Source organism: Rhipicephalus microplus, chromosome 10 (genome assembly GCF_043290135.1).
Source record: "Rhipicephalus microplus isolate Deutch F79 chromosome 10, USDA_Rmic, whole genome shotgun sequence".
Taxonomy (NCBI): Eukaryota; Metazoa; Arthropoda; class Arachnida; order Ixodida; family Ixodidae; genus Rhipicephalus; species Rhipicephalus microplus.
Genome location: NC_134709.1, coordinates 24,684,065 through 24,828,243, shown reverse-complemented (window position 1 = coordinate 24,828,243; position 144,179 = coordinate 24,684,065). Strand labels below are relative to the sequence as shown.

At 46.7% G+C, this 144,179-nt stretch overlaps 4 protein-coding genes across 6 annotated transcripts in view; 1 reads left to right on the top strand and 3 right to left on the bottom strand.

Annotated features, from left to right (window-relative positions):
* Positions 1–23,525, top strand: part of LOC119181416 (uncharacterized) — a 103,913-nt gene extending 80,388 nt beyond the window's left edge. For both annotated transcript variants that reach the window (XM_075875265.1, XM_037432647.2), the window contains 2 exons: positions 16,513–16,862; positions 20,022–23,525. In XM_075875265.1, coding sequence (XP_075731380.1) covers positions 16,566–16,862; positions 20,022–20,291 — 567 coding nt within the window. In that variant the 5' untranslated portion in view covers positions 16,513–16,565 and the 3' untranslated portion in view covers positions 20,292–23,525. The remainder of the gene's footprint in view (positions 1–16,512; positions 16,863–20,021) is intronic.
* Positions 23,526–24,517: 992 nt separating this feature from the next.
* On the bottom strand, positions 24,518–33,078 carry LOC142774189 (uncharacterized). Its single transcript, XM_075874580.1, has 4 exons — positions 32,752–33,078; positions 31,071–31,242; positions 26,074–26,302; positions 24,518–24,711 (listed from the first exon to the last, which is right to left on the bottom strand). The coding sequence occupies exons 1-4, from the start codon at positions 32,916–32,918 to the stop codon at positions 24,542–24,544; spliced, it is 738 nt and encodes a 245-aa protein (XP_075730695.1). The 5' UTR covers positions 32,919–33,078; the 3' UTR covers positions 24,518–24,541.
* An 836-nt stretch (positions 33,079–33,914) lies between these two features.
* Positions 33,915–37,814, bottom strand: LOC142774894 (uncharacterized). The gene is made up of 4 exons (XM_075876039.1): positions 37,700–37,814; positions 36,723–36,918; positions 34,170–34,367; positions 33,915–33,920 (listed from the first exon to the last, which is right to left on the bottom strand). Exons 1-4 carry the CDS (start codon positions 37,750–37,752, stop codon positions 33,915–33,917), a joined length of 453 nt encoding a protein of 150 aa, XP_075732154.1. The 5' UTR covers positions 37,753–37,814.
* Positions 37,815–42,863: 5,049 nt separating this feature from the next.
* LOC142774647 (uncharacterized) lies at positions 42,864–143,540 on the bottom strand. Of its 2 annotated transcripts, XM_075875263.1 has the most exons (7): positions 143,397–143,525; positions 97,934–98,074; positions 80,475–80,548; positions 69,031–69,106; positions 66,144–66,535; positions 61,053–61,353; positions 42,864–48,220 (listed from the first exon to the last, which is right to left on the bottom strand). In XM_075875263.1, the coding sequence occupies exons 2-7, from the start codon at positions 98,038–98,040 to the stop codon at positions 46,873–46,875; spliced, it is 2,298 nt and encodes a 765-aa protein (XP_075731378.1). In that variant the 5' UTR covers positions 98,041–98,074; positions 143,397–143,525; the 3' UTR covers positions 42,864–46,872. The 2 variants fall into 2 exon arrangements, with proteins under 2 accessions (XP_075731378.1, XP_075731379.1); XM_075875264.1 differs by lacking the exon at positions 97,934–98,074 and having other exon boundaries at positions 143,397–143,540.
* Positions 143,541–144,179: the final 639 nt, after the last annotated feature.

Genomic DNA, 144,179 nt, shown 5'->3' with positions numbered 1-144,179 from the left:
AAAGCAGCACTTATACGTGTATGGGGCGATAACAAAACCTAAGAAACGAGTGTGACAATACGTATCCTCACAGCCCAATCATTTCGCTGGTTTTCTTTGTATGATTTGATTGATATGTGGGGTTTAACGTCCCAAAACCACCATATGATTATGAGAGACGCCGTAGTGGAAGACTCCGGAAATTTCGACCACCTGGGGCTCTTTAACGTGCACCCGAATCTGAGCACACGGGCCTACAACAATTCCGCCTCCATCGGAAATGCAACCGCCGCGGCCGGGATTCGATCCCACAACCTGCGGTTCAGCAGCCGAGTACCTTAGCCACTAGACCACCGCGGCGGGGCGGTTTTCTTTGTATGTGAAAAGTCTACAGCTCGTATTAAGTGAAGACGTCACTCAAACGTCACAGGCTACCGTCGCAATCAAGTCTTGAGTGGCTCGACGATGCTCCGGTCTGTTCATCATCCTGGCGGTGTTAGGCCATCATTGGTACATTGTAGAATCGCTGATGGTCAATACTAATCTAGAGTTCCTCACGTCGACATTGGTACATTACAGTGGTCAATATTATTCTACAGTCCCCCATATAATGCGCACCGCCAGTGCGGTGTCCCTAATTACTGTGTGGTTGTTTTATCGTACGGCACGTTTAACCACACACTAATTTTTGTTTCGAGATCGGATTAGGTTGGATACCGTGTGTCAGTTTCAGTCATGTATCGGAGAGCCCAGAACAAAGTTGTTCAGTAAGAAATGTTCAGCAATGGCACATGATAACGAAAGAGTGAAGAGATTAGGCTAAATGTAAACTGCGCGAAATCACCAAACTTCACTGCGAAAAGTGTTGATGAATTACTGCCACGCGTACATTGTAAAGAGTCCTTGCCGCACTAGAAGTCTGCTGGGAAGCTGAGTGATGGTGATCATGCCTTACGCAGATGACAAGTTAGTTGGGTGGAATGTAGCATGGATTATGGAGGGATATACGCAGAAGCAGTGGTAAGTTATTGTATCCATATGCTCGCCTTACAGCATCTGCCTCAGATTGGCGTTTGTATTGTTTAGACCTTCTGACCACGACAATTTTTCGTTGTAGTTTTTTTTTTCTACTGCGAGGCCACTTAGCGATCTCGTATCTCTTCTGCTGAAACCTTTAGTTGTCGGTGAGTTGGCGGTGCCGCGCTCTTGTACCAGTACATAAGTAATGTCGTTACCGTGGATTGGAGGTAACCTGGTTGATTATGATGTTGATGCATGGATGAAATAACATAAGTAATGTACGAAAGGTCCTTACCCTGTATTGGCGGTAACCTGGCTGAGTATGATGTTGATGCATGGATGAAATAACATATGTGGTAAAGGTCGTTACCCTGCATTGGCGGTAACCTGGCTGATTATGATGTTGATGCATGGGTGAAATAACATAAGTAATGTGGGAAAGGTCCTTATTTATTTATTTATTTATTTATTTATTTATTTATTTATTTATTTATTTATTTATTTATTTATTCATATATTAGAATACCCTCAGGGCCCGTAGGGCATTACAGAGGGGGTGGGTACAACATTTTATAACACACAAAGGAATAAAGACAAGAAAAAAAGACAAAGAAAAGAAACAAGTGTCAGATGCGCAAATCACGAAGGCAACATAAATCAACTAAAAATGTATAAGTAAGAATTCAAGCACATACAAGACAAAGATAGATAATGGAAACTGCGTATAGTTACAAACATAGCTGAGAAATTGCAGTCTTGAATAACAATGGATCTGTTATTGTTACAACGGAACAGGGAAGGTGGTTTCAATCGGCGGCTGTTTTCGGTAAGAAGGCTGTTGAAAAGAATTTGGTGCGGCAAAACGGAATGGCAACCTTATGCTGCAGTGATCAATGCGCGATGAGTGGTATGACGGTTGTGAAATGAGGTCTCGCTTCATTGATGGATTGTGAAAAAATATCTTATGAAAAAAATGCAGTCGCACCAGTTTCCTCCGGACAGTTAAATTGGGCAGGTCAAGGTTAGATTTCATTTCTGATACGCTAGCTGTACGGGAATAATTAGAACAAATGAACCGAGCTGAGCGGTTCTGAACAGATTCTAACGCGTTGATTAAATCTTGCTGCACGGGATCCCATATAGCGGACGCGTACTCAAGCTTTGGGCGAATTAGTGATCGGTATAGTAGAATTTTTGAGGGACAGCGGAGCGTGAGAAAAGTTGCGGCGTAAGTATCCTAGCGTTCGGTTAGCTTTATTACATATATAGGTAACATGCGTGTGCCAAGATAGATTGTTGGTAATGTAAACGCCGAGGTACTTATATGAAGAGACATGCTGGAGGGGAACTGCGTTAATTCTGTAGGTACAGGGGGGAGAAATAGATCGTCGGGTTATTGACATGCATTTAGATTTGTTAGAGTTGAGAGTCATAAGCCATTTATTGCACCAGGTTGAGACAGTGTCAAGGGCTGACTGTAGAAATTGGTTATCTGATTCATTGTTTATTTCGCGGTAAATTACACAATCGTCTGCAAATAGCCTTATAGTGGAGTTAATGCTGTCGGGGAGATCATTATTATATATAAGGAAAAGTAAAGGGCCTAATACGGAACCTTGGGGTACGCCGGATGTTACTTTAGAAAGAGGTGAGTTATGGTCATTAGTTGTTACAAACTGAGTGCGATTAGTGAGAAAGCATTCAATCCATTTAAGAATGTTCGGGTCATTGTTTAAGGCACTAATTTTCAGGAGGAGTAATTGGTGAGGTACTTTATCGAAAGCTTTTTGAAAGTCAAGAAAAATGCATTGCACAAGTGGGCCGCGATCTAAAGCCGATGCTATATGCCATTAGTAAAATAAAGAAGTTGGGTTTCACATGAGTAACTTTTTCGGAATCCGTGCTGGTAGAGAGTAAAAAAAGAGTTTGATTCTAGGAATGAGACAAGGTTGGAGTAAATTATATGTTCTAACATTTTACAAGGAACACTGGTTAGGGAAATTGGTCTGTAATTGAGAGGAGACTGTGTGTTACCAAACTTGTGCAGAGGGGCCACCTTCCCCACTTTCCAGTCAAGCGGCAAAGTGGAGGTCTGAATAGATTGCGAAAAGATTAGGGACAAGTAAATTGATGAATACAATGCAGTGTTTTTTAGAAACTTTGAGTTGATTTCATCTACGCCACAAGAAGACGATAACTTAAGCTTGTGAATTAAATTTTGCACTCCAACGGCATCAACGGTAACAGGATACATGGGTAAAAAATCACGACCCTGGATTGGCGGTAACCTGGCTGATTATGATGTTGATGCATGGGTGAAATAACATAGGTAATGTGGAAAAGTTCGTTACCCTGCATTGGTGGTAACCTGCTGATTAGGATGTTGATGCATGGGTGAAAATAACATAAGTAATGTGGGAAAGGTCATTACCCTGTATTGGCGGTAACCTGGCTGAGTATGATGTTGATGCATGGATGAAATAACATATGTGGTAAAGGTCGTTACCCTGCATTGGCGGTAACCTGGCTGATTATGATGTTGATGCATGGGTGAAATAACATAAGTAATGTGGTAAAGGTCGTTACCCTGCATTGGTGGTAACCTGGCTGATTATGATGTTGATGCATGGGTGAAAATAACATAAGTAATGTGGGAAAGGTCATTACCCTGGATTGGCGTTAACCTGGCTGATTATGATGTTGATGCATGGGTGAAATAACATAGGTAATGTGGGAAAGGTCGTTACCCTGGATTGGCGGTAACCTGGTTGAGTATGATGTTGATGCATGGGCGAAGTTTTTTTTTTTTCGTTTCACGTCACACAATCGCTCGAAGTCGATGTATAAATTCACCACTCTTCTCGCCTCAAACGAGAGCCTTGAAAATTTTGACGACTCGGCGTTCGCACCAAACCGGTATAACCACTCCCTGCTTCCAAAATACCTCAAGCGGAATCTGATCTCCGCACCCCGCGCAGTGTCCCGTCATATACTACGCTCTTCGGGGATTACCGCAAGCACATCTCGTATGTACACGCCACTTCCAAAGCAATCTAGTGAGTCATCCGTTTAGGGGCCGCCACGATGTCACGCCTTGGGCGTCGGACGCGCCGAATTAAAGCGGACCCACGTAACGTGGCTTAAGGTTAGGAAAAAATAAAAAAAGGACACGTCCACGATCTACTCTCACACCCATACTCGCGTTGGACGGAGTCTAAGAAAACAAAGGACGCAAATAAAGACACGCAAAGCACGAAACATAAAGCGTTCGCGTTGCGAAGATCGATTCTCAGTCGTTAAAGCTTTGGGAACGCATAGCCGCGGGGGCATCCGCGCGTCTTCGCATAGCGTATACGCACTACAGGGCCTTCATTGGCGGCAGAGTTGCCGCACCGCTGCCTTCCCTAGCACTATTCTCTCTCTCTCTTTCTTTCTTTCTTTCTTTCTTTCTTTCTTTCTTTCTTTCTTTCTTTCTTTCTTTCTTTCTTTCTTTCTTTCTTTCTTCGTCTAGTGTTCGGCTCCTTAAAGGAGCGACGCTCCTCCGCGTGCTTAATGGCGCGGCTCCCGCGTCTTACGATGCGGCGACGCGGAACGTCGCGCAGCGCCTCCGGGTGGTATGTACCGCACTATCGCGCCAGTATGAACGCCGGCACTTTGAACGCCGGAACGCCGGCACTTATGAACGCCGGCAGTATGAACGCCGGCACTTTCTAAAACGTGCGCATCTTGTCCAGAGTCGCACAAAAACGAGCAGTTCAATAATAATATGGAGTGTGTTTTACGTCCCAAAAACCGCGATATAATAACAGACAACGCCGTAGTGAAGGGCTGCCGAAATTTCGACCATCTGGCATTCTTCAGCGCGCAAAGATGACATAGCACAGTACTAGAGCCTGTAGCACTTCTCCTCCATCGCAATGCGACCGCAGTCGGCATCGAATCCACGACCTTCGAGTCAGCAGCCGAGTGCGATAACCTCGACACCATCGCGGCGCACGATCAAGCAGATCAGTGGATATATGACCAAAGTCAATTACGTGCCATGCGGCTTTAGTCAGTTGACCAGAGACATGCACGAAGCAGGGCTCTGTGACATCAGTCAGTGGCGTCATCAAATGCTTTAGTGACCACCATAAACAATGAGCATAGTCAAGAACGAAGGTCTTTACCTGCGATCGTAGACACCTATTGGCGGGACCAACGACCTTAGACAGTGCCTGCGGTCGGTGGACATTGGTAGCAAACACGCCTTTACCGAGACTACACTGTATGACACTACGAATTGTCTTAATGACTGTGGCCAGTATGCTATAGTCAGGAAGCAGTTCTTTGGGGTGATCGTAGTCAACGGTATGCATTATTACCAAGGTAAGTGGCTGCGATTGGAAAGCTGCTTTAGATTGAAATCAGCTTCGTTGCAAATACGCCTGACCTACGGTACCCAAAAATTCATCGTACTGACCAAGCACATGACGAGAAGCGCTGGACGAAGGCCTACCAGAACGCGTCAACGGTTTCTTATGCGCCTTATTCCTCATAATTTTTACACCTCTTTCGCCTTTCCGAATGGAGGGTAGCCGACCAGAGGTAACCACGGGTTCCCTGTTTATCTTTGGTATAAGCGATTTCTCTTTCTAACGCATATCATCTCTGATTGACCTTTAACTAACAGTGGATAGTTAAAGTTCTCTTTCGCGGACAATAGATGTGAGGTATACGTCTAGTCTCACACACTTTTTTTAAGCATCACGCACAGCTAGCACAACATCATTCAAGAGGCACTGGATGTTCGTTTCCAACGGTTAGCTTACATCGCATCGGGGGATGAGTCAGCCATGGCCACATCGTTCGCACGATGCAGCTACGTGCATTAATAGCGGTGGCCTCGATAGCGAATGATTTCATAAAGACACGCCGGCTGTGCCTCTAGAAGGTCATAACCGGTATGCCTCACTGAATGACACGCATAATATTGGATTATTACGGTATATGGCGGAGGATTAACGGGGAAAGGACTTCACCGGAGCTGCGTGTGGTCGCGCTGTTCAGCGGCGTTGCGCACGACCAGCGAAGTCTGGTAGACCAAGGCCATCAGTCTGGTAGACCAATGCCATCAGTCAGCCAAAGACCGCTGCTGTCCTGGACTGAAGCTCCAGTTGGCCATGCTGGAACCGTATACCCCTAGGCTAACTGAAATAAAGAGGAGTTGAATTTCTTCAAATAATCAAGCAAGCATGCTACCAATCAAGCTGCAGAGCACCATACATTCAATCTCAAAAGTCTAACGACCACGATACCCAAGGAAAAGCTGAATATTTACGCTGCTTCGGCAGGCAGCCTTTAAGTTATGTTTCCATCCTGTTGTAAAACGCGCAAACGACATGTACTGGGCAGTTAGATCGAATACTGCACAATTTGCCGAAAATTTATAAGTTTCTCAGACTTAGATGCCTGTAAACTTTTGAGGCCGACTGTACATGCGTCTACAATAGGAGCACAACTGTCTGCCATTCGAATTTCGCTTGTCAAACACGGGAAAATCAGTGGCAAACCATGCTATTGTTACGGCACACGAACAATGCTCCTGACCATTTCTGGATTGTAATGATGATGTCACCGTCGTCACAACTGTCACGTCAAGTAACCTGATTGTCGCAATTATCCCGTCATGTGCAACATTGTGGCGTCACTTCTGACGTCTTTTCAAAGTTCAAAGCACTGTAAAAAACGGAAGCACGAAACAAAGAAAAATCACAGGACAAGGCGCTGCAGCTGGTCTTGGGCTGGCACTTCCACCTTTTGCACTGCTTTCAACTATAAATCTAAACCAACCCTTAGAGTCTTACACCCTCTTGACGTCAACTAGTTGTTCCAAAAACGAGGGATATGAGTTCCGATCCATTTGATGCAACGCCTGGTCACCCAGTTGGGCGTCCAACTTGGCGACCAACAATGACATTGTTTCCACGTGGCTTCTAAAAAAACTGGAAACCATAATGGCAACGCCTGTAAAAAAAATGCCATGGAAGACAAAGTCCCCCGTGATGATGGTGAAGGGGGTGGGGGTGGAAGAAGCGACGCTTAGGTTAGAATAAATAGGTTAGGCAAGAAAGTCACACCTTTCGTGTGATCTTTAAATACTCAGGGTTACGGCTACCCATGCTTTTTCTGTTTATTTACAATAATAACGACCAATGACCCATGATGTTGAATTGAATAGCTCTTTACTTCCCCCTTTACCACGGAAAGCTGGGTCCTAATGGCAGGCCTTTGTGAAGGTATGTCATTGCTTCATTTGCATGTTTGTATTCATTGCGGAGCTCGTTTTATATGTCCTCCGCAAACAGGCTAAAACAGCCTCCCCCTGCCCCCACCACCCCACCCTTCATTGAAAAAGTGCCGCCATATCCACGAAGTGAATGATGATGAGTGGGCGAAGCTCCAGAGGTAAACCTGGTAAACCACTAATTCTCTGTACATTTTGCCTACACGATTTTATTACATCGCTCCCCCTAGCGTACGTCGCCGCACTAAATCGAACAATTGCCTTCAACCAATGACACGCGCCATATGTGACATCATTCCTATTTTATAACATCTCGCATCTTTCATCAACTACATGTACCGCCATCTAGTTTATAACATCTTGCATGTTTTCATCATCAGCTACAAGTACCGCCATCTAGTGAACACTACAAGAACTAAACGAGAGGTAGCTACATACAGGAGACGGTACCGTCATCTAGTGAACACTGCAAGAACTAAACGAGAGGTGTCTACATACAGGGGACGCACAGCCCACGCCTTAAGGAGCTTCGCCCCTAAAACCTGCGCACGCATCTTAAGCGAGGGATAAGTCGGTACGTGCCAATACAATCGCGTCTCGGCGACGCCGATCGTTCTCCACAACCTGCCTTTACTCGAAAGGGAGGAGGTAGGGGGGGGGGGGGAGTTCTCGCCATCAGGTCGCGCTGAGCGGGCTTGCGAACTAGTTGCGTCACGGCGAGGAGCCAGCCGCAGCGGCGTCTTCAAAAGGCGCGAAAAAATAGCCCGCCTGCCTGCCTGCCTGCTCTTCCCAGGGTTGTCCCACAATGCTGCATGCGCGCCGCCTGCCGTCGTCGTCTCGAGGTCGCACCGTCGCCGCAATCGTCGCTTCGTTCGACGTCTCTCTCTCTCCGGTGCTGTCCACGGCGATGTACGGGGTCACCGTCCATGCCCCCGGCCAGCCGACGGTGACGCCATTATCACCCCTGTCTGCTCGATGTTTCTGTCTATGTGCTTGTCCATCGTTCTCTCTCTTGAGGAACGTTGCGCGGCGTAGACGAAGCTGTCGAACAGCCGCTGACGGCTCTATACACCGGCCATTTCGAAGCGGAAGTTATTGGGCATCCGCGCCACCGTACGACGACTACGCGTCTGTCTGTTCGGGTCGGACGTGCGTCGAATCGTCGTTTTATACTCTTTACGGTCGATCTTTGCGGATCCTAATGTGCCTGCCGAAGAAGCATCCGTCGGCTCCGCGCACTGTAGAACGCTCCGACGAGGAAGAAAGAGTTGACCGAAAGGTCGGCCTGACCTGTCTCGCTCTTAAGACTGCACATACGCGCGAAGGACATAAAGAAAAAAAAACGACGTACATGATAGAATGGCAAAGCACCTTGGCTAGCTGACCAGATGTTTCCTGTACAGAGACCGTGTCCTTCTGAACTGACTCATCAACCTGAGAGGACATGGACAAAAGTCAAGTATATGTCTGTTTTAGGTGAAGTAGAGCTACATGCGACAAAAATATAGTACGAAGTAGGAGAATTATTCTCCGGGCACGTAGTTCTCAAGGGAGAGTGTCACGCGGGGCAGTTCGCCATTTTCATTTTACTGGGCTGTCCACCCTCTGCCGTTATGGCAGGGTTTTGGTATGGGTCAGTACAACTGGTATAGCTAGAACGACAGCCTCCGAGATCAAAAGCTGTTTTGCGACTTTGTCGCTAGGATAAGAATGCATGCGCTGTGGACCTCTTGCAGAAGCTGGGTTGGAGGCATGGATGTACAGCCAGCTTCAAAAGCAATCAATTTTTCCTATTCGCCGAAATTAGTGTATGTTAAAAAGTCAGTTTCTATTTAAAAACATTGAATCGTGCGGCTAACGAAGATCTCGAAGGACAAATATGAAACAATACGCATTTAAGGACGCCGTATGCGGCCTTAAAACGGTCGCTCAATTGCATTAGTTCCCGTTTTCCGCTGCCGGAACTATCTGTTTTGAGAACTCGATCAATCCAATTGTCTGTCTCATTTCATTATTTCATTTGCACATTTGATGAAACATAAATTCTAGTTGAGTGGGATAAGCCACCAAAATGAAGCTTCGTGATTGTTAACAACGGAAAACACAATAACTGAATATGTGCGAGGTAATATGATTGCGTAGTTTATTGTGAGGTCAATAACCACAGTGTCGGTCATTGCAATTCTATAGCCATGTCATAATTGGTATTACAGTAGTAGTTGCGCACGTTATGGCTCAACACGTCAACTACACATGCCACCTCCAGCACTCTTGTTTTTTTTCTTTTCCCTCTTTCTCTTTACCAGGCTGGGCCACAGTATCTGCAGCCACCCGCTTCAAATGAAACACTCATCATCATCATCATCATCATCATCATCATCATCATCATCATCATTATCATCATCATCATCGTCGTCGTCGTCATCGTCATCATCATTATCATATCTACGTCACTCGTATTATGCGAAATATATTCACCGCTGACCGTTGCTTGGGCCACACGCGTAAACTTTCGAACTGCGCATGCAAGTGCTTGGAAAGCGCCTTGAGGTACCCCTGCCAGGAAAACAGCGCTTCATCGGGCTTTTGTCGGCTGTCGCAATCTTGGCGTCTCCATACAGCCGTCACCTCGTGTGGGGAGCATCGGGCCTTTCACAAAACGACATGCTCGAAGCGGGCTATACTGCGACTGCGCATTGTTAATCGAAAGCAAACGCCGGTTGCGCCAAACGAAACCAGCAGCATTTGCGCGGACAAACTTCGTCCCACTGTGAGCCCCCGGTTGCACAAGACAAGACGCGTGCCGCCGAAGACAGGCCTTATCTTCTAAACCGTGCACTTAGTTCATCTCTCGTTCGTGTATACACAAAACTGAGAAAACATCTGACTTTATAACGACACACAGTCGGTTATGGTTGATTGCAAAAGGCACCGTGCGTGGTCACTGTTGACTTGACTCTCAGACTGACCTCCTAAAATACTGCTGACTATTACTGCACGACGTAACTTCAGTCTCATTGCTTGCTTTTCACTTTGTGTTATTTTTTTCTTTCTTTGCTGCTGCGCTTTCAAAAAAAAATAATAAATCCTTGAGGCCTTATCAGCGTGATCGACAACACAAACCTGCTTTTCTCGTTCCTGCGGAACTTATGCCGTAAACGTTGAAGGTTAGCTTATTCGCTCTAAGAAAAAAAAAGTATGTGTTAATGCTTTTGTTGAGTACAAACTCGCCAAGTAGCTTACTCTCTTTGAAAAAGGCGAATTAACTCCATCTGACGAGTGTGTGATGAGTACATGTGTAGCGTTTAAGAGGGTATATGCATCTCAAACCTGAACTACCAAAAGAAAACACTCAAAGGATTTTTTTCTAATCCCAAGTGTTTGCTGACAACCTGCAACTGACGAATCTGACGCTTCATGAAGCCATCCCCACACAGTGTCCGATTCTTGCTTTACAATGCGATGTCCTTCTTATGTCGTTTTGATGTCTGAGTCTGTTTGCTTGCGGTTTTCTCGAAGTTGCTCTCCCCGTCAGGGGCGTGGCCAGAAAATGTTTTCGGGGTGAGGGAGGGGGGCAACCTCCTTGATTTGGAAAGGGACGCCTCCTTTAAATGGCCATTTTTCGCTTTCTATGTCGCGGCAAAAAAAAAATTGCCCGCAGCTTCCCTCGGGGGAACACTGAGGAGGATGCGGAGCATATAATTGGTTAACGGGGTGTTAAAGTGCGACTTACTTGGGTCGATGGCTAAATTGGTTAACGTGGTTGTGAAATGGGGTGTTAAATTGCGACTTACTTGGGTCGCTGGCTAAATTGGTTAACGTGGTTGTAGGAGGGGTGCTAAATGAGTGAACACGTACGACACGTATGCGAAAGGGCGGTGTTTATTTATTGCGACGAACTTTGAGCCGTTCCGCCAAAACTTTGGCCGGCGCTGGTCGAAGGGACGTCGATCATTGCGACCTCGGACGTCGACGCGCCGTACAAACCAACCGACGAGCGGAAACTGAGCGAGCGAGCACCGACCTTGAGTATATATACAGCGCGACGGCGCATGCACTGTCAGCTGTCGAATGTTCGAGAAGGGGGAGAAGCGCAACGGCGCATGCGCGCGCGTCAGCTGCCGATGTTCTCGAAGCGCGACGGCGCATGCGCGCGCGTCAGCTGCCGATGTTCTCGAAGCGTGACGGCGCATGCGCGCTACATTATACAGCTAGCGAATGTTCGTGAAGAGGAGAAGCGCACGCGGTGTGTAGAGGAGGAAGGGTGCACAGATGGTGGAGGAGTGAAGCGCGCGCGGTGTGTAGAGGAGGAAGGGATGCACAGATGGTGGAAGAAGGAGGAGGAAGCTTGCGGACGGCGCCGCACTACAAGCCTTGAGTATTAGATGCTCCGCATCTAAAAAAAAAATTGGGGGGGGGGGGTTACGGAGTGCCACCTCCTGTCTACGCGCCCTTGTCAACCGTTCGATACGCTAACGTGTCGTCCACCGCGTCCATCATGCATGCTGGTCACCTCCTTGCAAGTCTGCCGCAGTGTTATGGTCACAATGCTCGGCTGCTCACCTGAAAGTCGCGTGTTTCGATTCATGCAGCCGCATTCTGACAAAATACGCAATGCTATAGTGGCCCGTTTACTGCGTGATTTTCGTGGACGTTGAAGAGCACCAGACGCTGCAGTAAATTGCTGGAGCTGTCCACAGCAGCAATCCTCCTAATCACACGGCAGTATTAACACGTAAAACCTATAGGTATTATTATGATGTGCCTGCTAGTTCGCCTTAGCACTTTGCTTTGGGTGGGTTAACGTTTCGAAGCGTTCTCGCGGTTTAAAGAGAGTGACGTTACGGAACTTTCGTTGAACGCTCGTCGAAGAAGCGGGCCAGCCAGCACTCGATCCAAGCCAAGTCACGAAATGCACGCACCAAGGCGCGGCGGCGCTCCTTCCTCTGGCATCCACACTGCGCGAGACACGAAGAGTGGGCAAGCCGGCGCTTCAGAAGCAGGCCTATAGCCGCCTGCATATAAGCAAAGCAGGCGGGTGGCGCGGCAGCACACGAACGTATCCGCCTGTTGTTTCTCTCGCTAGAAGCGGGCTTCGAAAACAATGGAGCATACTGGCCGCCTTCGCTGGCATCACCCCCCCCCCCCCCCTTCCTGTCCGGCACTTATCCAGTGAGCCGGCCGCTTTGTTCGTGCGGTCCCCGCGTCTCGCGCAATGAGCAGTTCGGTTTCGTTTTCTTGTTCTTCGCCTTTGCCCGCAGCCGCCATATGTCCTGCTTCTGGTCCTCTCGGGGACACTGGCAGTTCGCTATAGCCGGCTCGACATTTCTGAACGAGGCATATGTGCGCGGCTATAGCTTGGATTGTAAAATCTGTATGCGCGCTGTACTGAGCAGCAGACATGGCAGCTATATTCTTTTACAACTGAACAATGTATACCTGTTCCTTTAAAGATAATGTCTTCCGGGGTCTTTTCGAGTGACTACCTCCAGCTAAGAAAGATGGGCATTTCTGACCGAATTAACCAACCTATTTGCTCGCATGTCCACCAGCACTGGTTGAGCTATGTGGCTAATGTTGGCTTATGCTGGTCGATGTAGGATAGGCTAGTGTTTTGCTAACAGTGGCTAATGGTTGATAATGCTAATTAACGATAAATAAATGGTCGATAATGTTTGGGTCTTATTGCAGAAAACTTCCCGTACGATTCTATGATACTTTTGTATGCCTTTCGCTGCCATTACCCTTCTTCCATTGGTCAAAAGACGTGGCCTCGAGATTTCCAGCGAATGCCAGCTAATGGAGGCGAAACGCATCAAAGTGTTTAAGAATCGTTATGGATTTCGCTGCGTGATACTACTCTTGGATTGCGTTGGCAAACGATAGCCGGTGCGGGCTATCTGCTGGTGTAAAACCGACAATGTCTTCAGTGTCGAGGCAGTGATCGAGCTTTCTGCCTATGTTTCTTTGTTTCATTTGAATACGCAGAGGCGGCTTCTGTGTCGTCGGCCGCGTGTTCGAATCGCCGCGGAGCGGCGTGAGTGTCGTCCGTGCTGTCTCCATCTGACGTCTGCTCTCATTCGAAGCGGATCACTAGCTTCTTATGTCCGTCAGGCTTTACAGCTGCACGTAGAGCCCCCTTTCTCGTCCGCTCACGAGTGAAGCGTGCCATCTCCTGACGGCATAATAAGAAGGGAATCGTAAACACCGCCAGCCCCCGGAAGCAGACGAAGAACACAGACGAAGGCCTTGTCTTCAGTCGCTTCCGGTTCACGACTTCAGCGCGCGCGGAAGCTATACTTAGGGAGTGGTCCGCCCACGCGCTTTGAAATGCGCGGACGCGGTATATAACACAGTCCACAGAAGGCGTTTTTGTTTGTTTGTTTTTCGTATCGTCTGCTGCTTCTCAAATTCTTGGCGCGACTGCATGCGTGCCGCGATTCGCCTGAGAAACGCCGGTGTATATAACGCAGACGCGTAGACCTCCTCACAAATTGGCGCCCTTATACGGTGCGCGCTACACGAAGCGTGACCTCTAACGCTCCGTGTTTTTTGTATTCTCTCGAGATTCCACGCTTGCCACCTGAGTTGCGTCTGCCTCCATCTTCGCGTTTCGTCTGCTCCGCCTTTGGCCGTCTGTTTCTCCGCCTGTTTATCGGCCTTCCCGCGTGGGGGCTCGAACAAAAAAGTTCGCGCTGAAACGTATCGCCTTTTGTCTTCGGGTAGCGGGAGCGCCATTTTTTTTTCTCTCTTTCCCTTTTGCCGCGCTTAGCTCTTCATCCTCCTCTGTAATCACAATTAAGTTCTCGCTGGGCACCGCATTAGAACGTGCGTGAGCTTGCCGCAGTCTTCGTTGAGCAATCTGTTCACTCCGTGGCACCGGTCATGGTCCGCAGAGCGAATCGCGTAATGCTTGTGTAACGCGCGTGTGTTTATCGAAAGTACACATGCGTTTGTTCCCGTTTCCTTTCATCACTTCTCTCTCCCACCTAACTCCTCTTTCTCTTCTCCTCGGGATTGCAGCCTTTATTCTTACCGTCGTCTCGCGGAATATAAAGCGGTTTCCCCGAATTTCTTGCTCCTCTAGGACTGTTTCAGGTGTCTGTGGACCTTTTCGGCTGCTGGCGTATAATATAGATAGCGCAACACGTGAGAGAAAACAGCCTGACACGCAAGCGCCACATCGGAACGATTGCAGCGCGCACGAAACTGCACAGCAACACGCCCGAACAGAGATTCTTGACCAACACATGCACTGCCGGTCTCGGAGGTCACGTTCGTGTCGGGCCAATACTTCAAGGGGAAGAAAGCGGATCCTGCCGGTGGCTTCGCAAGGAGTTTTAACTTGCCAAGGCCGACTTCGTGACGTACACACATTCAGTGCTTTTCTATCTCTCTTCTTTTCTTGTCGCCCAGCATCGTTTTTTTTTTTTCGGCAATACCTCGGGATATACAGTACTAACTATATATTCCACCAGGCTGTTCTGTCTTGTGGTAACGCTCTACTTTACTTCACTTCTTTGTCCATGGCTTCTTCTTCATTTATCTTCAGTGAACTGTCCGTCTTGCCCCATCTTTTGCACGCTGCAATAACTAAGCCTTTCGACGCTGAAAAAAAATGTGACGTCAGAGGGCGCATTTACCGCGGCCAACAAGCAGAAGGCTTCGACATCCTTCCTGATGAAATAGCCCGACAAACTAAGTAGTCCCGTAGACAAAACGGCCGAAGAAAGATCCCGGCACACGAAATAGCAAAACTAGTAGTGTAGTAGACGAAGTAGCTTGACGTATACGAAATGGTCTGGCAACACTGCGTGTTCCCATTTACAGTTCTTTTCACTGAGCACGTCATGGGAGGTGGAGCGAGCGCGTAACAATACCCGTGACAATGAACGGTGGGTAGATCTATGTAGATATATATAGCCTATACAAAATCATTGTTTCGGGACTACACGCCAAAGCGTGAGAAGCGAGGGCTGTGTTGTGCTTCACCCTATGGAGGTGTGGCGGTATCTCGAAGCCTAACCTGACTACTGAAAAGATTTTAACCCGCCAGGACGTTGCCCTCGGGGATGACTAAGAGCCGGAGACGCAGAATAAAAAAAAACAAAAACGAAAATCGCGCGTTTACACGTGAGAGAAGATATAACAGCTTTGGTGTCTTGTTCGACTTTGACATATACCCGTGCCACACGGGCACAGAAAATGACATTCGGTGGCGAAGGCCTTCAGTTCCCGAATGACATTTTTTTCGGCGGCGCTGCTACACGTCCAAAGCGAATGACATTTGACTTGATGATGTCGATCGCAGCACCTTCCAAGTGAGCATTGGGTGAATAGCAATAAAAAATAAACAAGCGTTTACAAGGTTCATACACATCAGATAATCATTAAATGTAGAAATAAGCATATTACGCTGCCCTGAGTTTTAGTTTTTTGCTTTGTTTTACGACGTTGCAGCCGACAGTAGCAACCTAAGCCAACAATAGTCAGATCCACAGCGTAAATAGAAAATGGCGCCTGTCGCATCGTGCCTGTCGCATCTTTCAGAAGATGTTCGCGGAGTTCATTTTTTCACGGCAGCACTCGTGTGTTTCCGTGCAAAGCATCGTGCTCAAGAGCGAATAATTCTGGAGCAGAGACGAGTTATTATGCGCCAGCTTCAGGACAATAAACTTCAATTAATTTCAAACCATTTCAACCTGATCTTCGTATAACGTTCAAAGCACTTTTTTAATAGTTTAGTGCAGATAAAAGACGGGAATTTTTATTTTTAGCTGAATATGACTTCTTTTATTTACGTTAAGTTAAATCGCACTTTGCGAGTTCTGTCGTCGAGAGTAGGCATTTCTCAGTCAACTGAGTTCTGGCGAAGTTCATTTGGTGGCGAATGGCATTCGAACGAATGTCATTTCGTTCGCCCGTGTGGCACCGCGCGAATGGCAATAAATCTGAAGGCATTCGGGGGTAAATGCCATTTTCTCTGCCCGTGTGGCACGGGTAATAGTGTCGTACTTTCCTGTGCACCTATACGATATAAAGTGACGTTATCATAGCGGTAGTTGGAGCATCGGGCCTTAGTGCTACAGTGTCATCGAGCTGAAAATTTCCTGCCGTAACGTTTCATTTACAGCAATGTTAGTATGTACAGACTGAATCAGGGGATGATCCGCGCTGAGGGTCATACTTCTAACGCAATAACTCTGTCTTTTTTTCTTCTGTCGCAGGCGACCTCCTGTTGGTAGTGAGGACGAATCTGATGAGTCGGTGACAAACCGCGATGGATCGTCGAATCCCCCACGTTCGAGACGTGTTCAGCGACATGCGCGCCTACGACCACTCCCCGCGGTCCAGGCGGAAGGAGTCGGACAGTCCGCTGCCCGCTCCGCGCCACCACGCGCCCAACAACCAGCAGCAGTCCAACCAAAATTGGCACCCCGACAAGACTGCCGTCGGAGGAGGCACCCCTGGCGGCCCTCAGCCGAACGCGCTGACGGAACGCGACTTCCGGCACCTGGAGCGCCACCTGTCCATGAAGAAGACGATACGGAAGCAGATCAGCCGCAACTTGGCTCAGGTGAAGTATCGCGCAGGTTTTTACACAGGTAATGCCAGGATTTCGTTTAGTATATACCGTCAGGAAGTTGATGTCTTTGACGCCGTATAACAACGACGTGTTAGTGCTCTTAAAAGGGCCCCAAACGAACTCGGACGACACACACACACACACACACACACACACACACACACACACACACACACACACACACACACACACATATATATATATATATATATATATATAAAGGGAAAGAAGTGTATACATAAGGGCTCGTTTTTCCGTGTTTTAACACAATATTAATGAGATATAACAGACAGTAATGCCAAGGAATGTACAGGGGAAGTTATTAGAACCAATGGAATGTAAATAAGTAGAAAGAAAAGTGGATGAAAAAATAACCACCCGTGAGCAGGAATCGAACCTACGACCTTCGAATAACGCGTTCGATGCTCTAACCACTGAGCTACCACAGGCCGCAGTGGTAGCTCAGTAATTAGAGCATGGAACACGTTATTTTTTTACTTTTTATTTCTTCGTTTGTGCAACAATACAAGATTGTCATGGTGCTGGTGGCAAAAGGTAACGTTGAAAGAAACGTTACCTGACTAGGCATCGATCTAGCACCATACACGCACTCACTGCACAGAATAATAACGTGCGTGTCGTAAATAATTAACAAAACCAAATACAGTAGCCATATTAAGAAAGTTAAACACATAATTTAGGACAGTAGTTAATAAAGTTACTATAATTGACTTTTTAATCAGTGGACTTAGGCGGCTATGTCAAATGCGGGAATTTGAGTACATCGTGCACGGAAGAACCCCTCACACCTTTAAGATATAGTGAAAGCAGCCTCTAGTAATTTATGTTACGCAATGAAATTCAACCAACTTCGATGGCCAAGCTGAAAACGAAGCGCCGATGAGCGCAACTAGCTGACGACCTGATTGACGTCACTGTTCGAGACAGCGATTGCAGAGGTGCAAGCTCTGGAACGTTTGTTAATGTATATATGTGCGTCATGCGTGGTATAACGGCAAGCGCAGGCCCCGCCGCGGTGGTCTAGTGGCTAAGGTACTCGGCTGCTGACCCGCAGGTCGCGGGTTCGAATCCCGGCTGCGGCGGCTGCATTTCCGATGGAGGCGGAAATGTTGTAGGCCCGTGTGCTCAGATTAGGGTGCACGTTAAAGAACCCCAGGTGGTCGAAATTTCCGGAGCCCTCCACTACGGCGTCTCTCATAATCATGTGGTGGTTTTGGGACGTTAAACCCCACATATCAATCAAATCATCAAATCAATCAACGGCAAGCGCAGCTCGCACACCCACACCGCGAAGTCGGTTGGTGGTCGGCATGACGACGCTCCCTTATTCAGGGCATCCCAGATGAATATGGTAGCAGCACCATTTGGCAGTTCGGTTTCTCACCGCCGAATTTCGATGAATTTCGTCACTGCGCAATATTGAGTAGAAGTCACTTCTTCGAAATCTGAAAGCTGCATTGAGTTGTTCACATACAAGACCTTAATTCTCCCATTTGGCATAACTACCTAGCTCAACTATTTAAAAAAAGTAATTCATCTAACGGTCCGAAGTACAGTCACCAATGATGTCTTTACCAATCGTAAGATACCTGTCACTGCATTAAAAAAAGCAATTGTGAAGGCGAATATCGGATATCGCATTTTCTAGATTTTTGAAAATTTCTCACACATTTTTTAAACGTCCAGTTTATTTATTTATTTATTATTTATTTATTCATCCTGTCGATCCCATCAGGGATCTTTACAGGAAGGGCATATTGAATTGTTACAATATGACAATACAAATATCAAATATTCAATTATGCATAAAAAATATTGGCCGTTAACAAAGGCAGACGAGAATACGTAATAGTACATCATAATAATAGTACATCCTAATACGTAAAAAAGGGGCGATCAAAGAGGCGTATAATGGCAAAACTGAAGTAAAAATACGTTTATGTAAAAATGGTGAAAATAGACGAAGTAACAGTATGTAGGATAAACGAAATTATGCGTACAGTGTATATAGTTCCATTTCAACGGAACGCCTGCATCCTGTCCAGAGTGCCGTCACAATGAACAGCGCCAAAAGTGGAAGTACTACGCTCCGCGGAGCCTCTGAAATTGAAAAAAAAAAATTACCCTGCTCGTTTTCAAGTCTTCAGGTATTCCCAGCGTTGGCCGTAACGTCACCAAAATATGACCATGTCAGCCGCAAAAAGAATCTGTCTGCCAGCAGGTACGCGAGCTCCCTGCTTAATCTTCTCGCACCGCCACTAAGAACACCCGGCCAAGACAACAAATGAGTCAACGAGCGAAGCGTAGCGAAGGAAAGAGCGTGACGAGCTGGGGTGCACTTCCACGGTGAAATGCATGCAACACCCAATTACGGCAGTATTTTGTCAAGCTCCCGCAGCCTCGTGGTTGTTGTAGGCTCCCGCACAACTGCAAACACAACTAAATTGCAATCTCTGAGTGGTTCGGGGACCTGTACTGTTCTCGTATTCCTAATGATAGTGCGTCTTGTTTGACAACACATGATTGTCATATTTGTCAACACGTGATTGGCAGTATAACCACTGGTCATTAAGGGTAACTGACTGGATTCCCAGAGAAGGCAAGCGGGTGAGGGGGAGACAAAGTTAGGTGGGCAGATGAGTTTAGGAAGTTTGCGGGTATAAAGTGGCAGCAGCAAGCACACAATCGAGTTGATGGGCGGAACATAGGACAGGTCTTTGTCCTGCAATGTTCGTAGTCAAGATGATGATGATGATGATGATTGTCCTAACGCGGAGGTGACAAGAGTTCCCTTCAAAATGGATTACCAGCATTCCAAAACTGTCGCATCAGTGAACTTAATTCTAGAGCTACCACGAGCACCAGCAACAACGCCGGGTGCTTCGATAAGAGGTGTATAAAAGCTGAGGCATTTTACAGACAACCAGATTATTGGACGACTGCTGTGCGCGCCGATAACGTCGCGCTTTGAATGTCTTTTTTTCTGGGCGCAAGTTCACCATGTAATGTGTGATCTTTTTCGGGTGCGATTGCTTGCTTAGCCGTCCCGACCAAGTGACAATATGCTTGTCTCGTGCCCTTGCGTCACACCTTGAGCTTACTCTCTAACCATTCCAACTCTGTCCGCAGGCTTTCGTGGAGGACCCCAAGGTTCTGTGCAACAACGTGGTCAACAACAACAACCACAACCGGCAGCCTTCCGCCCAGCAGCCGCAGGTCATCACCCTGACGAGGGCCAAAATCGCGCGATCGGACCAGACCTTCCTGGACATGCTCAAGGAGCCTAACAACAAGCCCACCGTCGAGGACAACAACAATGCCACACGCACAGAGTCGTGCTCGTCCAACCAACCTTCGTTCTGGAAGTTTCTCGGCATCAAGGGCAAGGGCAAGCGGTGAGAGACAAAGGAAAGCCGCAATCCTTCAGCGGCCAAGCCAAGCCAGGGTCGCCAAGACATCATGGCGCGGAGACGGAATCAAGCGGCCGTTCGCTGCGATCGTTGTGTCTTTTTTTGCATATTGCTTTTTTGTGGTTCCCAGTGCGAATGCTTTGAATCGTGAATGTTGTTATTAGCCTATCCTATACACTTGTAGAAATGAGCAATGAATGTTCTTTTGTTTTCTTTATGATGTCTTCACGCTTGTCAATGAACTTAACGCGGTTGCAAGGCCTAGCTTTTGGGACATTGGCCTCAAGGACCCGTAGCCGGTGATGTCTTTGCGAGTGGTTAAACTGGACAGGTCGCATGCAATGGTGTTCAAAAAAAAAGGATGCGCTTTTGCGAGGACGTGTACACCGATTCACACGCAACGTTCGTGAAAAGGTTTCTGTGGTGAACGGCTAGTCCTTTTAAGGTTGGTGAGAAGACGCGAACGGTGTGTGCACGGGCACCTTGAAAACGCGCGGGACGACGACCTATTGGTACAGAGGCGGTATGACCTGAACTGCCTCACTGGCAACGCCAAGAGTGGTCGAGTTCGACGAACTGCGTCGTGTCTTTCAGTAGTCTCACTTGAGGCCCGACATCAATGGGCCTTCCCAAGCTTGTGTGAACCCATTGCACTGACGCGCTTCGAGACGACCACACCGAATCGACCAGGTTCACCCTGTGCCGGCGTCTTTCGACGTGTCACGTAGACCTCGGCCCCACAGTGACTCTCGGTGACGCCTTGACTAGATGCGTTAAAACCGCCTTGGTGCACCTTGTTCTTGGTGCACCTGGATGACCCACTTGAATGTCCCTAGACAATCGTCGTTGCCTCGTTCTTCGGCCGATTTCTTCCTTAGCCTTATTCGTTTGAATCTGCATGTCTTTATTTGTCTAGTTTTGTATAATCTATGCTCCATTCGATACGAGCCTTGAATGCCGACATTCACGTGGATGCTATCAGAGGAATTCTTTGGCGTTGAGCGCTGACGTTTTTCGGTAAATTGTTGCGCTATGTCCACGTGTTCTAAATGCAAAGAAGACTGTCATGTGCGCGTTGTACCGTACTAGTAGTATCTACTACAAGAGCAATACGTGTTTTGACAGGTTATTCTCGTTGGCTGTTCGATATTAGAAACGTGGCTCGTACGGGACCGTAATGATCAAACAAATTGTGCGTTTTTTTCTTGGTTGTTTTTTTACTACTACAAGTGGAGGAGAGTGATAATTTCCAATTCTTATTAGTGACCTAGAGTGTTTGTATACCGTGTCTTTCGCGGCGATGCTCACATTTCCATGTACGGGCCTTCTTTATGCCATCTGTATGGGTGTAGTACGCCTTGTACGCCTAGGATGTCTTTAAGGCGTCTAGCTCGTGCATTTTGTTGTCTAGAACTTTTTTACTTGAGGGTGCCGTTGTGCTGAGTGATTTTCATCCTACTGGTATGTGACAGTCTCGACAACTAGCAATGTTGTTATAGCTGCTTTTTATCATTTTAAAAATGAAGACGTCACTGGGCCACGCCCTTGGAAACTTTGATCAAAGTTCTGTGTTTTTTGTGTGATATTCTCTTACAACCTGCCCATGGCTCTTGTACTTATCATTTATTTGATTCCTCTATGCTACGCGCATTCTTATCTAAGGGGCACACACGTATTTGGATAGATGTGTGTCTTTTTTTAAACGGAACTGTGTTGACATTGTACATTGCGCGGCCTTGGGTCCCGTCCCATTTCACGCCTCAATATTTTTACTGACGGAAAAGCCTGTTGCTGCAGAGCGCCGTCATCGCTAGATCATCGGGCAAGGACATCATCACTAACTTTCTTTTTCATAGGTTCAGTCAAACAAACTTCGCATTGGTACGACTCTACCACACGAGCCATTTTCAACAGTGTGCGTACAGAGGCACTTAGCTCCAAAAGCTGCATCACTGGTTGTCATTCAGGCTTTCAGAACACAAGCATGATCATGTAAGCATGAATTTACAGTAGGCGAGCCTTACAACAGTTCTCCCTAGAACAGTTTTTACCCTGGCTATATCTATTAGAAATAATGCAGGGAACGCATAATAAAGATGCGCACTTTAGCCGGCGCTAAGTAAGAAATCTTGAAACTGCCAATAAACCCACGACATGCTACACAAGACAAGCCAGCCTTGCAAAGGTGTCGATACTCACTGCCCTTTCGTGTTCATGTGAATCAGGTGACACGTATGAGTTGGCACAGGCCGTACCACTGAAGTAGTGAAGCGAGCCACTTCTGGTGGGTACGCAGCCTTATCTTCACATACACTCCCACGCTCCGTTCAGACATCTTCTACCATTTGGTTAGGAGCGTTTGTTAAGTGCCCAGGGTATCCCAAAAGGGGAACCTTTTTCGTCAGCTGGCACAGCAAACAGATGGGTTTTGTTAGTGTTCAGAAGACATTCAACTCTGCCTCTTTTGCTGCATGCTAATGTTCAAGAAGCTTCTGCGGTTGTGCTCTATACAGGGTCGTCCACTTTTGATGGGCAAAACAATAAATGATTAGCTTCACCTCCCTCAGCTTCAAGGTTCTTTGACTTGAACAAGAGAACACAATTACTTCTTCAGGCCCTGCATCCAAGTTGATGAGTGCTTGAACTTTCGCCACGGAATAGTAGAAAAGTTGAAAGACGCAGGTCCGCGAGTTTTGGCTATCAGCAAAGGTCATGAGTGGTGTGTATCAGTGATGGATGGCCTGAAATGATGGCCTTGATAACTATCCCTCAAGAACCTGTTCTACTTTGAAATTTCTTGTTCTTGTTTGATGTGCACATGATTGTAGGTCTGGCTGTGTAACTCTCAAGAGCGTGGCGTATTGTGGTAGCGGAAATGCCCTTTTGTTCTCTCTGTCTGTGCATCTGAATAGATATGTCCCATGCCCCAATTTTTGGATGTCTTTTTTTTATATGTCTGGCAAACAAAGTAGCCATATTTACGCGAGATTTGTAGAGCAAACACACATTACACGCGAAGAAAAAAATTGACGACGCAAGAAGTCTGAGCGCCTGGTGACGATAGTGCCACTGGTGACGTTCATTGAGTGATGTCTGTGTACAAAAAGAAAAAAAAATCTACGAATGAATGATCCCTGATTGTGTGTGTATGACTGTACATACGAAGCGGAGATTAAAAGAAAAAAAAGGCTTCACTACGCAATAAAAGAAACCGAACAAACAATGGCTGCGATTTTCTCTTAAGAATTGCCCGTGCCAGTCTATTACAAGTACTGGATTTCTGACCCCTTGTCCCTCTACAAGGACATCGATTGTCAAGTTCCGACGGTATGTATACGGTGCTCCTGTCGGAGGACGGGTATTGTGGAACCATCTATGATTAACAGATAGCGACCTTTAGCTACTTCGCAAAGGCAATCCCGACTGGAAGGTTTCAAGCATGAGTCTGCTATCGGGTCTGAAGATGTTTCAATACACGGTTTACAAATCAGACGCATGACTGCTGTATAGATGGAACTTCTATTGCACTAACCAAAATATTTTCATGCATATGCATCTACCGTAGGACTGTTCGTAAAGTTGAAAAAGATAACAGAAAGGCCAAGTTAAGAGCCCACCCAAGTGGTACCATTAGTCGCTCGTAAAATAGTCTATAGGATAGAGCTTTTCCATTAACGTCCACTGCGTTGCTTCCTCGACCGGGTACGCAGTAAGAACTAATGGGGTTTTACGTTCCCGAAACCACGACATGATTATGAAAGACGCCATAACGGAGGGCTCCGGAAATTTCCGCCCCATAGTGGTTCCTTAACCCGCACCTAAATATAAGCAAAAGATATTTTAGCAGTTCACCTACATCGAAGTGTGCCAACCAGGGGCGTAGCCAACGGGGGAGTTGGAGGGGTGATAGGGTTCAAACCCTCCTCGAAAATTTCCAGTTTTGCACGTATACAAACGCACGTACGAGCTTAAAGTATTTCTGACACCCTCCCTCCCCCCCCCAAAAAAAAAAAAACCTGGCTGCGCCCCTGGTGGCCACCGCGTGAGAATTCGTCAAGATGGCGACACCTGTCTGAGGATACGTTTAATGTAGTCGACGTGTGTAGCCATAAACAAACCGCTAATGTCGGCTGATATTTAAGCATATTTATTAACATCAACAACACGCCAAGCTCTAAAGCAAAGGCAAGTAGAGCGGGTTGCATCTTTTCAGCGCTAGGATTGTGCGCGAACTGGCTGTCAGCGTTGACTCCTGACGCGCATCCTGCTCGGTCTCAAAGCAGCCGCGACGAAGGAGATGGTGGCCGCAGAGCAGCCCAGCATCAGGGCTAGGGAGGCCCAGGCCAGGGCACCGTCGAACTGGTCAATCCGACCGACGGGCCACACCAGCATGGCTGCCGATACGAAGCCTAGCGCGCGAAAGAGAAGGAAAGGAAAAACAAAGTCTGAATGATGAGTCATGTGAATTCTGGCAAATTACTTCTACGGAAGTCCGCAAAGTTGTATAAGGTGCTTGAAATGTGAAAAAAACAAAAAGTTTGTCACAACCCGTTTGTAGAGAGAAGGAACTTAATGTGAATTTTCTAAAAAATAACGCGTCCCACATGAAAAATTTGCCCGTGTCCGGTCGCTCGTACTCGTGCCATGAGGGTAGTCCTGCACCATGAAGGTGTTTATCCTCTGTTCGAATTACAAACGGGGCGAATTTTTCGTGACCTAGAACGTTTCCTTATCGAGCAATGTGACACGATTTTCTGTAGTGTCCTCCTGCTGCAAGCGTCTGGGTGACAACGTGTGTGAGTGCGATGTTTTAGGTGCGAAGCGATGTATGGCGTATTTCAATCCGGTGTGCGGCGTGACCACCATTACTGCGCATGCGTAAACTCTCCCCCTTATCTCTCGCAAGCGTGAGGAGGTCGGAGGAGAGAGAGTTGGCTCATGCGCATTCGGGGGTGAGGACGGTCGTCGAGGGCCCCTCTCCTCTTTTGAGCGCGAGGAGGTGGGTGGAGGAAGTGGTAGAGCGCTGCCTCCGCTTTGTATCTCCTCTCCGTTTATCTCTCAGTCACAGCTGTGCGCTCGTATCCTTGCAGTACTGAGCGTTCCCTTTGCGGAACGCACACGGTAACACTTACAAACGGGAAGGGGGGGTGGGGTAACCTAAGCGGTACACAACACACACGCAACTCCACAAACTAATGAAGCATACATATGGAAACAACAAATGCAAACGCAAGTGAACACCAGTGCTGCTTCGCGTCATCGCATGCTTCCCTTTAGCGGGAGATGGTGCAATTTTTTTTATTGCTGAACCTTAATTCCAAAAAGTAAGTTCGGTTATTTTCTTTGGCGTTCATTTATTGGAGGCACGCTATGTTATATATGATGTTTTAGCATGAACAACTATATGGTTTTCAAAGGCAGGTCCATAGAATTCGAGGGTCCATAAGCGAGGGTCCATAGAATTCACACTACACGTGTGATCTCACTGCTGAATTTCATGAAGACTGCAGCGTAGGAAGTGGATGGGGAGAGCGTCTGCAGCGCCCGGTGGCGGGAACGACTGAGCGTGTGCCGTGCGCGCAGCGATCTGCCAAAGCCTGTTGTTTTGCCCGGCGCGCTTGCCCGGCGCTAGGTGCTTCGACGGCCACGGTGGGCTTAAGGAGCATCGCTCCTTAAAAATTATCTTGGCGTTGTGCCAGCTGAAACTCGAGTCGCCCAAGACCTGTTATTCTTTCACGTTATTCATGCCTGAGATGTTTGCAGACACTGACCGGCCAGATGTGTCTCCCAGATGGGTCTCACTGCTCCGGCCGTGCACGAGAGTGACGTCGCATAGGCGAGCATCATGTGCAGCGCGCACAAGTCCCCCTGGTGGACGTAGGTCTGGAAGTGGAGCAGCAACGCCATCGAGGACACCATGTAGCCGCTGAAGAGGAACACCAGGCGGCCACATGACTGGGGCCAACGCGAGGCCTGGCTAGCGGCCAACTGCTCCAACAGCTGCGCAGAAACGGTTCCACGTAATTTGAAGTGTAAGGTGCGGCGTCGACAACGGACAGAGGGAGAGCCGAAATATCAAATGGAGCCACTTCCAAAAGCGCCAATTCAGAGAGCACTATATACAGTATAATTACTTCGTTTTGCCTACGTACCTCCTACCAAATGTTCAGGTGGTCATCTCTACACCATTAAATCTTTCGGGACTCTGTAGAATGCTTAACCCTAGCCTCCGAATAGCTCCGACCTGCATTGTAAATCGCAAAACACAAGTGCGTAAGATAAGGGCTGGTCTATGAGATCCGCTTTATCAAGCGGCAGGAAGTACGCATGTCAAACTGATTGATAAATATGTGAGGTTCATTTATTAATTTTTGGGGGTTTCACGTCCCAAAACCACTATCTCATTATGAGAGATGTCGTAGTGGGGGGCTCCGGAAATTTAGACCACCTGGGGTTCTTTAACGTGCACCCTAATCCAACATTTCCGCCTCCATCGGAAAGTCAGCCGCCGCAGCCGGGATTCGATCCCGCGACAGCCGAGTACCTTAGCCACTAGATCACCACTGCGGGGCTGATTTGTGGGGTTCAAGGTACCGAAACCACCATACGATTATGAGAGACGCCGTAGTGGACGGCTACACTCTTAGTGAAAACCTGGCTAGACTACACACCCGCAGACAGGAAATCAAGTCAAATTATCGCCGCTTCTACGCGTCTCTGTAGCCGTGTCCCAGAGAAACCAGCCCGATTTTACGTGGCCTTCAGAAAAGCCGGGACAAAGCTTAGCCGGGATTTTAAATCAAAGTTTTCCTCGCAAGATACGGCCTGCGGTTAGGCGTGACACTTCCGTAGGTGGCCCGGCCCTGTGGCGGTGGCGGAAAAAAAAGCATTGCTTTACGCTTTTGAGATGAGTTTCTCGCCGAGAATGCAGCGGATATTACGACTACAGGAAATTTGAAAACCATTAGTATCACAATCATCTATATTTGCGAGATTAACATGCAAAGCACAGCCCTGGAGTCGAACTCGGGAGCACATGCACGTGAAGCAGATGTCTTGCCCATTGCACCACAGCGCCCTCGCGTGAAGGTGAGTCTTTTTGCGGCGGTATATATATACCAAGAGGATTTTCGCAAACAGTCTTCGGAACCTTGAACTGTTTTTGTGCCACACGCATGCATTTGATCAGCGAATAGTTTGCTGGGCTTCGTGAATTCGAGACACCCACGGTGAGCGCTTTTGGGCTCCGACTTCGGTTCATGGTGCACCGTTCCGCAAGAACGTCGTGAACGTGTGTTTGTGCGTCGTTTTAGTGCTTCCGCGTGAACTGCGAGTGTTACGCTCTCCGAAATTCGCGGACGAGGTTGTGTTCGGCTGTCGAAACCTGTGCTTGGAGAAATTTCGCTTATTTGTGTCGGGAGGTACACGCGTGTCAGTGACAGCAGCCTATTGTCTCAGCTGTTTGAAGACAATGCGCTTCCGCACGTAAACGTTGCATGGGTATTTTAGCGTGCCTTCTCTAACATTTGCATTTCGTACGCGTGAACTGCCGCGAGCTGCACGCTGGGGCAGCAGCAATTTTTAGCATTTCAACGATTACTTATTTCTACAATTAGAATTTATTTGCATTATTTCGCTATATAGTGTCGTTTTTACTCATTTTCAGTCTTGAACTTATCTTATTTATGGCGAGTGGCTACTCTTACCTTTATTCAGCCTCACACCGCTGTTCAAGTGAATGTCGAAACTCACGCCAAGGTCAAGTATGACGTACACAAATTTGCGACGGACAGGTCGGTCTCCCTCCAAAAAAAAAAAATAATGCCTCTGCACATCTTTCTTGAACGTCGGCGCGCAGTTATGGTCAAGAAATGGCACAGAACGAACCTCAAAATATTTATTGTTACTGCTAGCAGTTGCTCGTTAGAAAATGGGAATTTTTATAACTGATACATTATCTCCAGAGCAGTACACTGGTTGTCTTGGTCGTGGTTCACTGTTACAAATCCATGCTTGAATATGAGAATATGAGAACTTTTTATTATTCAAAAGAGTGAGCAAATGTCGATGAAATACGCTCTCGTGTTGACTTCGATTGATTGATTGTTATGTGGGGTTTGACGTCCCAAAACCACCATAAGATTATGAGAGATGTCGTAGTGGAGGGCTCCGGAAATTTCGACCACCTGGGGCACTTTAACGTGCACTCAAATCTGAGCACATGGGACTACAACATTTCCGCCTCCTCCAGAAATGCAGCCGCCGCAGCCGGGATTCGAACACGCCACCTGCGCGTCAGCACCCGAGTACCTTAGCCACTAGACCACCGCGGCGGGGCTCTCCTGCTGACTTCTGCACCTGACTTCTGTACTTGATGTTCATCATCAAATTACGACACCACTAATCAAACATCGACCGATCTGTTTTCAATTTCGATCTTTTTCTGTCTCATGGCCTTTGGTTTGTTTCTTTTTTACCATGCTTTTCTAAAATCATTAGTTCAACTTGTTTCGAGAACACGAGCACCAACATACATAGGCCAGTGTTTCAGTAAGCTGTCGCGCATGCACTAACACTCTTATTTAATGCATGACACAGTGTCATACCTCGACAACTGATAAACGGAAAGTTGTTTGTACACTTTCATTGAATTATTGATTGATATGAGGGGTTTAACATTCCAAAACCACCATATGAGTATGAGAGACGCCGTAGTGGAGGGCTCCAGATATTTCGTGCACCTGGGGTTCTTTATCATGCACCCAAATCTGACTTTTTTATTGATGTCAAAAGAGTAACAATGCGATTGCACACCCCAGTGTATTCCCAAATGCAGAGAGATGTATGATATCTTGAATAAAGTATGTCATATAGCACTGGAAAATATTTCCATCCCAGACGATCTTGAACAAATACGACCATAAGAAGACAGTGGGACGAAACGGCGACGCACAGATGCCACGGCAGGCATGCAGGCGACGGTGAACGTGACGCTGGTGCTGCAGGCGCACAGCCGCCGTGGTGTCGGCACGGGTGGGGGTGGGGGAGAAGGGGGTCTCTTTTTTTTTTCGCGCTCGTGCTTGTGGCTGCACGGTTCTGCGTAAGTTGATGCCGGCTCCTGGCGTCAGGCTGGCGTGAGAGAGACGGTGGCTCTCCCCCTTTTTTTCTTTCTTACGCTTGCTCTTACCGGCTGTATGCGTGACTTCCATGCCGCGCTGATGTCACGGGTATTGTTAATGCCGGGCTCCCTGTAGACAAGGTTTTAGTCAGTACGCAGAAGTGCACCGCCTATGTTCCGTTCGTTATCCAGCCCCTAACTGAGAGTGTACGGCAAATTGTCTACCTGGGGTTCTTTGATGTGCACCCAAATCTAAGCACACAGGCCTACAGCACTTTCGCTTTTATCGAAAACGCAGTCCCCGCAGCCAAGACTCGATCCCGTGACCTGCGGGTCAGGAGCCAAGTCCCTTGGCCAACATACAACCGCGGCGGCACGACTACAGTACTCCCCGTCATAACCAAAAGAAGACATTTCGCCAGAATAACGCCTAATCTAATAATTTTTTGTGGCGCAATGCCGCAGTAGTATCACCTACATAATCACTTTTCTTTCTGATACGGTACGCTTCTACATTTTTGTAGCCCACATCTTGCCCGAATTTGAGTATTAAATTGCGTGATTACTTGTATTTTTACGAATTCTGTGTGGTGTGGACACATTTATGTATTTAAAAAACTCGACTCAGTGCGTAAGTGTTGTACTATGTAACGTATGTATAGCCTCCTGTTTGTTACCTAATATGCGATGTAGACTGTTGTAGAAGAGGGGTAGCCGACGCCACGCATTGGCACCAACCTCTCCTTATTTTCATTCACTTGAAGAATACTACTAGGCATTCGTAAGCATTGGCTCAAAGGCACAGGGCCTTCAGTGCATGGTCTAATGACGTGCTATTAAAAAACCGATCACTCATGTGAGAACGGACTTGTTCTGAGCAGCTGTGTACTTCTCTGTCCCCTACTAAGGCAGCGCTCTGTAGTTAAAGGGATACTGAACAAAAAAAAAAAGACAGAAAACTTTAACGCAACTTCGAAATTCCATTCGATAGATGCCACTGTTCCGATAAACAGAGTTTATTTCCCGTATTTTTGAACAGTTGGTTGTATTTCCGATTGATTGTGAACGCGCGGTGGCTGCTCGCGAGCAGTGACATCGAACTCACCGAGGCGCTTGCAGGATGCAAGTTTTCTCGTCCTCCTCTTCCTTTTCTGCAGCTCTCCTTTCACTCCACTCTTTCCTTTCCACAACACCGCTGGCACTTTGCCCCAGCCGGAAGCATTGTTCGCTGCTGTTGCTGTTCATACCGGCTTTGAGAACCCAAGTGGAAGATGAGCGAGTCGAAAGACGCGGGCAATGGCCGACATCGTTGGCTTCCCAGTTTCCGGTGAGTATGACGTCACCCAACGTCACATCCTCTAGTTCACGGCATTGCCGCTAGACGCGACAGTTTGTGACACAAGCATTAATTTCATTATTATTTTTTCCCGTAGAATCTGCTCGGGCTAACGGTTGTCTCTATCGATTTCATGATCCAATCTATCGATTCGACAGAAAATATTGGCGGCAAAAATTTTGTTCAGTATCTCTTTAAGGATTATGTACGACAAGCCCGTCATCTCAAGACTATACTGACTGGTTAGATCAATAACGTTTATCACTGCATATCAATTATTGAATTCACTTCGCTGTGGATAACGGAACACTTACCAGCCTGACGACCAGTAGAATAGGCAACGAAGACACGTACTGGTAGCACGGTATCTCCACGACAGCTGGAAATGCGACGCGGGCCAGTATGGCAGTTGTCTGGATGCACACGCTACTCACAGTCATGGCGACGCGACTCGAGCTCTCCGCGTAGAACGCCAGCCACAGAAGCCTGCGGAAGTTCACCGGTGATATGTAGTACGTGCAAGGGATGCGGCGAAAGCACACATAGCGGAGTGATACGTGTTAGCGCTAGCACTAAACAAGAGCTTAAGAACGAAATAGATGGGAAGCAAGATGATCAGCGGATAACTTTTTTATTTATAGATATCTTTTTTTTTGGCTCACGTTAACATAGATCCTGTAGATGTCAACCAGCTTGCCCAGCAGCAAGTCTTACGTACATAGCGTACAAAACTGTCGAATCACATGAAAACGACTTCAAAGAAACACTAAATAAATTTCAAGGGATAAGTCATTCTTTCACAACTAGTTGTTTCAGTTTCATCTTAAAACTAATAGAACGCTTCGATAGGCCAGCTGGTTCATTGGCTCAAGAAAGAAATAGAGCGAAAAAAAAAAAGGACAAGTAGTCCTGCCTTCTTGTCCGTCTTGTCTTTTTTTTGTGCTCTGCTTTTATCTAAAGTCTGGATAACATGTTTATCATTAGCAGAAAAAAAATGAAGCTTCTCATTTCGCGCCAAAACCACTGCAAATCAGTGTGACGTCACAGTTTCATATTTTAGTGGACAACTTTCGATGCTATTAGCATTCTTCTGACTTTTGCTCCGTGCTTTCGTGACGTCTACCACACTCGTCGAGCCTCATTTTTTTTATTGTAGGCGCTACGCCGTCCGTCTGAGTACCCGACGAGCTACCGACTTTAATATCAACACCACCAAGCGGTGCTGTACTTTGAGACACCAACCTGTTTAAAAGACGGCACTGATTGGATGAATTACCCCCGTATGCTAGAACGTCCCTTCACTCAACACTGCACCTTCACTTGAGAAAGCTGATGGGAGCACCGTCTCTAGGCCCAGCAAGTCACTGCATATCAGCGATAATCTGCTGTGATTCTTGAGTAGCGCAGCATCATTTTCAGTCGAGCAGCGGCGCAGTGCTCAACTCTGTCAAGTGAACGGTGAAAGACGAGTCGAGGAGAGTTTCTGAATACGGGGGTTACTTTCCATCCCTTCATACATATTTTATTCCACCAACCTATCTACCGGTTTCATCTATCCGTTACTTCCCGTCTACTCATTTCGTCTACCCATACTATTATATCTACCATTCCGTTCGTCCATATCATTACACCTATCCATCCCATCTAACCAAGCACCATTTTATCTACCCATCCATTGAGCCATCCATACCATTTCATATACTCATTCCAACCAGTTATCCATTCATCCGAATCATATCGTACTATCCACCCGGTCATAGTGGAAACCGCGAAAGACAGGTTGGTGTGTTCGGTGACCGAACATTTATTGTCGCCGCCAGCCCGCATAACCCTTACAAAAATCCAATATATAAGGTTAAGCCCCTTTGCGGCGGCGTTTTCTACGCATTGAATGCACACCAACTGCACGGGCTTCGACACTCATCGTGAGATTGTTTCAGCAAACGCTCTGCTTAGTGTCCTAACAATAAGACGGCCCAAACCGCTATCGCATACCTGAAATTCAGCGACTGTCCAGAAGGTCGGGGCAACGCTAACGCGGTTCGAGAGCTGCACGCTGAATCGTCGTCCTCGTCAGAACTGCCGCACCCTGCGTCCAGTTGACGAAAGACCCGCTTCGCGAGGGACGAGCAACAGCGCCTTCGGCCCGAACGTCCCACCATCCGCTGGCACACGAGAGCGGCCACGTAGCAGACTGCTGCCGTAAGGTAGACGGTGCCGATGTCGAAGTGCAGGTAGTCCACTTGCACGGCCACCAGCGTCCAGATGACGTGGCTGGCGCAGCCCTATACGAAAGGTTAAAGAAACCGCTGAATACGTTTCTTTTTCTCCGATATTCTACACACTCAGAAAAAGAAAAAGAAAACGAAAGATCGAGTAAAAGGCTCGTCGTTTATCTTGCGGTCATTTCCTGGTACTATCGCCGCGCGCCCGGCACTCTCAGGTCACGAATGACATGCGCGTTATCTGCGTGACATATCTTTTTTTGGTAGGAAACCGGCCAGTGCTAAGATTTCGAGAAAGAAAGCCCAAGCAAGCCAGATGATGCCTAATGTTGTGGAACAAAAAAAGACATCCTTTTTTACTTTATCTTTTTTTAGAGTGCAGTAATGGGGCCCATCCGATATTTAGCTGAATTACAGTACCGTCTTCGCTCCCGTTCACAGCACACCCTAATCAAATGAATGGTACTAGTGAGTAGAAGAAAGCGGGGGGGGGGCAGCATTTGTTGTTTTTAACTGTAGTGTAGCAACACCGATGGAACTATAGATGATGTAAAGACACGCTTTTGTCGGTGCAACTCGAGCTCACACACGTCCGATGGCCAACCGAGAACATGACAGAAGGCGCTTTCTCGTTCACTTCGTTGGGAAGTTTTGTGCGTGCGATCCCGAGGAGAGTCAGCCAGCGCCCCTCGTAGCCACAGCGGCGAGTGTGAAACGTGTCTTTCGGCGTGAGAAAACTTTGGAGGAGGCGGCCGCACAACCCACACGCTCACCTCTTCCCTCCTCCTTCCCCCACACGCTACGAGGCCGTCCCTGACGAGCAGCACCAATACGTGTATGTGTACACGTTCTCCCAAATGTTATTCAGCAAAGCAGACGAAACGACAATTGATCACACAGCGCCGTACATTCATGCGCCAACTCGCTCAAGTGTCACTGCTGCGCAATGTTAATCAAGTCAACATTTCAAATCTTATATTGGTTTAACAATAATGAAGCTCTCATTTTGTCCCCTTTGTTATATCCTAGGTTCCCCATTAATATATGTCCCAGCTTGCCAAGAGCCGTAGTTTAGTATTCGAATTACGCTCGTTGCCCCACCTTCGGGTGCCGCAGTGTATACGGTATAGGCTTGACTCGACACGCTAAAAAAAAAAAAAACACTGCATTCGTTACGTAGTCGGTCACCTGCCAGACGGAGATGTCGACATCGTCGATGGGGCACACCGCTTCCGCGATGGCCGACACCAAGAAGCCCTGCGCCGCAGCCGCTGCGTAGAAATGACCGCGGGCCTTGGCCATCATGGCGATTGCCAGTGCCAGCGGGATTGCCAGTGCCAGACCTCTCGGTATGCGTATGCGGGGTAGCTTCCGCGATGGGCAGGGCTGCGACGAGACGACGACAAAGGGCCTTCTCTAAGCCACTGTTGCTGTCTTATTGATATGCTTTCTTGATTACGATAGTAAGTACGACTACTTGGTTTATATTACTCTTACAAAAGAAACATGTCTGGAATTGCTCTTACAGCTCCGTAACACAGAGCACAGCCAGAAACACAGAAACCTCTAACGAAACACATATAGCTTGTGGCACACCGCACACTCCTTGCGAAAATGCTTCCTGAAAGTTTTGTTGCATACATAATAAATTTATATGCAGTACATATGAAAGCTATAGCATTCACGTGTTTTGTTTGTTATGTATTAGTGTACAAATAGAATGAGTGTCTAAAGTCTCTTTTTAGTGAAGATGAAGGTCTCGCACATGCATGGGCAGCTGGAACATGTCACGTGTGGTTTTAATGCCTTTCATGTCGCAATCGCTGAGAAACGCTACTTTTCGAACGCGGTAGATTGTCAAAGATGACCAGTACAAGAAGTAACAAAGTTCTCCGGAGTCAAATCTACGGCACACTGCTGATAGTTTCCTTCTCACACTACCTGGATTGTCGTGCTCGCAACTAATGCGGACACTGCGTAACGCCAATCTCGTATAGTGTATGCCAAGGCGAAAGACTTAGATGCCACACGTCAAACACGACTCGTCGAACACGGCATCAAGACCATAGATTAAAAAATAACTACGTGCTGTTGTCATCGATGTCATCATGACGACAAATAGTGAAAACTTATTGTGATGTTGCGACGTCCCAATGACGGGACACGTGGAGAAAATGAAAGGAGGGAGCATGACGTCACGCAGCCAGCCTTGGCAAGCCCACCCATTTCGAAGCGAGCAGTGTCGGCCCAACACGTGACTTTTTGCGTCATGATCACGCGAGCATCCAGACTACGGGGGATGGCGCACGGTAGCTTTTAACAAAGAAATTGTCACCACTTCTACGAAGGGAATCGTGAGGAAATGCGAATGTATTTCTTGCGCCGAGAATACACGGCGTACTAATTTTAATTGTGTAAATTAATGACGAGACGAGGATTTGTAGCGTAAGCATTTATTTACACATTCATCGGGCAGCAAACGGTCGAGAGTGAGGCGCATGCTTCCCTACATTGATATATCCTACATTTATATATACGTACGAGGGAGCAGACGGGAGAGTTGGACGCAGGGAGGAGAGAGAGGTGGTGGTGGTAGTGGCTAGAAAAAGGCGCCTAATTTCTGCAGCCCGGTAGGGAGTACGGCGCAGCACCTAGGAGAGAGAGCGAACGGTGAGAGGAGCGGCGAAACACTGTACATGCCCTCTCCTACACTGCCTACTCACACGCGGGAGCTGCGCCGAGCTTCCGCGATGAGAGCGCTTTCACACGCCAAAGTGCGCTCCTCCTTTCCACTCTCTGGCCGCTACTCCGCTCGCACCACCTGCTCCGGTTGCTAGGGGCAAGGATAAGCACGCGCGCCCGCAGCTATTGCTATGGGAGAGGGAGTGTAAGCAGAGAGATAACACCTGCCCACTCGCGGACGCCGTCGGACGCCTGTCATGGACCGACTAAGAAATGCATTAGCAGTCGCTAAGCTCGGCTATGCCAGAATATACGTGGCATGAGCTACGGATGGACGCATGTATGGACAGACGGTCGAACTAGCAAGAGATTTCAGGCGGGTCAAGCGCTAGCCCAAAATAGTGACACGTCATTCCAGGAGCTTCCAGGCCTTCCGCAGCGCGCCATCTGTGCGCCGTGTGATGTCACTGGTCCTCGGGCATGCGCAGCAAGGCTCTCAATAAGCCACAAAGAACTGCTCAACCTCGGCCAGTGTACCTTACGCTACAAAATCAGGCGGGGTCCGCAAATATCGAAATGCCTGCCTCCGATCCTGGAGGCAGCCCGAAACAACGTTAAGTGCAGAAAGCTTTATCAGTACACCAACTGAGTAGAAAAAGAAGACGATGGCGTTTGCCTTCGAGTCACCTAAAGCCTGTTTCACATGCGAGCAATATTGCCCCAAGTACGGAGCGGCTGCCGTCGCACGAGCCCAAAACTGGTTTCTAGAGCATCGACTACTCGCTGTGATCGTCATCGCCAGAGTTGGACAAATGGCAGAGCAGTGACGTGAGGAACACGTGACTGCAGCGGTGGAGTCGAGATGAAATTATTCGGCCTCCTCGAGCAACACATCCCGCGACCCATCAGAGGGACGGGCATCGCGCAATAGCATGTGAGACGAACTCGCGTTCATCGTCGCGAACGCTGCCGCTCAGTCACTCGCACTGTGAAACAGGCTTGGGGTGAATGCATAAGGGACATCATCAGTTTTGTTTCCTGCGTGGAACGGCTACTCACCATTCGAGTGAGGGGGATAATGCGACCCAGTACCATTGCCACCTGCTGCACGGCCACCACGTGGCCCACGTTGACTAGGGTCAGTCCGCCGGCCCGGTAGAAGCGGTAGTCGAACGCCCACTGGGACACGTACCCCGCGTGCAGCAGGAGAAAGGCCAGGGTGTCGTACCGCGGCAAGCGACACCGCCAACAGCGCCTGGTTCCATGCAACACAGCGTGAGGAAGTTGAGAGGCGATAAATCGCGACTACAAGCTGGGTAGATTATTCTTAATATCGACGCGATCACAGATAGCTCATCGAGCCCGATTCGACTACGTATGCACGCCTTTTACCGTAAGGGTAAGTGGCGCACTTTTTAACATGGACAAGGAGGACACGACATTGCTTCTTGTCCCTGTTGTCTATGTCAAAAAGTGCGCTACTTTAACTTACGGTAAAATAATCAGTCACCTACTAGCCCAGCGTTCAACCTTATTGTATGCCCACATCCATAGCCAGGTTCCGGGGTCATTCGGCACCTCGCAAATGCTATTGCGCCTCTTCGTTGCCAACTGCACATGATTAGGTGTATAGGAGCGCAGATTTCCCAATGTGTGCGTGTGTGTGTGTTTGGGGGGGGGGGGTTGACGTTTTACTGGACTCCCACCATCAACCATTGTCGAGTGCGAAGACCAGCTTCGCAGTCGTCGGACGGGGTCTCAATGTGCAGAGAGCAAACTGGACGAAGGGACAACTCGGCGCTATCAGGGACCGAGCCTACAAATGAACGAGCACTCCCGAGGTCCTTCCTCCATGAAAGACCTGAAAGGGGGTTTTGGCGTTATCGCTTGTGTTACCCGACCCCCTTTGCAATAAGCGCTGCATTGCACGCACAGGAGCATTCGCAGGCCCATGTATTGTTCTAGCGTAATCACCAGTTAATCTCTTGTCCGTTCGGTGCCCTAATAACAGAACAGGAAGTGACAACAGAGCTCACCATGACGTCCGTTCGACAACATACTCGTCAGGATCGTAGCTGCAATACTCCATTGGCCTGGTCCACACTGACCACGGCGCCCAAAGTTGCAATCTTCTTCTTCTAACAGACTGCTCTGCATGATGATGGTGGTAAAGATAACAGAGATGCTCTTCTGGAATGACAAGTTGCCTCAGTAGCTAGCATGCTCCTTCAGTCATGGCTGTTACCCACTACATGGGTTTACCGAACACTGCCTGGACAAGATGCTAGCTGATGTTGCGATATGGTTACGCGCACCCAATTCTTTCTATCTGCATGTTACTACCACATTACAAGTGTAACTGCTACCTTGCGCGAACCGCGACTGAATGACTGGGAGCCATCTAGATAATGTTGGAACATTCCCAGTTCAAAGCGCGACCGTTAGTGTTCGTTCTGGAACTTACGCGGCCGCTAGCGATAACGCTGGAATCTTCAATGACGCATGTGTGAATGCCGACGCGCTCCTCCGAAATCGATCGACGGCTCTGTTCGCCGGTGTCAGTGTAACAGCGTGCATTGCTTGCTGCATTTTGAGTTCGTGTTTCCCGAGCACGGTTTCGGCCAAATAAGGAATTCCGTCTTATACAGGGTGACTGCTGCCTTCGTCAATGTGACGACGCCGTGAAAATAAGAACGAAGACGTTATTAAGATATACACTTGCGAGTAATTTATATCAAGGTGATTTCACCTCAAATTTTAAGTTACAAAGCGATACTTATCTATAATTGCTGCACGGTCACGCTTGAATATATGTTGACTAGATGAGGTGCTTTACGAAAAAAAAAATGCTTCAGGCCGATTATGTCTGTTATTTTTGGACCTCTTTTCCTCCTTTTTATTATTTCTTTATTTTGTTTCACTTATTCTACTGCCGCACACCCCGTGGTGGGTAGTGTCATTCTTCCGGGAATTATCATCATCATCATCCGGAACATCCCCGCCAGTTTCTTGCGTTATGCATTTCACCCACGAAAGCTGTCATCAACGCTCCGCCCAGATCGCGTCGCAATGTTCGGGAGGCTTCTTGATTATCCGGAAGCATTTTGTTCAGATTGTGCGCGCGTCACTAACTGCCACGATAACTCGAGAGAATTCGCAAGCGTAAGCGATAACGCCAGAGCCTTCGATGTCGCATGTATGAACGCAGATGCGCCTTACCGAAAAATCAGGTTACTCGACGGCCGACGGCTGTTCACGTCGCATGTTCTGTTAATTTTTATGAAAGGGAACACACGCATGCCTGCCCTGCGTGCTCCAGCAGCGCGTTCAAGCGGGTGCGAAAGCAACCACTGCCCTTTTTCGCGTAATGCAGGGGCATCGAGCAAGACAACCAGTCAGTGGCAATATGGAACCAGCGGCGATATTACTAGACCACCATCCTTCAAGGCGACAACGTAAAAGGTCACAAGGTCGATAACGTAATCGTAGAAACCACTACCAAGGTTTTGCGTGCCAAACTGTGATATGATAACCAGTGACATCGCAGTGAAATTTATTGATTGATTGAAACAAGTTATTGAGGTCCTGTGGTCCAGTGGCCGCAGTGGGAGACCACGGATTAATCTTTTCCCCCGGAGGCGATAACCCTTCGTGGAAGAGTGGCACAAGTGCGTACCATTCGTTCACCGTGTTTAAAACACGCCTAATCAAGAAATGGCCAAAATTGGCACCGCCCCTGCCGAGGTATTTTCTAGAAAGACAACGACAGCTATGCGTACTATAGCGGTGGCAAGCCTGAAATAAGCGCGGTGCTGGGCAGCACGATGATGATGATGCTCCTTGGAATATTGGCACTTACCTACTCAGGGGGAATAGCCAAGAATCGGGCGGATCATACATACTGGATTTATGATTTATATTTTGTAAGAGCTAAAATAATTTAGCGATGAACTTTTTAATATGTTTCGCTCTGATTTTCTTACTTTTCCCTCCTCTTTCATTTTGTGTGTTTCGGCTTTTTCTGTCTTTTTCCTCTTTATTTATATTTTTCTTCACTCCGCCCCTTTTCTTTATTTCTCCCTTGCTTCCTCTTTTTCTTTTCAACTTTTTATTCGTGGTGTCACTTGAAGTGCTCCCCACTTGACATCGCCACCAAGGCGCTCCCATTTTACCCGTTAACAAAACCTAGCGATTCATTCGCAACACAGACTTTTGCTGCCATTGTTCAGCTTTTTTCAGCTAACCATTCTCGGTCTTGAGACGCACGGAGTTGCACATTTTGCTAGCCGAACTTCTTGGATGTCTTCTTAACTTTGTGGGGGTGCCACACCCCCTGTAAAGTTGTTTGCGCCGCGTGGCGCACGTGTCTCGCGCAGAATCCGTATTTCGGAGTCACAACTATTGAGCGGTAGGTGACGTTGTGTTTGCGAGCGTTGATCTATGATAATACTCGGGGTAGTTCTCTACTGTTTGAGGCCAGGACGGGAGAATTTCGAACCAAGACACATCGGGCCAAATACGAAGGGGCACACACAGTATACAGTGCATGTGGAGAGGGGGAGGAAACTGCCAAACACTTCACGATGTTCTGTAAAGGGCTTCAACCCTATAGTTCAGGATGATGGCGCAGAGTTTTTCAAAGCACTGGGGTTTAGGGGCAGGGAGGGCAAAATTGACTTCAAGCGGGTAGAATTAACTAGAAGGAGGTTATCTGATTGGCAGCTAAAGTCAAGTCACGAGTAAAAATTAAACCATTCACCGCAAAGTACCAGTCCTATACTTCCCTATTTAAAGGGAAAAAAAAGATAAATCTAGTTGTTGGTTCACTAAGTATTACGGCTAGGTGACGTTAGCCGCCGCCCGATCTAAAGGGTACATCCACATCAATCCATCCATCCATCCATCCATTGATCACCACTATCATCATGGTTAGATCGGTAGCGCAGGTGGTGACCCCTGGCGGCAAGCCTTGGTGGCGGCACGAGAGTGTTAAGCAAGTCTCTTTGGCTGGTGGCGTTCGGCGCGAACGCTTGTCTCTCGCAGTGGGACCCCGGTGCGCGGCACCGCGGGCTGTCTGTCGGGGGCCCTTGTGGAGAGTCAGGCGATAGCGATACGGTCTTATGTTGTTGAGTGTTTTGTAATATTGCGCAAGGTTGTTTAGCGTGTGGATCACAACTGATGTTATAATAATTCGGCTGACAGTGTAGTCGTTCTAAAAGTAGTTAAAGAATGTGTTGTTTGGTTTGGTTCGTTCCGACCGCGTCTATTGTGTCGGGTGTTCCAAGAGCGTGGCGCGCTCGCCATTTCAAGACCCCACAACTTTTGTAAACACATTTCATGTTTTCTTTTATTTCTGGTGGCTACACCTATATATTTGATGTTTTCTTGTACTAAAAGCCGTTGAAATTAGCGCTGCTCTCGAGTACTTCGCTCGTCTTACGTACTAGTCTTTCGTGCTAACAAAAGTTATGGATAAGTACCAACCAGCCCGATGCCACTGCCGTCTTGTATAGCTGCCACGGCGTTGAACATGATGTATGAAACGGAGTACAGTCTACTTGCCCTTCGACAGATCGAGGTCACGTGAGCTTAGGATAACCGTAACATATGGCCTCCTAACACCCCCGCACAAAAAAGGAAGGTTCTGTCTGCCAGTGGTTGGCCAGGAACCTAAGCTGCGCCACTTGGTGATTCTCAGTATTTGCCAGCGTCACAGCCACCAGAGTCCGGGTCATCATCGACGTGAAGCTCTACAAATAAAGTCATCTAGCATGTTCAAATATGCCGCAAGTTAGAGAGGCTATCGTGTATAGAACGGCTCCAGTTACTTACCAGACGACAGAAGACAGTAGTGGGATGACACTTAGAGGCGTTGGTGTCACAGGTGAGAAATGTTGCGATTCCCCTGCTCCCGAACTTGCCGAAGAAGCAACAGAGCGCATACCTTAGCACTTACTCGGTGAATGTTATTTTAGAAACGCAAACACGCAACTAGAATATGCTATGCATAAATTCTCTCACAAATTGGAGCCTAAAAAGTCAACTTATTTTCTGTCTTTCTCAACTGTGCATTATCAGCTGCTATGCAAGTTGACATGTAAAGCTAAGCAAGTATCAGCCGCTGTGTATGTTGAAATATAACGCTGAGCAAGTCGTTTGGTTTTGCCACTCATTCAGCAAGATTTCAGATGTGAATATGCCCTGTTGGTGCGCTGAAATATACACAACTCGCAACTCACGTTTCGAGTTTTGAGGTGTAGCGTGTGTATGCTAGGCATTAAAGCACTGACGCGCGCATTGAATACGAACATACGTGAACTACATTTGAGGGTGTCCATCATTTAGGGCTGCCAAAGTTTCTCACCTGCTCGACGTCCAAGCGGTAGCAAGTCTGGTCAGCCGTTTATAGACAAGACAGCATGCTTTCTCTAGAAAAGCCCCGCGATTGAACATGGTTTTTTCGCGACACATGACACATTCACAGACGTACTCAATGCTGTATGGTTCGCGAATGATTTGCGCGTGTTCGAAATTCTATTTAATCTTGGAACATCCGAGGAGAGGCACATCCGAAAAGAACATTCAAGCTTGCAGATCATCCGGAAAGCATCCAGGAATCCGCTGACACATTTCCGGCGTGATCCTGCATGCGGACGACTTCCTTCAGCAGTTCCAGGACACGCATCTGTGTCACCATATAGTTTCATAATAGTACGCTAGAGGAAAATCTGGCGCTAGTGTCTACGGCAGCTGAAAAGGACACATGTTGCTTCTGGCCGCCGTTAGAACCCTGTTTAGTACATGAATTTGAGTAACATTTTGGGTCCGTCTGTCCAGCACTTTTTCGCAGGACGAATGCCACAACAGTTCAGCCGTGCCGCTCCACCACTTTTAGTTTGACCAATTCCAATCAGCTCACTAGGTTCTAAACATTGTGTAGTCCAAAACGAAAGCCAAACACAACAATAAACGCAGCCACAGGCGCGATTAAAGCCGTAAGCGCCAATATTAGGCCTATCCATGTGCTACCCTTCGTTCCCATGGCGGCTTGCAGCGATCGCATCGCCACAGTTCCCTCTAGCGTATAATGCACAAAACTGCATTTAACGGCTCTGCGCTGTCGCAGACATCATCACTCGGCTATGAGCGACATCTGCCGGTTTTTTTTTTTTAAGACGAGAAAAACAATCATACGCCGACTTGTGTGGCACAATAATTTTTGTTTGTTTCTTTGGTTCTTTGACATAACACACGGTTATCACTCGTTGAACAGAACTTTCTGAGTTCACTATAAACGTATTACCTGTATATTTCCCCCACTACAAGCAGCGAGAACTTCTTATGTTGTCCGCGTAAAGCCCACCGAGATAAGGAGCATTTCTTTCGCTTAAAGAACACGGGAGTGTCCCACGTGAGAAACAATCGTCATCACATCAATCCTGACCACATGGAAAGCACACAACGTAAGCCCGAAAAAGAAACGCATCTTTAACAACAAATCAAGCAACGTCTGTTAAGGCCCAGTGAACGGCTAAACAATATGCAACCAGAAGCACTCTCAATATAATAACTAGCTACAGAATGCAACAGACATATATAAACGCGTACTCATCCGAGCCGTATCTTTTTATCGCAAATGAACAAACATCCACTTCTCGTAACCAGATAAAACCTTACTCAGCTGTACAAACATCTCTATTTCTTTTTTTCGTAAAATAAAAAAAATCTATATTTTTTATACATTTATATAAGGCTCTGAAAACTGTCATCATCCACTGTCGGCTTCCCCTGAGTACACATCACACACTACTATAGGGGAAAAAAAATGTTTCCGCCACGAGAGTATTTGGTATGTTCACGCATGCTCGCGTCGAGAGCAGTGAAACGGGAAATTTTGGCCGCCAAACAACATTCTCCGGGTTTGGCCCGTATTCACAGCGGTAAAGGCGAAACGTCAAAGAAACTCGCTACTACACAGGCACGATCTTCTCAACCACACAGTATCTTTTCTCTTTACAACACTCTTTTTTTTTGCAAGGGTCAAAAAACACTCTACGTGTCAAAGAAGATCACGTAGAAAAAAAATCTTCTGGGAGCACGTACAGCAGTGGTAAGCTTAAAGTGTCAACTCATCTACAGTCAGCCGCAAAACAAAAGACTGGCGTATTGTACTGCGGTAAAGATGGGACTATTATGCAATGCAATAAAGGGGCCCTGAAGTATAGTTTTTTTTTTTTCAAAGGTGCCATTTTGGTAGTTTAATATATGTCGAAACTGCCGTTATTGTGCACGCTATATAAACAGGGTGCAACCGGAAGTGTTTCTTGGTATAACAATAAACATCTAACGTGCTCCTGAGCGTACATTGGATGCCTTTATTGTCAAAAGGTAAAGTCGAATAGGGGATGAAGGCCAAAAAAAAAAAAAAACGTCAGGCCTGCGCGGAAGGCGCAGCACAGTCACAGCGAAAGCTAGAAGAGCGGCCTTTCAGAGCCTTTTCGAAACACGCACTGGGTAACTACTGCAAGCACTATTGCTTGATACCCACTAGGTCATTATAAATAAGTTTATTTGGGTAGTAGGCCGGCATTTGCTGTGCTATTTCTCGTCTTTCTTCTGAGAAGCGGGGAATCCGCTAAACACTTGCGAGGAATTCTGTGCCTATTTAGTTCATGAAGTGGCTGACGGCGATGAGGAAGTATGGCTGAAGTGGATACGCGCCACAGTTAATAGGGGAACAAGAACAAGCTTTATGTAAGGGATTGGAACATTGGACGGCCCACTCGTTACGCCAATCGCATTGTGCGACGACTGGTTGTTCTTTCGCCGTTTTAAAACGCTTAATGAGTCGTATTAACGCGATTGCTTTACCGACATGAAGCCTGCCTAAGGCAAGTTTGACAACAAGTCACAAGGACCGGTGTACATCAGTGGCAAAATACTGGACTGGCACCCAACGGACCCGGGTTTCAGCCCCACTGTGTCATTGGTGCTAGGCCAAGCCTGCCTAAGGCAAGTTTGACAAGTTACAAGCACCGGCGTTGCTCAGTGGTAGAATACTGGGCTGGCACCCGGGTTCGAGCCCCACTGTGTCATTGGTGCTAGGCTTCTTTTTTTCTAATTTCACGCGATGTGGTTTCGGACACCGGCAGCGGACAACTGCACATGGCCCGAGTTGTGATCTCATAACAGCTTTCACTGTAAAAAGAGGTTTTTCCCCCTTTGTGGATAGTAAAAGAGGTGCTTACCATGAGAAATTATAGCGCGATATGAAATTTATTTTGGAAGGTACGCATTTGCTACCTTAATGAAGACATGACTAATTGTCTAAACATATCCTTTTCGAATGCCTCTATATTTTCCTAAACTTGTGCCTTGTTTTTGTGCCTGCTGTGATTGCATCAATCTACCATTCATGGCGTGATAGCTTTAAAATTATTATTAAACGTGTTTCTGACGTAAAATAGGCAATGAAAGAGAGCCAAACGATAAGGCAAATACTTCAGGGCCCCTTTATCATTCCGTCGGTTATTACGCGCAGAGAACGAAATAGATTAGTGGTTACGGCTTGCCAGTCATCGTTCGCGTTGGTCGAGCAGATAAGAAAAGGCCTCTCGCTAAAACAGAGAGGATTTCCCGAAACATTGGTGCGTAATATATGTGCATGGTCGATAAGAAGGGTCGTTCACTACAACAACTATATAGGCGAGATTAGGTAATAAAAACTATTTACACTTGATTCGTGAGATTCTGTAGAGTCCCGTGCGGCGAACTTTTCTGCGCTACCGACCTCACCTGGGGAACACTGCGGCGAGTTGTTTGACCTCATCTTGCAGGAAAAAGAATGCGCATCTTAACTATAATCGAGTCGTTGAGCGAAGCTGGCACAAAGCGTTATTCTATAGCTTGGTTAGCGCAGCGATACAGCAGAATGGTAACGTGTCCTAGCTCACTGTGACCATTTCTTCGACATACATATAACCATTTCAAGCAACAGCAATCTATGCAGAGAGAAAAAAAAGATAAAAATCATGTGACATACTTATCTTCGTGCAGGTGCCTCAGCGCGGTTTGGGTCATTTTTTAAACGAGCCAATCAGTACACAAATGAAGCGGGCACTATAAAGAAGTCTCTTTTCTTTTCTCCAAAACCTTTTTCTGCTCGTGAAAGCCATTGCGTTGTCACTTGTTAGTAGTTAATGGCACCTGAGAGCTTGAAAGAAGAGAAGTACGGTACTAAGACAAGATGCACTGTGAATACTTCAGTTTCTGTTGTTCTGGCGTTTTCTCTAGCGCTGCTTGCAACGATGATAACCAGTTGTTCGAACAATACGTCTACATGTCACCTTATCAAACAAGACGCATTAAGAAAATTAGCAAAAGACTTTGAGCTAACAGACGGTGGTGTAAAAAGTGTGAATAGCGAGTAAAAAAAACATCGCAGAATTCTATAAAAGCAATAAAACAGCAACAACAAAAAACATGTAGATGCTGTGAAAAAGGTAATGCTAACGGTACTAAAACTTGCTTCTCTGAGACGAGTGCACCTCTGTATGCCAGACGTGAGAATTCAATTGTTCATATCGCCACACCCGCGGCTGAAACGTACCTGGGGAGGCTCGATGTTTCGAAGCTTTCTTACACGGTTACCGATGCCGTGAAATGCAATTGACATCGCGATAGCTCGGCTGGCAGCTCGTTACAAGCCACCCAAATACTCGACGCAACTTCGCGAGAGGAGTTTGAAAATTCTCCTCCAGCTCCTTAACCTTCAATTGGGAGCTGCTCCCGCTGCAATGGTCTCGAACGAGCTCTTCAGCAACAGTAGAGGCACTGTTATGGGAAGCCTTAGCGGCTGATTCCGTAGTACTCAGATTAACAGGATGTCGCCCTTCTTTTTTTTTCTCTCGTAAGCCCAGAAGGTTTCTCATAAAAGAACCCCTGCGAAGTAAGATTCCTCGTGAGTGAAAATGGCTCTTGCTTTGCGTCCACAGAGAAGATTCGAGCGTCTGCCACTCTGAATGTTGCATGGCTGGTTTTAAGGAATATGTACACGTGGAGCCAAGCTTTCCCACCCATTAAAGATAGTCCCGCTATGAAGGCAAGCATAGTGAAACGTGAACAAAATAAAAAGAAAGACCCGAGTCCCGCCCGTGCGTCCTTCCACGCGGACGAGTCCCATGGTACCCCCACCGTTAGCCACCTGTATCTAGTCCGTCGGTAACCTGGCGATGGGCACGTCGCAGCAAGGACCCTGAGGTTTCCAGTCGTCCTCCATGGCGGAGTGCGAGGCCTCCGACCCTTCTTCCTCGATGCTGAGCTGCGGTGATAGCAGCTTAGAAGAACCGAGCCTCGGGCTCGCACCCTGGCCCGAGGAAGAGCAGCTGCGGGGCGAGTCATACGCAGGGTCCCGCCTCGAGAACTCACGAAACAGCGCGTCAGTCTTAGGATCAATGCTGAAGTCTCGCATCAACACGCGCTTCGAGGCCGAGTTCGATGACGAGGCCGAGCGGGCGCTGCTCGTACGGCGCGTGGAGCGGAAGAACCTTTGAAAAACGGACACCTTGCCCTGGGTCTCCTGCTGCAGGGATCCCAGTGGCTCGGAGGAGAGACTCGAAGACTGGAGCGCCTCAGCCGCCTCGGCGGCCGTCAGGCCCGAGCTCAAGTTCGACGAGCATGACGCCGAAGCGGGCGCCTCTTCGGAGTGAGCCCTCATCTGCAAGAGTCCGCCTTCCATCTGGCGTCTTTTGCGGAGCGCCGACCTCCGGGAAGACGACGGTCCGCCGCTGCTTCCGGCAGAAGCGGCGTGCAGTTCCTGCAGAGGAACGTGCTTCCGGCTCAGCTTGGCCGGCTTGTTGCCATTGCTGCTTTCCATGGACTTGTAGCCGCTGTCAGCCTTCATCTGTTGAAGCCGGGACGCGTGGCCCTGACCGTCGGCTCCGACCGTCCCTCCACCACCACCGTCCGTGTTGTCGGTCGTCGAGTCGAACGAGGACGTGGTCACGCCGCCCTCGGTCCGACTGGCGTCGGTGGAAGAACAGTCGGTCTCCATGCTGTCGAAGCTGTTGTCGGCCGACCCTTTCTCGACCCTTCGCTGCAGCCGGCGGGCCAGCAGGACCTGGTAGTTGTGACGCCGCACCTCGCTGGGCACGCTGGGTATCCTTCCGCCAGAAGGCCTGGTATGCTGCTCGTCGGCGGCCTCGGACTCCTGGGACGTGCTGAACCCGGTGTTGCGGTGCTGCTGCAGCAGCCTCCGGTCCTCTTCTTCGCCCTCGACGACGTGCGACGCCGCGTCGGCCGCGGACAACTCCTCGAAGCAGTCGGTCGTGGTCTCCTCTTCCTCGAACGTGGCCCTGAGCTGCCACAGTTGCCGGTACTGCATCCTCACGGTCTCGGCGTCTTCTTCGCTCGGGTCGTCACTCTCGGGCGTCAGGGCGCCCGGCGACGAGAGCGACTCCTCGTAGTCAACGGCCTCCTTGCTGCCGATGTCGTTGTAGCAAACGATGGAGCCGCCCGTCGTGGGCTCCTCTTCCAAGGAGCGCGACTTTAGCAGCAACCTGCAGAGGATAAATCAATGAGACGTATAATTTTACAGCAATCACTATGGTGGGATCAGGCAATCATTATGGTGAGATCAAGTGGCGTTCGAGCTCACTGAGTTCAGTGAAATGACTTTAACAGGTAGTCAAGCACGCCTATTAAATTCACAAGTACCGATTTATAGACACGACCAGAAATTTTGTGAATCAGTTCGGAACTGCACAATGCATTGTTTTTTAACAGCGTAATTGTATAAGCAGGGCGTAATGTGTCTGCTGAATCAAAAAAACTATTAGAATTATAATCAGCACGCGCTCTCCTCCAGATCATGGTAGGCGTTTCAGGGGAAGCCAGTCAGAGACGGGATGCTAGAACGCTCACCAACGGTTCAATAGACGTTCCCGAGCAGAGTAGACATTCTAGAGGCAAGTTAACCAAACACGAAGCACTAGGACGCTCGCCAACATGGGCGTCCTAACGCTCTATTTGTGACTAGCTTACCCCTGGAATGCGTACTGGGCTTAGGCAGAGTGAGAGAGAAATTATTGACAGAAAAGTGGAGAGGTCGGCTTGAGCTACAGTTTGCTCTGGCCTTGGTTTATATAGTTTAGTCTGTGGGTATACTTGATAAACACGGACGATAACTGCAATGAAGCTTGTATCGGACTGAATAAGGGAGAAACAATGTCAAGTTTTGTATAGCATAAAAAAAATTGCCCGCAGCTTCCCTCGGGGGAACACTGAGGAGGATGCGGAGCATATAATTGGTTAACGGGGTGTTAAAGTGCGACTTATTTGGGTCGATGGCTAAATTGGTTAACGTGGTTGTGAAATGGGGTGTTAAATTGCGACTTACTTGGGTCGATGGCTAAATTGGTTAACGTGGTTGTAGGAGGGGGTGTTAAATGAGTGAACACGTACACACGTATGCGAAAGGGCGGCGCTGGTCGAAGGGACGTCGATCATTGTGTTTGTGGATTCGTTGGAATTCATTTCACCGCGACCTTGGACGTCGACGCGCCGTACAAACCAACCGACGAGCGGCAACTGAGCGAGCGAGCGCCGACCTTGAGTATATATACAGCACGACGGCGCATGCACTGTCAGCTGTTGAATGTTCTCGAAGCGCGACGCCACATGCGCGTCCACTGGAGAATCAGGAGAATTGTAGATGTCGAACGCGGTGTGTAGAGGAGGAAGGGTGCACAGATGGTGGAGGAGTGAAGCGCGCGCGGTGTGTAGAGGAGGAAGGGATGCACAGATGGTGGAAGAGTGGGCGACGGCGCGACGGCGCACGCGCGCGCGTCAGCTGTCGAATGTTCGAGAAGCGGTGCGGACGGCGCGGACGGCGCACTACAAGGCGCGAGTATAAGATGCTTCCGCATCTAAAATTGTAACATGAACGTCATATCTTGCCATGACTTATATAACGTCACCAAACTACAGCAGAAGAGTAATAAAATCTGAACTAAAGCAACGAATAACAAAAAAACAGCTCCGCTATGCATTAAACCTTACAGGAGCAACAAACATAATTCAAAGCTGACTGCGGCACTGTCCCTCTGTGTGTCTCTCTCTCTCTTATTTTTTTTTCTTTTAAACACATCGTATACACACCATGGCTATCATTGCATAACGTACCATGTCTGGATGTTATGGTGCTGCAGCTGTGGTCAAATCAGTCACCTTTATCCATGCCTGTGTAACATTGCTCACATTTGCATATATATATATTTGTATTACTAAACAGGGTGTATTACTAAACAGGGTGAGAAGTTGTCACAGAGAACAGCCTCTGCTTCGAGCTCTGTGAGTTTCCTAATTTTTTTGCCAAGATTTTTCAATAATCGACAACCTCGAAGGGGCGTTCCCCCTTAGAATGGGGGATCAAAACCCCATCCAGCAACCGGGACCGGGCCGACCACATCATAGTGCGTCTGACGCAAGTTCTCACCCCGGCCCAAGCGTGGCCCACGTTGACAATTCTGATGACTCTTCCGTTGAAGATATGGCTTCGGACAGCGACTACGTGGTCGTACCAAGCCGACGCCTGAAGAGGAAAATCAGCCGGACATCGCCCACTAGCAGGCAAGCACAGACAAAGGCGCGGTCGTACACCATTTCGTATGTGCCGACATCGAAGACAGACATCTTGAACTCTCTAAATAGGCAGAGCCTGTCAGAGTACTTTGAGCTCATCGCTCCAGGGAAAGTCGTAGAAATACGCATAAATACCCGAAAGAACATAGTGTCCGTGGAGGTCACTACGAAGGCCTTATTGGACACGCTGAAAGCGATTGTTTGATTAGGAAACATTCCGGTTCGCGCATTCTCCGCGTACGACGAAGAAATGACAACAGAAGTTATATACGATGTGAATGAGGAGATAACAGACTCGAGTCTCGAGAAGCTGCTGTCATCGTCGGCTCCCGTGCTTGGCTTTCACCGCTTTGGACGCACGCGATGTGTTAAAGTAGTGTTTCAGTCGAAGACGTTACCCACACATGTAAAAGTTCGGTACGTGAGGCACTCGGTACGTCCTTACGTACCAAAACCTCTGCAATGTCATAAATGCATGAAATTTGGGCACGTTAGTGCAGTTTGCAAGGGTGCAGTAACCTGCAAGCATTGCGGTGGCCCTCATGATGGTGATAACTGCAATGCTGTGGCCAAATGCCCAAACTGCTCAGGCGCCCACGACGCAACATCAAAGGAATGTCCCAAAATGAGGAATGAAATTAGTATCCTGAAAAAGATGGTTCGAGACCACTCCACTCACAGAGAAGCTGCAAGGGCTGTACGGCGCCGTAAACGTCGTTCGCGACATGGACGCAAACGAAGCAGCAGTGCTCATAGCTTATCGAATTCGACACACAAAACCGTGCCCTCACCACCTCCTAGCCTAATTTTGTCGGCCAGAAAGGAGGATACAGATGCTCAAATGCCAATACAGTCTACGCAAGTACAATGTAACCAGTCATTGGCTCTCCCCACGTCGGAGACTCAGTGGCCTTCACTACCGTCAAGAGCTACGGTAGCGCCATCATCACATAGTGCCCCTACCCCCAATGAAGAAAACAAGAAGATGGACAACACAGATGTCAAGGCTATGCTTAAAAATTTGATGGGTTCGATGCGTAAGATTCCCAGCAGCCTAAACACTCTCGCTGCTAAGGCGACTGTGCAGCTACTTGAGGTTTTGGAGCCTCTTCTACTGGTTCTTCAGTAAGTGAACATGGCACTGATGTTCGAAGAACGCATGCGCCAGTCGCTTGTTATGCAATGGAATGCTCGTGGCCTACGTGGCCGTCTGTCAGACTTCAGACAATGGGTTTTTAAATATCAATTTCCTGTTATCGTTATATGTGAACCGAATATGGTTTCACCTTTTCGTATATCTGGATATATTCAGAATTGGTCCCGCGGTGATCAACGTACGAGCAAAGTTCTTGTTTGTATACGCTGTGATTTGACGTTCTTGAGACATGAAGTCGCGTCGCAAACCAGCAATGATTCCGTGAGCCTGACTATAACACACAAAAAGCGAACATTTTCCGTAATTGGAGGATACATACACCCAAGCGCACAGATGGACTGCTTCCACCTGGGGACCATTCTTCAAGCAGCACAAGGCCACACATTGTGATCGGCGATTTTAATGCATATCATCCTCTCTGGGGTAGCACTACAACGAATTATCGCGGAAAGGATTTAGCCAATTTTATATACAACTATGGAATAAGCGTACTCAACGACGGATCACCTACATTTGTTCGTGGCACGTCCTACAGCAGCTGCCTCGACTTCTGTTTCGTTTCCAGAAACCTTCTGTCTTCCGCCTGTTGGTGCACAGATTTGGACACTCGCGGCAGTGACCACCTTCCAACCTATGTTCAGTTCAGGTGGTTTCGCCGCACGCACACACGCTACATCCGTCAAACCGATTGGACACTGTTCAAGGCATCTGTAAAGTCTGGCTGTGAGCACACGACTGATCCATCCGAGGTAGAGAACATCATTGCTTCTTCACTGCGTGACACAACCAAACAGGTTAACCTACCGATGCAGAGATCAGCAGTTGACTCCCAATACGAGGCCCTTCGTGCAATCCGTCGCCGTGCCGAACGCCGATACAGACGAACGAAGTCACCTTCAGACCTTTCCGCCTGTCGTCGAGCTCAACGACATGTTCTTCGGCATCTTGACAAGACTGACAGGCAACGTTGGAGAAATTTCTGTGGATCTCTGGACCCCAGGCAACCTCTATCTAAGATCTGGCGGGTGGTACGAAGTTTGCAGACAACTCCCTAACAACGTCAACCATTTCAAGCTGTTGCTCTACATAAGGGACGGACAGAAGTTGAGATAGCCAGTGACTACTGTAGCCTCATCGAGGACACCACTGATGGTCTTGCCACTAATGAGCTTCTTACTACCATTGCGCCTCCATCGTCTGACGAGCGCCTTGATGTACGTTTTACAATACATGAGCTTGACGCTGCGATTTCTGCCTCCCGCCGATCATGCGCACCAGGACCTAACGGAATCACGTATGCTGCACTCAACCATCTTGATACAGAAGCACAACGTATCCTGTTATCTCATTATAACACCTCATGGGAGTCAGGAGAAGTCCCAGCTAATTGGAAATGCAGTCGCATTATTGCATTGCTTAAGCCAGGGAAGTGTCCTTATGCCCTTTCCTCCTACAGACCAATCGCGTTAGCCAGCTGCGTCAGAAAAGTGATAAAAAGAATGGTACTGGCACGATTAGAGTGGCTTCTAGAGAGCAACAACTCCTTTCCTGCATTTATGAACGGCTTCAGAAGAGGCCGATCTGCCATTGATGGTGTGGTCGACTTGATCACCAGCGTTGAAGAGGAAAGAAGCCGACGCAGACTAGTGGCGGCGGTCTTCTTAGACATTAGGGGTGCCTACGATAATGTGCTGCATTATGCGATCCTTGACGCACTGCAAGATTTCGACATCGGTGGACGACTGTACGCTTGGATTTTTAGCTACCTAAGGGACCGGACCATATACATGACGACAACTACGATCGATATAAGGTTCATCGTGGTGTTCCCCAAGGAGGAGTTCTCAGCCCGATCCTATTCAATGTCACAATGATCGGCCTAGCAGCAGAACTTCCCAGCATGGTGAAGATCACTGCATACGCTGAAGACATATGCATATGGGCATCCGGAACTACTCGTGCGCAATTGCGAGCTCGACTACAGCGTGACGTGACGATCACATACAAATATCTACGACGTCAGAGGCTCACTCTTTCAATCGACAAATGCGCAGTGGTTGCGTTCACGCGCAAGCATATGTCGCAATACCCGATATTTATTAATGGGACAGCGATACCTGCTGTAACGCACCACAAATTCCTTGGGGTTGTCGTACACAGAGATCTATCGTGGACGAGGCATGTCGCAGTACTTAAATCTAAATTGAAGAGCTTTGCTCTCATTCTTCGCCACGTAGCAGGAGCAAGATGGGGCCCATCAGAATCATCGCTACTTCAGTTGTACAATGCTCTATTTGTGGGATACATTCGATACAGCATGCCGGTGCTTTCCAATATGAGACCTAGTTGTGTGAAGACACTAGAGAGTGTTCAAGCTCAATGCTTACGAAGATGCTTGGGTCTACCGCGCTGTACTTCAACGAATGGGACAATCGCAGAGGCTCGGGCTTGTCCCATCAGTGTATACATGCTCTGCGAGCCACTTAGAGTTCACCTCCGATTACTGAGCAGAAACAGACAGCACCCACTGTCAGTACTACCCACCCAGATTGCAGTTTCTCAAGAGTAATATAGCGGTATGAAAATATTATACCATCAAGGTTTTCTCCGCCAAATGCCCCTGCAGTGCCTCCATGGGTCCTGCCTAAACCACCTATCTCTTTTACGATACCTGGAATTACGAAGAAGTCGCTCATTTCTTCTGTTGGCCTCAGACAACTGACCCTATTTACGATACCTGGAATTACGAAGAAGTCGCTAATTTCTTCTGTTGGCCTCAGACAACTGACCCTATATCACATTTATAACACGTACAGTGATTCTCTGCACGTGTACACCGACGGATCCACCACGCTAAACACATCCGCCGCAGCCTTTGTCATCCCAGACATGGATATTGCTCGACGATTCAAAGTGAACCATAAAACCACATCAACTGCCGCAGAGCTTGTCGCTATCCGAGAGGCAATAAGGTTTATTTCCGGAGAGCGACCTCGAGCCTGGATGATTTTCTGTGATGCCAAACCCGCTTTGCAAAACATTATTTGCATCATGAAGCAAGGTCCGTATTACAGCTTGGCAATAGAAATCACAGAACTTATTCAGGTTGCTTCAACAAATGGCCATCTTATAACTTTCCAGTGGATTCCCGCTCATTGCGGCGTGATGGCAAACGAAGATGCAGACGCTGAAGCTAAAAATTCCTTAAGCAGTGCCCCGGAAGTACGCATTGCGTTTTCACGAGCTGACACGAACGCCCTGCTTCGCTGCGTGATGCGCAGCTACACACTTCAGCACTGGACCAAACCGGAACGGCGACACCAGCGACTTCACAAATGGGACCCGGAAATGAGGTTCCGCATGCCTCCTAAATTGAAACGGCAACTCACAAGTATGATCCACCGCATTCGTCTTGGTGTAGCGTACACCAGACGTTACACACATATCATCGGTCGCAGTGACACCGGTCCTAATTGTGAACACTGTGATGTGCCAGAAACACTTGAGCACATATTTTGTGTCTGCCCAGCATACGCACGTGAACGACAAACACTGATTTCTTCTACTGAACTATATCGCAGCAGGTCATTAACTGATGAGACCATGTTGGTCCCTTGGCCAGACACCAACAGTGCAACTGCGGTCACAAGAGCAGTTATTACCTTTTTAGAAACAACTGGACTATGTACGCGGCTATAAAATGTGTCTCAGCTAGAAAGAACACTACATACTCAGCTCTCTATCTCACCATCGTCATCCATTAAACTTTCTTTTCCCCTTTTCCTTCCCCCAGTGTAGAGTAGCAGGCTAGAGCAAGCTATCGCTCAGGCCGACCTCTCTGCCTTTCTGTAAATAAACTTACCTCCTCCCTCCTAAACAGGGTGCTCCAGCTATTTCTAGCCAGAGCTCGAAAATGTGCTGACGCAAAATCTGTGACGATGCGACCAAGCAGATGTTGCTTACTATTACATGAAGTAAGTCATGCTGCTTTTTCGTTTTCCATTTATTTGCCTAATAGGCATGTTTAATTAACAAACTTCTGAAATGACAATGATACTAAAAACATTCTCTCTGCAGAAATATGTAGATAGGTTTCAAGACATCCAATTAGGCATTTCATAAATCAGCAATATCTGTTAATTATTAGAGTTCCGTTTACTCGATATACCCGCGAGATTTTTTTTAAAAATGCCACTTGACATGCCCTTTCACGTGCATATGCGCACCCACGATTGCACTGTCCGTAACGTTCAGCGTCCGCCCCGCCGTGTTAGTGGCTAAGGTACTCGGCTGCTGACCCGCAGGTCGTGGGATCGAATCCCGGCTGCGGCAGCTACATTTACGATGGAGGCGGAAATGATGCTCAGTGTGCTCAGATTTCGGTGCACGTTAAAAAAGCACCAGGAGCCCTTCACTGCGGCGTCCCTCATAATCGTATGGTGGTTTTTGGACGTTAAACCCCACATATCAATCAATGAACGGTCAGCGTCCCAACCACCATAGCACTTGGCCGAGTGCGCTGCGACAACAGGACGCGACGACGGTGGAGGCTGCGCGATGACGCACGTTTTGTTATCGACCAACACAAGCGGCTATCGACAACAGAAGCGATAACCGCTGCGACTGCTTATCTCTGTAATTAACCGCCACGAGGGAAGCATATCGTTTGTACAAGGAACGTTAGGGCGCACTGCGGACACGGCACGCATATAGGGGCGCAAACTGCCGTGTCAGTTTTTATTGCTCTAGCAATTATATGGTTAATCTCGGCTGGTTTTTGCCGCCATATATATATATATATATATATATATATATATATATATATATATATATATATATATATATATTATATATATATATATATATATATATATATATATATATATATATATATATATATTATATATATATATATATATATATATATATATATATATATATATATATACGGCAGTTTTTATCCTTGCCAGAAGGATACGCTAGCCTCCTATTTCTGCGGAGCGAACATCGCCTTTCCGGCCGGGCTCGTCTGCGCGCGCGCTTATCTCGCCAGCGAACAAAAGGGAGGGGGGGAGGGGGGGGGCGCCTATGGTTGCTGCGATAACGCGGCAACAATCAGCGCGCGCCTTGTATCCTCGCAGCAGGTGGGAGCTACTATGGGCTGCGCTCCCAACACGGGGAAAAAAAACGGTGCCAAAAGTCTACCTAGAGCGGCCGTGTTCCCTTACACCAGCGTTTTGTAGAGTTACGTGAGATCGTATCTAAATGAGCACACTGCCAGCCTCACTATCAACGCCGTAACTACGCACGAGCCTTGTTCATGGTCATCGACTATGGCCGCGCCGCAGGAAACTTGGTTACTTAGCAAGCGCATATACAATTAATATTGCTTCTAAAAATGCTAGCCTTGCTTCGTAAAACATTCGATTATGTTGCTATCGCATTCATTGCTTCGCCCTTTTGGCCAAACTGTGACTTCCTTTTCTGTGAGTTTTTGATCCTAGCCTCCTCACTCACCTTCTCAATGAAAAATAAAGGACCTATTATTCATACGCTCAACACTCCGAAATCTCAGATGAAATGATATCTAAACACGAAAACATGCGAACACACTGAGTGTATTGAACGTTTTGAACGTCCTTTAAGATCGGAGCCTACAGGACCAATCCGATTTGTCAAAACTTTTACCAGCGAGTGTATATCAATTTTTTCCCTGATTTACCCGAAAACACGGATCTCTAACTATGAGGTACTAATAAAATTCTAAGGACACATATATATGTTTTGCACTTACAACATAATCATCCCACCAGTCCCTAAAAGTGGCTCCGAGAAACGCCCACGCTACAAACCGGGCGCAACACTGTTTACGAACCGTCACCTCAGTAGAAGACACACTACCGAAAAAGACGTAATACGCCACTGAAACAAAAGCCTAATCACCGTGCAGGAAGGGGCGACGAACAACGCACCCAAGAATAAACAAACACAGGACGACGCGCCATTAGTAACCACAGGTCGGCAAACTCAGTCGCGAGTCGACTCTCCTAATCTCACTCCGACTCACATCAAGCTGTCAGCCTAAGTCTGATTGAGTCCCGGTGAATAATATTTCGGTACGTTTCAGCCTGAGTGAGTCCGGTTGAGCAAACTTTGAATGAGTCGGCCAGAGTGAGCTCAAAGTGGAATACAGATTTCTTCATTTTTTTATTGCGATAGCAATTATATGGACACTCTCAGCTGGATATTGCCGCCGGCATCGGCGTCACCGTCACTCACCGTATATGTATAGGTATCCATATATATGAAAACGTAAGACTGAAAAAAAATCCAGGAAAAAGACCCCGGCGCGTGCAATCAAAGCCTCCTGTATTAGGCTATGGTGCAATCGAACTTGGAATCTCTGAAACGTGACTGCGAGGCGTTAACCAGTGAGCCACGGAGCTGCCAGTCCTTCGAGACGCAAACGGCGAGCTATTTCTGCCTTCCACTTACCGCTTGTGCCGGGCATCTGGGGGGTGGGGGGAACTATTGTGTTTTCAGCATTACCATCAAGATGGCGCAATGAGCGCACGGCGGCGCGCGCTCTCTACGCGTACTTTGCATCGCGGAGAGGTGGTGGTGGTAGTGGTTAGAAGATGAGAAAAGGCACCTCATTTCTGCAACCCGGTCGGGAGCACGGCGCAGTCGGATGAACGTAAAGCCCCTGGACGATCACTCGCGCGCCCTTATTTCGCAGTCATGAGGATAGTACGCCTTGGCTGGCCTTCAGCTTTCACCGGAACAATTTTGTTGTAGTTATCAGGCGCACAAAGGGGCTGCAATCATTGCACAGTCTCCGTTTGTGAAAAGGGCGTGCTTTTCAGACACAGCGAAGTAACAACTGAGATGCTTATCCGCGTTCATCTGTACCTGTGAGTACGTTTCGAGCGTTATTTGTGCATGAGAAACACTGGACACATGTCGGATCTGCTTGTCACTCTGAACATGACCTTCTGAATTGTTGTTATCGCGTTCATTGCTTCGAACTTGCGGCAAAGCTGTGGCTTCTTTTTTTATTTCTGTTGACATTTTTTGCCGACCCATGTAAGCAACTGCCGTATTAGAGGCAGGAAAACACACATTTAAAACGCAGTTAAATGCGACAATCCGAACGAGTCGATATAAAAAGACAATATACCAGTGCCAAGTATACTCATTTCACGTGTCATTCGAGGAACGCTATTCGCGGTGAGATCGGGCTATAGGTGGCAGCACCGTTCCACGCAAGTATGGATAGGCGGTCGGCGGCGCATATACAAATACAAGCAGCGGCGCTTCGTTGCATGCGGTCTGAGCCGATTATCGGTGGATAAAATGCGTTGACTACAGTTTACGGTTAATATCTACGCTCTTGTTTACTGAATCGGTACACGATGCCTATGCAACGTTAACATTACCCGCGTGGCTGCGGCGGCTGCATTTCCGATGGAGGCGGAAATGTTGTAGGCCCGTGTGCTCAGATTTGGGTGCACGTTAAAGAACCCCAGGTGGTCGAAATTTCCGGAGCCCTCCATTACGGCGTCTCTCATAATCATATGGTGGTTTTGGGACGTTAAACCCCACAAATCAATCAACATTACCCGCGAGTAAAGCGCATTCTGTCTTTCATAGAGATGCTCGCCCTGGGCGACTCTCTTCACGCTTTCGCAACAAATCACGCCTTTGCTGCGTTGTTTGTACGTTGTTAGCTTGTGTTCCGTCAGCTACGCACTGCTGTACCATGACTGAACTACTATATTTACATCGTCGTTATCTGCATACTAGAAAAACAGAGAAATATCGTCGAAAGCCCCCATATCTGTGCGATTCGTTCAGTACCACCGTTCGCACCTTAAACGCATACGCTTGTTTTTTTTTTTCTCTCTCTCATTCTGTTCACCATGAAATGTGGGACAGCCGATAAGCCTAGTAAGGAAAGCTTAGTGGACCACGGGGTTTTGCGCTACGCTGCGTTTACCACGTGTACGCACATGCTCTTGCACAAAAAAAAAATCTCAGTTCAGCAGAGAGCTTTCATCGATGGATTACGTGCATGACGGTGCTACAACAAATTTAGGCTTGGTTAATGGGTCAAGCATGATTTCTCTTTGGGGCGAAGCTCCCTAAAGCGGCACCCGTTCGTCCCTTGTCGTAGTGCGTAAACAGTTTTACGTTTTGACCTGCAAGGTTGTGCGGGTGGGAGATTTCTCCTGTGCGTTGTTGAACAATAAAAAATTCGCAGCGTGCGCGTTAACTAAAAGCCGAATTCTACTGTCTCTCATTCCCCATTAGCAGTCATTGGCATGTACATTGAGCACTATCTGACAAGAAAGGGTTGCTATGTTATAGTCGCTGAGCGTAACCTCCTTGGTTTTAGAAAAGGTTTAGCGAGCGTTGGGCCTGAATACAGTGAACTAGTATATACCATGAACTCGAGGTGGTTAAAGGCAGGAAGCAGACACGAAGCGCAAGCCGTAAGAAGGTGTGCGTGTGTCACCTCTCGTTTAGTCCTTGGAATGTCCGCTGGATGGCGGTGCTTCTATATGCGGAATATATGATGAAAAGATGCGAGATGGTGGTACTTGGAGTGTTGAATAGATGGACAAACGGACACACAGACAGATGTATGGACGGATGCAAGGATGGCTGCACGGACGAATGGACGCATGGACGGACGCAGGGGCGGATGCATGGACGAACGCTGGGACGGACGCATGGATGGACGTGCGGATGCACAAACAGACGCACGCACGGCCGGGCGGATGGTCGCACGAACGGTCACACGGACGGACGCATGGACGGACGGAAGCAAGAACGAATGGACGGACGGATGCCTCGCCCCACGTTCCATTATTCACCCCATGGAGATGGTGCCATTTTTTAGACAAAAAATTACTACTGCCTTCCGTTGGTCCCTAACAATGCCACACAAACGCTGGCAAGAATGTAAAAAAGATGAAGTTTTCAGTGAAATTGTACATTATATATAGGGCATGCCATCAGAATTAATTTTCAAAGCCCAGGCTCTTTAAAGCATTCTCAAATCTAAGCACACGGTTGCGCACGGTAACTCTGTTTTAAGTACAGTTTAAGTACCGATGTGTCGCAGTTTTTGTGATAGCAATATTTCTATGTAGGGGTACCACGGCCAGATAAACACCACTAAGGCTCCTCGCAAGACCAATAAACTACAGTGCCGTAGTTGCACACCTACCAACAGCGCGCAAGTGCATGGCCTAGAGCCTCTTTTTTTCTGACGTCACATGTCACGTGACTGATTCGTCCGCGGTCACGTACGCCATCACGTGAATACAGCTTTAGCGAAATCTTCCTAAGTTATACGACACACGTCAGTCGCTACCCCGAGTGTTCAAAACGCAACGTTAAGTTTCACTTCATTTCATTTCACTTTATTTTCAATTCCAACATGATAGACAAAAACTGTTTGGACCCATAGCCAAAGGCTAGAATAGGGTCCAATGATGCGATACAAGATGGCACAGTATCTAAACGATAGCACAAGGCAACAATAGGACATGTAGCAAAACAATAGAACAATAGCAGTTCTTCACCTGCGAGCCATCCGGTCGAGGCTCTGTTCAAGCAAACCCGGATTCTCGGTGCTCGCCGATTCCCGCAGCGAAGCGGGCACCTCAGACCAGCCCTCGCCCGAGAGGTCGCGCCGGGGCGACGCCGACAAGGGAGCCGGGGGCGCTAGGCGCGCCGGTACGCTGAGCCGCCTCAGGGGCGGGCTGGGCCAGTAGCTGCACTGCGGCTCCTGGTACCACTGGTCCTCCTCGTACCACGGTATGCACACCGACGCCTGCCGCTGGATTCGGCCCGACGACGCCCAGCGGGCCTTGCTCTTGGAACCTGAGACATGCAGAGAGTTCCCGGCAAACGGTGAAGTCACACGTGGTAGATGTCGAATCCACGCATGGGGTCCGGAGCGGTGTCATGCACCAACACATCGCGGCACATGGATGCAAGATGTGATGATGGCCAAGCGATGACCACCGTCGAGTATTATTCACCCGTTATACCATTTACGTCAGTTATCACACCATGTGCAGCATATACAAGAAACGCTGCATATAGCGTACGCTGCATATATTAGGACCACACAGTTTAAAGTGCATACCAGATAACCACACGTAGTTTATCACTTATTAGGAATCGCCCCAAGTGCAACACGTATAAGGACTGTATATCTACTGAAACGTGTGCAAGAAAGCACGCTGCAAGCCGTGTGTTTCAGAAGTTCCAATCGTACCTATATAATGACCGTACATGGACTATACTATACAAATATAACGTTCATGTAGATATGACAACTACAACATGTATTTATACAAAGCAGTCCTTGTCATACACAATGCCGCGCAAATGACATTTATAATACATGCCATGACATTACATGAAGCGGGGCCACTTATAGTGGGCACCACGGTGGGCACGGTAGTCTTTTGTTCTGCGATATAGACTTGCCATTAAGGCATAATATTTTGTGTATATGTGTATTAAATGTGTCACCATAGCTTGAGCCCGCCCTTTACCGGTTCAGTCAGCCACCTTTAATGTCGTTTTAAGGACATAACACGCACATAAACTCAATTATTTTCTGAAATTTCACCGCGACAACGGCTTCAGCGATGAGCGCGCCCCGCTATCTGTTCTGTTACCCGGGAACAAGGAAGTACCCACGGTAGTGGGGTCGATGGTGCGGCACACAGTGGTCCCAACAGGCGAACCAGACGGCGCAAAGATCATTGTTTTCGTTTGCTCCGCTGACCCCTGAACACCTTTCCCTGCGGAACATGTGAGATTCGTATCTCAAAGAGGTCCTGAACCACAAGTGCTTGCTGAAGACACGCGCCACACACTCACATACAGCTAGAAAACGTGCGGTTCAGCCAAATCTTGCAGGTCCTTACCCTCTGTTTCAGGGGCAATTATACAACAGACTTGTCGTCAACCGACAGATATTGCTGGTATTGGCAGATAGCTGTCATAAACCGGCAGCGCCGTTTGGACCAGTTTTGATTATTGTCACGTGCCAGGAGCCCGGGCTCTGTACCGTGCAAAAATTACACACTGGCAGCAGTATAGCGCACCGCAATAACGTCGGGAGCGAGTGATGACAAGCACTCAAGGTCATTTAGTGCGCGTGACGCGACTTCTTTTCCCGTGCCATCCCTCCCTGTGTTGCATCCAGCTCACTCGTCGGTACGAAACAAGATAGCGCTGAAAGCGTGCGAGAAAGTTCTGTAACTTTGCTCGTACTTGACGGATCTGAAAAAAAAAAACTTGAGAGGCCGCTTGAGCTTCGTTTTTAAAGCAGAACGCGATAGCGTAATAGGGGCCCACGCGCATCTCCTTCTCAATCGCTATCCTGGCATTTTAAGAATCACAAAGGAGTACTTTCCTCGACAGGCCAATACTGCCGCGCGGGCGGCTCTTGAAGGAACACCAGAAGAAGCCATACCACTTTCGCAGACCGATGCTGCCAGTAATCTTCGACTACTTGCGCGGGAAATCACGTTTTCACTATGGTGCCCAAGCAACGAGACGAATCGTCCACACCACCTGTCCTCTTTGATGGCTATCCGCATGCCCACTGGGCTCGACCGAAGAGGAGCCACCCATCTTCATCGCTTATGGCTAGGAGTGGCATTTACAAAATCTTATTCATTTGCCATAGGAATGGCCGACAACGCTCTCCGCGATGCCTGTCGTTGCGAAGAGACGCTACACCACATCTTGTGCGACTGTCCGTCGTATGACATCCAGAGACAGTCACTGGCGTCCGTTTTTGCGCGCATCGACAACAGCCAAATGTCTGTGGACACTATTCTGTCAAGTGCTCGAGAGAAGGCATTGCAACAAAGGCGACAAAAGCTCTGTTGAAATTCCTACGTGACACGGACTTGAACAAGTGGCTGTAACAGCAATGGCACACAGCGCGAAAGAAAAGACTGGACTATGACTGAGTGTGCGCGCGTGTGTTGCCGAATGTCCTGTGTTTATATCTCTTCCCTTTCTTCTCTCTCTCTCTTTCATCTCACCCATCCCCCTCCTATGCGCAGGGTAGCAAACCAGCTGCCTATAGGCTGGTTAACCTCCTTGCCGTTGTTTTCCTCCTATTTTTTTTCCTCTTTTTCCTTCCTCAACTAAATAAACCATTTTTGTCTGTAAGCCTATAGACACCCTTCAATATACCATCTTTTAAGAATCGCGAAGGAATACTTTGCTCAACCAAATGAACCATTTTTGTCTGTAACACCCTTCAATATACAATATTTTAAGAATCGCAAAAAATGCTTGCCTCAACCAAATGAACCATTTTTGTCTGTAAGCCTATAGACACCCTTCAATATACCAGTACTGACAATCTGTTCCAAGGAGTGTTTTTATCTGTGCGTCTTCACCTACACACGCGCACGTATCTTGTAGCATTATCGAGCTGTACTCGCAAGATCGATAGAGCATCGAGTACCGGAACTCACTTTTTTTCGTATCTTATGCAACGTGTCCATCGCCAGCTTTCCCCAGGTGGAACGACGGTAATCACGCAAATGAGGCGGTTTCTAAGTGGACGAACAAAGCTACTGAACATACGTGATAATTAAGGCTATCAGAAACTTAATTTCGTATTGAATTCACTCACAAAAGAAAAAAAAATACGTCAATTGCTAAATTCCTTTACTTTCGCGCGATCTTTCGGTACAAATTTGTCTACGCCAGAGTTGTACCTTCCCCTAACGAAAAAAAAAAATCCGGCACCCTAGCCGGTATAATTTCGTGCTTAATCTTTCGTGGGCGCTAATGACCATTCGCTTCTATCCGTTTCATCTGCTGGCTCGTTAGCCAGTTCTGCTTTTTTTTTCGGGTGTCTTAGCTAATTGCTTGTCGACTGCGCCCACGGTTCGATCTCGCAGAAGTGCTGGCGTCACGGCACGCACGCAGAAACGGGAAACGAATTATGGATCGTCGAAATCGAGGCAGCGCTATAGTCTTCCTTCGCCACGTGTTCGGATCTGCCGTACGAAAATATGTTCGGCCTATGTCGACACGTCTTTGATCGGAGAAATATTCGTTCGAAGACATTCTTTGATCGAAGAAACCGTTTCACGTTCTTCCGCAGAATTCTTTTTGAAACACATAGCTCATATTTGAATTTGTAGCTAAGAAAGCTTTATTTGTCGGTACAAAATCTTGCACATTTAATTTTTATCTCGTTGCGTTTAATGGTGTACTACTTTATATTGTTCCTTTATCAGTAAGTTCCAACTATTCATCGTAACTTTGTTCCGATTGTACAATTATTATGTTTTTTTACGTTCTTCCCACTCTGTAATAGCCCTATGTAAGGGTTGAGAGTATCTGTAAATAAATGAAATAAAAATAAATAAATAAAACAGCGTTTATTCGGGGAACGCAAATGAGATAATAATCAACGAATGTAGTACGGCGTCCGGCGCTCTATCAGGTATGCATTTTGCTTCAGCAGCTTTCACAGCACTTAAAGAAATAAATTGCAGTGGTTCCGCGTACAACAATTGAGCGAAACTCCTTAGAAATGGGACGCAAACGCCTACGCTCCTGATCTCGCAGTAGGCTTTCATAAACGCGGTGGTGCGTGGAGCGGGTGGGAAAAGCGTTCGCTGCGCTCTGTGGTGGAAAGGACTGAGCGAGTTGAGGAGCCTTCATAGGCGCGCACACGAAGGCTCCCTATACGGATGGATGGATTGACGTGGCTGTACCCTTTAGATCGGGTGGCGGCTAACGCCACCTAGCCGTAATACTTAATGAACCAACAACTAGATTTACCTTTTTTTTTTCGTTTAATTAGTGAAGTATAGGACTGGTACTTTGCAGTGAACGGTTTAATTTTTCACTCGTGCCTTGACTCTAGCCACCAGTCAGATAACCTCCTTCTAGTTGATTCTACCCGCTTAGAGTCTGTTTTGCCCTCCCTGTCTCTAAACCGCGGTGCTTTGAAAAACTGAGCGAGAGAGTGTGTGGCGCCACCTGCCGCCGTGCCTGCGCTACCGCTGCGCTGGGAGCTCGCACGTGTTCTTTTGCTCGGCGCGCTTGTCGGGCTGCTGCTGCTGCTGAAAAACATTTATTTACAGATGTTATTTACAGGAAGGGTGGGAACGGTCCTTAAGGGGCCGCCCCGTACAAACACTAGGTGAGCTCCCTCTTACGGGAGCCCATTGGCGTTGGCCGCGGCCCGGGCACGCTCGACCAGGGCCCGTTGGGCCGTCAGGTCAGAGCAGCCGAGCAGGGCTGCCTCCCAGTCCTCCCGCGAAGGGTTGGGTAGTGGGGTAAGGTTTGGGGTTTTTCGGCATGCCCACACCATGTGGAAAATGTCAGAGGAATTTTCCTCGCAATGCGGGCACTTCCCCGTGCAAGCGGGGTCAAAGTGTTTTATGATTGCCGGGCACAATAGAGTTTTAGTATAAATCGGGCGCATGGAGCTTCGACGGCGATGGTGACGGCCGGATGCGGGCCTACGGAGCTTCGCTCCTTAAAAAAGAAAAGGAAAAAAACAACAACACGGGTATTTGAGTACAACACAGAGTTACATAAACGGCTACTAGAACAAAATGACACTTTGCAGAAAGCTCTCTCATGCCGAATAGTGAAGGGTGCTGTACCGCTGTTCGAGTCGCCGCGGGCGGTGCCTCGCTTGGTCGAAGACGAAGAGGACGGCGATGTGGTGGCGCGAACGACGATTCGCTTGGGTACCGCGCCCGTGCTGCAGGTGGGGAAGAGCACTTCCGGTTCCGCCGCAGGCGGCGGCGCCTCGGCGGAGAGAGAAGTTGACTCTGGGACGATTTCCGGCTTCTTCTTCACCTCCGCCGGAGCTCCGGAGTCCAGGGGCTTGCCGGAGGACGAGGACTCGGGCTTGGTGGCGACGGCGCTGCTTCCGAGGTTGCCGATGTTGACGCTGTTGCCACCGCCGCTGGCCGACGACTTGCCGCCCTTGGTCTTGCTCTCGCGCTTGGAGGCTCGCTTCGGATCGGGCTCGCTCTTGACCTCAGGCTTTCTGCGTGTTGCCATGCAAAGTGATAATATTCTCAGCTGTCAAAGATACACAACAACAGTTACGTAAAAAACAATACATAAAAGTAAATAAATCACATGGGTGTCGTGGTTTCGTGCATGCAAAGCTGTGCAAGCACAAGGGTATACCTATATCTTATGTGCATCTTTAATTAAAGTTAGCACTTGCGTGCGTCGCTATCTGTTGACTGTCGTCCCTGAAGTTTGCGCTATGACAGTTCAACGGAGTAGCAACAAGCCTAAACAAGCACCTTGCCACACAAAACAAAGGTAGACTTGGCATTATAACTCCGAGTCAAATCTATCGTAGAAAACAAAGAGGTAGGCCTGAGCTAGTATCTGCTCCGGCTTGATACTTCACACGAGGGTCCAGCGAAATGGAAGCAAAACAGCGACGAAGGTTATCTCACAATGGGCACGGCGATGCGTGTTATGAAGTTTAACGTCCACACACTGCTTTACTTACGAGGTTATAGTCTAGCCACAGCCCTTTTATAGAGTTAAGGCAGCTTCGCACCAGGGGCGCCAAGCGTGAAAGAATTGTGTCGCTGGGCAACCTTCGTTTCTCTTCGGCTTTAGCTTTCTCTCCTCCACTACCTCTTTCTTCCCCTCTCTCTTGCTCTTTCTACCTTTCTTCTTACTTTCTCTTTTTCTATTTGACGCTTGCTTCCTATGCATTTATTTCAATTTTTACGCGATTTCTCTAGCGTTATGCCAAGCGACGAAAGCACACGACAACCCGGCCATAAAGTGCTTTGCACTTATCATCATCAAAGCACTCGAAAGCCAAGAGAAAGAAAAAGTTCTCGTTGGCTCAAGTCGCTCGTTATGCTACAGTGTCATTCGTGATTTATCCCGCATAACGTCAAGCTACGACAGCACACGACACCCGGGTCCCTAAATTGATCTGGTTTTAAATAGTTTTATAGCAGCCCTTGCAGCCGTTGTTGCTAAGTGCTGGCTTTTCGCACAACGGAGACATAATATAATTTCCGCCAACGTTGCAATGCCCACTTGTTGTCACGGCAACTTTGGGAAGTATACTGTATACAGTGCACACACGCGAGGACGCGAGCAAGATACACGAAAGCGGTGCTGCACACTTCCAACAAACTATTCGTATCGCAACACCTCATGCGCGCGTGCATGCGCTTTCCATTGGAACTCGCTAATGTGCAGCGCGATATTATCCGAACCCTGTGCAAACAATGGAGAAACAACTGCACGCATCTCTCGCGACCACCCACAGTAACAGGTCACAAGGGAACCCTTTGCAACTCGCTCAGAAATACGGACGGCGGACCTTTGTCGGAAAGCATTGTGCGCCATCGACAAGAAGTGTGGCAGCTTGGGCTAGTTGGTATGGCATGACGAGTTATAGCATGAGAACAAAATGACGACACAGAGACAAGAAGGAGGTGTCTTTCGTGTCCTTCTTGTCTCTGTGTCGTCGTTTTGTTCTCGCGCTATAACTATCGTCCTCGACAAGAAGTTGCGTCGCAGAAGAAGGTCCTGCAAGTGCTATACTGCGCTCCTTGCGATCGACCACCCCTACTGAACGAATGTCATCAGGACGCCCTTCCTGGGTGTGTTGTTTTCGTCCTGTGTATACTCGCGTTTTCTTTCTTTTGTGTTCTCTCTCTCTTGCCCTCGTTTCTTTATCCAAGTGCAGGGTAGCGAATCAGATGTTGCTATCTGGTTAACCCACCGGTCTTCCTCCTCATCGTCTCTCTGTCTCTCTATCCAGAGATATAGCGCAAGTCTTTAATAAATCTGGGTGAGTGGTCTCTAGTGCGTGATGGTGGTTTCGATAGCGTGAAATAGCGATAGCGACCTAGGGAAAAAAAGGGGATGAGAATTAAACTAGCGCCGACTTCCACGCCTCCATGTGATTTGCAAATGCCAGTTATAAGCTGAAGGAATCAGTACTATTGATGGCATCACAAGTTGGGTGATTGCGAAGGAACTTGAAGAGGTTTGATCACAGCCATGCGCATGACGGGGAAGGGGGAAAGGAGGGCGGCCGCCTCCCCCAGTCCCCTATACATCAGTCCGATACAGTCACTTATAAGAAGGGGGGCGCTGCGACTAATCATCTTCGCCCCCTGCGCACGCATATGGGTTAGGTGCTGAGGATTCAGGCACAAAATGAGCCCGTGGCAGGTTACAAAAGAAGATTGACAGACCCCATTCGAATACACCATAAGGGAGAAGTGGCTTATCTTCACCGCCGCGACACCAATTAAGACGATCGAGTTCTTTGCTATTAGGAGAAAAAATCGAAATGTAGTAAGTGAGGGAAATGGTTTATCAGTTTCTGTAAATAATGATTTGAGATGCATTCAATAAATTGGTCATGAGGTGCAGATGTCGAAAGGCCTTCGCTGTTTTTTTATATTTAAGCTTCGATCTTTTTATTCTGACGAGATGTCTCCGATAGTGATAAGAAATTTTACTAAAAACCGCTGGCTGTCTCACCCTTTTGGCAGCTGTGGCATCTGCCCGGAGCCAGATGGAGGTGCGTGGACCACCGGAGCAGCTGGCAGCTTTTTCTCTGCAAAAAGGTAAGGGGGAAGGGGGGAGGGGCGAGTCGGAGGCAAACTTGTGAAGATCGTAAACATTGAAACGGACGGTAAAGTCTTACTTAAAAAGAGCAGATAAGAGCGAAACATGCAGCGGACACAGAATACGCTGAAGTAACGTACGGCCTCCAAGAAGCTTGGCAAAAGCTGTTTGGGATCTTTTACTGAAAGAACTCAGCATGGCCAGTACTGGTTTAATGTGAACACATTTATAAAAGCACGTCAGTCCACAGTCCTTCGTGGTCCTTCATTCAGGGCGTTGGGTGTATCGTTACGGGTTCCTTATTTTATCAACCAAAGCAGCAAAATTGCAAAAGCATCACGAACAAGAATCGTGGTTGTTGTCACTGCTGCTGCTGTTGATGATGATGATGATGACGATTATGATGATGATGATGATGATGATATGGCAGGAGGCTGCAGACAATCCCCATTATCTCTACCCCCACCCACTCTTACCACACCCCACGAGCTTCAAGAGACGGCCTTGTACAGCTCCAGCCTCGACTTTCAGCTATATGGCTTATCGCGATGGTCAAGGACGCGGCCCGAGCTCGAGACATGCTGGACTAAAAGCGCCTCTGCTTAGTTTCCTTGTAAGTACATGTGTTTATTGCCTCTCTCAGGATCAGAATTGTAGATGGGCTACCAAAACTGACTCGGCCTCACTAGGGCAACGCCTCCTCTGCACTCGCTTGGTGGATTCAGTACTAAAAGGTTGTATCTTTCGCGATCTCCGACGCCAGCATTGCTCTCGCCGATCGGCCCATCGTCCGCGATCTGACTCCGTGTTGTAGCTTTCGCTGATCGGTGCCCTGTTCTCTAGCGCCTTCGACCAAGCACTCCTATCTTTTATATCTTTTCTTCACTCGTGCTTGGCGAGTGCTCTATTTTCTATATCTTTTTACTATTTTTTCATCCCCTTACTTATTCCTTTACAGTGAGCTTAGCCGTGTCGGCTACAAGGCAGACAGAAATGAGCTCCTTTTTCCTTTCCTTCAAGAACCACTTGCTACTGTCGCATTGGCCGTCAGCAAAGAACACTGAATGGGTGATCAAGAGGGTTTCTTTTCTGGAGGGCTCCTCTCAGAAAACCGGCTGATCTGAGCTCCGAGCAACTCTACGTCAGCTTTCCCCGTGGACAAGGTCCCGCGCCTTGATCATCGGAGCTACAAAATGCGACGAAAGCGCGGCTGCGATTTTTGAATGCTGCCAACTTGAGTGACACCCATCAAGAAACTGTTACTATGTCTTCCGCACTAGCAGAAACCTTGTTTTTGTTCACTCAAACATCCCCTCCCCCTTTCTCCTTTCTCAACGCACGGACGACAACCGGGAGTCATATTCTGGACATTGTAAAGTTCTGCTATGTTGTGAAATTGCGCGGTTGGTGAAATTTGATTGGCCCAGAGGGCTGGTGCAGCCTCTCCGAATGGCTTAAGATGGCGCCATTACGAAATCCGAGAATACGGCGGATTTTCGCAGCACACGCAACATCGCTAACGGGTATATATATTGCTACGGTATGAGCCCGGCTGTAGTATGTGCCGGCGAGGTGGAAAAAAAAGACGACGTTGTCTGGTGCGGCCTGAGGACTCCATCTTTACCGCAACTGCCGAACTTCATCCTCACCCTGTAAATAAATCCACCTATCCTTTAATTCAACCGTAACAATATATATATTACACTTGCAGAACAGTGTAACAACTTTCAATTTACCACATCTTTAGCGTCTATGGAAAGTTATCAAGGAAACTTATTTTGTTTATCGGAGGCCAGTGGCCGACGAAATGTTGGTTGCTGGTATACAGAACGCTTAAAACCGATTTCATAACTTTCAATAGCACACTCCTCTAAAGTCTGTTGAAATTTATAAAACAAAATATTTACTCGTTATCGATGACCAATAGTCGACGGATCGTTGGTAGCCGGTATATAGGACGATGTAACGACTTCCGATGGACTGTCGGTAAGTTTCATCGACTTTTCTCGATTAACAGTTCATTGGCGGTTGGTACATAGATTTGTAAGGGTGTTCATAACAGCTTCCGGGCTTCGTACTTAAACTGTTGGTTACAAATAGTGTTTAAATATTTAGAATACTTGGTACTCTACTATGGGGGGGGGGGGGTTAGAAAAAGGGGGTAACGATTTTGAGCACAGGGTACTCTACTATGGGAGAGCTATGGAAGATACAATCGAAAGTGTTCCTTTCCTCAAGTATGCAATTATACGCGGGGAAACGGATATGCAAACGAGTAAATACTAGAAGAGTCTGGAACTGTACTGCCTCGGGCCAATAAAGGGCTCTAGATTGCATTTAAACCTTCGATTTCTCCTCATCGACTACTAAAGTCGGGTAGTACATTCCAGCCATAAACTAGTTTCTTTATTTCCTCTTTGCGTTGCGAGTTAAACTAAGCCCACCCGGCGATGTGTCACCGGACTAGCTGCCAACAGCACAAAGCATCTTTGAATGAAAAAACAGCTGTTTACATATGCACGCTCGGTGCAGCGTTATCTACTCTCGGCTGAGCAACGCGTGCCGCGTTTGCGAAGCGCGAGTTCCTTTCGGACTGGGGATCTGTTGCGGGATTAAATATATCTTGTACATGCTATTTTTACGTGGGGCTACAATAAAAGCAAAAAAATGAAAGGCTACAGACGTCCTTGCTACTTAAAGAGTGCTAACGACAGGCAACCGATCAGGCAATGGTAAAAGTGCGGCTGATGCGGCGCGGTCGTATAAGGCACCTTGGTGTAACTTCATAGCGAAGGTGTATCGCTGCTAAACTCAAGGGCGCAGGTTCGGTTCCCGGCTTCAGCAACCGCATTTCGATGGGTCCGAAGATGCACAATCGTACTAGTACTTCGCTTTAGGAGCAAGGTTAAGAACTACAGGCGGTAAATAAAATTTCCGGAGCCTCCCACTGCGGCGTGCTTCGTAGTCACATGGTGTCTGTGGCGCGTGTAAGAACCCAGGATAAAAAAACGTTCCCTTCAAGTTACAGCAGAGTAAGAGATTCTACGTGAACACGAAAGTATGGAGCCGCAAAACGATTTTACGTGCCTCCTCACAGGAGCTTCAGCATCAGATTCAGCCTGACTACGTCCACTGCAGGACAAAGGCCTCTCCCATGTTCCACCAGTTAACCCGGTCTTAATTAACCCACAGGAGCTTAATAAAGTGTTTTTTCCTCGATCAAATCAAATGAAGAAGGCATGACTCAGAAAAAAGAAGAAAAAGCTTCGCTCAAGGATACGTAAGAACCAGTGTCCGCGCTGTTAAATTACCGTCATAGTGAAGGTTTCGATACGGTTCGCATAATCAAGATGGTGTCAACTTTTCTTTCTCTTTAATTACAATTTCCTTTCATTTACCAACACGAAACAAGCAAGTATCGAAGCCAAACCCCTCATTTCAATGACCCGCCTACAACGGCACGGTTCTACAGTATAGCTCACCAAAGGTGAACCTCTCGTAGTAGCGCGAAACTTTTAAAAAGGAAGGAAACAGAAAAAAAAAGGGAAAGAAATACACGAAGTCCTTCTTTCCACCCTTTCTCCTGCTCCTATATTTTCCCAAGTTTATGGCGATTCTATCAGTATTTATAGCGAACACCGACTCGGCCGATATGAAGTTATCCATATACGTGAACCTTTGGCCAGACCCAGACTAAACGTAGCGTCATTAATTTTCTTCGTGTTTTTTTTTTGCATTCTATTCCCGAGTAAGACCACTTTTTAAAACCTGTCTCGCTATGTATTTCAGCCACAAGGAAATTCACCGCGACGAAAGGGGTGAACCCGAATCCAAGGAGTCGGCGATAAGCTATAACCCGCGTCCCGAAGGCAACCACGCGTACCGCATTGTAAATATCGATCTAGTATACAGGTTCAGTATTAGGCTATAGATATACAGTCTCACTACTTGCACTGCAGGAAAGAAACAAGTCAAAAAGAGAGAGAGAGACGAGAGGAAAGCGAGAGACACCTTGTCAATACAGTGTTGCTGGCGCACGCACACACCGAGGTAAAAAAGAAAGAAGACAACAAGATGGAGAGATCAAGATTGTGGCTAGTGAAACATCTGTCCTGTGTACAACACAAGCACAGCGGAGACTATCATGCAAGCGGGGAGGGGAGGGGGGAAGATGGACCGGGCACGCCACTTGCGAAACTGATGGTCGAGAAGCGTATCAGAAAGCCTTAAGCTGGGAAGAACGGTACGGGCGAAACGCTATACTCGGGTAGAGGGCGATTGTGCATAGAGATAATGGTAGAATAGCAGCGGAGGAGGAAGAGAAACAGATGGTCTTGAAATGGTGCGCTGTACGTGCGGTCACAAGGTCGGGAAAGCCAGTGGCGCGCAGGAGATACATGTAACCGAACAATGCGGCACTGGTCCCGCTTTTGAAAGCAACCCCCTCCCCCCCCCCCCCCCCCCAACAAGCTGCCTGGCTTGACAGAAAGCGAGGGGCTCGTTTGTCGGCTTCCTTTTAATCCGTGAATCGCTTTTGTGTCACACTTGCATGCGCGTTCCGATGAAGCAGAAACGAGGCTCGGTTTTACGGTGGCCCATGAAACGAAACATCATCTGTCGTATCGATAAGCTGGTGATGATACGTGGTGATCGAGACGTGTGATAACACTAGGTAGCGGGCACGCGGTAGAAACGTCGGTAGAGCTACGTGGTGTAAAGGCACGCGAAGAAATTGATTGATTGGTTGATTGATTGATTGATTGATTTGTGAGGTTTAACGTCCCAAAACCACCATATGATTATGAGAGACGCCGTAGTGGAGGGCTTCGGAAATTTCGACCACCTGGGGTTCCTTAACGTGCACCCAAATCTGAGCACACGGGCCTACAACATTTCCGCCTCGCGAAGAAATTGTGAGACAGGTTAATGCAGTAAAGGCTCGCGGCAGAAGTGAGACAGATTGCCGAGATCGAAACATGGCAGCAATTAGATTTACAGCCATAGAGAACAGTGACATACCGATATTTACCTCCGAAGCAGAAACCTTAAAAAGAGGGTTCAAGTTACGATGCATTCAACAATGGAAAGAGAGCAGAGTGTGCCACGAACAAAGGGGTATTAAGGACATATTAGTCGAAATCAAGACGACTATATGGACCCGGGCAGGGTGTGTAGCACGTAGACAAGATAACCATCGGTCTCTACGAGATACAGAATGGACTCCAAGACAAGGCAAACGCGCGAAGTGGAAACACAAAGCCAAGTGGGCAGATGAGATTAAAACGTTCCCAAGTATAACGGTGGCCGCCGCAAGCACACGGAAGGTTCGATTGGCGGAACATCGGAAAAGCCTATGTCCCGCAGTGGGCGCACTTTGGGCTTGTGACGACGATGACAGATAAATATTTTAATGAACTGCTGGAGATGTCTGCCTGGCTCTACGCCTGACATGATACTCCAGGTGCTCAGTGATGATTATGATATATTTAGTGATGAACACATGACGCATACGGCCACACACGTAGACTCATGTGTGGCTGTATTCGTTACGTCACGTGACAGATGGGGGATAGAACCACGTGATACGCGAGTAGTTGCGCCGCAACATGAGGCACACACGTGGTCGACACGGGACAAAACCATGTAACAGGTACCCGGTATATTACTAGTAAGCGTGAGTTAATTTGCACCTGCAGAGCTCGAGGGTCATGTGACCTGAACCACTGGTACGAGGGGCCAGGTATGATGGTTCAGGTACGATGTCATTGTTTGAACGGCGCGTCGATGTAGACACTGACTCTGAGATTACTGATGCGGGCAAATATAGTGTGAACCACGAACCAGCACGGTGCGAGTTACTGGGACCCCAGTGACAAAATACTAAACTGCGGCTTACAACAAACTGATTAGCTGCAAACGAGACACAACATTCGCCTAAGACGACTCGAAGACGAAGGCCATCTTCATCTCCTCAGTCGTTGGTCGTTCCCCGCCCCTTCCGAAAGATTTCTCTTCTAACGGGATTCGCATCACCTCCGAGATCATAGGCATTGGAAGCTTTGTGCACTTCACGTTGTTTTGCAGGGCCTCCGAGATCGGCCAACCGTCGACCAAGCGACGACATCGTTTTCTGCACCGTCGTAATGACGTCACCACGCGATGATTTCTTGCATCACACGTGTTGAAAGCGAGGGACACAGACGGGAAACTTTCACGTTTGTTAAGACTTCGCTATAAAAAAAAAGATGATGAAATATGATACAATCCAGCTTTGTAGGCCGTTTTCGTACAAGCATCAGAATTTATTACGCATGGTGTAAACCGATTACCTTAGAGCGGCAAGGTTGTACCACCCTGCGCAGAGTCAATTTCCACTACAGCTCTCACGTTCGGAAGACTGCACGAGCACTTCGTTTGAATTAGACATACTTAGACATGTTGATATTGCGACACACAAACAATGTAGCCCATAAGCACGATAAGTAGATACAGGCAGCCCTGCACTCCCTACACGTACAACCTTTAGACTGCTCCGGTTTTAAGTTCAGGAGTAATTTTCACTCTTACACGAGCAACTACAACTCCGGAGGCAGCCCCGAACCTCATTTCCATATCCACTCTCCTCCCCTGCCCCCTCTAGTGGCGGGCTTTCTAACCGCATCGAGGGTCGGCAGTCGTCCCACAAGCGCAAAACAAAGATCGTGCAGGGTCAAACGACCGAGATTTGCGCTCCGTGCAAAACGCCTCGTACGCGTAAAGTTTACGTAGCGTATATACCACACTCTGAAAACTTCGCCCCACATCACGTACAGGAGGAGCCCGGGCAAGTCTACACGTTACACGAAAGCTCGACGATAGAAAGACCGCGGTCCCAGACACGTATATAGAGACAGCTCCTAGCTATAGCGCACCTGCTCTACAGCCCAGTGTGAATCACGCCGCTACTTCGCCCAGAACGGCAGCAGCAGCAGCAACAACAGCTTCGAGCAATTGTCTATGCGCCACCGCGCGCAGGTCGGCTTATGCCCTGCAATCTAAACAGCGCGTTTTAGTATTCACGCCGACGCCGCACTCCCCACCAGGGTTATCGTTTCGCTCCACGCTTGACCCTTGCGCCATCTGGATTACGGCCTTGCCGCTCGGTGCAGAACTGGCTGGCCAAATAGTAGTATTTTCGCAGTGAGCGCGATTTCATCGCTTCTTCTTTTTGTGTGATCGCATTTAGTTTGCTTATTCTGCAGAGCAGGGTTTCACGGTGTGTCTCTCTTCCATTTGTGTACTCCCATTCGAAGAACCAGCGGATATGCCGTAATGTTAATTAAAATTGACGACAAATCGTGCTTCTTTGAATATATTGTAGGGATTGACGTGGAGTGTCTGACAGTTTTTTTTTTAAATAGGTCTCGTTTCAAAATCACACCAGCATTTCTTTATTAAGCAGCGCGGGTTTCAGATGGATGACAGACCGTCTCGTCATCCCCCCCCCCCCCCACACACACGCACACGCACACACACACACGCACACACACACACACAGAGAGAGAGAAATCAGGCTTCGTGCGTTACGCCAAAATATCTATTCGGTCAGTACGAACTCAGTTTCATAAAATCTTGAATTCATATTGGCACACCCATTGGCAGACTGAGGGACCTGAGACAACGCTATTTCATTGGATCACAAGTCCGTAAAAAATTCCTCAATGGTTCCCGCCTCCTAAAAACCTAACACACTTATTATCTGGTCACGGACACTTTCAGTATTATCTTCATCGATTCAATATAACTGCATCGGACAGGTGTATGTGCGGTGCACCTTGCTTGAGCGAACAACACTACTTTAATGAATGCCCAAACACACAACACATTGTGACCCATTTACGTGTGCCCAAAAGTGATACAACACTACCTGCGCATTATTATGGGCTATTGACCAATAGAAAATCTCGCGCGTATCTACTTCAATTAGTGACTGTCATGCGCAACTCTGTTTCTATGACATCCACATGACACGTATTAGCTACCAACACTTTATCAGGACGTCGCTTCATACTCCGAATCACCTCCATATCACAACTTTTGCGTGAGTGCTCTCGATTACAGTCGCAGTTATGCCAACAAAGGTGGGGGAAAACCTCGGCGACTGATAACGATAGCATCACTGCTCCATTTTCCCTAAGTACTCGAACCATAGGATTCGCAACGCTTGCGCAAGTACCTAATCCTGCCCCCCCCCCCCCCCTTTTTTTTTTTAAAAAAAAAAGCTTGTTACTATTGCGAATGGCGCCTTGTCTAAGTTCGCAGCGGCAAACAGGCTGCCCAAGGTTCCCTGCTGCATCGCTGGTTGGAACGACAGCCCGACGTGCCTGGCTACATGACTCCTGGTGAAGAAATGGGCTTCGACATCACAGAGGCCACTGCTACCATCCTCGTCAACGTTTACCCATCCTCAAGACCACTGGCTCGCATCCCACTTCGTTGTTTGTTTTTGGACTTTCTGCATTCAACGACAATGCATTTAAAATAAACACACACACACACACACACGCACACGCACACGCACACAAACACACACACACACACCCACGCAACACACATACGCACACGCACACACACACACACACACACACACACACACACACGAACTCCAAAAACTCAAGTGGGGGAAATACACTGCTGCTGCATATCGACCTGCTCATTCCTGAGAAGCTAACTAGTTTATTTATTACAGTTTCATGCTGCACTCACTAGGTTTTACCCATGTTATTTTTTTTTAACTAATTGGCTTTTTCAAATAAAAATAAAAATTTGGGAACTTTCCCCTTTTCATTTATGTTAGATTGGCTTGAGCCTGTTATACCTCCTGGTGGTACGGGCTACCCCCCTTTTTCCTTTTAGTTATTTTTACATATAGGGGGCGGAAAAAGCACACACACACACCACGCACACACGCCAGCGGCATCTACTCTGCATACAGTTACATCAAATAAACACAAATAAAAAGGTCAGCAACGTTACGACGGGGGGTCTCGATATCTGGGTTTTTGGTAATTTTTTGCAAGCACGTGCAGACGCTTAGCGCGTTTTTCATACGGCAACGACGGTTTCTCAATGAATATTTTTCGTGCAAGTCGGTGCAATTCCGCAACGCATTACGGAGTAGAAAGTGACGATCGGGATTTACAACAATAATCGACACTATAGCCAGTGTTTGCTGTCACTTTTTTTTTTGTGTCCTACACATGTGTTCGTGGCAGTGTGCTGGGTGAAAAAGGTGTATGAAATAAACCGCGGCTTCACAACGCCGGAGTATTCTTCAAGAACAACGATCACCAATCTTGCTCGGCCTCTCAGATATTTTGCGGAGCGTGTTCGGTGAAGTTCTCTTATCAAATTTCGCTGAGGCATGTTTTCTGACCGAATTTCTCACTCCGCTAACGGAAGCGCCTGTCCCCGTCTGTCTTGTCCTTGTGTTCGCTTTTTACTTGCGATACTTTTTATCTCTCTAGCTATCTATTTCGGAGAGCCCAGCCAAAGACTTCATATCGCTGCAGAGTTTCCACAGCGATGTATGTGTATCCCTTTAACTCAACTTGATCGGTTAATTGAACAACGTTAACCCTGAGTCTAGTGAAATTCATAAAGTAGTCAGCAAAAAATGGCTCAACCACTCCTCCCTGGTTATGCTACATCTAAGACGTGTTAAGTTGTGTCCGCGACATCGTCCTGTCATAAGATGTTCAATTGCTTTTCAATCGAAGACCCCACCAATCTGCTCATCCACATTGAACAGTCGGCACCACCGAAAGAGGACTCGAAGCGGAAGCTATATACTTCAAGCGGGTACGGTCATGCGTTCTTATCAGCGGTACCTATAATGAACGTTAATGCGAGCCGCGGTTTGTATTAGGACAACTAATGCCTCGTTTACGGGTATAACTTGGAAAGGGCAATCAAAACACGTGACTCGGTCGCCGCACAGAACAGGCTGCCTCAGAACAGTAGATAGTTAGGTACAGCTTGGGAGACGAAGAAGAAGTGTCATTATGGCAGAACAAAGAACGTGTTAGTTACATACCTTTTTGTGATTAATTGTGATCTCACCAGTTAAGTGCGGTTTTCTACTGGTGTGCGCTCAAAGCTGCTAGGTTTCCCACGCATACAGTTGAACGTGCAGGGCGAAGGGATAGCGCACGGCACAGTTCGCCTGGATAGAGTGGAGCGTACGAGGAAGGCGGACGACATCGAAACAGGGTTGCGCGAGTCTCCCCTTATCGGAATCACCGAGCATCTAACTGGTCTCGCACGCGTCGCGAACATGGTCGCTCGCGTGCTGAACGGTGATAGGTCCTGCTACAACGCACGAGACGGGCCACGCATCTATCGCAGTGGTTTCGTCTTCTCTTTCTTTTCTTCGTTTAATTCGCAGAGATGCCGCTCCGCGGAGCCAAAGAAAGCAAAGATTCGTTTCCCCGATCACGGCGCCGCCGACGACCGCGGTGCTGCAACGGTCGCCTAGACTGTGTATCGCTATGAGTCCTGTAAAGATCGCCCCGAGACTATACAGACTACGAGTAACAACCGCACTTTGCGTGGAAGGCATTTTTTATTTACTTGTATTGCTCGATTTTGAGATAGCTTATCACGGTCAATCCACTCCGTAGAATGTGCACCTGAACCTTACAGAGCCATTTAAACGAGGACGGAAATCGAACAAGCCCAGTGATATGCCGAAGCGAATGATGCCGACGAGGCGGAGAACGGTGCATGCGTCATCACATTGGGCGAAAGCATTGGGTCGCAGCATGCGTGGCAGTCCTCAGAAGGCCCAAGAGTGAAGACCAAGCAGTCTTCTGAACGACGGATTTTCCGTTAACCTCGCTTTATGAGTTTCCATTTTACGCGGGCAGAAATAGCTAAGCTTTGTTACATTGCACTTGCTTCAAGCTAGGCTGCAGTGTGTTTATGTACGCGTGTTTGATATATGACGCGAAAACTTGGAAGATGGCTTCTACACGGCTGCTGTTCTTTTGCGAGACACACGTACAGTGCACATGCCCGGGCCTGCTATAGAAACGACGAAATTCCGAGAAATACTGCTGGTGCGTCTACTGGACAAGGCAGCTTAACTTTGCTTCTGCATCGTTAAAGGCGTCAGATATCGTAAAGCGACATGCTGTCGGCCATTCAACACCCAAGGTAATTTAAATGTGAACAAGTGATGATTCGTGCACGGCCCCACGTGCAGATTGAATATAAGCACGTCGAGATAGGCACTGTGCACGACCATAAATTTTATTATACAATAGGTTCCTTCAAACGCTTTACTCAACGATTCTGCAGTGGCGGGGTATACGTACCTGGTACATCCTTCGTCGAGAAGCTTTTGAGTGGGATGGACCCAACCGCCGGCTGTTTGCCGCTGCACAGTTCCCTGTGAAAAAGGCGACCAATGAAGACTCTTGATGAAAAGAACAGAAAGACAAGGCGCGAGCAGAACTTAACACAACTACCAACTCTCACGATGTTATACCTCGACAGCAGTGCGGAGCATTCGCGTAAAGGACAACTTTCCTCACAGTCATTCATCCAAGTGACGTTTTGACACATAATATCAATAGTATCCAGCTCTTACAAACATGAGATTTATTGCATACTTTGCCACACTCGCTGTATACGTTCAGCACGCCCCGAGTTATCTTCTAGATACATCTACGAAACCAACGAACGATTTCTTTTTCAACGCTATTCATCTGGCACAGTAACCTCACATTATTCGGTCATTCCAGCGACGCAGGCGGCGCCACGCGGCTTTCCTCCGAACCTGGCACACGGTGAATGATGATGATGATGAGCCTTTAGCTTTGCTGGCACTCGCCCACAAAGGGGAATCGGCCATGAACCGTGCCGCAAGATTATAAAGTGATTTAGTTATGAGTCAGGTATTCAGGTAGTCTCGTAACCGAAAATAATAATAACAATAGACTAACAAGGTAATCTTTTTTGTTGCCATTTTGTACGCACACACAGCAGAGTAAACCTCCCTGTGGCTATAACCTAATGTAATCCCTCCTAAGGATAAAATTACTGCCACGTTTATTTTTAAACCTATAGCTTCTCAATTGGTTAGACCAGGCATCTTTTCCTTTGATAAGATTATTGTTGACAGGATAAAAAGAAATGATCTATTGATTCTGATTCCTTGCAAAAGAGACATAACGGAGATGCTGTGAGTCCAGCCTTATGTAGGTAATAATTCAGGTTTGGAATTCTGCATCGTAATCTGGTGATCGTAATTTCTCAATGCCGAGATACACACCACTGTTTGTTCCAGGAAAATCTTAGATGTACGAAGTCTCTGACGACGCAGTTCGATCTCGCGGTATTCACAAGCGCTGATTCGTTTTCATTCAAACATCTATGCGTCTCTTTGGCGAGAGAAAGTGTGGTCTGCAGCGAAACTAAACTAGAGGGCCTGACGAGCTTTGCTGCCCGAGACGCGCACCTCAGCACCGTCTCGTCCGCCATTTTGACCTACCGTCCCGCCGCCTATCGTCGCTGGAATGGTCGAATACTCCAACTGCCTTGAACTAAACGCCTACACGTTAAAGAATCCCAGGGGGTCGATATTTCCGGAGTCCTCTACTACGGCATCTCTCGTAATCATATGGTGGTTTTGGGAGGTTAAACCCCACGCATCAATCAATCGACCAATCAATTAATTACTCAGTCAGTCAATCAATCAATCGATCGATCAATCAAACTATATGCATATATACGAGGAGCTTTTTTTTTTCATATGAGCCAATTCGAGAACCAAAACTAGATGGAATAAAGCTCTATTGCACATACTCTCATTTTTCCTCTAAAATAGTAATAATAAATTATTATAAAATAATTAATAATTTATTAATACTGTTAGAGAGGAAAAGTGAGAGTATACGTATGTGCCGATAGAGGCTTGAGCTAGTTTCGGTTCTGGATTTGGCCCCTTTTCAAAAAGAAGCTCCTCATATGGCGGTGGCATTGTGGAGTTGTTGGTATCGCATTAAATTCGTAATGAATTCATCCCTGCGTGTGCCACTCATTGCTAGGTGTATCGTATGCACCTAGTAACAAAAGCAAACCTAAACCATATCATCTGGGGCTGCCTTCACACGTGGCAACTCAAACGCAGCAACCCTTATGCCGGGTGTGCAGCCGCAACTACTCCTTAGCCCAGGAAGGATCCGCAGCTAAACGAGGACATTGAATTACGCGTCTGAGCCAAGGAGAGAGGAATGCAACTTCAAAGACCCCTGGTCTCCTGGCAGCCTTACCAACAGTGTACTCCCGACTGCTGTATTTTTGGCTCGGTTCGAATACGTATGTCGAATTAAAGTTCTTTCGCCTCCTCGATCACGGTCGCAAAAATGTGGCAAATACACATTTAGTGATGCAGAGAAACGCGTGATCCATTGTGGGACCAAAGCATGGTCGTCAGAGCAACATCTCGTTTATCTAACCGTTACGATACGATCGCAACCACTCTCGTATTAAAGTTATCCTTTGAAGAGTTTGGTGCTTCTGCCACGTGCCAGTTCCTTGCGTTCCTACCCAGATAGTAAAGTGAGACGCTGTGCTGACGTCACTACCATCGAGGCTGCACCGGGGAGGTTTAGATTGCGTTTTACCGATACTCGTAGAATAGCTCCATAGTGGTCCAAGACCACCTGTAGAGTCAACATATTTTTTTTTAAATTCGTAGTTCGCACTGGTGGCGCAAGGCTGCAACCATAGGCGGAGCTAGTATTCGATTTAGCTACGTTTTGCTAGTAATGCTAAGTTCTTGCTAGCATTGTTTAATATGGCTAGACATTCACATTACGTGACTGGTTACGGGATCCTGTGATTTTAGTGACGTTATTAGCTGTTACGTGTTTTTTTGGCGGGAACAATGTGGCGTGACCAGTTTGTTGCGTTGTCCATGGCGACAACCTGACTTGCTGTGACGCGATATTGCGTAATTTTGGTCACGCGACTAGATGTTACGAGACGTGTTTTAATGACGTGGCTAGACGTAGGGGGATTCACGTGATTTTAGCCACGTGGTTGGTTGTCACGTCCGCGACTATACTCGCGGACAACTTTTCTTGGCAATGAAGCTAAGCCTACGAAGGCAACTTGCAAGTACCCTCACACCCAATGAATATTGTTCTACAATTGCGTCGGTATTTTTCGCGTGAGAAAATTTTAAAAAAAAATCTTTAGTTTCTACACGCATTCCTTTGAGACAAGGCGCCGCACACTAGGCAGGGCGGTAATAGACCCTTCAGAAAATTCAGTCTGGCAACATGGCTCTTACGCCACATCTTGTTCACTCGTGCGAGCTGAGATTTCGCCATTGATCGATGCTAATTGGCCAAGCGAGCTGCCACGACCTATCTGATTGGTTTAAAATGCCGCCATTACGAAATTCGACAATATGGCCGAATTCGGCAATGTCCAGAATAGCACCCCTGGCAGGCTGCGTTCCAGCGACGCCCATGAGCGTTTCCCCGCAGCGCACACGGACACCGCTGGCGTTCCTGCAGGACGTGTACCGCGTTTGGACGGTACGCCAATCATAGAGTTTCGCAAAATTAAGTAGAGGGCACTCTGGCGCAGCGATCGTTCAGCGACCATGGTAATGATGGGTAGTACACACATTTGCCTAGTCTTCGTACTTGCGGGCGGCGAATCGTGCTCGCGGCTTCGTTTATTGTTGTGTTTCAGTTTTGTTTTGAAAGAAAAAACAAACCCTTTTGAACTTAGCGACTTGATTCGAAATAGTAAGCTTAAAAGTATATGGTTGTGAAGCGCAAACGGTGAACATTTGCTAATTTATGTTTTTGTGAAAAAACAGCTCCAAGTTACACGAACACACAGGGAGCCAGAAGCAGGCCAGAAGTACGAAAATTAGACAAATGTGTGTACTACCCATCATTCCCAAGCTCGCTGAAGCGCCGTGTGTTGCACCTCCCATAGACACTAGTGCCAGAGTTCCGTCTAGTAATTGGTTTGGATAAACTTTTATTTGGTCCTCCAAAACACACATCACTGTGTTGCGGGCAGCTCCCACGTGGGGACTGAGATGCCAAGCTCCTCAGCCGCCTCGCAGGCTTGGTGGACAGCTCAGAGCTGATCTGCCAAGGACGAGCTGCGGATTTGCGCCTCCCATCTGGCAGAGGTGATGTTCGATATATGAGCAAATTTGGCGCACTGCCAAAGCATGTGTTCTAATGAAGCTATTTCCCCACAATGTGGACAAAGATTACTTGGGTATAGGTCAGGGTACATGATGTGTAACATTTTCAAAGTAGGGTACATCCGGTTTGCAAAAGCCTTAATGTAAGTGCTTGGGGCCGGGTTAGATTTTTGTGAGGTGGAGGGAGAATCCTTCTAGACAGGTAGAAATGTTTAGTGAGCTCGTTATATGTTGTAAGAATTTCCCGGTTATCCCCTTCACCGGTAGAACGCATCCCCGGGGAGGCGCGGTTGGACAGTTCTCGCGCCGCCTCGTGTGCTGCTTCATTGAGATTGGGAGGGGAATCGTTGATTTGCCCAAGGTGAACTGGGAACCAACTCAGAAGATGATGCGTTATGTTCTTGCCTTGCAGTATTCTCAGCGTTTGTTCAGAGACCGCCCCCTTGGCGAACGCCCGTAGTGCTGCCATGGAATCACTGTAGACGACTTCAATGTTATCCATCTTGAGTGCTAAGGCGATGGCCACCTGTTCCGCAATGATTGGGTCCTTCGTCCTGACCGTCGCTGAGTTGACGACATGACCAGCCCCATCGACCACCACTGCCACGAACGCTTTCCCATTGGCGTAGGAAGCCGCGTCAACAAATACGGCCCCTCGTTCCTCGTTGGAGACTTGACGAAGTATAGTCCTGGCCCTCGCTACTCTTTTTCCGACGTTGTGTTCTGGATGCATGTTTCTTGGTATAGGAGACACCGTGATATTCTCCCTGATGTTGTCGGGGATATCATTGTAATTGCGTCTGATTGACATTGGGTGTTAGCCCAGCTCCTGCAGGATAATTCTCCCCGACCTAGTCGTTGTATATAACCTTGCAAACTGTGCTCTCTCTTGGGCTTCTGCTTTTTCTTCGAGCGTGTTGTAAATGCCAAGCTCAAGCAGACGCTCGGTGCTGGTATGTATGGGTAGGCCCACGACCTTCTTGATAACTTTCGTGAGGAGCAAATTCAGTGTCTCGGACTCTGCTCTTGACCACTAGTGCATTGCTGCCTCGTACGTGAAGTGGCTTAAAACAAACCCATGGATCGACCTGATGAGGTTGTCTTCCTTGATCCCATTTCTTTTGTTGGCCACTCTGCGTATGAAATACTCCGCACTGTCTGTTTTTCAAGTTAACTTGGCTATAGATTTGCTGTTGGCGCCGCTAGACTCTATCAGCATGCCCAGGACTTTGATGGAGTCGACTTTCTGGATGGCATCCCCTTGATTTGTACGGAGGTGGATGTCTATCTGGTTTAACGGCTTCCATCCCCTGGGCTTCGGTCCGCGGCGTGCAGTCCGATACAGTAAAAGTTCTGACTTACTCGAGGAACACTTGAGCCCAGAAGGACGAAGGTACCCTTCAACGGTGTCAATCGCCTCTTGCAGGGCACTCTCAATCTGCCCCTCACTTCCACCTGGGCACCAGATGGTAATGTCATCTGCGTAGATGCTGTGCTTCAATCCTTCAATGCTCGATAATTTCTTTGACAGTCCAATCACGGCAATGTTGAACAGCATTGGTGAAATCACTGCCCCTTGCGGCGTGCCCCTTGCTTCTAGTTCGATTGCTGCGGTCTCGATATCTGCAATCTTCATCACGGCTTTCCGATCTGTAAGAAACGACCATACGTAGTCATAGAAGGCTTTTCCCAGGCCAAGCTTGGATATTGCTTCGAGTATGAATGAGTGGTGGATGTCAAACGCTTTTTCTAGATCTAGGCACAGAATGGCTCTCACGTCTCTGGTTTTGTTGTCGATGACCTGGTGTTTGATAAGCTTCAATGCATCTTGTGTGGATAGCCCTGCCCTGAATCCAACCATATTGTGCGTATATATGTCGTTATCTTCCAAGGACTTGTTTATTCTGTGCAGTATGGCATGTTCTGCAACCTTGCCGATACATGATGTCAAGGATATTGGCCTCATGTTGGCCAAGTTAGGGGGCTTTCCTGGCTTAAGAATAAGGATCGTCCTGGCCAGCTTCCACTGCTCTGGCACCCTGCCTTCTTTCCATGCTGCATTGATCATATCCTTCAAAGTTTCAATTGAATCGTCATCAAGGTTACGAAGGGCCTTGTTTGATATACCGCCCGGGCCAGGGGCCGACCTGCCGTTGAGATCATGCAAGGCTCTTCTGATCTCCTCGATATTAAAGTCGCCCTCAAGACCTGGATTGGGCCTGCCCCTGTACTGTCTACTTGGTGGTGCCAATCCTCTTTTGATTGGGAGGTACTTATGCACGAGCCGCTGCACAACTTGCAGTTCTGTAGTGCGCCCTATCTCTTTATGCAAAATTCGAGCGATAACATGCTTTTGATTTGTTTTGGTGGTGTTTTCGTTGAGGAGATGCTTTAAGATATTCCATGTCCTGCCATTGCGCATCTGACCATCGACGAGTTGCAGATTTCGTCCCATTGCTGCCTGGATAGTGCGCGACAATGTTCCTCGACTGATCTGTTTACCTCAGCTATCTTCTTCCTCGGACTTCGGTTCGGGCGCTGACCCTTCCAACGGTTCAGTAGTGCTTGCTTTGCCTCAATAAGATGAGCGAGCCGGCTATCAATTCTTTCAACCGGAAAATCTGTGGTAATGGTGGAGGAGACGGATTTGATGTCACCTTTAATATGTTTGACCCACTGCTCCAAGCCTTGCCTGTGGCCATCTTGTTCCTTTTCCATCCTTATCTTCCTGAACTTATCCCAGTCTGTGAAGTGCAATTCTCTCTGCTTTTTACGCTCCACGGGGTAGTGGCAAGAATGCAGTGGTCACTCCCTAGGTCTACAGCAAGGTTCATCCACTGGGCCTTCTTGATGTTCCTTACAAATGTAATGTCCGGGGTGGAATCCCTGCAGCAAGATGTACCAAGCCTTGTTGGTAGGCTGGCGTCTGTGATTAGGGTGAGATCAAGTTCACTGGCACTTTGCCAAAGTCGATTTCCTTTCCCAGTGTTGTACTTGTAACCCCATGTATGGATGAGGGGCGTTGAAATCACCTGCTATGACGAGTGAACATTCCCCGGCGATATTAACAGCTTTCTTTAGAACCGTCTTGAACCCTTGCTTTTGTTCCTTTGGACTGCTGTATATTCCCTCTAGTAAGTATTGTGGGAAACTCTATGACGCCAATGAGCGTCCCTTGGGTGAACAAGACATGACGGGAAAAAATTTGTTTTCAGTTTCGTTCGGTAGGTGGCGCTGAATTTTGAAAAAAGGGTTTATTCCATTTTTGTCACTTTGCGTTTCGGCCCGCGTGGGAAAGTCCCGCCGTTTACGTATACGCATCAAACGAACCCCAAGCAGCGTCAGCGACGGCATGCAACGCTGATCGCCCGAAGCCATTAACATCCACGGTATTGCGAGACGCACGCCGAGCCGGACTACTTCACGCAGAAGCTCCGCCCACGTCACTTTTCCGTCATGTGTTGAGAAAAAATTATTTTCACAGACATCAACAACATTTAAACAGAAAATTTCATTGTTAGACACACGTTAACGACGATAACAAAACAGACCTCATTTACATGATTATGAATATTTGTGCGGTGGGAACACGTAAAATCAATGTTTCACACCAACACAGAGATGCGTGTATTTATAAAGAGTGTTTAACAATTTCGACTATTTCATACGCAACTATGGGACAGCACAAATGCATTAACAGCATAATGTTACGTGATCTTTGGTCACGCCACAGACTCGCCATTCACAGTTTCGCTATTCCACGCTGGACATATCGGCGCACGTGCTGCGGGAGCGAAGCAGGAGTTTAAAAGGACGAATCGGGCGCGTATACCGATTCATCATGACAATGATTGCTGTTCGCACTACCCGGCACAACGAAAAGTTTGAAAAGCTCCGTTCTTAAAAGAAAAAAAAAAACCGAGCCGCAAACCATGGTCACCAGGGGCCGTATTCGAGAACATGTAGTTTCGGCGGCAGTGTCACTCTGAGCCAAGTAAAGCCTCGCACGCCCAATTCCATATCAGCCGCAAGGGCCTCCGCTAAGAAAGAGAGGCCAGCACTGCTACCGTTTTGACGTCACAGATAGGATGCGTAGTTGTGGAATACGGCAGCTTTGCTTCCGCGATACCACTTGTATCGTCCCCCATAGCTGCACCAGTTCTTAGTCGCGATTTTACGCTGCAAATTAGACACGAGAGTGCCACCGGGTGGCTCTGATTTGTAGTTTGGTTGCCCGTATTATCAGGTCTTACAGCTTCTTTAAGCACGTTAGCTTCAAAACGAAGGGAAGCACGAACGGTGTCCACAGCAAAAGTGCAGAGAATGCGGTGCTATAGCAGACTACACAGCCCGGCATCCTATGAGTGACGTCATCACGTAGGTGGCGCCACGGTATGTCCTCGAGGCCAGAAGTCCACATTGCGTCCGGAACTGGGACGGCTTAATGCTCTCCTATAGTAGAGTACGAAGTACTCTAAATCGTTAAACAATTTCGCTAAACACACATGACCGACGCAGTATACTTGCCCAGGGAATTCTTTATGTGCATGCAACATTACGAGTGTTAGTCAGCGCCACTGGAGCCGTGACGGCGAGTATGGAAATCTGTTTCTCTTGTCAGATGACGTCACGTAGCACGTGAATCTAACGACAAGCGGGCAGCTGACCAAGGAGCTTTCGTGTGGGCTACCTAACCTCCTTGATGCCACTTGAATGCATCAAGTCCGCTAAATAGACACCCTCGCTGTGAACTAATGTAGGGGAAAAAATCAAGGCTAGTTTCTTTGTTTAACACATACGAAATAAAAATCAGCAGTCAATAAATCTGTGGAATACGTTAACTGCTCTGTTTTCCAGAGACACTACAGAGAAACAGAGGCTTGGTTTAGTTTAAGAAATTTCACTCTCAGAACTGTAATGTCATATGTTTCACCTTCATAGGCTCAGTATTAGCGCGGAAACTACCCCCCCCCCCCCAAACGGCAGTTTCATTCTTAAATTTCGCGCCAAAATCACCGCGCATGACGTCAGAAATTTCAAATTGTACTCTTGGTATTTTCGTGACATTGGCTCGATAAAATTTTCTGAAACTTGGCATGGTAGGTCTATGGCACCCACAGATGGCTTCATTGTTTTCATCAGTTAGAAACTAAGTAAGACAATAGACACCTTCAGAATCTGTGACGTCATGGTGCACGCAATCTTCTTTTCGCGCGTTTTTTTTTTTTTTTTCGCTGACCGAACGTCGTGCATGTCGCGGTAAGAGTGGTGTTTTCGGGATAGTAAAAATGTACTTTACTAATACACGAAAAATCGTTGCCCTCTTTAGTGTCCTTTCAAGACTGTTGCAGCGATTGCGACGTAGGCTATAGATGTCAAGAAAGCAATCTGAAGGCGTCAGGTTCGATTTTAGCCGGTGGCAAGTTGTCTTTTCGTCCACTTCACCGTTTTCACATCTATTTCACTGTTATTACAATACACTTAACAACAGTATAATTATACCACCCTTCGGTTTACTAATTGCTGGTTTTCATTAGAGTTCTATCACCGTGGGTTGCGTCCACCAAAAGAAACAAGCCGTCCAATTTCCTTTCTATTGTACACACCGCGTTATGTCTTCAGTGCTATCCCTGAAGGCACAAATCGTGGAACAAATGAACGTCGCTGAAGCTAACTTTCTGGGGAAGATGGAACCTTCAGCTCGTTTCGCATCAGTTCAAGACTCCGTCTTCGCCTGATTTATTATTTATTTATTTATTATTCTTACCGCCAATACCAACGTGGAATAGTAGCAGTGAGGAGAAGTAAATGCAATACATAGTATGATCAGCAAAAAAAAATTACGCTACGAAAAATAGGCGAACACTACTCTGTCGAAGACAAACAATCAATAACGAAAACACCAAACGTATAAGGGCTACAAAAATGTGTAATAGGTCCCAGTTTTCTGTATACATGTATAGATTTTTCGCAAACTGGGAGAACAATTTGAAGAAAAAACTACCAACATGAAAAATAAGGATGAATAGTACACGTAACACAATGAAGTAAAACCGTAGAGTTACACTTGTGAGACGAATAAGTGAGACTTAACATCAAGGACGATTAAAATTTTTCTTTTAATCTTCCTTGATTAAATAATTGCAGAAAAGTTTCCAGCGTAGGACTATGGATAATACGAGAGGGTAGGTTGTTCCATTCTGAGGTTGCAAGTAGAGAGAATGAAAATCAGAAACGTTTGGTACTAAAACAGTGGCTCTGTAGTGTTTCGGTATGTTTATGACGGGTCTGTCTCGTTTCATATTTGGACAGGTAAAAAGTACTATCTATAGACAGTAAGTTATGCATTAGCTGGTGCACTACTTTCAGACGAGCTAATTTGGCACATTTTTTAGGGTGAGTAGTCCAGCTCTGTTGATTAGTTGAGATGGTGAGGCAGTACGGTTAGGCTAATTATAGATAAATCTGATTGCATTTCTCTACACTCTCACGTTTTTATTAGCATACTCTAAAATAGGACTCACAAATGCAGTACAAGCGAGTAGTTTAATTGCGGGAGTGGAGTGTTGCAGTCGCCTTCAAGTAAAGAAAAGACTTTTTTAATGCTTTTGATGTTATGACATGCACATGGGACCTTCATCCGGGGTTATATAATATTACCAGGCCGAGGTACAGTTAAGCTGGCATGCTCGGATGTGCATGGAAATTGTAACACGCACCTTCATACACTCACTTTTTCCCAGCTTTCCTGCGCATTACCCCAGACACACACGACTTTCTCAAGCAGCACGTCCAGCTGCCCCTGCATCTGAATGGCCGGCATCTGGCGTAAAGTACGTTGAAGTAAGAGCGTGAAAGTAGCCGAACGCATTGGCGAACTTGGTGCTACTTTACTGTAGTGTGAGACAAGAAGTAGGTCAATATTAAGTCAATTTATCACTTGCAATGAAATGAAGTCAGTCGTGTAACTGGTACGCACCAAGATCTTCCTGCTAGGCAGCGCCAGCGAGTGCGCCGCCATGGTAGTAGTCCGTCAGCGATCCCGCATATGATACCCTGAAGTTTGGCGGCGCTGCACCTCACTCACCCGTTTTCTTAGAAACAAAATTACGGACCATATCCCTGAAGTATCTCCCCGAAGGAACCCTGATGTGATGCGAAGCAGCAACGGCGTCGACCCGGTTGAAACGGGCGTCGACGCAGGTGCTGGAAGAACGGTGTGAAGCGAAACTGCGCGTAGCGTTTACTCGAGTAAACGTTTGCATGACACGCAAAGACACGGGAGGCGGGTTGAAATTCGTATAAGTTTCATCGCAGATAAACGAGCCGAAAAAGTGTTTCCACTCGACGTGCGATCGAGCGTTACGGGCTGTGGAGAGGATGAAGCGAGACAGAAGTGTGTTGCGAGCGTGCGGGCGAGCCAGCCGCTGCAGGCGCTGGGGTGAGCGTGCTGCGGGTGAGAGAGAGTGACGTCAGCGCGCACCGGCGAGGGAAGCAGCTGCGGCGTGACCTAGTTGGCACCGCTCCAACACCTCCAGCGAAAAGAACGCGTTGCGGTACGTTCGTACAGATGCACGTACGTACGGCGTTACACATGTGAGTCAAAGAGCTTCTTCACGTCTCAAATATGAACATCGGTGCTGCCGGGAACGCACGTTGAGGTCCGACGATACTGTTCGAGCGCGAGACCACAAGTATGGCGACTGCCACGCTAGCGCCCCTCGCGGATCACGTCACGTGAATGTCTCCTGTACTTTTGATGTTCAGGACAGTGAACCCCGACCGAAAAATTCGGCGAAGCCTGGTTCAACGGGCAGGAGAGATGGCGAAAGCCCACGACTAGCTGAAATAAATGGGTCACCCACCTTGGGCACACCATGCGCTTGCTCACAATAAAAATTAATTTGATCTCTTTCCCTCTCTCGAAAGAGGCGAGTTCAATAAAATCAAGCATTCTACTAACAAGACAACGCCTAGGATCCGTGTGATCTCATTCATGCAAAAAGCCAAACTTGTTAATCAATTAAGAAAAAAAGACATAAGATAGTAAAGCCTTTTAAATCAGCACGGGTTTAGAGGTCTTGGTTAGTAATGAACAGGTGGTAGAACTTGACACTGGCGATTCCGTTTTACATTTACAAAGTGGATCGGTCTGGTGGACGGTTAACGTTGTTCAGCACGAATCTCGAAATCGTTGGCTCCACCCGGTGGGTGCTAGCAATGAGTACTCCGGTTGTTTGACGGGACGGCTTTAAGCTCTCCTATAGTAGAGTACCCTGTACTCTAAATCGTTACCCCCTTTTTCTAATCCCCCCCCTCCCCCCCCCCCTTGTCACGGCCTCATCGGGACGGCCCCGGGGTGGCTTTAGGCTCTCCCATAGTAGAGTACCAAGTACTCTCTTTAAATCGTTAACAACGTTTTTTTTAACGCACGCACGTTAAGCTGAAGTCCAGTTGTCGGGACGGCTCACCGCTCTGCCATAATCGAGTACGAAGTACTCGTAATCGTTAAACACTTTTTTAGACACACAGCTCACCCATAGTAGAGTACCGAGAACTTTAAAACCATAACCACTTTTTTTTTTTTTTAAAGCAAGACCTCTTGTTGTGCAGACACCATGTCCAATCGTTTGTCACGTACTTCGTAACTTTTCCGAAACACAGATCGGTGGCCTTATTCGGGACACCTCATGGCTCTCCCATAGCATAGTGCTCTAAAGCGTTCACAATTCATTCCAAACACACATCTCTCTGAAAGATGACAAATAGGTCAGGGATGTTCTTGATACAAAAGATGGCACCACGGAGTCAGAAGATGTCACAACAGAGCCGGACAAAGGAACCAGTATAGATTGTTTTCATTCACAAAATCAATCCATCTGTTCCCACGTCGAGCACTTTCATCTATAAATAAAGAAATGATTAAATTCATATTTCAGGAAAATGTGCCCCTCAGATAGAATATTCTAGGTGTGAACGGGAGCCAGTGAAGTCAAAATCAGTCCCGACGTTTTGGGACCGAGTTGGCCCTTTTCTTGCGCCTTGCACATGTCCTTCTCTGTTCGATGCTCTAGTAGATATTAGTTGCACTAGACGAGTGGTAATCGTGAATCTTTTCCAAGCACTTTCTGTATAGAACTTTCGGTTTGCAGAGTATTCCGGAAATATCTAGCAATAAATAAAACTGATAAAACGATCAGTGGTTCCTGCTCAAGTTATTATTGAGTGCCTACGAACTAAAATCAAAAGTTTACTTTAGATTACTTTAAGGCCAATTAACTGTCAAGATAATTAAAAAAGGCAACTGAATTAGTTCACTGAAACAACAGAATCTTTTGTTGCGAGCAGCTGGAATTGTTGCGCCCCCTAGTGGAGCCGATTTTAACCACGCGCTTCTTGCCATGGCTTCCGAGATCTCAGAGGCCACGTTCATGATACATAGCCTCTGAGATATGTTTCTCCAAAGTGACGAACCACAAACCTATAGTTCCAGAAGTACACCAGGGCACACGAATGGCGACGTGCTAGAGCCACTAACAGACTTAAGCCAAAGAGTGGAGTCGCCTCCACATATATTGAATTATAAAGTTTTACACATAAGATTAACGACCAGAAATGTCATGTCTGTTTTATTAAGTCTTTGTTATTTAAGGACAACTGATAGTCATAATTAGCTCACCTGATTAGATATTTACAAAAGAATGCAACGTTATCTACAATGTTTTCATGCACCCCTTTGACGTGCTTTTGCGCAAAATAAAGAGTTGAAAGTTTGTGCACCACCTGTCCTCTTGTGTGGTCACTTGTTTGTGCCTTTCGCTGAGTGCAACTACACTACAAAATAATCCAGAAATTCACCAAGATCAACGTAATTGCGAGTTAAATTCAAATTTCTACGAGAACAAAGCTCTGAATTGAAATAGCTGTACAAATTAGCTAAAAAGCATAATTTAAACGTACCATTTACTAAAAAAAGTACTACAGCAGATAAGGTTATCTGCTGTAATACCTTGCAGGTAAACTCAAGGAAGCGGGTTCGATTAGTGGTAATGGCGACCACACTTCTACAGGGGCGAAATCCTAAAAATACCAATAGACTTAGACTGTGGTGCCCGTTAAACACCTCTAGGATTTCAAGATTATTCCGACGTCTAGCACTACGACGGGCCTCATTATCGTACTTTGCCACGATCTGGCACGTAGGACCTTCGGATTAAAATTAATTAACACCCATTGTTTAGAAATATCAACCAAGCGAAAAAAGAATGACGTGCACTACCGAAACAAATTACCTGAAATAAAGCAAACCCACGGAGGGGACCCCAACAAGCGGTCCCCTTTCGAGTAGACGAAATCGTGAGCGCTACGTACTCCTAAACCTTCTTAGCAATTTCCCTTTGCTTCCTGCACCACGCGGCCCTCACGAATAACCGAGTGCTATGCAGTTAGCCGCCATCTTGGCTTCTTGCAGAGACCATCCGCATGCGTGCTCCTATATTTAAGTCAGCTGTGACGTCACGGCAGCAGCATGCAGCCACCGCAGGTGCGCGGCCGATTGCCCCGATGCACAGCATCGGCCTCGTTAAGGGCTCATTATTAAAGCAGCGCCGAGACGACGCGAGGTCTATTTTAATGCGAGCGGCCCGACGCCATTGTTCCGCACCGTCGCGCCACCAGGTAGCGCGCTCGGCGGCGATTCGAGTCGGCGTAACGATCCCGTGTAGTTGCGCGAAGTGCTGCGTGCCTTTTAACTAGTCGCGCAGCAGCTTCGACTGAGAAGAGAGACAGCGATGTAGGTGTAAGACGAGACGAATTAAGTGCACAGACGGGAAGCACTCTGATCACATCTACTCAATTTTTTTTTCCGCTCCAACCTTACCTCCTCGAAACACGCGGAGCCTGCAAGGTGTGATGAATAACTAAATAAACAAATATGACGTTGACTGTGGAATCTAAGAATAACATATGTAAATATTTTTTCCTTAGTACTTTAGATACAAGAAACATCGAAAAGAATAGCATTTCGTTACTGGTGTCATAGAATAAGATTTTGTCTTAGCCATTAAAAATCGTGCTGCCCTCTATACTATAACTTTTCAAACCATACTATCATGTCATCAAAAAGAAGGATTCCCATCCAATCCGTCTGTACACGCTGCTTTCGTATATATAATCGAAATATTCATCCTGGTCCAGATTCGAACCAAGAACCAGCGCTTTTCAGAAGCGTGCTGTCACGCTACTATGTGCGATGATCAGGTTAACAGTTCAGCGCAAGAATGACTATATCAATGAGTCGGAGCACCTTGGACATTTACACGGCGGACAAGTTCAGCGAAAGCCCACATGGTGTAGGAATGATCATAAAGAGTGGGGGTAAGGTGGGGGCGGACGCGTTCGTTTAAAATACCAGTCATTCATTTGTAGCAAAGCTCTACATTTTTTTTGCATGATTTGGTAGCGCAGGAATACCGCTACTTTTTTTTTCTTCAGTTTTCTCCAGCCCAGCATATAACATGCTGTTTCGAATATCTAGTCAAGCTTTAGCTGTAGACGTCACCTGAACGAGAACGGGTTGACGGTCACTTCGCATCTGTATTTCAGAGCCCTCACCTGTGTCACCTAAGCGAAACGAACAAACCAGGCGGAAACAGGAAGCGAATCCGATTTCCCCGACCTACCGTCAGTTCGCGGCGCTGCGTAACTAAACAAGCGACACTAAATCTGCGCCAGTTGCCAAATCCAAGTATGATTTTTACTCTTTCGTCTTTGTGTTCTAGCACCGTTTCTCCAAAAGCTGGAACAACTAAGCCTCTGATTAATGTTCACTTACTCATTAACTAAAGCACGCTACGCAAACTGGAGCACTCATACCGTATTGGAAACCGAAACTATACAACACCACATGATTTTCCATTTTTACTAAAACGTCGATTCGGCAATAATAACGATTGTAGAAATTGTACGTCCCAAAACACCTGTGCGGTTACGACAGACGCCGTACTGGCGGGCTTCAGAGATTCCTACCACGTGGGGATCTCAAACGTTGCTCCTAAATCGGCGTCCACGAGTCCTTAACATTTTCCCGCCATCAGAATGCATCCGCTCCTGGCGGGGTTCGAGCCTCTGACCTTCAGGGTCAGTATTCGAGCAACATAAGCGCAACTCCACCACGGCGGGGCAGCATCAAATCTGATACGTGCAGAGTGCAGCGTTTTCGCTTATCACGGCGGCTGCTCGTCGCCATCACGATCGCCATTAAACGAAGAAAGTGAGCCCACCGCGAACACGACGCGGCCGCCTGGCACACTTCAACAGATGGACGCGTGACGGCGCTGTCGGCGCTATCTGTGCTGGAACAATCGCCGCACGCTATCTCGTTCTCCGGGCGTGACAACGGCGCGTGCGCGCCCTGTTAATTAGATTCACGTGGCCAATTCGTATTCCCTACGCGGCCAGACGGCAGCACTCACCACCCCCCTCTACACGGTCGACTATAGCCCTTGAACTGTTCGTCTATCTTTGGATCGATTTTGCAGCCGCGACCACCGCCAGCGTATACAGCCGGACTCTACCGCAACTTCCGCGCTGAGAAGAAAAATACCGGTGTGCATAGCGGCCATGCAGCAGCGATTGAGGCACCCCCTATACCATTTTTTAGGGCTAATGGAATCTCCGGCTACCGAGACTAGCTGAGTCCAGGACGTCATCGAAGAAGACCTAAGAGTTTGCACTTGCCTTTGCTTTTGGGTAAACGATGTTTCATCATTGAATATGCATGTTTATTCCAAGCTTTCTTAAATGAAATATTCACGAGTTTTACAAGTTAACTTTATCAAGTCACATGCATTTGAATATAACACTAATTTTAAGGAAGATTGTGGCAGACATACGGCTTTCAATGATGCCTTTATGCACAATATTGCCTCACCACTACGAGTGCGGTGAAACAGTTAAAGCATGAAAGCGACCAGCCTTGTAAAATCATTCATATAGGTAAAACAGCGCCAGTTTAACAAAACTCAAGTAAGACACAGGAAAGAGCACCGCTGGTAAAATCCCGGTCTTGTGAAATTGGCGTTCGCCACTCTCATCGCTTAAAAGCCATCGTTAAAAGCCGTCATCATCGCGACTGTCTACTGTTAGACGTAGGAGGGCGAAAGAGATTTACAAGATACCATAACGTGCTCCTAGGCACCGCGTTCTTCAATTTCTATCCTACAGCTTCAATGTCTCGACGAACGCGAAACCAATCATTTAGTCTAGTCTATAGTGAGGAGCAGTGCAAAGCTGCCTTGCGAAGGTCGAGACCCCACATTCAAGTGATCCTGGATTGGGCTGAGTGGGCAGGGAGGGGGGGACTCTTTCCACCACCCCCTGTCCACTCAGCCCCCTTCCTATTGCTCCCTTCTTTATAACAAAGTACAAATAAGGTTGTTCTCTCTTTCGTTCATCTACAGTCCTCAACTATTCCCGTTCCTGTCGTGTCGTATTCAGGTCGCATCGACTCAAAACACCCGCGTCGCATAGAGAGAGCAAGGCACAACAGCACCGGGATCAGTGAGACCAGGATCGGTGAGACCAGGATCGTACCATGTTGCGGCACTGTGTGACTCTCCGTTCTGCTGCTGCTGTTGTTGTTGTTGTTGCTGCTGCTGCTGCTGCTCGCTCCCACAGCCGAAGCATCCAAGGCAGAACATGGACGCCGATGGATCATGGCACACGTAGCGGGGCCTGTCATATCGTAAACACGATGCCAGTTCCTTTCCTACAGACGTTGAAGCTGGTAAACAGCCAATGCGCATCACCGCCTCACGCCATGCACAGCAATGCTCGCTACGACGCTCCAACGTGGACAGTCAAAAATGGCGCTTTCGCTTCCTTCTGAGCTTGCAAGCTGTTTCTTTTGAGGGAACGCCTCATGGAAGCGTGGGAACTAAAACAGGACAGGCGGCTGGTTTAAGAGATGGATTCAGAGCAGTGCTCATTTGCAGACTAGTTGCTTCATACTTCAAAGCTCGACTTACTGCGCAAGCTGAAGGAAACACGAGAGGATAGACAGGAAAGAGCGCGGACTACCAACTATTTATTGTCAGTTCACGAAGCCAATTTAGATAGGTGTGCCACATTGCGCCATCGCGATGCGCGCAAAACCAGGAATCCTTAATAAAGATATCAGGGACAGATCCATGAAAAAAAAAAGCATTTATTGTAGCACACGCCACAATCTAAAGCTATGTAATCGCATGGGGTACAAAAGAAAATAGATAAAGTGAAAGTGAGCAATCTTTTAGATTGTGGTGTTTGCTACAAATGAAGTGGCTTTTTTTTTTCTTCATGGCTGTTCCTGCGATACCTTGGTAAAGTATTCCTGGTCCTGTGCGCATCATGGTGATGGTGGTGGTGGTAATAGTGGTTAAAAGGAGAAGCAGGCACCTAATTTCTGCAGCCCGTTAGGGAGCACGGCGCAGCGCCAATATGACGCGGGGTGGCATACAATAAACAGTTGGTAGGTATCCCTCTTTCCTGTCTCCCCCCTCTCTGTTTTTTTTTCCCTTTTTGCGCAGCAAGTCGAGTTTTCTAAATTCAGAGCTTGCAGCTTCCAGCTACGACAGTTGGAAGGCATTCAGAGGAGTTTTTAGTTCTTTATCTCTCTCTCTCTCTCTCTCTCTCTCTCTCTCTTTGTCTCTCTGGGCAGCTCTGTTTACACTGCTACAAACACAAAAGGCATCAAGATGCTTTCGTGTGCTCGTTAGTTGTGACGTTCAAGCTTTGAGAGTTGACTCTGCCCACTTTTGCATATTTCTTTTAGCTCGCTAAAGTAAACAGTGCACATCGCCAGCAGGATAGGTGCGCCCTGGTGGCTATTTGTGTTGTCGGATGCGACGCACGAAAAACGCGAGGCCCGGCGCCCGAAGCGCGGGCCAGGAAGGGCGAGGAAAGTGGCACAGCCGACACCTGGGCGGAGAAGGACGAAGAAAGTGATCTCGACTGTGCCACTTTCTTCGTCCTTCCCGGCCCGCGCTTTGGGCGCCGGGCCTCGCGTTTTTCGTGCGTCGCATCCGAGGCACGATACAACAATATGCACCGTTTTTTAGAAAGAAGGAATATAGGTGCGGCGTTTCAGCAGACTCTGCGAGCAAGACTTTAAGTCACCAACTGATCTAACCTTTAGGTGCATCTACGAAGCGAAGATCTCGGAAACGTTGAACTAACGCGTCTTTCCCGCCCTGCGCATTGTGTTCTGGACAAATTCAGCGCATCCCTTCGAAAGATACTGGACCAACTAGCGGACTATCTTAACCTTTCGTAGCGCAAGCTCTAGGCGATGGCAAACTTGACTCGAACTTATATCGACCGGAGACCCGCTGAAACTTTCTGGTAAAATTCCGATACCGTGACCCGAAGAGGTTAGGTCCACAGGACGTTTCAATGCTTCGAAACACTCCGATGCCCGTAAGCTGTATTGTAACAAAGCACATGGAAAGCTGCGTACTTCATTGCACGCGATTAGAATTTTGTTAGGTGTGGTCTTCGGTGTAAATAGTCGTAGTCTAATACGATTGTAGGCATTTTCCTGCGTGAAATATATTACTTTTACTTCTTTTTTTACTCCCTAAGATACACGCCGGATTTCAAGGCAAACGCGGATGAATAGAGCGAAGTACTTCTTCCCTGCATTCCTGGTCCTTAGTCTTCCCGTGACCAGACTGTCATTTAAATAGCTTTTCATCACCTAATTCGAAAAAAAGGGTGCATCATCGCCATTACTAACGCGCTTAAAGCATCCACGACTTGGAGCAGCGTCAGCAAGCACAGCTGTGCAGGGACTCGTATTATAGCGGGCGAAAACATACTGACGAACGAGTAGGGAACACGATACTGCAGGAGGCAATGATGCGGTGTGCCCAACGTTCCAGAAAACGACGAGCTAGAGGGAAAAAAGTGCGTGCGTGGGAAGCACATTCCTGGGACACGATTAACATGCGCGTGTTCCAAGAGACCATCTTCTTGGGCAAGCTGGTGCTCGGGTGGACCGCGTACACACTTGTTACTTGCGCGAAATACACGCTGTGAAAAAGGAGAAACAGAGCAGAGACAGCCGGCCACGCGCTGTTCTACCCATCCCTAAATGAATAATGAAAGGGAACACTGCGCTCATGCGAAGCAGAGCCATGGTGGACGACCACATGTACAGACTGGTGCACTGTTAAAAAAACGCAGCCACTTGATGACGTCCCGTTTCGTCTACTTATGTGCCTAAATAACATCGATTGGCAAGAAGAGCTTTAGAAGATAGCCCGCTGATTTTCTACACTTTCTATCTCTTATTTGGCAGAATATATTCAAATAAATATTCTATTGGGCGGCACAAAAATGAGAAGATATTCCCTTGAACTTTACGCACGTTCCCTTTATGTGAAAAAATTAAGACAGACATTTCTTACCCTTAAAAAGAACTCGAAAACGTGCTTTCAGTTTCGAAGTTAGGAGCTGGTAACTGAGGTGACCGGAAGCTTTCTGGGCTACAACGCTTGCAATCTTGAAACCGTATATATGGTCTGAGCGTGTATAAAATGGTGCACTGATAAAGAAAAGACCCGCGTGGCACTGTATTTGAAAGTAGCGTGTTTGTCTTGAAAGGCAGCTATTGTGTCCACGTTGTCCTGCGTTTCTCTCTGGCTCTACAGCGCATGCACGAAAGTTTTCCTTTCTTTTATGCCCGAAACTACCATTGAACATTCTGTAGTTCAGCGCCGGACTGTCTGTCTCTATGTGTTCCTTCTTAAAGACATGTATTTCGCGACAATGACAAGTGCGTACAGAAGAACATGCGGATGAGGGGACGGTGCCAGAAAAAAAAGAAGAAATTGTGCACGTATACACAATATACGTGGGTATAGGGAAATGGTATTCGCGAGAGGGAGCGGGGCTCAAAAACAAAGAAAAAACAGAAAAAGAACGCGAGGTGTGGCCCGGTGCGGCACTCCTGTACACAGCAGCAGCAGCAGCAGCAGCAGCAAAGCAAAGCCACTTTTCGTTCGCCGCGTAAGCCTCACCGCTGCATGAGCGAAACGGGCAGCAACAGCAACGTTGATAAACGCATGTCGCGCTGAGGCTTTCTACAGTCGACGTTAGCGCCAGGAAACAAGACCTAGCGAATGGGGGAATAAAAGGTGGATGAGGACGACGCGAATTCATTGTGACACCCTAGGTCGCTTATATACGAGAGGAAAGTTTTCATGTTTGTCACGGTGGTGAATGGTTAGTACGGTGTCGGTGTTCGGATTATAACCCGAAAAAAAAAAACAGGTTCGATCACGGCGTTGAGATTGGAATCTTTCACCGCATTCGATTATCGTAGGCGAAGCGCCTTACTGAATAGACTCTCAAGACACGCTCTGGAAAAGAGTTGAAACTTCATAGAGAGTCTTCTCGTTTCCCATCAGAAATCGTTAAAAAAGACGAAGATTCGACGGCGTAATCGCTGTACGCAAACATTGCAAGTCGAAGAACTCACATTTCTTAACGTATATTGAAGCTGTAACTATTGAAACTATTTAGAGTAAATATACTGTACTTGTTCTCCAAGGTGACCATTCATGAATATGCACGTGAAGGTACGCATTTGACGATTCCCGTCGAGTAATCTTAATTACAGAACTTGCAAATCAAGTACTATAACCGTTTGCTTTTATATGATGAAAGTCATTATGCCACTGGGCTCCGGCAAAACTTTGCCGACGTCATTTCCGTCACGGAAGTGTCAGCAAAGAAATACACCAGTCTCATAGGGCCCACGTTGGGTTTCTCTTATATCTTCCAGTTTTCATTTTCTGTTTTTTAATTCACTTCTAGTTACAGTTCTAGTGTCTTCATTCAGTCTTTCTTTTTACGGCATGCAGGTGTATTTTTTCACTCCCGGTATCTACTGCACTTCCCGCAGTAGACAGCTTATGAAGCGCTCCATGGACAAGCTGGGTCAGAAGTGACATCTTCGGAATTTCAACATAAAGTTATTCAGAAGAGCACCGCGAGGAGACATCGCGTCGTGCGCATCACGGCACTGTGTGAAAAACGAAGATTGGAAGGATTAATCGCTGCATGGAGACTATATACAAGCATCCGCACTCGCATTTCTCAACGTCTAATAAATGTGCAACTACTTCTGAGAAGAGACCTTTACATATGTGGTTCCCACAGAAAAGACGACCGAAGAGTGGAGAGATTCCTGTTGGAGTCAAACCATTTGACCAGTTGGTGTCTACCTTGTCCCCAAACAAGTGTCTCCGATACGTGCACATCGGCTGTCGTATCAACGACTGCCGATACTATATATTTCCTACCAGCAAAGCAATGTCATTGGGACACGTACATGCGTTTCATGAATTTAAAGCACCGGGGCCACATACTTTTAACGAACGCCTCCTAGATTTCTCTTGCCTGCCGAATGAGCCCGAAATGCCCGTCATCTATAGAGGCGCGCCTACGTAGGAGCAAAGGTCTTTGTACTTGACCTTTGAGATCGGCAGTTTTGGCATTTGCTACTAATTTCAGAGGCTATGCCTTGTATTGAAAAAGTTGCTTGCTGAATGACGGTGTCTCTTATGTAGGGTCAATTATAATTACGTTTACGCCTTTTTAAAACTTTTTCACGTTATCTTTTGTTGCATATAAGCTCCAAAAACGTAAAAACTTATTTGAAGACACCCCTCCTTAAGTGGAGCCCCTACCGTAGTTCCGACGACCGCCGCTTCCCAAGCGACCGCCGATAATCCGGCAGGCAAGGGAAATCTAGGAGGCGTTGTTTTAACAAACAGAGTTGAATGCAAGGTGGTTGGTTGCTCAGTTGGTGCACATATGTGTGGTAGCGCGAAACGTTTTAACCTTACATCCCTTCTGTCCCATGTTATTGCCATTAGGTGCCGTCGAGTCTTGGGCGACTACTCGGTTACGTGTTTGTGGTATATAGGATGGTTTTCTCATGCTCATTGCTTCTTCATACAAAGAGTTTTACACACACACACTACTACCCCCTCTCTCTTATGGCCTGATGTGCCAATCTCCCGAATTATTTGGCAAGCTTAAAACTCATAGGGTTCCTAATGCACTCGCCTAAGGTGACATTAACGTGAAAACTGCATTTTTCTCACAGTGTATTGATCATGACTGTAGCCAAGAATTCTAGGGATGGGTGGGGGGCGGGGGCACTTGCTGAAGGAGTTGGTTATTTGGAGAAAAAAACATACAGGGTGTTTTTTAACAATAAAAATTTTCAAATAAACATTCTATGGTGGCTAGGGCTACCACAGGAGATGACATCAATACTAACCCTGTTAAAACAAGCCAACAATCACAAGACGCTTTGACAAGAATAGGTCTTCCCATCAATAAGTTGGTCAGCCTGTCTGAGGCACTTCCTCGGTTCATTCTCCCTATCACACTACAACCTTGTATAATAAACGCCTGCATTCAAGTCAATGATTAAGAAGTTAGTTAACAATTCTTGCTTAAACAGCAAAGTGTCGTTTTAGCCGTGGCAAAGTATTTTCGTCTCGACTTCAAGTTAGTGCTCGAAAATGACAGGAGCCTAGCTGTCACACAGAATTTTTATTAAAAATCTGTGTTGTCAAAGAAAGACACCCTGTATATTTTCACTATTTTTGGCAAAACTAAACACATCACCTTCATCAAAATTTGGGCAAGGGGTGGGGGAGGGCTAGAGCCTCTTTTCTGGCTACGGTCCTGCTATTGATCCTTCCTCTCACGGGATTGCTTTCTTCACGTAAAGTGGCTCTGCAAGGCCTCCAGGGTCGCATGTATCGCAACTTACAGCCCCTCTCATAGTTATGCAGCTCTGCCTCCGAGATCAGCGCACGTTTGAACAAGCGACAGTGCCCCGCCGCGGTGGTCTAGTGTCTAAACTACTCGGCTGCGGCGGCTGCATTTTCAATGGAGGAGAAAATGCTGAAGGCCCGTGTGCTCAAACTTGGGTGCACGTTAAAGAACCGCAGGTGCTCGAAATTTTCGGAGCCCTCCACTACACCGTCTCTCGTGATCAAATAGTGGTTTCGGGACGTGAAAACTCACATATCAATCAATTGAACAACCGACAATGTAGTGCGATTACCTATTGTGTGGCGTCATTTTATGTGGCTTCATTGTGACGTGTGATGGTTTCGCAATACCGTGACAAATTTGAACAATCTGTGTCTGAAAGTTTGGTTTAAGCGCAGTAGAGGAAAAGAGGGACATGACTAAGTAGACCACGTTGTCCACAAAGTCAGGTCCATGTTTTTTGTTTGTTTGTTTTTGATGCGCTTAACTTTTTCGTTACCGCGCCAAAATGATTGTTTTTCATATTCCAGGAAGATTGTTTTTTGCCCGTTTGAAAAGTACTCGAGCACGCATTGCATCATACCCAACTATACACAATAAAATGGAAGTTCAAAAAAAAGTAATAACTTGTGGAGCAACAAAAATAGTTTAGAATAAATAAAGATGTAAAAAGTGAGGAGTCTGGTTGCCAGCTGGTAAACAGTGCAATAAAAACTCTATATATGCACAAATATCCAAAACAAAGAAAATTCACAATATAGATTTTGTAGATCAATGACGAAATAACAGCATAAAGAAATATTGAATGTTTTACAAAATGTTTCTCTTCACATAGACGAACGAAATAAGAACCAAAGTGTTGCTTCGTTGCTCGTGCCGTGCGGTGAAACATTGGATGGTTTTTCATGAGACAAGTGTGCTCGTACACTTTTCTCAGTAAATTTTTATTGTCTGGCGATAATAGTCACAAGGTGTTCCAATATAGATGGATACCCATGATGTGAATAATCCCTCTATAAATGAGATGTCCAATGAACATCGCTATTTCATCTAGCGTCACCTCTTTCCATGAGCCACTCCGCATAGGTTGGCGTTCTAATATATTCATATACAAGCGTACTTATTTGCATTTTGCACATATCTAATTTAAAAAAAAGGACAATATCACGCGCAGTGCCCCGCCACGGTGGTCTAGTGGCTAAGGTACTCGTCTGCTGACCCGCAGGTCGCGGGATCGAATCCCGGCTGCGGCGGCTTTACTTCCGACGGAGGCGAAAATGTTGTAGGCCCGTGTACTCAGATTTGGGTGCACGTTAAAGAACCCCAGGTGGTCGAAATTTCCGGAGCCCTTCACTACGGCGTCTCTCATAATCATATGGTGGTTTTGGGACGTTAATCCCCACAAATCAATCAATCAATCAATCAATCAATCAATATCGCGCGCAGTTCTGGAACGTTCCGCACTGCTCCGAAGTCGGGGCCAAGATGTGCTCCGGTGGCCTTCTTGTGGTTAAGAGAAGCTCCGCAGCGGACGCATGCACACGACACCTCAGCGACGTGTGGAACTCGCACGTTACCAGAGTAGCTACAAGATTGCGCACATGGGTCAGAAGCTGAACGCACTTGCGGCGGAAGAGACAACTTGGGGATGTAAACAAAACGAACCCATGAACTGCTGCAGGATGCCTCAGGCTGACGCAGAACATCGTCGCCATAAAACTTGCAGCTGAGCTGCTGTCATCCTCAAACTCAAAGCTCGTCCTCACATTATTCGAGTGGGGTTTCGAGACAATTTAGAGCAGCGCACGTGTTTACAGCGCTGATGCGCGCGTGACGACGACGTCAAAAGAGTGACACTAGATGCGACCTTCTGTCTGATATAATCGATGCAAGCGAAACCAAAGCTGCCGGAAACTGTCAGAGAAGGCCACCTCGACACTTTTAACATGCGGCGGACCTTGGTAAATATATTTTTTGTAGAACAAATTTTTCCTGACTCCTCGGAATAGCTCTTTGTTGAATCGCTGGAATAAATTTCTGACAATTATTACTTCTGAAGATAGTCAAATTGCGAAGGTGACACTTTGATACAATATTTGGTTTCCAGAGGTCCTTCGAATTACAGAACGTCGATGTTACTGCTCGCACTTCTGCACTTCTGTGAAGTTCGCCAGCCTGTAGTGCACTTTTCGACAATACACGCACATTGGTTCGCGGGAAGGTCTGTCACAAATCACTATGTTGCCAAAACGGCCAAGTTAAAATTGATTCTAAAAGCTGATTGGCTGGAATAACTGCTAGAAAGTGCTGGCTGCACGAAAAACAAATTTGAAATACCATAATCGACGATCCAAAAGCGTCGATCACGAAGGGTGATCGATTTGAATAGGCGTGGTAACGAAAGAGTTAAACCAAATTTGCAAACACGAACGTAAACCAATTCACCCAACTTGCTGTCTTGATGCTATCTGTGTCGTCGCTATTACGTCGCACCATAACATCATCACGCCGTAACCTCTGGGTACGCGACTATTTGCATTGTTCGAGAAGACGTCGACGATACCGACGGTCACTACGTTCAAGTGCGCATCCAAAGTTTTCGCCTCGATAACATCACACGATCGGACGGATTGTTATTGCTTTTAGGAAGCTCGCTCCTCATGCTCGAGCCTTGTTCATCCATTCCGCCATAGTAGCTACGCTCCGTCTGGAGCGAATGACAGCGTCAGAATGGAACGTGATGCGCGCGCCTCTCTTCTGGAGTGAGAGGGCACGCTGGGCAAGCGACGCTACGCAAGCAAAACGCGAGCTTCGACGCCAGAAGCAACCGACGCGACCGGCGTCTGTTGACGCGCCCGTAGTAGGCACCGTTCCAGGGCACGGACGCTTGCGACTTCCGGTCGAATCCACCGACTTTCGCGAAGTAGAAAAGGGGGGGGGGGGGAGGTGCTGTAAAGAACCTTCGCTGTAATAATAATAATAATAATAATAATAATAATTGTAAGGGTTTAACTTCCTAAAATCATCGCTGTCCCTGGTGGGGCACGTCTTCGTATGATGGTCGAGTGGATGGGGAATCCACGGTTTACCAGATTTTTAACCTCCGGAGCAAGCTTGCTTGCTTGTTTACTTGATCTTTTACCATGGCTCTCACCTACTAAAGGGGATTGGCCAAGAAGCCGGCGGGTAATGTAAGTAAATACCTTAAGCTTATACAGGTTAGGGAAATAGGATTACGTTTGTTTTGACTTGGCGGGATTATTTTGGCAGAATGTGAAAAAAAGAGAAAGGAAAGAAATAATGAATTTTTTTAATAACTGAGTTGTAATCCTTATATGAAGTTCTTCTGAAGAATAAATCATTACAGTGTAATAGTTTAGTATTAAATGTTAGATTGGCTGGTAAAAATCGAGAGCTGATCAGTGGCTTAGCAAGGTAATCTTCTTCTGCCACTTAGGAATTCGCAGAGAGCCCCGCAGATGTTCCTGTCAGTGAGTCCTAATGAAGCAGCCCCAAAGGGAAAATTATTAGGAGTAGTAAGGAATATTCCTAGTTTTTTTTAATAAAATTTCGAAACAGTTTATCTCTTTGATTTTTATAACGGTGGCGTGTGAAAAGAAAATGGTCCATATATTCAGATTTATTACAGCTTGAGCACATAGGGCATGGCGCCAGACCAGACCGGCTTAAGTAGAAATGAAAAGGTGGTACACAGCAACGTAATTTTGTTAAGGAGACTTCCAATTTACGAGTGGGACACCATGTATTATTCCATGCAAAGTGCAGGTGCGAGAAATCTTGATTCTGTATCATAATATTCGATGAGTCTTCAAGAGAGAAAAGTTTTCTGAACATCGCTGCAGTTACATAAGCTGTAAGAGGCATGATTGGCACGATCGGAAGATCAAGGGATGCTCGCGCGAGTGAGTCAGCCGTCTCACTTATATGTATACTACGATGGCCTGGCACCCATATCATTCGCACCAGACGAATGTTTGCTGGGATTAATGGTTTAAAAGTTTCAAGTACTGCTGATGTCGACGACGATGATAAAAATGAACACACGGAATACGAGTCAGTCACTACCACAGCTGTCCAATGAGTCGCAGGAAGTTTACGAAGAGCTAGTATAACGGCTGTTAATTCCGCTTCAAATATTGGTGTATAATCTGGGAGGCGTAATGAAAAGGACAAGAATAATGAGAGAGAAAAAATACCCACACCTGCCTTCTCGCCACTCATAGATGCATCCGTTGCAATTACTATATTAGTATCTAATTGAGACAGGTGTTCTTTTAATAAGCCAATCAAATATTTAGAGGGCAAGTGTTTAGCATTCATTGGGAAGATATCCTCAAATTCTATTGGCACTTGGCCGATTGGTTTGTCAGACGGTATGATTTAGAATATATTAGCATTCAAAGCATCTAGAAGTGTTTGAACAAATAGCACTTGCGGTTTATATACACGGGACCAATGCTCATTGAAAAAGATACCGGGCTCGGCAAAGAATACGAACTGTCGGCTTCCTAAATTGGATTTAGAAAATGTTAAATAGGTTTTAACAGTTAAAATACGGAATCTGCAAACAAGAGTGGGTATCCGAGCTTCTTGATACAGAACATTGTTAGCTGTGAATTTCGGCCCAACTAAACAACTTCGAAGAGCTTCCCGCTCTAAGAAAATCAAGGGCTTTATTTTGTATGCTGGTCCCCCAGAGAATAGTACCCATTCTAATTTAAGAATCGGATGAACGTACATGCGCTAAATCATGATCAGCGTATCCCCGCGCAGACCAGAACGGAGCCGGCCAAGCCTACCTATCATTCCAACAGCGCGTGTAGCCTTAATTTTAATATGTTCAATGTGATCACGCCAGCGCTGTTTTTGATCCTACAATACATCTAAATATTTATTACAGTTAACTCGGGTGATTTTTTCTAGATGGTACTGAAGAGAAATATTAATGGTACGTCCAATAGAAAAACTATTTCAGCACATTTAGTTACGTTCAGTTTCATATGAATTTCCTGAAACCAGGTTTTCAATGTTGCCAAATAAAACTCTAAAGTTGAATGTAGTACATGAATATCACAGTCAGATGCGAAACACGCAATACCATCTGCATATTCATATACATGTACCTTATCACTCAATGGTATTGAACTTAACAAAATGTTAAATAGCACAGGCGATAGAACAGAACCTTGAGGAACACCTCTGGTTTGGCTATACTTCGGTGTCGAAACACCTCGTTGGGAGCAATAAAATTTTCTGTCTTTTAAAAAGCCGTAAATCCAATTCGTTATATACAGCGGGAAGGTTAGGTCTTTTAGGGCATTGATAAGAATAGCATGTTCAACACTACTATATGCATTGGGTAAATCAGGGGTTACTATAGCCGCATATTTTTGTCTGTGGTGAGCAAGCTTTATACGAGCCTCTAAATCAACATGCGCCCACCATATTGAGTAACCTGGTCTAAATCCAATCTGGCACGCACGGAGTATTGCATTATGTGTCATGAACTTCATAATTCTAATGTAAAGTATTCTTTCTATAAACTTGACTTCATGTGATGTTAAAGCGATCGGCCTAATGTTATCTATCTGCATTCCTAGTCCCTGTCTGTTTTTTTTTTTTTAAGAAGTGGTATTATTTTTGCAAGTCTACAGTCAGGAGGTATCGAACTATTTCCAAGTGAGTGGTTGACAACGTTAAGAAAGTCTTCAGGAGAGATGTCGAATAATATTTTTTTAACATTCCTGAAGTGACACCTTCTGGTCCAGGACCTGTGTTAGGCAAAAGACGAACGACGTGCGCAAGTTCATCCCTACTTACTTCAACAAAATCATTTCCGAATGAATGTTTTACAAACTTAGTTTGTATTTGTGATATAAATCTGCTCTCTAATCCTAATGCGATTCCAGCTAATATGTCTTCCAACTTCTTTGGGGAAACAATAACTGAGTCAATATTTACGGGTGCTGCAATAGCTTTACGATGACGAAAAATCTGAATAGAGCTTTCTTGTTGCCGCTCTTGGAAATATAGCTATAACGTTTTCCTTAATAGTCGTCTTTCGCTAATGAAACTGGTCTTCTAAACGTAGATTTAGCTTAGAAATAGTTTCTCTAATTAGTAGGACATTGGTTGGTAAGGAATTTTTTTCCATGCAGCTTTCCAGCGTTTATAATCTCTAGCACAATCCATATTCCACCAGGCAGATATGGATTTTGGTTTTGTTGAAGATATAGCGAACTGTGATTTTTTTTAATTGTACGCTTTAGAGTGGAGCAAAAGCTCTTAGCTTTAAGATTTGTTTCCATACTGGGCAAGGATTGATTGATATGAGGGGTTTAACGTCCCAAAGCCACCATATGATTATGAGAGGCGCACTGGGCAAGGAACACAACGTTGACTGTAAATTCTGTTTTTAAATTTTGAGTAGTCTACAAAACTTTGCATCTGGTGGTCTACCGTCACTAAAGGAATGCTGACTTCAAATACCAGGTGGCAGTGATCCCTACTTGTAGCGGTATCAATAACAGTCAAAGACGATATGGTCACATTTGAGCTGGCAAATGTCAAATCTAAGACGGACCTCGAATTACATCGAACGAATGTGGGAACTCTGGAATTTAAACAAATAAGGCTATTCCGATTAGTCCAGTCCCACAAATGTTTTCGCGATGAATCAATGCGTCATTTTCCTTACAATGTCACCGTTGAAGCAACGCCAGCAAATATGTGGTTTCTTGATTCGACTTATGTTCCCAGTTTGCTTAGCAGATATTTTCTCTTTAAAAAAAAACAGAGCCTTCTTTAGGTTAGATTAGCATATTTTACGCCTACCAATTAAAAGGCACGCGGTGCGGTCAGAGTACTTAATCAATGTTTTAAATATTTTGAGAATACTGAGTTCGCATTCCGACTGTGAAGCGAATAATTTGATTGAAACCATACAAGCTAAGGGGCCTGTGCGAAGTGATATGACAGCATGGTGCAGTATGAAACTGCAATTAGGCCATTACACATTCGCTGATGTGATTGCACCATTGGATTCGCCATGAGTTGAACTAGGAAAGTCACCATTTGATTTGACATCATTTCGCCCTATTGCCCTCGCAAGTTGCGTAGGAAAAGTCATGGAAAGGATGATACTTACACGCCTAGAATGGTACCTCGAGCGCTACGACGTATACCCAAACTGCATGACGGGTTTTCGGCGAGGTAGGTCATCTCTTGACAACGTGATTGATCTCGCAACATTTATCCAGCAACAGAAGAGCCTCAAGCGCATACCACTGGCACTCTTCCTCGACGTCAAAGGGGCTTATGATAACGTAACACATAAAGCCATCCTAGACTCGTTGGAAGCTGTCGGAATCGGTGGTCGGATGTTCCAATGGATTCAAGATTATTTGACGAGAAGGTCTTTTTTTGTACAAACCGCAGATGGACCTACCACCATTACTATACCTCCCGTGGCGTCCTTCAGGGCGCCGTATTAAGTCCCACTTTATTTAACTTCGTGATGGTAGGTCTTCGTGAAATTTTGCCAAGTACCATCCTCATATCCATACATGCTGACGATATTTGTCTATGGACTTCGGCTGTAAATCGTCTACAAGTACGTGCAAGAGTCCAGCAGGCTGCCACCCTGACATGCTCATATCTCCGCAAGCAAGGTCTTTCCGTCTCAACGGAGAAATGTGCATTGGTTGCGTTTACTCGCAGAGCCATGACACAATACCCCGTTACCATCAATGGACAAAATATTCCATACCAGAAGAACCATCGCTTCCTGGGTGTGATTATTGACAGGGACCTTTCGTGAAGTGCCCACTGCAATTACCTGAAGAGAAGGCTAACTTCCATCGTCCATATAATGCGGTTCCTCTGCGGAAAATCTTGTGGCACATCGATAAGGTCAATGATGCAGCTATACAGGGCACTGTTTCTGGGATTTTTGCGCTACAGCTTGCCGTTACTGGCAAGTACGTGCAAGACGAACATCCGCACCCTCGAAAGTCCGCAAGGACAAGCACTACGCGTGTGCTTAGGATTGCCGCGATGCACCTCAACCAACGGGGCAATTATGATTGCAAGAGAGCATCCGATTCAAACATACATCACCACTGACGATTTGAGAGCCCACATAAGACACCTCTGCCGAGTTCCTGGTCACCATGTTGCAGCGTTGCCACTTCAAAGACCATAAGTGATGTTTTCAAAGATTATTTCTGCTCATGGAGAATGCCTTCCTTTTGGCTTCACTCCAGCAACAAGACCAGCGTCACCTCCGTGGTGCCTACAACAACCACAGGTGTGCCTCACTATTCCGGGAATAACGAGCAAGAGCCGTCGTTACACAGTGGTCCTACGGCAGGTGACATTGTCGTTACTCAACGGGAAATACGGCCAGAGGACCCACATTCACACCGATGGATCGATCTCGGCTGACAGCTCCACAGGTGCTGTTGTCATCCCGACGTACCAGGTCACTATAAAGTTCAAACTGTCGCATAGGACAACATCCACAGCAGCGGAGCTTGCCGCCTTACGTGCTGCTATACTTTATATCGCGGAAGCCCAGCCTCAAAAATGGGCTGTGTTCTGTGACTCCAAAGCATCCCTTCAGAGCTTGCAATCAGCTTTACGACAAAGGGTGCATCAACAACTAGTGAATGAAATAAGAGAAGTGCTTCACGAAGTTTTATCCAAAGGACATGACGTGGTGTTCCAGTGGTTACCGGGACATTGTGGTATTGTCGGTAACGACCTTGCTGATAATGCTACCCGATCCACCCACGCGGACGCCCAGACAACCCCAATCCCGTTGTCGAGAACCGACGCTGCAAGGGGCCTTCACTCGTTCGCTAACACTATGTCGGAAACTTGGCTGAGTGACCCCAGTGTCGGGAACCGCCGCCTACACAAATTGGACCCATCGAGAAAGCTTCAAGTTCTATCGGACCTCTCCCGCCAGGATGCAAATTTACTGGGCCGCCTGTGATTAGGAGTACCTTTTACGAAGGCGTACTCCTTTCGCATAGCAATGGCGGATAGCTCCCGATGTGAATCGTGCGACACTGACGAGACATTGAACATCTAGTGTGTTCATGTGAACGTTTTGCGAGCGAACGCAACTTGCTGCGCGAAACGTTAGATACACTAGACAGTACACCTTTTTCCGAAGAAAAGATCCTTGGTTCATGGCTCTACGCGTCACAGGCCAGCAAAGCGACGCGAGCATTGCTAAGTTTTCTAAAGACGACCGGACTACGCGACCGCCTGCAATGGACAAGGTCACATCTACACACACGTTGCCCTTCACTTCTCTCTCTCTTCTCATTTAATCCCCTTCCCCTTCCCCCAGTGCAGGGTAGCAAACCGGACGTGCGGCTGGTTGACCTCCCTGCCTTTCATTTCTTCCCTTCTTCCTCCTCCTCCTCCTGACCGTTTCGTAAATGGTATCAATACCAAATTTGGTATGGCATAACATGACCGTTTGAAGAGTATAATTGACTAGTCATAGCATGACTATCATGACAGTTATGTTATGAATGTCATAATTTACATTTCATAGTCTTGCTGCTCTTGCAGTGGTTTCGTTCACATGACATGTTGCAAAATTGGCATGGTGGTTGACACCACCGAAAATCCAGTTGCGCATTTGATGATACATATAAAGCTTTTGCGTTAATACAGCGGCTGATGATTGCAAGGGACAGCTGCATACAGCTCTACAGTAGCAGAGTGCAAAGCCCTGTAGATCATACGCCTATATATTCTAAGTGCACATTCGAATGCGTTTTGCGGATAATGCTGAAAAGACAGCATACTGCTTTCGTATAGTAGAGTCGGGGTCTGGAGGACCGGGGGGCAAACAGAGAACTCGCAATCGTTCGCCGTTCTTTCCGAACACACATTCAATGATTGGGTACAGCTTGTGCTCATTGTCGAGTATACAATATCGACGTCAGACTCGGGAGTTTTGCAGACACGTAGCGCCACTTGTCGACAGGGGAAGTTCTGGGTAGTGCAAAGTCCGACTACACTGCACACTTTGCTGTGCAACCAGCTCCAACCCCTCCCCCATTCCACCAGCGCTCCCATCTACGGTATTAACTTCGAATTTGAACTAAAATTACGGTTACATCAAACCGCCTTCCAGAAGCTCTGCGTCTGACCTTCACGTGGTTTGAAAGAGGTAAGCGTTTAACGTTAAAGCACTATTAGAAGCTTTTAGCTTGTCTTTTATTTTGGTATAGGCAAAGGGGTTTAAGAAGATCAAGTTGCAGGACGATATCATGTCGATATATTGTGGCGCTTCGGCAATCGCCCTTAAAGATATATTTGTTTTTCCCTTGGGGTTATCAAGCATGAATAATCTTGAAAATGCAACTCATTCAGTGCTACGTCACCACCGAGAATCCACACCAGCAAAGAAATAGAACGTACCAGATTTATGCAATAACAATTCTGCGCTTGCCCGGTTCACCTCGGCCTCGCCAGATGGCACCACCTATGCGGCATTCTCGCGTTTACGCCTACGGAATCCGTTATGACGCTGAAGTTTGTGGACCAACTGAAACCTGCCTACTTTAATTGTATACTTACCTCGATCGTGAGCGGGTCAAACACCACAGCAGAAGTGAACACACTGTACACTAAAGCAAACTACTCGCTAACTAGCGCTACGCACTACTTGCAGCTCACCTACTTCAAGCACGAAACAACTACGCAGGAGATAAGCGAGATGGAAAGACAGTGGTGCAGCAAGTGGGGAGGACTGGTCGGCGAAACGAAACGTGACACAATGAGCTCGCCACTACGAGAGCATGTATTTCTACGCACAAGCTGCTGCAGCACCGTTGGCCTGTATACGGCGGACCAGTGCACACCGATTTATACGCCAAACACTATGCTGAAGTCAACGCCAGTGCTCTATAACAACACATCCAGGAAAATAATAATAATAATAATAATAATAATAATAATAATAATAATAATAATAATAATAATAATAATAATAATAATAATAATAATAATAATAATAATAGTTACTCCGTGGCGATTTGCTGAGCCACAAAAAGCTTTTCGCCTCATCCATATTTGCGATAATAAACCTTAATAATCACCGCCACTATAATCAAATATATGGAAAAACATAAATTATCTATGGTTCTTGGAGCTTGCTTAGGATGACACGTTTTATCTTATTTTCTCTCCCCGTAAAAACCGTATCAAATAGATGATCCATTCGAGGATTCTGGCGTGCAGCTACTAAGAAAAGCGAAAAAAAAAACACATGAGATTGGTATGAAAGCAAGCCATCAATCGCATAACTGACTGTTTCCACAGCATTATATATATATATATATATATATATATATATATATATATATATATATATATATATATATATATATATATATATATGTGTGTGTGTGTGTGTGTGTGTGTGTGTGTGTGTGTGTGTGTGTGTGTGTGTGTGTGTGTGTGTGTGTGTAGGCGTGCCGCGGTAATAACCCTTGAGCAGTAAACACGTTATAATTAATTATCCCAATAAACAATCGTGTTTTCTTTGAGGAACGAGACGAACCATCCCGCCATTGGCCTTCACCGCGCGCCTTCTCTTCGCAGTAAGCGCCCTTTTAAACAGATGGCGCCAGCCGTCTTACAACCTCCGAGTGTTCCCGACGTCTTCTGCACTAGCGGCGCGGACCCGGTTTCGCTCTTTCCTAAGCGAGACGAGCGAGAAAAAAAAAAAAAGAGAGGAGACCGCGTCAACGATTCGACCGGTCCTTCACCCCGTGTCCGCGGCCAGCGACGCCTCAACTGCCACGCGTGGGGGGGGGGATTCGCCTTCACCGCAATGCGCGTTCGCTCGCAGGCAAAGCCGCCCACCTTCACCGTGCGCAGAGCCGATCGCTCTATGCGCGGCGAAATTTGCGGGCTGTTGCGTTGTTGCCGCCCTCGTGCAATGACTGACGATCCGCGTAATTCGATGGCGCTTCCATAGAAGGTTGTCTATAGGCCGATAGGTTATAGGGACCGGCTTAATTATTGCGACTCTGAAAGAGAGTCACTGCGGGGCTATAACTTCATAAAGCTATGACACAGAACCACCGCGATGTCATTGCATGCATGCATAGCGAGATGCGTACCATTTCATGGGCGTGTGGGTGATTAACCGCGGACAGAGTCATTGAGAAGGAAGGCGATTGGTCATCGCGATACTGCCCACGCCAGCTTGGACGAGGCAATATTCGAGTAATAAATACATTGGTCGCGTGGGTGCGCGCTGTCAGGAGTTGTCGTGCCAGTGGGCTAGAATAATGCTATAGTCCGTTAATACAGTACTATCTGCTGTCACAGGAAACAAATTAAGGCCGTGATTAAATATAAACGCTGGAGCCTGCAAGCTAATCTCCTTTATCGATTGCTGCATGTCCGAAACACTTAACGCGCGCCAGTCACCGGCTTTCAGTAAAAGGCTGGTGCGAGGAAGATATACCAGCCAACTTTTAGTTGCTGCATCTCTTTTTGCGATAGACCATGCGATACAGTCCGCATAAAAACTTTATGGACCACAAGACGCAAAGCAAAGCTGAATATCTACGCCTCTTTAGCAGGTAGCCTTGAACAATGACAGCAGCGTCCGTCAAATTTGAGGTTAATTGCTTTGCGGCGCTATAAGTAAACACCATCAATCTATCAATCAAACTCCGTGGCGAGTATCTGGAGGCTACACTTGAAGTTATAAAGCCACGCTATCACTCAGCACGTCATAAATTCTACCCAATCGACAAAAGATTTACATCATGTACCGGGGAGCACCCTTAACAGTGGTGAAATATCTATCCGCACAAGAAAGTAAAGGATTCTTATGCGACGTTAAACACCACGCAGATGATCGAAATTTTCGAAGCCTTCCACAACGGAAGATAATTCCAAGGTGGAAGATCCCAGAAAGTGTTTATTAAAAGTAAAAAAAAAACAATTCGTCAATTGACGTTACGTCTAATATGTGCTCACTGCTGTCGGAAAACGAAATTTTTTTTGTTAAATAGAAATCAGCCTCACGTTAATATTAATTATGCAATGATGGCACGCTATTTTTCCCGCCACAAATAAACAAGTCGCATCAGCCAATGCTCCTTTTTTTTTTTGCGAAAACAAAGGAGATAACTATTATCACTTTTACAGAGCTTCAAATGCGAGCGTCGCGGAATAAGGCGAGAAACCGCAAAGAATGTGCACACCGTTTTTGTTTAGTCATGCCTCAGTCCACGAGCAGCGGGAAAGTAGATAAAGGCTCAGAGTGCCGCTTGTGATAACGTTGATGTGAATGGGCCGACGAACATAACAGCTGTAAACTCAGAGAGATAGAGGGCGCTGCAGAACAGAACAGTCATTGTTGTTTGCACGTCTATACAAAAAGTCGCATAGTTGAAAGATTCCCGGCTACGTGGCTGAATGGGCGTCGGAAGTGAAGACCACTAGCTCTGAGAAAACCGTATTACCCTTTAGTCGCATACTGTCGAACCGCCCATTACGGACGTTGCAGGTCGCCGCAAGTACAAGGCGTTGAAGGACTTGTTTGCCCCCGGACAGCTCATTGCTATCTCATAGTAGAGGACATCGTGCTCTAAATCGTCGTTCATTTATTCTAAATACATTACGTGTTATTTCCCACGTTTTAGAACTGGCCAGAAATCTTAAGACAAACGCTCTCTGCCGAAATAGCTGGAACATTCAGCTCTCCCCTGACTCCCGGTCCCTGAAACGAAGACTGCAAGTTCGATTTATCGGGAGTTCCGGTCCGAAGCTATCGCTACATTTCGGGTGCAAAATAACAGTCATTCCGCTCACTCCAGAAATCCCGGCACAGACACGTCGCCGTGACGATATCCTCAGTTGGACGCTGATATCGAAACGTATATACGCCAACAAATAAATAAACGAACACAATGAGCTATATGCATATTCATAGCTTACTCGATGCTTCTATCGAAGTCTATAATGATTTACATATAAAAAAAACAAAAAATGTACTATGTCAACCAGAATAAGCCGACAATGCCGTGGACAGCCCAGAACTTTGCGCGGCACAACAGGCGACGATATTATGTGCATAATATTCATGCCGCAAGCCTGGTGATGAAAAGTGGACTTCTAAAATCTGGTAATAAAGGATGCCGTTAAAAAAATGTGACGTTTTTGCGCGTAAATATTAAATTAAACTTGGGAACGATATTGTCAAATGAATCCTGATCAAATAAATGAAATTAAATATTCAAATACGTAAATACCAAGATAAATACTAAGGTACCGCCTAGGGCACTGGTGTCACACCACGCATTACAGACAATATACGAACAAAATAAACAGAGCAATGATATCATCTAACGGCGGCCTACGTTCGCATATCGTGTTTTCCATACTCTAACGCTTCCGTTTACAACGATCTAACTAACAGTGCCCGCATACCACAAGTAAGTTATATATATGATTGATTGCTACAACGCCGGCTAGTAGCTAGTAAAAATCGTCATTAATTTGCTTCCGTTTCACCAAGTCTCACTTTATTTGTTTTCATCGCCAGATTACCGCTATCAGTGCCTTCAAATCGCGTCGTCCTGACTACGCTTGTAAACGTAAACGGTGTTGAAAGCTCAACATTGCAACGACATTTACCCCGTCTTCTTGTGACATCCATCCGGGCGGATCTTTTTACGACTTTACAAGGCGCTCACCAATTCAGTGTCCTTTTATTGTTACCAGTTTTAACGTACGTTCCTCGTCTACGATCTCTTTTCTTTTTTAACCCTGGCGCATCCAATACGTTTATGCCATCGAGCCAGAGCGTTTCATTGATTCGAAAGCGAGGCGCCAGTGGCGGCATGACGCAACTGAGGAACAGCTACACGGCGCCCCCATCCACGTTGTCAAACGACGACCTTCTAAAGAAGCGAGCGCGCCGCTACACCCTCCCCCTTGTCTCCCTCCAACGCACCGTCTCCTACGCTCCCTAATTTTATATGCTCTCTCCGCCAAAACATTCGCCCCCTTTTCCTAGTTCTCCCTCTGTGGCACCCAACGCTACGCCCCTAAATTTTTCTCGCTTCATTCGCAACACCGCAGTCTATACCCTCTCTTTCCTATTACCGACCAAAGCAACACTCCTTTCTCCCGCCAATTTCTCTGTCCATCCATTCAAAAACGTAGACCTCTTTCTTCCAAACAACCTTCCCCTTCCTCAATCTCTTCCCTACAGACTAGGAGTCATGCTCCTTTTTTTTTTGGGCTGCAGAAATAGCCTCCCTTACCACCACTCACTATCATAACTTCGTCGTTTCTATCTATCACTCTCCTCGCCCCCTAAATTTTTTTCTTAGTTCCCAACACACCCCCTCCTTTTCCCTAGTTCCTTCTCCGCGATGTACAGCCGCTGATCTTGCGCGTGTACAACGCGGTGGTACCGTCCTTATCTCTCCCAAAGTATTCTCGCTTCATTCCCAACGCAGTCATCACCGTTTCCCCAAGTTTCCCTCCCCATCCTTTTCTAAACGCTTCGATACCTTCTCCCCCATGCTTTTTTTCCACACTCCCTTCATCCCGAACGCGTTCATCCCACGCAACGAAGAGCGCGGAAATGTCAGACGTTCATAGGGAGCAGAAACATTTCTTCCAGCGCGTGCCGCCGGCGGCGGCCTCCAAAACGCGCCCACGCGGTCATTCTCTCTCGGTACGACATTACCATATCTTCGCGCAAATAGGCCGCAGCAGAGGGACAGCGAGGGAATCGCGGGAAGCAAGGTTTGTTTTGGAAGTCCCGCCGTGTTGAAACTCGAGACGTAGCCGACACACGCGAAGTTACACTATACCTAAGGCACAATGCCTTGCGTGTGTCACGAGTCAAGAAACTGCGACAATTCGTGAAAGCTGACGGTACTTGGCGAGAGTTGCTGAGACTCCCGATATTTCGCCAGACTTTAGGTATTAAGAACAAAAGATAAACTCCGTACTAAAAGTCCATCTAGAGTCAGGTGATACACATGTGAATGTGTGAGTGCCGTTCAAATACAGTCCATGTTCAATAATATTTTTTCTCACTTCACCAACCTCCTCATTTTTACTCAGCTTCCCCGTAACCTGTCGTACTGTTGCCGGTGCAGGCAGCCAAAAAAGATAAGCAGCCGCGGTGCGATAAACAGAAATCGTCTCACATTGTTTCAACTGTTCGTAAACAAATCTTCCGGGTATGTAAGTACCACACTTCCCGCCCCGTAATCCTCAACACTGCAAACCCGGAGCGCAAAGCTTTCGCAACGCTTACTTTCTGCGCACATTGTGGCCTGGAAAACACGGTGTACCCTCTTAATATCTGTTTCCGATCCCTCGCAGGCATCTGTAGCAAACCGAAAGGCCAAGCGCGACGGCTCCTACTACACGCACGCACATTGACGGCCGTACAGAGATCGGCCAACGCTGGCCATCGGCGATCTTTTACGACCCATACACATTGGACGACGTCCGTCAGCCTGCCTGCCACGGGGTTGTTTCGTGTTCTCTAAACGGTACTCGTATAATGTTGTTGCCTGTACGTGGCGCTTCGGTGCCTTTTTGCTATTTATTCGTTGCGTCCACATGCTCGACGAGTCGCAAGCTCTTGCGGCCGTTCTGGCGCTCCGCGGCTCTTACATACATACTGCATCTAAATGTCATAGCTACAAGATCTGTCCAGCACCCTCCGAGCCATGATACCATCTTATTATGCCTGAATGTGATCACGTGCAAAACACCCGCAACAACGCTCTCATTGTAATGCGACCGGCTCCGTGAATATGGGACAGAAACATCATCTCACGCATAGCGTACACCATATATCGATACAACTTTGCGTGCGTGTGGAATCCGTTGCTTTGACTAGGTATAGAAGAACTGGCGTTGTTGCCCTGAGCTTAACTATGACAAATGATGTAGAAAATCATCTTTTTTTGCATTTCACGGTACGTTATACCTTTGTCAAGGCTCCTTAATTAGTAATCTGTTGTTTCCTTAAAATTTCAGTTGTTAGTCAGCACTTCGTCTGTGGTGTCACCTTTTACGTCCACTTTTTTTTTCTGCGTTGTAAATAGCGCAGCATGAGCAACCAACTCGTACAGACAATCGCACTAATCAGTTATCATCCCAAAAGCTTTCCCTACACTTTCCACAGTACTGATCGCAGAGACAGTCACTCTACAGTGCACTAGACCAACTGGGCAACCAGACTCTTGGAAGAAAGAATCCTGCGCTACCGACAGGACTTTGTGTCGCTGAAGAAGGCTGTGAAAGCGCTCCTGCGCTTCTTGCGTTCAACCGGCCCCTCCAAATGACTGTGATCGGAACGCCCTGCATGTGTGTGTATGTGTATTCTGTTCCTAATTTATTTTATCTCTCTCTATCTCTATCCTCTTTCCGACCCCTATTTCTCCATCCCTGTACAGGGTAGCAAACCAGTTCTTCTAGGTTAACCTCTCGGTCTCTTCCTTTTAATTTTCTCTCTCTATCTCTCTCGGTTATCGCTGCAGCTATCATTAAACTTTCGGCTACCGCTGCAGCTATCGCTATACTTGCACCAGTCGAACCATTTGTTTCCGCCATTTGAACCGGCAGCCTTGAATAAGCATATCTGCCACATTTCGCTTCTTCTTCTCTTCTCTTCAAGCTAAACCACTAGAGCTCCACTTGTAAAAAAATAGCCCACTGTACTTCATTTTTCAGAAAGCTTATTTGTGTTTTAACCCTGCGCTTTATCGCTACGCCGTGGAAATGTACGTGTTTCTGACACAGTGAGCTCAATGCATCACTCTTTTATTTTTATTTGTAATATTAAACCGAGTTTTTACGAAGCCCTTCGACCTTACTGATAATTTATTGTTTCATATCGATATCCCGTTTCATCTTCCTCGCCGACTTCTCTTCGGTTTTCTTATATTTTTTTCTCTCTCTCTCTTTTTTTTACCAAATCTGGAATAACACACACCCCGATTCCCACTCTCCAGATTTACTTGACTCTTTTTTTCCTTCTATTTTTTTTCCCTTTTTCGACACTTCTACTTCTGAGACGTTCACAATGCAGCCATGGTTTATTTGAAGGAAAAAAAAAGACTATGAGCCGCACCACTTACACGCTCCTGTGCGAATAACACGTGTGTTTGAAATATCCCAGCACGTTCACCTGCGGCAGCAGGGGAAAAAAACAAGGCCTTCAATTTTCAAGTTTCACACTCTGTTGCCTGAACAGCATCCCACGCATATATATATATATATATATATTACACTAGAAAGAAACTCGCCTTAAGGCCACTAGGGAAAAGGTCATGAACTTTGCGCATGCGCAGCGCGAAAGGTCACTGCGGCGGCGGTGATGAATTTCGTAGAAGCGGCCGGCTGCGTGTTTATGAATGCGTTACGCATTCGAAATGCCAAGTCTTGAAACGCTATTCCTATCCCTATTCTCGTCCCTAACAGGCATTCGCGGATTCTTCAGCGAACTAGACTGCGTTGTTCTATACCTAGACGGTTTGTCCACAGTTAGGTTAGGTTTGGTTGCCGTCTCCTCACTATATACCCTGGTTAACGGTAGAGATCGCATTATATTAACGTGACGTATACCTGTGAGTATCTCTATTGTGACTTACCGCTGCAGTATGCGTTCTGATACCTGTCCTATATACTTTGAAAATATCTTATATCAACTGCTCTTTTTATTTCCGTAATCATAGTATGCTTACTAAATTATTCCGGTGATCACATCACCAGGATTTTTTAACTTTTGATTCGAACCTCACCAAATGTATCTGTACATTTCATTTCGTCGTAGCGACCAAGAAATTATTACTACAGTTACCGTCCCTCTATTTACCTTTTCATAAACGCCTCCCTGGGCGCCGCCATAGCCCTCCTCGGGCTGTGCAAATTGGCACGTCCCCTCGAAAATGCACTGACAACGCTGCGCCCTTAGCCTTTGCACTCCCGCGCACAGCCCATCATGGCGGTGTTTTGTTGTTTTTTTTTCTTTCCTGTGAAAAGGTGTATCCGCGTCGTTCGGCATTCTGCATTTGAAAAGTTATTCGGCAATCCTATACCTTCGTGTGCAGCTCGTGCCCTTTAACAACCCGAGTCGTTTGATATAGGTGGAAATCCCTGGGTTTGTTTCTCCTAGCTCGTACGTGACTGCCAAGTTCTATGCTCTCTCCTTTTTTTTACGTCTCTTTTCTCTAATCTTTTATCCCCCTTACCCCCTTCTCCAGTACAGGGTAGCCAGCCGGTCTGAGAACTGGCTAACCTCCCTGTCCTTCCTCTTTCTTTCCTCCTCCTCCTTTTTGATATAGGTGCGCTGTGGTCCGTTGCATTACATTTAGTCTTTAAACTCGCATAGTATTACACGAAAATGTATTCTGATACACGCCACAGAATTAAGACATAATTCAGCGAGCTCCACTGGTTGACCATCGGTTAGCGTACTGCATGATTCGGCGAACACTCCGTAAACCTCTCTTTAAGGCGCTTCTAGGTGTTTCGGTGTGAATTTTGCAAAAAGAAAAAAAACCACAGAACACAAGTCAGGACCAATGTACACACGAAAATGTGAAATGCACTCAGTGCACCCAGCTTGCTGTTAAGCACACATTACACTGCCTAAATATGGCGTGTGTCTCGAAATTAATATATACATGCACATTGCCAACGTCTGGGACCATGCGCCTGACGAGGAGGACCAAGAGCTGTCGCCGCTCGCGCTCGGAGTTCAATCGGTCAGCGCCGCAACCACTGCTTTAAATATATGTTGTTTACAACCTCGCTGACAGGGCGTCTCGTTGTTCCCGGTAACAATGTCATACATCTGACATGAATACGGCCAAAGACGCCTTTGAATGAAACAACGCCAAGCTCTTACGTACATTAGTACTACTCCGTCGACGTCAACACTTGTCTGCCTCGTTCATCCCGCGCACTGCCAAAGACTGGAACGGCCTTCCTGCCGACACAGCCGCTATTACCTGCTTATCCTTGTTTCAGCAACGTGTAAATAGTCAATATGAAGCTATTTAAAGAGCGAATAATGTGAAAGATTGTTAACCCACCCCTTGTGTAATGGGATACGCTTAGGGATACCCTTCCGGATACTCCTAAAAGAAATAATCTGAACTGAACGAGTGATGCAAAAAAAAAACAATCTGTGACATCATCGTGACATCATAGATTGCCAAATATGAGATGTCACGGTACAACGCTATGACGTCCCATGATGACGTGTTCCGTGACATCACCTGGTCCACGGTGTGCCGATCGCGGAGGCAATGTGAAACAATGTAAGGTTCAGAAAGCTCGCAGTGCCTATACGATCCCAGAGGTATAGTGGAAGTGTAACCCCGTCACATGCAGAAATCGTTCGTAGGGGAAGTGGTGGGTGAACAACACAATGGTTAAGAAGGGACGGAATAAGGCTTTCGCTTTTGAGTCGTCTAAGGCAAATGCCTACGGGACCTTATGAGTTCTTTTTTAGCTTTCTTAGCTTTTTTATCTCAATTCATTTTGGTTTTGCAGTTCGGCATTTTTCGATGAGCTGCTCCGAATATTACAAACAATGTGGTTTATCGCTATTACTTCAACCGACAGACAAACGCTAAGGTGGCAGTTGAGAATACGCGCACACATACATTTCAGCGAATCGTGCAAAGTGTGTACATAGGCGACGTCAGCTGTAAAATAGCCAGGCCGGCTCCGAAGGCTTGAGCCCCACGCTTCGACACGAAAACAAATAACCTGAGGAGTCAAGAGAAAAATCTGGGCGCTAAAAAATAAGAAAACGCATCCCCCGAGCTTCCAGAATAACAATAATAATAATAATAAACGAATGTTTAGCCAGGGCGTCCACGCAGGTTTTCAATTCTGATCGCTCGCCAGAAATTCGCGTGGGGGTCTGTCGTCACGAGAGTGTTAAACGTGCGCGGGGGTTGGCTTCACCGCCGAAATGTTCGTAAACGAAGGCACAAAGAAAAACAAACGCGAAACGCCTGCAGACAGGCATACGCGCACACTGGACCAACGGCCAGCTCAGTAAAAAGACGAAAGAGAGAGAGAGACCGAGAAGATGAAAAGTGACCATTAGTTATTTCTTGTGTTTTTGTGTGTTTGTTTTGCTTGTATTGAACGTGCTGGCCACCAGCGCGGTGACAATGTGCAAAGCAAACACAGCCTGCCCGCGATGAGCACGTAAAACTAGTCCACCCCTTTCTTTCTTTCTTTCTTTCTTTCTTTATTTCTTTCTTTCTTTCTTTCTTTCTTTCTTTTTTTCCTTCTTTCTTTCTTTCTTTCTTTCTTTCACTAAGCTTACAGTGTATTGCATCTTCGTCACTAACGCTCTCCAAGTCATAGAGTTTCCTAATATACACTAGAAGGAACTCTGGCACTAGTGTCTATTGGAGCTGCAACGCACGGCGCTTCAGTGAGCATGGGAATGATGGGTAGTACACACATATGTCTAATTTTCGTACTTCTCGCCTGCTTCTGGCTTCGTGCGTGTTCGTGTGGCTTGGAGCTGTTTTTTCACGAAAAAGAAAGAGCCAATGTTCAGCGTTTGCGCTTCACAACCTTATTCATTTAGGCTTACCATTTCGAATCGTGTCACAAAGTTCAAAAGGGTTCGTTCTTTCCTTCAAAACAAAACCGTAACCAGCAATAAACGAAGCCGCAAGTACGATTCGACACCTGCAAGTACGAAGACTAGGCAAATGTGTGTGCTACCCATCATTCCCCATGGTCACTGAACGATCGCAGCGCCTGAGTCCCCTGTAGTTAATTTTAGGAAACTCTATGCTCCAAGCTACTCGCTACAGCAAGGAGCGCCGCACTCAGCACAGCAACTTCGTCGGCACGTTCATCATCGATGTCAACGCCGCGCTTAAGTGTTGCACGCCGCGAAGCGTCTGCACACTTTCCGGAACGCGCGCGCAGACGTATGACGCGTCCTTTGGCACGCAGTCGCTCTGTGTATGCACCGACTCGCGCGCAAAAAGAAAGAAAGAATAGCTAGCAAAGCTCTGAACGAGAGCAAGAAAACTGTGGCTGTCCGGCTATAGTCCTCCCTGCCCCACGACGCTTCACCCTCTCGCCGCGGTGACCGAGACGATGATCTCGTGGCGGCCGTAGGCGCGTGCCGACGCGTGCTGACGCGTCCATGTGGACGGGCGAACGATTGCTGCACTTTCAGATAACGGTAAGAACGCGCAACTATATATGCACATGTATGCATCGTCTCTTAAGCATAAAGCGTCAGTACTCCCGAAATAGGGAAGCACAATGAATATCTGCGGTTCCACGTCCCCAAAAACCACGACATTATTATAAGGCATGCCATTTTGAATTTTGATTATTTCGTGCGTGCGCTGGCGTCGCACACTGCACATACCTCTATGATTTCGCATCCATCGAAATGTGACCAAAGCAGCCGGGATGGCAAATTTATCATTACATTTTTTTAAGGAAGAAAATGATTGTTGAAATCTCTCATTGGCGCCTATCTTCCCGTTTGGTCATAAGACCGCCGCCGGCTTAAAGTTTCCCATTGCAGTCATTGGGAAAGCTCAAAAATTATTTTCTTCCTAAAAAAATGTAATGATAAAATTTGCCATATGAAACGAACTGTTCATTTACTTTATTTTTTTAATTGGACCGCCACATGGTGCGAATTGCGTCTCAATATGGACAAAAAAAAAACGATTTTGCAAACTTCGTGATTTTTTTTTTCTCGTAAAGTGTAGCAGCAAGTAGCAGCTCCATAGGTCTAAAAATACTTTTCTCTCCAAATGTAGACACTTTAACTGTTTAAAAACACAGCCCCTTGATGGCGTCCGGTTTTGCCAGCTGATGTGCCTAAATAACAACGATGAGCCAGAAGAGCTTTAGAAAATAGTCCGCTGATTTTCTACACTTTGTTTCCCTTATTTGGTGGAATATATTCCAATAAATGTTTTTTTTTTTGAGCTACAGAAAAATTAAAAGAGATTCCCTTGAACTTTACGCACGCTCCTTTTATCTGAAAAACCAAAGAGAGACATTTCTTATCCTTAAAAGGAACTTCAAAAGGGGCTTTCAGTTTCGACGTTAGTACCAGGTAAATGAGGTGACCGGAGGTTTTCTGGGATCAAAGCTCGCAATCTTGAAACCGTCTGTACCTTCTGTAGGGTAAGTATTTACTACTCATATATTCATACAAAGTGCAGTATTGCAATACGAAAAATGCAGACTGAACACATTTAGGCTGAATACTTGGAGACGTATGTGCCAGTAAAATTGCACTATTATTACTGAGTGCGACTAACTAGCTCGCTGGATTTCGTGCCTGCCCCCGCGATTACCGACGACAGCACAGCTCTCGCCGACTCGCTCGCCCTGCGCCCTCTCCTGGCGCCGTCAAGAGCTCTCACCGAGGGCCCGTCCTCGGACTCCTGCGACCGTGTCCAGCTTTTCCACCTTCTCCTTACTTCCGTATGTGGCTGTCCCTGCGCCTCACTCTTTCCTTCCGCTCCCTCTGTCTCTATACCTTTTAATCCTATTATTTTAATCCATCCTTTACCCCCCCCCCCCCCTAGTGAGCTACTGTTGAGGTGTCCCCCCCCCTGAGAGACAGTTACGGGGCTCACTTTTTTTCTTTTTTTCATTTAAAAATCCCCCCCCCCCCGCCTTTTATTACTGAGCTTCAAACATCTTACACAAGCACCTTTATTAAAGATATGTGGACCAAACTAGGTATAGAAAGAAACAGCGGTAATTTTTTCTACAAACACTTAAACGACATTCCAGGAAGTTCAGAAGCCAACCACGCGACTACAAAAATTTTTGTCTCCAAAATATTCTAGCAATTCACTGTTATTAATGCAGTAAATTCGAACGATTTTTTTTTCCCGAATACATTTGAGATTGCCGCAATGATGGCTGGGACGTTTGGCGTGGAATGACGTCACTGCGTTTTAAGCGCATCCAAATCATCTAGACCAGACGTAGCGAGTGAGACACGTGTTGCGCGTGTGAGGAGGAGGTCCCCCCGTCAGATCCTATGAAACTTTGGGACCTCCATCTGTACTACTCGAACCATGTAACCAAATGTGAAATATGTAATAAACTTGACTGGACTTGACTTAACTTGACTTGACAAATCTGAACGAGAGCAGGCATCCTAGGGGACGCGCACATCAACATTCCATCGTTTCGCCGAAAAAGAAAATGGAATTTCAAGCTATAGGAGAATCGGACGATGGTCGGAGATAAATACAGAAGAAGGTGGTTTGGGCGGAAGACGTAAATCGGAGACAAACGCCTATAGAGAACGTGGAACATAAGCCCGCATATGGCGGCTACAGGGCCCGGTCGAGTCCACTGGAGGATGGTCCACGACGCCATGTCAAAACAAAGTTAATTCCGAGCACGACATTGTGCGCATTCATTAACGAAATGTGGCGGACAAGGCGTCGTAGCTCACGTGAATTCCAAGCAGACCAACCCCGGCCAGGACCAAGGCTTGTACGTCGCTTCAACGTATTTAGCACACAGTTGAAGTCTGCGTGACGACCGGCGAACACATGGAGAAAAGGTTTATTTCCTTCAAAACTTTTTCTGAAGTTTCCTATTGACGGCAATGGGAAGCTTCGAGGCTGAAGCGGTCGTTCGAGCAAATTGAAAGATATCTGCCAAAGGAAAACTTCAGAAATTACTTTCTTCCTTAAAACAACAATTTTAATGATAAAACTTGCAATACAAGAACTGTTCATTAGCTTTCGGTTGAGCTATATAAAGGTGGTTTTTAGTTGGACCACCAGATGGTGCAAATTGCGTCGCAATGTGGACAAAAAATGACAGTTTTGTGAAATTCGTGATTTTTTTTCTCTCGTAAAGTTTAGCTATCCGAGGCGTCCTGAAACATTTTTCCCACAAAATATGTCTCCTGTGGAGTAAGTGTTCATCGCTCAAATATTCATACAGAGCGAAATATTGCCATAGAAAAAACGCAAACACAAAACGTTCTGGCTAAACTCTTGGAGGCATATGTTGCAGAAAAGATGTGCTAATATTACTCACCTTCAAGCATATTACATAAACACCTATATTTAATACGTAGACCAAATTCGGTATAGAAAGAAGGAGTGGCACTTTTGAAATATTTTTTTAGAAACAACAGCCAGACGACATTCTGGGAAGTTCACAAGGCACCCACGTGACCAAGCATTTGTTCCTCTGCGAAATATTCCAGCGATTCGCTGTTTTCAATCAGGCAAATCAGCATAACGCTTTTTTCGAATGCATTCGAGATGATCGCCAAAACGACTGGGACGTTTTGCGTGGAGTGAGCCATAAGTGGCATGTGAAACGCGCCGAGGTTTTCCGAGAGAAACGTACTTATTCGCAGGTCGCATTTAAGCATATGACACTATCGTTCTTTGACCTGCTAGATTCTTTTTCATCATCATCATCATCATCATCATCATCATCATCATCATCAGCCTGACTACGTCCACTGCAGGACAAAGGCCTCTCCCATGTTCCGCCAGTTAACCCGGTCCTGTGCTTGCTGCTGCCAATTTATAGCCGCAAACTTCTTAATCTCATCTGCCCACCTAACCTTCTGTCTCCCCATAACCCGCTTGCCTTCTCTAGGAATCCAGTTAGTCACCCTTAATGACCAGCGGTTATCCTGCCTACGTGCTACATGCCCGGCCCATGTCCATTTCCTCTTTTTTGGTTTCAACTATATCCTTAACCCCGGTTTGTTCCCTAATCCACTGTGCTCTCGTCGTGTCACTTAAGGTGGGACTTTTGTTTTTAGGTGGGACTAACGAAACGAATATCATCACCAGCTTTTATTTCATTGAGCAAGACAAGTCCGCTTTTTTTCAAATGCGGCTCAACATAATCACTGTTTACGGATTTTTCATCCCGTAATGCTTGGTAGATTAAAGTCCCTCATGTATACATTCTGAACACGGTAACCGATAACTGTGATTGCGGGCCCAAACATAGCAAGAGCTATATTAGCTTTCAGTGCGCACATTCTAAAATAGGCAACCCTTGCTATCCATGTACGAAATGACATTTATTGGTTACCACGTTTGGAGTAATACAGCACGACGTCTTTCGAAGTCGGTTACAACGCAAGAATAAATACGAGCTCCACCCAGTGCCCGCAGTTACAACTTTTTGTTTTGTCTTCACACAGAACAACTTCGGTTGATCACGCAAATGTAAATACCGTCCGACAATTCGAAGGCGCAGCACCGCTGTTTGGAACCTCGTCTCACTCGAACGGACGTCAACGGTTAATTTCGTTTGACGTTATTTTTAGACAAAACCCATGGGTCCGCGAAGCCGGGAAAACGGTTGTACCAGCAACGAAAAAAAATGTAACGTATTGGATAGGTGGACAGGTTAAAAAAAAACATTAGCATGACACTGCGCGAAAACCTGGACTGCGCGTGCAGAGTTAGGTAAGGTGGGAGCCATAGGTAAGTTTAAACCCACGACTTCGCGGTGCCTAGAAGCCGCTTGACTGAACGACGTTATACTGCGTCCCCCTCGCAGTCCACACGCCGAGGCACGACTCGTCTGCCACAGAGACAACAAGAAACATCGAAAGGATGTAAGACCAGGAGAGTTGGTTAAAGGGGCCCTGTAACACTTTTCTAGCATGGTCAGAAACGCTGCCGATTGGTAGTAAAGGATCCCGATCCCAAGCGAGCCAAATATTATAGCACAACGCACAGCCTGGAATTCAGTAACTTATCGAAGTCAGCTAAAAATAGCTTTTTCTTCTCTCGACAAACCATGGAGCATACTCAAAGATCACTCAAAAGAACCCATTTATCAGCCATTGGCTGATTTCAACACGGCGCGCTTGGTCGTTACAGAGATTGCCGCGGGAGGCCGTGACTTGTCCACGCGTACGCGCGTGTTTACACTGAAAAAGCCACGCATTCGAGGAAACAAAAACAAAAAAAGTGCTCAAGGTCACAAGGCGCACGTGACGTTTTTCTTTGCCCCTGCCTTCGTCCCTGCTTAGCTTCGAGCGGTTTTCTCGGGACGAGAGAAGAGAGAATGCAATTGCAGCTTGCAACAAATCTTTGTAACTCCACTAGCAGTGGACGGATGCTTAAAATTTTAGCGGCGTTGAATTCGTGAGGCAATAAGCTCTTCCAGTGAATTCATTCCATGGTTACTTGAAAGAGTGTTTCAGGGCCGATGCATGGCTTGCAGCAGCGCAAAAGATGTATGGCGGAACAAGATAAAGAAGGCCGATGGACAGGGCGAGGCACTGGACAAGAGCATCAGCACGTTATCTTGTGGTCATTTTTGTATTGTCATTGAGTGTTCTGCGCAGCTTTAAGCCACAAACAAAAAGTCCCATGGCCTTTCATGGATTTGCACAATATGATTCGAAAGTGAAAGAAATATTGCTGTCCTTCTAAGTCGATTCTATCAATCCAGCTTCCCTGAAAGCCTTCTGGGCCCATTGTGGCCATGCACTGCCATTGAGAACTAAGGCATTTGAATCTTTTAGCCCCTTACGTAGTCTTCCAGGGCCTTCGAGATCTGCACACCTTTCACAAAGCGACAATGTAACGCTATGGCATCAGCGTGTGACGTCGCGACATCACAAATTTTTGTGACGTCAATATGGCAGCGTAGAGTGACGTCATCCCATGACGATGTCTTTTTGGATCAGTCGTATTGGCGCGGAGGATACCTTTTCGCGTTTGATGAAACATCCTACGCCTTAAAAAGAAAAGAAAACAATGAAGCATAGGGAAAAAGGAGCGGCCTTGACCTGAAAACAAGATCCTTCCCGTACTCTAGCGGATCATCCAGAAGCTTATGCATGCGCCCTTCAGAGAACAACACACCGAGCGGCAATTCAAAGAAGCTGACCTTAATACAGCCGCGGCCCGCGGCATGACATCCAAGGGTCCCCGCCGTCCCTACAGCCTCGTTTCGCGTCTTGCCCCATTCTTCCAATCGTGGTAAGCACTAAGAAAAAAAAAAAGAAAGCCTCCCGCGCAATAAAGGCGACGTCGCGCTCGCCAAATAAAGCGCTCTATTAGCCCACATACCGGGTGACCTTAAGTTTAAGCCGCTCCGTTGTGCCTTCGTTATAACTTATTCTTATGTTTGTATCCGGATACGGCGTCTGCGTCGAGGGTGTCGTCTTCGGCGCGTGGCCTGCTTTATATGTATCCTTTGTCCGACGAACTTCCTGTCGTCGTCTTGTCCACCACCCATTCTCTCCGTCGTGACCGGCTTGTGTATTCTTGTTATCCCTATATGACGTCACCAGCGTGTCCGTTTAAGAACATATCCTTTAACGTCCGTCCATCCTCCCACCAGCTTCCACGGCGTTTTTTTTTTTTTTTCAAAAACCTACGTTTGTGTAACGAGAGCTCGACCTACCACGAAACACACTCAAGCACGCCCTTCCCAGAATAGGCCATGGATTTGAAAGGCTGTCTTTGTAGTTTAAGACAACCTGTGGGCACTTTTGGCAGCAGCATATAGGAAGAGTTTGTGCGGTTAACAAATAACGTGTTTAATACCAGTGTGATTAAAGTTCTCGGGTAACAAGAGCTAACGAGCGAGGCCAAGCCCATGAAGGACACAGGGCCCGTGCGTTCGTGATACCTAAAAGACACCTCTGTGATGTCCCACACACACATATTATACGCAGGGTGTTTCAAAAAATATGTCCAATACTTTTTTTTAATCGGAAAAATGCGATATTTGCTCGCTGTCTTCGCAGTTGCCTTTTCTATAGTAGCAGACATCTTGAAAAGGTTGAAGATATTATTTGTAACGGTAATTATAAATGTTAAATTTATTATCTTTTTAATTTGTGAAGTTATGCAGTTAAAGGGGTCCTGGAAACGGTCGCTTTATAACAAAAATGTGGCACCATCCGGCACCCACATGCGTTAACTATATCATCAGCACGAGTGGACCTGCATAGACGCTTTGCTTATCTAGGAACGCGGAACTCTACGGCATATCGAGCGCGCGCAACAGGCGCTCATCGGCGCTTGTCATACGCGATAAGCGTCCCACAAGAACGCTGCGATTGCGTATCGCAAGGACGCTGATGGGTGTCCAAATTGCACGCACTCGCAAGTATATCGAAGAGTTCCGCGTTCCTCGATAGGCAAAGCTTTACTATTATTGACGTCACCCAATTAGTGCGTGTGGACGCCGGTGGTTTAGGCATAGTCGTTTTAGAGCGAGCGTTCCACGACCCCTTTAGGTCTAGTGGGAGAAGTGAAGTCCTTCATGCAAAAAAAAAAATGGAGCCTATCCACGGAGTGAATGATGGAGAGTGGGGCGAAGCATCCGTCCGTCCATTCGTTCTTGCTTCTGTCCGTCCATGCGTCCGTCTGTGTGACCATCCGTGCATCCATTCGCCCGTCTGTTCGTGCGTCCGCACGTCCTTCTGTGCGTCCGTGCCTGCGTTCGTCCATGCATCCACTCCTGCGTCCGTCCATGCGTACATCCACCCGTGCAGCCATCCGTGCGTCCGTCCATGCACCTGTCTGTGTGTCTGTTCGTCCACCTATTCCACACTCCAAGTACCACCATCACGCATCTTTTCATCATATATTGCGCATATGCACCGCCATCCGGCGGACATTGCAAAGACTAAACGAGAGGTGGCACACGCACACTTTCTTACGGGCTTGGGGAGCCAAGAAGTTTGCGACGCGCCAGGGCGCATGCGCAGAACCGAAGCCAATCTTGGGCTCTTGCGTTCGTGTCGACCCAAGGCTCGAAAATCGAAAACTAGCGTGGGCCCCCCAAGGCGTCTTGGGTCGCCAGCGAGACGAAGCAGACGCCGCGCGATCCATTGTGCCGTGTGACCCGCGTCTCGCATAATGTTTTACTTGGCCACGGGTGGCGCCCCATGCGTCTGACCCAACGCAGCCTGCGTTTGACCCTATTCTCAAACTCTGATCGTCCTGCGAACGCAAGAGAAACCTATACGCAAGGCAACTCGGGGGCCCAGTGTCTGGGACTCGCTCACTGAATTCCGTGCCGACGAGTTTTGCCCTCGCGATCTCCGACGGCAGCGTAGCTCTGGCCGACTGGGTAGGTCCTACGCCACCTCCTGCCGCCGGTCCCCTACGACGACGACAGCGTAGCTCTGGGCGACTGGATTAGCCCTACGCCATCTCCTGTCGCCGGCAAAAGTTCTCGCCAGTGGTGCCCCCTCGTCAGACTTCTGCAACCGTGTCCTTCTTTCCTGCCTTCTCCTTACTTCCGTCGCTCCCTGTCTCACCGCCTCGCTCTCTCCTTCCTCTCTCTCTCTATCCCTCTACCTTTTATTCCTATCCTTTTATTCCCTTCTCTACTCCCATCCCTCGTGAGCTACTGTTGAGGTGTCCTCCCCCTGAGAGACAGTTGCGGGGCTCACTTTTCTCTTCTTTTCTTTTAAGATCACCTCCCCCTCCCCCAGTGTATTGGGCCCCCAATTCTCAAACTCTCTATAGACGGTTTCAAGAGTACAAGCGTTGTGCCCCAGAAAAATTCCGGTCACCTCATTTACCAGCTCCTAACGTCGGAAATGAAAGCACATTTTCAAGTTCCTTTTAAGTGTAAAAAATTCCTCTTTTTAGTTTTTCCAATAAAAGACGCGCGTGATGTTTAAGAGAACCTCTCGTAATTTTTATGATGCTCTAAAGAACACATATTTGAATATATTTTGCAAAATAAGGAAACGAAAGTGCAGAAAATCAGCGGGCTATTTTGTGAAGCTCTTCTTGCCCACCGATGCTATTTTGGCACAGCGGTGGACGAAACCAGATGTCATGAAGGGGCTGTGTTTTCAAACAGTGAATTCAAGCAAATCAACATCACTAATAAATGAACAAACGCAATGTCTCACGTTGTAAATGTAATTTTATTTCCCAAAGCTATATTACTACCAAGTAGCGAACAAAATGGAATTTTCTTAACCAAATCCACGTTACTAAGAAATTAGCGGATACATTGTCTCATGTCGTAAAATTAAACATTTTCTTAAATCAATATTACTAAGAAAATAGCCGACACACTGTATCATATGTTAATATCAGTTGTTATGCAAAGCTATGTTATTACGAAAATAGCAGACGCAATAAGATTTTCTTAACCAAATTTACGTTACTAAAACTAAAACACACGATGTCTCAGGTCGTAAAATTAATATTTTTTCACCCAAAGCTATAGTACCACCAAAATTGTGGACACATAATGATTTTCTTAACCTCAGCTACGTTGCTAAGAAATAACGGACACACTGCATGCTTCATGTAGGAAACTTAATATTTTTATTACACAAGCAATATACCACGAAAATAGCCGACCCAATAAGATTTTTCCTCCAAGATGATATTACAACAAAAAGCAGGCACAATAAGTCAATAGCGAAATTAAGATTTTTCTTACAGTTTTATTACTACGTAAATAACAGACACAGTGTGTCATTCAGTGAACTAAATTTCTATGTAATGTTATATTACTGTGAAAATAGTAGACAGAAGATTTTCTTACCGAAATGTAGTCATTAAGTAATTATCAGACACATCGTCTCATGTAGTAAAAGACATTTTCTTCCAAAAGCATATTGCTACAAAAAGCAAGCACAACGTGTCAAGTCAAATTAAGATTTTTTTTAGTCACAGCTGTTTTACTAAGCAAAAATAGCAGGTATACTGTATCACATATCAAATCGGTTCTTACCCAAACCTATACTACGAAAAAAGAGGACACAAAGCTTTCTTACCTCGACATATGTTACCACAAAAATAGCGGACACGATGTATCGTGTATAGTTAAACTAGGATTTATTTTTTAAACCCCGAACTATGTCGCTGAAAACTCAGCAGACACAGTAGTAGTTGAGGCGAAAATTGAGATGGTTTATACCCAAAGCTACAGTACTGCGAAAATAGAAGCCAAACGATATCGTATATTAAAATTAAAATGTTTGGAATCCAAGTTTTCGTGCTATAAAAATAGCTTAGCAACGTTGTGTACAATTCAATAAATTTAATACTTTTCTTACTGAAAGCTACGTTACTATAAAACATATATTAACAAATATATTAACTAACACAGGAAGCTTTGCTTATACCCAAAGCTAAATTACGATGGTAATAGTAGACGTTATGCATGCATAAAATGAAGATTTTGCTCACCCAAATCGCATTTTACGACGCAACGTTTTCTTCGTCTTTACTACCCTAAATTATTGCTATCTATTTTGCCGCAATGACAGGCTAACCCTTCTTGCTGCAACGTCATCAACGCCGTCCCCTCCCCCTTTTCCTCTGCCACTCTGCGCTGAAACACAAATATCTGTGCGGAGGACCGAACCAAAGAGATATTTCGCGAATTTTTCTAAGAGGCTATGTCATTTAGTTCCGCAGAACGATGCATGGATTTATGCAAACGCGTTAGTCGCACACATACATTGTTTTGTTACGTCGTTAGAAGAGCAGACAGCCAAAATCAGAGAGTAGTTTGCCAAGACTAGAGAATATTAGCCACTTCTAGGCAACACTGTAGCCACTGCTAGTCTCATGCGACTAAGCACGTGCTAATCGCAAATTGTAGTTTTTTTTATTTATTAATAATGTTGTAGAGCACGGTGTGTTTTGATTGTAGTTCTGTACAACAATGTGTACATCGTAAGTTAAGTAAGTTAATATTGCTTTCTCAATACTAAATTGAAAAGATTTTTTAATAAATAGCTTCAATTTTGTGAATGTATCCATGGACAGGTATTAGGCGATGTCGGCTTGGCAGAGAGACACTCGCAAAGTCACTACCGAGCTTTAAAGCTGTTCATGACTACGTTGAACTCAACATGAACTCAACTAAATTGAAGTTTCAAAATAACTTGCTGACTCCCTTCTACTCGTTTCATGTCTCGATTTCATTGAAAACTAACTTGTGGCTGGCGAACAATAGCTACTTTTATTTTCGGACCATTAAACCCTACCGAAATGGCACATCATAAAGAGAAAAAAAAAACGCAACGAAACAAGAAACGTTCACGACCATCGCTACAAAAATGGCGATCCAGCAACTGTACTTGAGAACATCACTCCGCTGCCCGGAACGGCTTCACTTCAGTAAACCTCAAAGGGAGCTAAAGGGATAGTGCATTTATGGACATGCTGCGGCAGCACAAAAAAAAAAAACAAAATGATGACGTATAACCAGGAAGTTAGGAGGTATCTGTATTGTGCAACGTCATCGCTCACACGTGGAGAGGAGGTTGGAGGTCTCGACGCCGGGAAAAGAATCGGGAACACGACGGGAAACGGGGAACGTCATCATCGTCAAGAAAGGCCGCCTCTTTTTACCCGTGACCTTTAAGAGACGGTGCCACTTGGAGCGAGTCGGCGACGATTGGGTGAGAAGGAAGACCGCCTGCGGCCGCTTACAAGCGGCGAAGGCCGCGCCGCGGTTTCTCTCCTCCACGGCACGGGACGGAAGGGAGCTTGGCTGACGTCACACCGGATTGTTCCTTTCGATCTCGGTGCCGCGGCCAGCCGACCTTGTTGCATGCCGGGGAGGAGACCTTGTTGATTGTTGTTGTGCCCGTCGGCGATGCCGCTGTTGTCGAATCGGTCGAGCACTTTTGATCGCACACTCACGTGGAAAACGCAAAACTACGCCTACAGGATACAAGAAGGAGTGGACGGATCCAGTGAAGACTAGCAACTGATTTGTTTGGATGACACCTCATTCCGACAGCAGGAAACAGCGTGCGAACCATCAACCGTAACCGTATATATCGTTTGATTTGATTGATAGGTGGGATTCAACGTGCCAAAACCACCATATGATTATGAGAGACGCCGTAGTGGAGGGCTCCGGAAATTTCGACCACCTGGGGTTCTTCTTTAACGTGCACCCAAATCTGAGCAAACGGGCCTACAGCATTATCATCTCCATCAAAAACGTAGCCGCCGCTGCCGGGATTCGATCCCGCGACCTGCGGGTTAGCAGCCGAGTGCCTAAAGTCACTAGACCACAGCGGCGGGTTGATGAGATCGGTAGCAGAGCGATGAATCTAGAAGTGCATGAAATCGGGTAGACAAGGAATTTTCTTTATTTTTGTTTGTTTCGTCCTACCAGGCTCGGACGTAGCAAGAAATACTTTTTGAGGGGAAGAGACCCATTTGCTCGGACTCTTTTTTTTTTCTAAAATAACCACCATTTTTCATTATTTATTTTCGGTAAAACGCTTCCTTCTATCAGAACTTTGTGATTGGAGAAAGCCTAGCACTACTCCTCCCACACATCCCAGGCGGCAGGCCTGCTTCTTACTGACTGTGCTTACAGTAGAAATTGATGAAAAACCGGAATGAAAGTTCGCTGTTGGGAACCGCCATGTTTGCCTGCTCCAATCATCGTCTCCTTCATCATCGCTGCTTTATTCAAGTTCAGTGTCATTGTAAGGAAGTTTGTGGAGTGTTGACGCTAATTGATTTATCTGGATCATAACGCTCTCGCGTACCCACCGATGTCTTTAACATTGTTGCACGCTGTCACCAATTCAGACAGACGTCATTAGTGATACATCAAACGTTAGCCACAAACAAAGGTTGTCCCTTCATTCCCTCCAAGCGCCCTCAGGGTCACGCGCAGTTTATACATCTGATTATTTTCTTTCCGTAGTCACGAAGTCGGAAACATCTTGTGTCGGCATTCCAAACATTTTTAAGAAAGTGCTCCTGTGGTGATTCAAATATTGGATACTTTCGACTGATATGCGACAGGTTTCAACAAATGTATTCGGCACTCATCCAGCGTTGCAATGTTTTTTTGTTTTGTTTTTTTTGTAATAATTCTAATTTTTGCCGCTTCCATTCCTCGCGGAAGAGGCAACACCTCTTAAGGAGCACGTAGACGTGGTGGCTGTAGTCATCATACTGCGCCTCTTTATTTCCGTTCACTCTATAGCCAGTACTTTATCCAGGACCTTATAAGTGTTAAGCAGTGCATCATTTATGCAAGTCCGATGTTACGGCCTCTTACAGAAAGACCCATTATTTCCATCTAAACTATATAGTCATTATAGTGCGCCTCTTTATTCCAGTTCACTCTACAGCCAGTACTTTATCCAGGACCTTATTGAAAAAAAAAAGTGATAGGCAGTGCATCATTTTTGCAAGTCCACTGTTACGCCCTCTTATAGAAAGTCCCATTCACTCCATCTAAACGAACGCGTGGACTCACACGTCACTCACGTATGTGCGACACGACGTCCTTTCCGAGAAGCCATAACACATTCCAGTACTCAACGGTCAGGGACTCGCGAAAACGGGCGCGTTTATGGCTAGCCACATTACGGTAAGAGCCGTTTTGCACCGGAACCAATGAACGTAAAAGGAAAAAAAAAACCTTTTGTCACTGTTTTTTACTTTCGGTACCAGCCCACGAATCTAAACGCCATTCAATAATACAACAGTAGCTATTAGTGAATGCGTTATAATTAATTATAACTCATCCCATAACAGCTTGTGCTTACATGTATAAAAACTGATCGATATGATTATGACCTGTCAAGGACATGTCGATCAGATTTGCCCAGCATTTCCAGTATTATATTTCTTTTTATAATTTAGCGCTTGCGAACAAGGATTTGTCTCAGTGACTCGACCGTTCAATGGCAAAAAAAAAAGTCATCTCGTCACCATGTAAGCGCACTGCTGTAACTGGCTATGCCAGGCTCAGTCCTACAAGTCTTCGTAGACCTTGACAGGCCCGTTTATGTTTACAATATGTCTGGAAGTGTACAATAAATTATTATTATTATTATTATTATTATTATTATTATTATTATTATTATTATTATTATTATTATTATTATTATTATTATTATTATTATTATTATTATTTTGCGTGTGCCAGCAGCAAGACTCTAAAGGTTGCTTAGGACACCTAAATGAGCGATTGATTGAGTGGTTTATTATTTACATAATTACTGTTATGTCACGCCAGCACATGCTGTTCCTAGACATCATTTATTTATTTATTTATTTATTTATTTATTTATTTATTTATTTATTTATTTATTTATTTATTTATTTATTTATAGTTCTGGCTTATTCTGCAACACGAATGGTACAGATAATGCATCTTGAATATCACAAAGACCTGTCTACTTCCAGGATAAAAAAAAACAAATCAGCCTGTAAACGTTAAACAGTCAATCACGGCTTGCGCGTGTTACATAAGATTGAAAACTGCACGTTTCTAAACCTTTCGAGGCCTTCGCCACGTTTGCAATTCTCGCAACGTAAACAAAAAAACCACGCCAGACTGAGCGACGCCAATAAAATGTCAAGCGGTCGAAAAGACAAGACCAAATAAACAAAAGAACATTACGCAAGAGCACCTGCCACTTAATACAAACTTCAGATTTAATCACCCTCTTTTTTTTTTTGTACAGTTTCTCTTTCCAGCCTCATTAGGCCAGCCTATGTATACGTTTCACAAGTGTATGCCACACGATGATGGCTCACCGTAACATAGACGCCATATTGCACCTATGTTACGGCGAAAAAAAAAAACGAAACTCCTTAAGCGTACAAAGGTGCAGCCGCTCCCACGCCGGACTTTTTAAACACTCCACTGACACCCTGTGTCATCTTTCATGTTTGAAATCCACTCTCCGTTATACGCAACAGCAGCCAACACGTGAAGCTATAATAATAATAATAATAATAATAATAATAATAATAATAATAATAATAATAATAATAATAATAATAATAATAATAATAATAATAATAATAATAATAATAATAATACCATTTCGCCAACACCGAAGTGCGACCACCACGGCCCTGCTGAGCACCTTATACCCGCTACGCCACCACGGTGGATATAGCTCTGCAGACGGTCGACCAATTCGGAATACAGCATTGTGTTTAGTCTTCGGCCAGGCCAGGAATCTTTCTTCGAAAAAAAAAGGGGGGGGGGGGGAGCGCACCCGTTGAAGGTCTTGAAAAACCACGTGCATTACCACTAGTATTTCTTTCTCGGCAAAACATCCCCCTGCACCAAAATTTCAAAAGGGGAAGGGCATTGTTAAAAGTCTGCTACTGACTCGACGTGATACAGTGACCCTAAGATGAAACCGTGTAAACTAGTTTTCACTTGTGAATTATACTCTGAAATCTGTAGTGTCTGTCACGGCGGTTAATTTTTCCTCTCGGCACCTTGACTGCTGTGACGACACACCAATCGAGTAATTAAAAGGTACTTTAAGGTACAGTGAGGAATACGAGTACGAACAATAAAAAAAAATTACGTAAGGCCAGTTCTGAGCAACTATCCTCATCACCTACCGTGTTGTGGCTTAGAAGGAGAACTGAATGTAATTGCGAACAATTTCACGACTTCGTCTTGACAAAAGTTACCGATGCCGTAAAAGATCGCGAATCAAGCTACCCTCGAAAGCGGCAGGTCGATTCGACACGACGGAGTCCGATGCGATTTCGAGCGCTCCAGCGATTCCAACGGAAAATCAGGTCGCTGACCATAACAAAAGATAGTGCATAAAGAAAATATTACGAGACGCTTGATCTGTAAAGACAGGCTACGTGGCGATCGCAGTGAAATCGGAAACTATATCGAAATTGATCACCGTGCTATCGCAACAACTTCCTAGTTTTTTTTTCTTTCCTTTCTTTCCCGAATAAGCGAATATGGGCTAAGCCATTTTAACGGCTGCGTAGGAAGCGCTGTGGAAGTCTGCAAGAAACGCCGAGCGACTTCATGAAAACAAACGAATGTCACCGCTATCTCCGAACACAATCGTAGATCCCCCGAACAAGAAACTGCTGCATCAGGCGTTTGGGAAGGGTTAAACTAGGGTCATGTACCTGACCTATAAGCGATAAGACGCGCTGAAGACATAAATCCATTTGAACGTAGATTTTGTTTGTTTGTTTGTGTGTGTGTGTGTGTGTGTGTGTGTGTGTGTGTGTGTGTGTGTGTGTGTGTGTGTGTGTGTGTGTGTGTGTGTGTGTGTGTGTGTGTGTGTGTGTGTGTGTGTGTGTGTGTTTTGTACTTCAAAGAGGGATGGTAAATTCAGCCTAGACTCCTTCGTTGAATCAAAACGTTTCGTGCACTGCGTTGCCCCTACAGCGTTAACATTTTCAGGAGACATCAGCTAAAATAAACGATTAATCCTATTTTTACGCGCGATATTGAGGCGCTTCCAAGACTTTACGCTCGAAGGAAAAGATTGAGTATTTGGGGAGTATATTCCGTCACTCAACTGTAATCGACGTCTACGACGGGTAGCGTCCATGCGTTATCGCCGTGGTTCCGACCGTTCCATATCAGCGCCGAATCGCATTCTTGATAAGAAATCGGCGAGTGTCGAGTTTTCAGGAAACTGAAAGCGACCTAGCCAGGTGACGATTGCAGTTGTGTAGCAAAGAAACTCCCCAAAAATATTCTGTTTTTTATCTCAGACTGAACGACCAAAACATTTTAAAAAAGAAAAAAAGTATATATATATAATGAAATAACCGTTGGCGAAAACACACGAGCCGTACTTTCAGTGAGTAGGTTATTTTATTTTTTTTCTGAACGTCTAAGCCAGAATATGTGTTTTTCTTTTTTTTTTTTTTTCGACGTAAAGCAATAGTGATTTCCGTGCTTGGAGATCCAGGTCAGGAAGGCGCGAGTTACTACCGTATAGGAGGTAGAATGGATAAATAAACTAAAGAACAATGTCTAATTTCGCGCCTTAATCTATCAGGGCGTGTATAAGTAGCATCGGTAGTGTCGCAGCCAGCGCAACGGGCAAAGAAAGCCGGCGGGAAAGCAAGTGGAAAAAAAAAACAGAACGGGAATTCGCAGTGGTTTCCAGGAGAAGTAGTGTGGCGGCGGCTACACATGCAAGCACACAGACAGTGCGGAAAAGGCCAACTATCAGGCAGAAAGCATGCAGGACGACCAAGCAAAAGGACTACGGTGGGGGAGAATTAATCGTAGCCAGGGAAAGGATTACAACTTCGAGGGTGGGCAGCCGAGAATTCGGTCCCGCGAAAGGGTGACTCCGTTTTAGGGAAGTTACGTGCTGCGCGTGCAGAGAAAACGACCGACTCACCTGCATCGGCAGAGCGTGGTGGAGCAGAGGCGTTTTTCCCCAAAACGACGATACAACAAGCTCGCGCGTCGCTGGGTGGGCGGCCGCCGAAAAAAAAACAACACCGAGAAACACCGCCGTAGGAACCCTGAGGCACAGCAGACCGGCGGGCAGGCCCCGACCCAACCGCCGCCTGTGCTGCTTGCTAGCCTGCTGCTGCCCCCTCCCCTGGAGACCGGGGCTCCCGTCGCCGTGGCAACGGGACGAAAAACGGCGTGACGTCATCCGCAACGTCATTCGCGGTGCGTGCGACCGTCGACGTCACTGCCACCGATCGCGGCGTCTCGTAGCGGGGCGGCAGTCAAAAAAAAAAAAAACTGCTCAAGCGTAGCCTCGCCGATTCGGCGCCAAATTGTAGAGTAGTCTCGGAGGTCGTGCTTCGAACTGAAGGGATCTGGAGAGTGGTTGAGAAGGGAAAGGGATGTCCTTATTTTTAGCCAGACGGGGAAAGACGTACGGCGCTGGTCGGTCTATCTCTTTCTGCGTCGTTCGCATCTCGGGAGACAACGGACTCCCTTTCTCCTCTTTCCACTCGCTGCGTCGAAATGCTCCGTACCACAAAGCCGCCAAAAACGGTGGACGTGAAGACAAAACAAAAAGAAAAGCGTGCGCAGGAGAAATAGCATCATCGGTAATACCCGTAGCCAAACTAGAGAGATCTGAAAAAAAAAAGAAGAAATAGACCAGACTATGGCATCCTATAGTGTAATCTCCTCAGGCCTCAAGGCAATGTCACGCGTTCAA

Excerpts from the sequence above, each read along its gene's own strand:
- LOC142774189 (XM_075874580.1), bottom strand. The coding sequence starts at position 32,918 with ATGGTGGGACGTTCGGGCCGAAGGCGCTGTTGCTCGTCCCTCGCGAAG. Across the intron at positions 31,243-32,751 it reads GGACAGTCGCTGAATTTCAG|GCTTCTGTGGCTGGCGTTCT; the intron begins GTATGCGATAGC and ends GAACTTCCGCAG. Across the intron at positions 26,303-31,070 it reads TTCTACTGGTCGTCAGGCTG|CTGTTGGAGCAGTTGGCCGC; the intron begins GTAAGTGTTCCG and ends GTTTCTGCGCAG.
- LOC142774894 (XM_075876039.1), bottom strand. The coding sequence starts at position 37,752 with ATGGAGTATTGCAGCTACGATCCTGACGAGTATGTTGTCGAACGGACG. Across the intron at positions 36,919-37,699 it reads GTTGTCGAACGGACGTCATG|GCGCTGTTGGCGGTGTCGCT; the intron begins GTGAGCTCTGTT and ends GCATGGAACCAG. Across the intron at positions 34,368-36,722 it reads TTATCCCCCTCACTCGAATG|CCCTGCCCATCGCGGAAGCT; the intron begins GTGAGTAGCCGT and ends GTCTCGTCGCAG.
- LOC142774647 (XM_075875263.1), bottom strand. The coding sequence starts at position 98,040 with ATGTTCTGCCTTGGATGCTTCGGCTGTGGGAGCGAGCAGCAGCAGCAG. Across the intron at positions 69,107-80,474 it reads CTCGACGAAGGATGTACCAG|AGAAAAAGCTGCCAGCTGCT; the intron begins GTACGTATACCC and ends ACCTTTTTGCAG. Across the intron at positions 48,221-61,052 it reads CTCGACCGGATGGCTCGCAG|GTTGCTGCTAAAGTCGCGCT; the intron begins GTGAAGAACTGC and ends TATCCTCTGCAG.